The following is a 139,231-nucleotide window of genomic DNA, read 5'->3' as shown; positions in this document are numbered from 1 at the left end:
GGATGTCGTGCAAAACTCCTCTTTCTGAGACGAGCATCGGAGCCCGTGCGGGCGGCTGGGCCGCTGTGGCCCGTCCTCCAGGTTCAGGACTGGAGTGGGTGAGGGGACCCCCGAGCGAGCGGGAGCCGGTCTGGGTTTTGAACGTCAGATAGGACACCGTGTGTGGCCGCCGCAGCCGGGAAAGCAGCATGGGCAGCAGAGTCGGAGGCGGGGTGAGAAGGGAGTCCGGGAGGCCAGCGCCATGGCCTCAGCCTCTGCGCTTCTCAGCAGAGCTCCCCGCGGGGCTGAGTGTCGGGTCTTCGGTTCCACGTATCGGATCCTTCAAGGAGGCTCCCAGCTGTACAGAGGCCCGGGCCCTGGCCGACGTCCAGCCTGGTCCAGCCGGGGCCCGGCGTGTCGGAGGTACAGCAGGAGCAAACGTCACGTCCAGATGGCCCGGCGTGGGGCTGTTCCGTGGCTTCCTGGGTGGGCCTCACCCGGAAGCCGGTGGCCCAGTGGTTCCCTTCGGCCCCACAATACGCACATGAGTCCGGCTCGGCGCGGAGCACGTTATGTGTGACTGGCCCGCCGTGCAGGGGTGGTGGGGGGAGGCAGGGGTGCGAGCAGGTGCTTGTGCCTGCAGCACCTTCCTCAGAGCAGGGAGCCAGCGGCGCGGTCCGCGCATTCGGGTCCGCTTCAGGACATCGGCGCTGCCCCAGTGCTTCGTGCCGCCCACGCTCCCTCGTGTCTCGCCCCGCGGGTCGGACGGGAGGGGGAGCCCAGCCAAGGAGAGCCCACTCCTTCGCGCGGCGGGAAAGTGGACAGTCCGCCTGCGCCCGACTGCGGAAGGACCACGCCGTGGCCGCGGAGCCCATCCTTCAGAGGTAATTCTGAAAATCCTCCTCAAGGCCACTCAGTTTTGAAAAGTAGGGCTGAAAACCAAATCAACACACACGTGGGGCCCATCCGCCAGCGCCAGGTGCCTTTGAACTGAACCCATCTCACTTTTCTGAGGACACTTCAGTCCACTGAAACGTCCCTTTAATGTCTAGAATCTTCTCCCGGGGGGGCCAGCACCTCAAAGGGGCGGCTGCTGCAGAGCCAGGGTTCTTGGAGCCGGCGGCACCTGCTGGCCTGGGGCTTCCAGAGGCTCCGTGCCAAAACCCTGCTGGAAGGAAGGTGCCGGTGAACTTGGCAAGCCCTGCCCGCCGCTCCCCGCTCCCTGGGGCTGGCGGTGGCCCGGACATAATCAGAAACCTTCTCAAGGGCGGGTCACTCGTGCGTCCCACAGATAAAAGCCATCTATTACGACAAACACAGGCAAACCTAATTCTTCAAACACCTAAGCAAACACAGAGAGAGAAGAGTTGTGATTTATTAGTCCTAAAAATAGGCAGACGGTTCTAGCTTACATGTCCTGCCAGGCTTGGTGTCCCAGCACCAGCCTCACGGTGGCCCTGAGGGTCACTCCTGTGTGAGCGAGAAGGGGGCAGGGCCGGCTGGGGGCACCAGGGAGGAGCTCAGGTCCTGGTTCTCCTGAGCCCACGGCCTTCTCGCCACTTGTGTAGCTGGTCGACTCTGGAGGCATGAGATCCGGCACTTAGTGCGACCAGACCTTCCCGTGCTGACCTCCCAGGGTCACTGCCACTGCCATTCCCAGACTATCATTTCTGGCTGCCCTCCGGGCTGGTAGATAACAGGTAAAGGCCACACAGAGAGGCTGTAAGAAGGGTTCCAGCTCCCCGCTTTCCCCCACACGAGGCTGCGTGTGCCCGTGTCTCCGTTTTATGGAACTAGCCATGCCCATCATCGGATCACCGGCTGGACACCACCCTCTGCTCCGGGGACACCCAGATGGGCACCAGGCGGTTCTTGCCCTTAGAGCACACCCGCTCTTCTAACCAGCAGGCAGGCTGCCCACGGACCCATGGCTTCCGCTGCAGCACAGACGGGAGGTGTTCTGTTTGCCGTGTCGACTGTCCCCGCGGGACCTCGGGCAGGGCCACAGTGCACCGCTGGCCGAACACTGCGTGCCCTTCCCCTGCCGTGGGGTTTCCTGAACTTTACCGACGTGCATTTCCCCACGAGGTCCATGAGTAAGACCAAAACCGAACTCCCGTCTTCCCTTCGCTAGTTCCTTCTCCCGACTGCCCCGGTCTCCAGGCCTGGGTGCCCAACAGCACCTGGGACTCTTCTCTGCCCTGGTCCCCGGGGCCAAGCCGCTCCCTGGCCTGCTCCCACCTCGCCGTGGCCATTCCCGCACGCCGGCTGCTCCAGGCTCACTACGCAGCACACTCAACTCTGCCCCAGGTGTCGCTGCCTCCCCCTTCCTGAGCCTCCCTGGCCCCAATCGTCCTGCTCTTCACTTCCCTGCGGGCCCCTCTGAGGCTCCCAGACTCAGCGATGAGCATGTCACCACCCTGTTCGGGACCTTAGTAACCCCCGGACCTACAGATTCACGCTAAAGGAACCTTTTCTTTGATTACGAGCAGATACAGAAGTTTTATCCCAATCCTGCTGAAACGCCTTTTCTTCTAGCCGGATAATTCAACGGTTTTCTCCAGACAGGTCTTAATCTCTTAAGAATTTATCAAGTAGTTGACAGATCAGCTGTCAGTACTAACCCCCCAGAAAGCGCCTGTAAAACACCTCGGTCACAGAGCCCTGTCCCAGACAGGTTTGGGACAGGCTGACTTTACGGAGAGTCCTGCAGACACAGCTGCTGAGCCAGAAGGAGTCCAGGGGACGAGGCTCGCAGCCGGACCCCAGCTGGGGCGGCCGGCATGTGGCCTCCAGCCCCAACCCCGTGGGTTTTCCAGAGCAGTGGGTTCCTGGGGACATGGCGTGGGGGTTGGGGTCCCAGGCCTGCTGGGCGAAGAGCCAGTTGGGCAGCTAACCCCCAGAGCACCGTGCCGATGGCAGTGCACAGCTGAGCGCCAGCGGTCACCCTGCTGTGCAGGGCAAGGAGCTCCGAACCCGACGTCCCGTGGCAAAAACACTGCCCTCCTGCCCTCCTCGCTCCCGGCCCCAAGCTCCCACCAGCCACGTGGCCCAGCCCAGTTCTGAGCCTGAGACCAGCAAGCAGAGAAGCCTGAGAAGGGGCACGGGACAGGGCTGGACGGGCTGGAGAGAGGGCGGAAGCGGAGAGGGGAGGGGAAGCCGCGGGAGGTCTCTGGGGGTCAAGGCGAGCTCACAGAGCAAGGTCCCCTCCCCAGTCCTGTCCCTCACCAACGCCTTCAGTCAAGTGTTGAAGGGGGACTGATCCACAGGTTCTCGGACATGACGCTCACCAGCTTTCGGGTCACCTAAACCCGACCCAGGGGCTTCTTGAACCCACTTCTGTCACCCCCACTTGCCAGGCCTGTTCTGCGTTCTCTCCCCTCCCCAGCCTCACCCCAGGGAGCTTTCTTCCCTGGAGGCTCATGGGGAGGTGTCCCTGAGGTTTCTAGAAGTGTCCGTTCTAGGCTGTCTCGTGTACTCCTGCAGCTGGGAGGGTGGCCTGAGTAAGCCTCGGGTCAGGAGCTCAGGGAACAGAGCATTTTCTCTGGCTGGGGTGGGGGGTGGGGAGGAAGCTCCCATCCCGTGGCGGGAGGACACCCGTGGAGCTGCCGGGAGTGGAAGAGCCCACGGCCAGTCTCTGTGTGCAGAGGGTCCCCGTGCGGTCACTGCTGTGTGCTGTGTCTTCGCCCGAAGTTCTCGGTCGTGATATCTGACCCCAGAGGTCACGGACAGCCTGGCCAGACGGTGAGCCCCCGAGAGCCGAGTGCTCCCTCCTCCGAGCGGGGTCTGTGTGCTCGGTGCTCCTTGCTGTGGGAAGGAGTGAGAAAGTGAACTGAGTCTCAGGGAGGCTGAGTGGCAGGACGGGAAGGGGGCACAGCCCCTTGTGCGGGTCCTCTGGGGGCTGATGAGGCGCTGGACACAGCCTGGGGCACCGTGAGTGCTCAGGGTGGGCAGCCGCTACCACCGCTCGTGCCACCTCCCTGCGCCGGGCCCAGCCTTGCATGAAGGTCCCCAAGCCCGCGCTCCAGCCGCCCTCAGAGGGGACGCGCACACGGTTCGGGTCTAGAACGCGTGCACCCTGGCAAGCAGTCAGCTCGCGTGAGTACGTGTTTGGGGAACAGAAGAGCCAGGTCCCATGTGCAGGCAGGACCGTCGGACGGCAGCCAGCCTCCCTCAGCCCTGCTCGGCCCCTGGACCCCGGCCCCAGGAGCAGCTTGGGTGCCCCTGCCCGCCAGGAGCACTGAGAGGGTGCCGAGCCCCCACAGGAGCTCAGCGGATCCCAGGAGGGACACGCGACCTCAGCTGCTCCTTCCCCGCTGATGGTCAAGGTCGTCAGCCACAGGACTCGGCTGCGGCATTTCTGGTTGGTCGGGGGGGGGGGCTCGGTGCCCTTAGAAGCTTGTGTCCGTTTCTCTCATGGGCATTGATTTACTTAGCCTTGTGCCAGGCTGTTGGCTGTCGGTCAACTTCAGAGTCTGCACCGAGGCCGTCCTTTAATGCTGCTTTCCCGAGCTCACGGGCCTCCCGTTCCCGCCCACGACGCTGCCGCCCCGGCGGGCCATGACCTCCTGGCCTCCCGTGGGCCGAAGAGAGTGGGGGGCCCGGGCTGCCGCTCCGTGACACGGCCCCGCAGGGGCCCCGAGGGGTGAAAGAAAAGGCTAATGTTTCTCCGGTTCCTTGATCCTGGGAAACAGGAAACGGTGCTGCGGAGAGAGGGCGTCTGGGCGGGTCGCTCTTCAGAGCGCGAGGCAACCTTCTGTTCGTCGTGGCCCCGGCCCTTGTGGCCCCTGTGTGCACCTCCCCGTCAGCCGGCCCCGTGACTCTGGCCCCGGCGACGGTCTCCGCCACGTGCCCTCCTCCTGGCTGGGCTCTGGGCTCGGTGACGCCGCCGGAGCCCGTGCGTGCTCGTTTCGGGTCAGCGCAGGCTTTGCGGCGACCGTCTGCATCTCGCTTTGCTCCTCCATAAAATGGGGGTCGTCCCAGGGACTGGCGGGTTTGTGGGGAGCAACCCCCATGCACGGGAGGCGCTCAGACCTGTGCCAGGCCCGCGTCCGCGTCCCCATCCCTGCCTCCTGGGGGCCTCCCGCGCACCCGAGGGTGAGGCTCCGCTCGGCCCACCTGATAGGGTGAAGCCTTTGTTCAGTGACTGGAAGAACGGGGTCACCGCCGTGGCTTTGCCGCTCCAGCCGCTCCCCAGCAACACCCACGCGAGTGTCCACGGCCGTCCACCCCGGCGCTCCTGGCTCGGCCAGCCTCCCGGGCAGGATGCATGGGGAGCAGGGGCTCTGCCATTGTCCTTGCCACCGAGACAGGCTTTTTCTCCCGTTTTTCTGTGACGCCTGTCCTGGAACCTAAGCTCCCAGGAAAAGTGAAGAATTCACCCATCAGGAGAAGCTGGCGGAGGTACGCAGTCTACAGAGAGAGCCGGGGCCGCGGGGCCTCCCACGCACCCCCTCCCTTGTCCAGAAGGCTCCTGTCCACTCGGGCCTGGACAGACCCCACGTCCGATGCTCGCCGGGGCGCTCCCTGTCTCTGGCGTCCGCTCCTCACCACCTGCTTCCTTTCAGGCGAGGAAGCACCAGAAGTGGGCAATTAAGTCATCGAAAACCATTTTCACAGTGGATTTTTACTGAACAAGAAAGCTGTGTTTAAGTCACTTAGACATTTCTGAGAAGACTGAGCTGTTCTTGCAAAAACATCACTTCAGCGCCAGGGAAAAGTATAATCCAGCCACGGTAATAAATTTTTAAAACGTACACACAGAAGTGACCGGCCTGGACAACTGTGCCGCCCAGGCCTTCCCGCACGCCCCAGCACCCTCGCAGGGTCCCATCTGCTGTGTCGGTCGGAAGGAGAAGCCCCGGGCTCCCTGGCTTCGTGAAGATCTTTCCTGGCTGCTGCCTCAGTTTCTTCCAGGCAGAGTGACGGACCCGCAGCCCTGGCCTGTGGGCCTGGCCTGTCTGCGCGGCTCACAGAAAGGGGAGCCTTTCCTCACAAAGCCGTGTGACTTGTTTCCTCTTGCTCTTGTTACTGTCTGTGTTTGGATTAAAATTTTGTCCCCTGCCGTCTGGATGTCATCGATGCGTCCCGGCTCCGGGGAGAGCCGGTGGCATCAGCGGTGTCCACGTCAGCAGATGGCAGCCCCACAGATCGGAGCGCGTGGCGGCCGCGCCCACGAGGAGCCCGGCTTGGCGAGGATGCGCCACTGGCTTCGCAGCCAAGGATCTTCACTGAGTTTCAGACGCTGCTTTGAAATGGTGTCAGTTTTAAGCCAATTACATTTACGTGTAAAATTACAGTGTAAACAGTGTGAATGTTTTTGGCCATTTGGAAAAGGACACGATGGGCTGGCAGAGGCCTCCCGCTCCATTTGTGGGAAAGGCTTTTCCTCAAAGAGACCTTTTAAAATCTCCAGCTGATGGGAAAGCTGTTCAGTGTCTGAACCCAGGAAAGGCACCGGGCGGTAAGAGGAAACGTCAGGTGGAGCGTGGGGCTCTGCTCGCCCACGGGGCACCCGGCCCCCGGGGCCGGGGCCAGTCTGAAGTCATTAGGAAGGAAACAGCTCCGGCCCGTCCACTGTGTCCAGGACGGGAGTCCTAGGAGATGAACCGTGACCCTCCTTTCTAAGAGTTCGTGAATCAGGGAAGGGAGCCACACATCTGGGCTGAACTGTGTCCTTATAAGGTCAATGGTCTCAGCCACAGCCAGAGACAGAGGGCGCGAAACCAGGAAACCACCTGCGACCCGCTTGTCTTATTTGTCTTCCCCAGATCAAGAACGCAGCGGCCAACGTCCTCCGAGAAACGTGGCTCATCTACAAGCACACGAAGCTGCTGAAGAAGATCGACCACGCCAAAGTCAGGACGCACCAGCGCAAGTTCCTGCAGGCCATCCACCAGTGAGTAGGCGGGGCGCCCGCCGGCCTTGCCCAGCACCTCCTGACCCGGGGCACGGGGACATCTGTGCAGGGTGTCTGACACACCCGTGAGCCGCACCCAGATCGCTCTGTTTCTCTGTTTACGGCGGCTGCAGCCAGGGGGCCCAGCTATGGGGGGGAGAATGGTACAAGCCGGCGGGGACACCCCCGACACGCCCTTGGGGGCACCTGCGGTTAACGCTTTCCAGAACAGAGGCCCTTGACCGTGGGGTGGAGAAGGAGGGAGGAAGGTGGTCTGGCGTGGGGGGCTTCAAGTGGCACTGAGCCAGGGAGGTGGCCTGGTAGTAGTGGCAAGGATAGCAGTCACTGCATGGAGACAAGATCCACTTTCCTGGGGACCCGGGAAACCCATGACCAAGGCCCCAAGACTGAGACCCCGTGACCAAGGCTGAAGCCCCGTGATTGAGTCCCCATGATTGTGACCAAAGCCCCGTGATTGATGTCCCATGATCGAGGCCCCATGATCGTAACTGAGGCCCCGTGATCGTGACCTTGGCCCCTGGGAATCGTGCTGCGTTCCAGAGTCAGGTGCATTGGTTCAGCTGTGGAATGTGTAGGTGAGGCTAAGCCGTCGTGGGCTTAGGGGTGCAGCACTCACGTCTCTTCTCCACAGACTGAGGAGCGTCAAGATGGAGCAGAGGAAGCTAAGCGACCAGGCCAACACGCTGGTGGACCTCTCCAAGGTGAGTGGCGGAGCCCAGAGTGTTCTCGGGCTCTTGGCTCTCTCCCGTGGCTGCAAGGACCTAGCCACGTCCCAGCTACACGGTGCCAAGCTGGGAGAGCAAGGACAGCCCCTCCTTAGGCAAAGCAGTCCAGGGTTGAGTTCCTGCCAGGGGTTCTACTGACGGGAAACCCAGCCATGGTCACAGTGCGGCCACGGGTCTGCCCACACCTGTGGGCATGTCTGCGCCCGTGGGTGGGTTTGTCCATGCCCGTGGGCCTGCCCATGCCCGTGGGTCTGTCCGCGCCCACAGGTCTGTCTGTGCCCTTGGGTCTGTCCGCATCCATGGATGGGTCTGTCCATGCCCATGAGTCTATCTGTGCGCCCAAGTCTGTCCATGCCTGTGGGTGGGTCTGTCTGTGCCTGTGGGGTGTCCATGCCCGTGGGTCTGTCTGTAGCCCCCTCCTCTCGTGCTGTGCAATGACGATGCCCCAAAATGAGCTCGACTTGCAGGGATGCAGCCTAGCAGGCCCACCTGGGGACATGGGGGCCACACTGCCCGGCACGTGGCGGTAACACCTGGCGGTTCAGTTTGCTGCCTCCTCTTATCCTTCCAGACCAGCTTTTCCGGCCCCCGGCTGGTGGTGGGGAGGGCATTATTTACTTCTCAAGAGGCAGCTTCCCCCACGGTGAGCATAAAGGCCGGGTCAAACGTGAGAACCCTGGGAGCCCCAGGACTCAGTGCCCCACGGCCTTTCGGCCATTCCGCATTTCCGGTGCAGACTGGCCATAAATACCGTGAGCCCCATAAAGAGGCCTGCCTCTCCTCTCGCGAACACGGCAGCCAAGAACTGAAGACCCCCTGCGGGCTGAGCTGGGGCCGCTGCTCCCCCAGCACGGCCCCTCCCCTCACAGCCTCTCTGTAAAGATTGTACGTCAAGCGTTCAGCCCAGGGCCAGGCTGGCAGAACATTCCGGCAATGTCAGTTCTCATCATGGAACCCATTCCCTGGGTGACCCAGAGCTACTCTCTTGGGCAAATTTGCAGCCTGTGGAAGAAGAGGCAGTTGCCGTCACCGGCCCACATGCAGGCGCCTTGCTTGGTGACGGGCTCAGGCCTGAGCCAGGGCCTCCCCAGCCAGGCAGGAGGACTGCGGGCAGGGACGGCGTGGGCGCACAGCTCCAGGAGGCCCTCGGGCCTGTGTGCCGACGGCCGGCTGCTGCCGTGGAGCTGGGTCCCTAGAGCCTGGACGTGGGGGACGGCAGGGGACACTGGATGGTGGGTGGGAAGCCCTCAGGGTCTCGGGTATCAGGAAGCACCAGAAGTAGGTTTACAAATGGAGGCATTTCTTAGAATGACAGAAGGAAGCCTCATTCCAGAGCCTCAGAGCAGTGGGCCAGACTCGAGGAGGGCCACGGAGAAGGGGCCAGAGGCAACCCCCACGCTGGGGGAGGGGCTCACCCTCTCTTTCCTCTCCTGTGCAAGAGCCTGCTTCAGGTCTGTCCCTGCTGACCCCTCTGCACTGTGGCTTCTGTCTCCCGGGCAGACACAGGAGCCCCGTCCAGAGAACTCCTGCTCTCGCTCTGGCCGCTGGTGAGGACACAGTGGCCTCCTGGTGGTCTCGGCTCTAAACTCTCAGAGATGCGGTGACTGGCCAGCCCGGTCACGGGTCCGCACTCAGACCAGCCAGCGGCAGCCAGGAGGAGGGCTGTGCAGGGCAAACCCGGCGGTTTTGGCAGTGCAAGGCAGGAGTTCTCAGCCTCCTGCACGTCCCAGACTTTCTCCCACAAGGAGCCAGCTCTCCCACCTCCCCTCACCTGGCAGGACACACTGTCGCCGATGTTCTCCTGGGAACATCAGGCAAACCGACATCAAACCGGCATCGCGTCAGTACCTCTCACAGCGCCTCCCAGAGATGCGGCCCCGGGAGCAGCAGGCTGGACGCCCCGGGAGCAGCGGGCTGGACACTCCGGGAGCAGCGGGCTGGACACTCCGGGAGCAGTGTGCCTCCAACGGCCGCCCTTGCACTCGCCAAGTCGGTCTCGGGGACTCACATGGGGACTGAAACCCCATCAGTAATCGGCAGTGAATTGCCTAGAAGAAGAGGTGTGTAGGGAAGGGCGAAGGGGGCCTCTGCAGGACTGCCGTGGGGACGGGGTGAGCCCAGAAGGGGGACTCTGCCTCCACCTGCTTGCTCCCTCCCGGGGACTCACCCAGGCCCCTGGCTGCAGCTGTTTATTTGGGTCCACGTGCCCCGTCCCCCCCACCCCGCACCTTGTCCCCAAGCAGCAGAGCAGGCGACATGGCTGTGTTCTGTCTGTGCTGTGTCCCCCAGGCCCGCCACCTTCCCACCCCTGCTCCTCAGTCCTTGCTAGGTCAGGAAAATGGTATACGGGCTCGAGATGCCATTTTCGAGAGGGAACAGCGACCTCACAGGGCGGCAGTGTGAGCAGGACTTGGGTCTTTTCGGGCTGGAGGCAGTTTCTCTCACTGGAACGTCAACGGAATTCCTAGCGTCTGAGGCTGGAGAACCCAGTAAGAAGTGTCTGTGGAGGACCGTTGTCAACGACACGGAGGTTTTGCAAGTGGTAGTTCTCATGATGAGCACTGACGAGGAGGCCAGGATCCAAAGGGACAAAGTGGCTGCCCTGAGGTCCAGCAGCCGAGACCCAGGGCCCGGGCCCTGCGCAGGCACGGGAGGGAGTGGCCTGGACGTCCCGGGAGCCGCGTGCGTCCGATGGCCGCCCTTGCACTTGCCGAGTCTGATCTCCACCCGGGCGTCCTGCCCCGGCCCTGCTGCCTCCCTCCCATCTCTGTGGTGGCCCCGTCCCCACCCCTCTCCAGCCCTCATGCTTTGTTACCTTCTTAAACTCTGCCTTTCCCTCTCACCTCCATCCCTCCCCCGTTGCCACGGCTTCAGAGGTTTCTGCTTCTGGCTTGGAGTCACTTGGAGTTTTGGGCAAATAGGATCACGACGTGACCGGCAGGGGACCCTCAGCCCTGAGGGCCACACTACCTGGGAGGGGGCAGGGGGCACAGAGCAATGGCCTGCAGCCACAGGGAGTGGGAGACCCAGGGGCTGAGGGTTCACAGGGCAGTCACTTGTTAGCTGACAGGGAAGCATAGGTGACTGCTCTCGGGGCTGACTGTAACCAGAAAGTGGCCTGATGGGGGAGCCATCGGACCACGGGACAGCCTTGGGGGTGCACCTGCGGGGGGTGACGGCCCTGGGGGTGCACCTGCAGGAGGGACAGGTTGGAGCTCAGGTGGCCCGGTCGCCATTGAAGGAGCCGGGTTTGAGGGATGTGGGAGGGCTCAGTGGGGCTTTGTGCTGGGGCGGTTGGGGCTCCCAGATCTGTGGTCGGGCGCCGGAGGGAGCGGTGCCCGGGCCTGAGCCCCCTCTGTCGGCTCTGCTCTGACCCAGTTTTACGACATAATTCTCAGAAGGCAAGTTCATTGGATTCCTTTAAAGAGTCCTTTGTGTCTCAGCGCCCTGGGGACTCCTCCATGGGCCCCTGCCCTCCTGGCCTCCACAGGGTTCACTCCCAGGCAGTCCCGGGTGGCCCGGCCCTTCAGCCACACAGTCTCCTTGGTAAATGCTAAGAAACCTTCTAGGTACCTGGGAATACTTCGTGTGGTGACACGTCTGCCCCCAACAGTGGAATTCCTACACCGGGCCGAGGGTGGAAGGGACCCAGACCTGCCTCCCTCGCTCACCCATTTGTCCGAGGACCTCCTTCAGGGCCAGCCCCCACCCCCAGGCGTGTGTCTGTATGTTTGTGCGTCTCTTCGTTGAGCATCTCCCACAAGCCAGGTGCTGTTTTCGGCCCTTGAGACACATCAGTGACACGGCCGGCAAAGGCCTGTCCCCTGAGGGAGGGTCCCCCCCAGAGCGTGACGGCAGTTAGCCCAGGTGCTGCAGAACCTGGAAGTTCTGTCGCTCGTGCAACAGAAGGTGGGAGAAAAGGGGGCAAGCTGAGCGGGTTAGCAGGATCAGGAGTGGGTGCCGTGTGGAGCAGGGCCAGGACTCGGGGAGACAGCAGTGAGGCGGGACGGTTCCTGCTGGGCCCATTTGGGAATGAAGGAGACAGGACAGGGTGGGGGTTGTCTGAACCGCAGCAGATGGACAAAGGCCTCCGCCGGCCCACGGGAGCTCTGGGGGTGGACTGGCCCTTCGGGATGTCCCAGATGGGACAGCAGACCTCTCGTGGCCCAGGCAGTCGGGGGGCTGCGACCCCACACGGCAGGTCCGTGTGGCTGCAGGCCAGGCCGGCGGTGAGTCTCCGCGTCCGGCGTGTCTTCCGGCGGCCGTGCTGCCGGCATCCGACGGGCAATAGCGTCATGACTATGTGACGTTGTTACTCCTATTTTATAAGGAAGCCAAGGCCCAGTCTCGTCCTGGCACTGGCCCACGGCAAGTCCCCGCGCCGTCCACCGCCCAGCATGGCGCCCCCCTGACCACGAGGCTCCTGTAGCCTCTGAGCCAAGAGGTCGGTCTGCAAGGACACGGGGACCAGCGAGACTCGCCCGTCTTCTTCCCCGGAACGCCCCCCCACCCCGCGCCCTCCCGCGTTCCCGCCCGCACTGCGGGTCTTCTTGTGGGCGGGCCGGGCCGCACGTGCTGGTGTGGACGTGGCTCCTGCTGTGATCTGGGAGCTTTTCTCCAGCCGCGGGGCCGCCTGCGATGACCGCGGTGTCCCGTCCCCCGTCTCCCCGTCCAGATGCAGAGCGTCATGTACGACCTGATCACGGAGCTCAACGACCGGAGCGAGGACCTGGAGAAGCAGATCGGCAGCCTGGAGTCCAAGCTGGAGCACCTGGCCGCCGGCTTCGGCTCCCTGCCCCTGGTCATCGCCGACGCCCTGCGCCAGCAGCAGCAGCTCCTGTCCGCCCTCGCCGAGGCCCGGGCCGGCCCCGCGGGTGCCACCCGCCCGCCCCCGCCCTCCGGCAGCCCCCTTGGGGTCAGCTCCACCTCCTTCCCGACCCCGTACACGAGCTCGAGCAGTTGCTAGATGACCCCTCCGGAAGCATTGCCCACAGGTCTTAAGATGCAAATCAACACTCTCCTGGTCCCTTTGCCATCCAGGACCCGCCGGACCAGGGACCGTCAAGAGGAGAGACCGAGCTAAGTACCCGACTCGTGTCCATTCAGCGTGCTTGGTTCGGTACGCCTTGAAACCAGACATCTAATCTCTGTTTAGGTGCCTCCGCTTGGGAGCAGGAAGAGGAAGTGGCAGGACCGGGCCCCAGGCGGCGCCCTGGCTGCAGGGCTGGGGCGGAACAGAAATCCACGCTCCATCTCAGGTCTCGGGGGAGGGGCGGGGGAGGGGCGGGTGCAGCAGGGCGGCCGGCGGAGGAGCCCAGGACAGGGTCCCTCGGGGGAGGTGTCAGGCTTGGGCGGGGGTCCCTCACCACTGGGGTCCTGAGCACACCCCTCTCCACGTCTTTTGTCTCGGAAAGCCTCTGGACGACAAAAGGCAGGGAGAGCCCCACAACCTGCAGAAACAGATGTTCTTTCCTCCCATACTTTAACCAGTCATAAAACCCAATTTAGACTAAACGAGAGAGAGAGAGAGAGAAATAAAAAGCCAGATTTTGCTGTGTGTCTACAAGCGTGTGCACGCACACCCCCTACACTCAACGCAGGCCCGGCCTGGCTTGAGCCCGACCCGAAGAGACAGGGACCTGACACCTTGTCCCGCACACAGCAGACACCAGACGCATGTGGGGTTGCCTTGAATCCGAGTGCGGGTGCCTTCAGCTCAGGTAGTCTGCTGGCATCGGGCACATTCTGGGCTTCCCTGAAGACGGGGACCCCTTCAGACACGGCCCAGGCTCCCGGCCTGGACGCACACCAGCCTTGCTGGTTTTGAGACGAACGCCGGCCACACTTGCCAGCTTCTGGAGAGAGAAGCAGCCTTCTGAAAATAACAGCCTGTGCCAAATTTTCTCCTTCTATCCAAACTGCTGTGTTCCTGGGGAGCAGGTGACCCGCGTGCGTCCATGTGGGGAGGGGGCGTGCGCACACAGGTACAGCCCCGGGAGACCCCCTAGAGGAGGTGCGGGGCCTCCGCTCAGCCTCGCGAACCTGGCAGCACTGCTCCTGCCCCAGGGTTAGGAGCGCAGAGCTGGGACACGTGGTGGTGAGAGGCCACGCGGCCCCTCCTCCTGACCAGAGACCCAAATGAGAGATGCTGGGACCCAGGGAGCTTGTAGGGAGGCTTGTGGGTTAGGGGAGGGGCCACAGATCTGTCAGCAGCCCGTTCCTACTGTATTTTGTTCATCTTGGTGCAAATGCATTCAAATTTGTCTCAAACTCCAAGAAACTTGAGAAACACCCTGGTCCAGCACCGTGACCGGTGTCGGGGGGAGGCGTGTGGACGCTGTCTTTCACGTCTATACGTGACGGCTCGCAGCGTTCATGGGTCTCACGGCTCTTCTTGTTGTGAGGGCTTCGCTGCAGCGAGTGGGGCCGGACGAGCCGGTGGGAACGTCACATCTGTTTCGGGGAAAGTACCAGGGTGTCTGCTGTGTGTGGTGCTTCTGGGGGCTTTGCTGTGTCTGGGACACTGTCGCATCCCTGACATCAGAGCTGGGCCAGGTCGTCTAGGGATGGGGGGATTGCTAGGCTGCTAAAGGTAGATGAGTCCGGAGCCCAGCTTCTACTCCCAGAAGATCTGGTCTCTTGCTAAACTTCCTCTTTTCTCTCTTTCCTGCTGTTGTCCCCGCATGGTCTTGCCCTCATCTCGGTGACGCCCGGGAGTGTTTCCATCGGCTGCTTTGCAGAGCCACACTTGCTGCTGGCTCTTTATTTTGTTACTTGTTCTTCTAATGATTGATTATCGGAAAGATCCCCTCCTCTTTTATGTCCCAAGAATGGTGCTCCCGTTCCAGTAACAGCACAGCCAACACCGCAAACAGATGCTGTCCACGCAGATGAGATTAGCACACGGCGTCCTTGTGGCCAGAGTTCTATCTCACAAGGTGGAGACCATAGCAGGCGGTACTGATCCACGGCCCTCCCCCGCTCCCCTCTGCTCGCCCTCTCCGTCCTGCTGGAATCATGACAGTGCACACGTGTGTGCACATTCACACGTCTAGGGATTTAGTCTTGACCTCGAATGAATGACACGCAAAGGTCGCCGCCAGCCCCACCCAGATTGCCGTTGACCTGCCCGGGTCTGCGGAAGATTCTGTAAGCCCTCCTCCCCACTGTGCCCCTCGGTGAAGCCTGAAGACCAGGCCAGCAGCCGTGGTGAGGAGGGGCTGGACTCGTCCCCAGCAGCAGTGGCCCCAGCACCCCAGGAACACGTGGGCATCTGTAGCATGACTTGGCCTATCGGTAGCACCATAGCTGGGTGTGGTTCCTTTCCTTGGCGAAAGAACGATGATGGTATCTGCTTCTTGACCTCGAGATGGTGACTGGGGCTGCTCTCTGAACCCATGTTTCAGCTGCCTGTGGGGAAGTTCCCCATCCTCCGGGAGCAAGGTCAATCCCAGTGACCTCAGCACTGATTGCCCGAAGTGTAGTCCCTCCAGGGGTGTCCTCCCCTTGGCCCACCTTTTGGCAAATCCCACTGTGCCTCAGCGTCACGGTCAGACGGGGAAAGGCGTCAGGTGCCTTCTGGTTCCTTATTCTCAAGTTCAGGGACAGATGGTTACTCGACGATGAGGGTTTCATTAGCTACTCGAGAATCGGCTGTATGTAAGAACTATTCATCACAATGACCTCTCGACACTCAACCGAGGGTGTTCTTCTGTAAGGCTGCCCCGCCAGCAGAGCCCCACTGGGACCTTTCTGATACCTTAGTGACAGGGAGAGAACCCTAATAGTCCCAAAAATGTCTGGATACTTGAATGAAAACCATAGAGCCACCATCATCGCGTAAGCCATACTCTAGCCTCATGTACTGCAAAGTCAGGGACGCACTGTGATCCTTTAAGACCACGGGTCTCCATGGAATTTTAGGACATGGCATCAGTTGGTAAATTATGCCAGACTAGGGACTTCCTCCTCCTTACACTGAAGTCCAAATACAAATCTGCACCTTTGGGTCAAAGGCCACCGCTGTCCCATCATCATCAATAAATTGTCATAAAGTGTCTGAGCTGCCCTTGCCCTGTCCCTAATGTGCAGCTTCATGACGTCACCTCCCTCCAAATGCTTCATGAGATGCAGGGGCGTTGGGGGTGGTGAGGCCCCAGGTCGCCACCGACTTCCGGCCTCAGCAAGTGCCCTGGAGGCCCGGGGAACACAGGCGCCGGCAAACTCCCAGCGAGCACCTGCGGCTCTCTGCGTCTGTTAAAGGCCGAGAGGGAACAGCAGTGAAGAAATCATGACTTTAATATATTTGAGGATTTCCCCCTTAGATTCTCAGTGATTTCTGTGTGAGTGAAGGAAGGAAACAGTAAGAAAGAGATAGAAAATCAGAGGAAGTAAGCTCTAAGGCCAGACCCACATCTTGGGCCGATTAACGTGACCACCTCGTGCCTCAGTTTCTCTGTGTGTAACAGGAAGACAAGAGTCACGGGCTTGGGTACGACGTACTCGGTAGATTTTAGGGGAGTCGATAGCAGCTGGGCTGTTCCCATCCCGCCTCCTCTCCGGTGTTGCCTCTGAGTTGACAGAAAGTAATCAGTAGCGTCGGCTGCGTAGTGACTGGCACATGGGACCTCTGTCCCCGTGGGGGGTCCCTCCAGCCACAGTGCACCCCAGATTAGGAACAGGAGGTGTTCCTCGCACCACTGAGGTGCTGGGAAGTCATTGCTCCGCCGCCGGGCTCCTGCTGGTGGAGTCACTGCTTTCAAGCCCTCAGCTCCGTCCCCCGTCCACGCAGTCATTCTGCTTCCCTGAAGGTGGCGTCAGAGCAGAGCAAGGCTCCTCTGGCGGCCGCCCCCGTGGGCTCGGGGCAGCACTGGGTTTCAGGACCGTAGACAGCCGTCTGGGGGCCTCACGGTCGGCGTGGGGCAGTTCCCCCAGAGACAGCCGCCCTGGCCAGGCCCTGCACCCGATCCCTTCTTCCTCGGCTGCCGCCAAAGGAAGCACGGCGTGGGAAAGGGGCCACTGACGCCACCGAGAAACGGGTGTCCCCAGGACTTCGGCGTGGACTGCGGGTCCCTGGCCGTGGAATGTAGGCGAGCGCCCGTCATCCCGAAAGCTTCTGTCAGGGCGCGTGGGTAGACGTCCGGAGGAAGCACCAGACAGACGAGTCACACGCAGATTCTGTCCCGAGAGATGGAGTCGTTTCATGGGCGCTCGGCACGGCGTCTGGTAAACACCCAGAGAAAACCAGTCGCCCGGGGCTGTTCTCACATCAGCGCTGGAAACGCCCAGACACGAACCGAAGTTCTTTCTGAACAAAACCATTCGCAAAGCGTCCGCAGACGACGTCCGAATCCAGGTGCCAAGTGCCGGGCGAAGAGTCGTTTACGCGCCAAGATGCACATTCTGGAAGATGCGTCTTGGGCCTGGACCGTGCGCTGGAACAGAGGAAGCGCTGTGACCAGCCAAGCTGATGGAGGGAAAGCACAAAACTCAGCACCCACCTGTAGTCAGGATCCCCGAAGAAATGCTGAATCTATAGCCAAAAAAAAAAAAAAAAAAGGGAAAGAAATCAGTGACAAATCAAATACGGATCTGCCTGGAGCGTCCAGCATCAGGGTCCGAGGGAGGACCGGGAATAAATGATGCTCCCCAGCTGGGTCCCGCGGTCCCCCCCAGGACCAGGCCGCCTGCATCGGACATCTTCATGGCGCAACGACGCGCCGTGGTCCCAGCCTCCGCGTCCCGCGCCGGGCGGAGGAGAGCAAGAGCGAGAGCGCGTCTCCGTGGCGGACTCGGGAACGGGAGCCGTCGTGGTCAGCACCGTGTGAGCTCAGATATGAATTTGCTTCTTGCCTCTGTACTGCTTGCTATTTTTTAACAATAGGAGAAAGCATAACAGTTTATTTTAAATATGAAATATATTGCTATATTATAAAATATATTGTAACTTTCAATGACCGTTTTGTACCCGCCTGGGCTGCAGCAGCCCAGGGTCGCTCGCTGCCCCCCGACTGTTTCTGAGTACATATCGCTGCGAGCGGCGGCCAGACGCCCAGACTTGGGGCTCAGCCTTCAGCGCGGCCGCGTCCTCATGCCCTCAGACCGGCCCAGTAGAGACAAAGGAACGTTGTTCCAAACTTAGAGGAATCGTGGTCCCTGAAACTCCACCAAGCCATTTCAGAGGGGATTTTAAAAGCCATGACTCCCTTAGGGGCTGCGCCAAGCCGGCCCGATCCACGGACGGGGTTCCCCGTGGAAATGCCAGGGTCCCCTCTCGCAAGTGATAGGAGCCTCAGAGCCAGCTGCCCGGGCTCTCCTTTGGGAATGTCAGGATCCGGCATTAGGAAGTCTCATTCTTGGGTGACACAAAGGACTCAAACTTCTAGGTGGCCTGTGCTTCTCTCTGCCAGAGTCAAGGAGCGTCCCTCAGGCAGGGAGACCCCAGTGAGCCGATGAGCTCCTCCCGGCTGGCCTGAGCCCGGAGGAAGCAGGCTTCCCTGTGCGCGCCCCCGCACCCCCACTGGGGAGCACAGCTCCTGGGGACGTGACGGAGGAAGCAGGACACCCCCAGCAAGACCTGGCACAGCGCTGGGCTTCCCTTCCTGCCCTGGAGCGGTCAGGTAGCCCGAGGAAGGGAGCTGCCATAGAGGCGCTGTCTTCGCTGGCGGGTCTGGGCGACACTCCCCACCGAGCAGCCCAGGAGCTCCGCGCACTCCGCACGCCGGCCTCAATGGCAGGTGAGACACGTGGAGAATTGCTCACGTCCCTCCTCTGAGGGACAGAGGGCCTATTTCCAGACGAAGGCGGGTGTGTTTAGTTACAGAACAAAGGTTTTCTAGAATCAGTGTTCTCATCACTCTGGGCTGATAGCGCCCCGGGTGGGGAAGGGGCCCCCTGAGGCCGCGTCTCTCCCCTTCTCACACCGAACACGCACCCGGCTAGCGCAGTGGCACAGACAGCAGGTCTCTCCGGGGGAAGCCTGCGGTCCTGTCAAACGCTGCTGCCGGTGCCTCTGAGGGAAAAGCACGCGAGCACCCAGCTCCAGGCCGCGTGCACAGCCGAGCTCACTTCCACACACAGTTTCTTCTTCGTGAGCAAAGTGCTCTCGGCGTCTGCTACCCCCCGATTCCGGGGGGGCCGGGTTCCAGTGAAGCCGTCGGAACTCGAGGGCACCGGTTTTGAGCAGGTCACTCACTCGCTGGGTAATGGAAATTAGTTTATTCTCAATTTGATAATCAACCGATGAATGTCCTGGTGGTAACTGATTTGTCTCCTAATACTTTTCTGCTACTAAATAGAACTGTCTCTTCTAGCTTTTTCTTCTAGCGCTTCTCAGACTAAGACTTTCATTTAGAGACAGCAAATATGTTCTGACCTCCCCCCCACCCCGAAGTTATTATTCAATCTAGATCAAGAAAGCCAATGCAAATTCCTGCTCTGGGGAAAGCAGACCTCTGGACAGTCATTTGGATATGTGGCCACACGCGGACCCTGGCTTTTCAAAGTAGGGTCTGCAGACCAGCAGCTGGGAACTCAGAAGGGCAAACTCTTGGGCCCCATGCCAGACCTGCTTAATCCAATTTGGCATTTTAACAAGATCCCCAAGTCATCTGTACACACATTAAATATTGAAGCGCTCAGGCCTCACCACACAGCAACGGTAACCAGCATCATTAAGAGCTGGGAAAGGAAACCATTTGCTCCTTGACCCTCATTTACAGAATTACTTGGCAGAGGAAAGTCCTGTATAATCATAAGGATAAAAACAAATGCATCGAACAATTCCATTCCAGGTCATATAATGTGCCTGGCGCACCAAACGGGTAGCCTCCTCCCGGTCTGATTTTTAAAGGGCTTGCTTTGTAGCCTTGACACACTTCGAAGTCCCTTTCCGGGTTTCTGCTTTTAGCCTACACGGGGAGGGCCATCGGAGTATCAGGCAGCCCCCAGGGCAGGTCCCTCTGGAAGGGTCCCCAGTCCAGGCTCGGCACAGTACCGAAAAGCTGTATCTGGGCTCCTTCCTTGAGCAAGTCAGCACCCCCCACCCCCCGGCCATGCCGTGCGAGGCCTGTCCTCCCCAGAGGAAACCCAGCAAGAGAAGTTAGTTCCACCATCTAGACACATTCCGAAGCTCTTTTCAAAGCAGTTCTCCTAACCGTTACCCCAACCAGAGACACTCCAAGGTGAGCAAGGGAAAAGGTGGCTTGTGGTACTAGCGTCGTCATCGATATGTACCCAGAAACGGTTCTGATCTGAACTGATGGCTTTAACCTGTTCATTGTAAAAAGTGCCTTGGACTTCGATCTAAAGAGGTCAGTATAAATGTGTGTGTGTGACGTATGTAGGCAAATCCTCACACGTTTGCCCGCACGTAGGTGCACACACGCACCCGCACATCCGTTTGCGATGTACACGCTCACAGACGCTTCCCGACATGTCGTATCGCTACTCGCAGCCCCGTTTCCTTTGTCTGGTCCTGTGTCATTCGTTAAGTGCCACATTTACACAGAGAAGTTCTGTTCAGGACACTGATGTATTTTTTTGTTTTTTACTTTTTATTAAAAAGGTAAAAGATATTAAAAAAAAAAAAAGTCAAGTGCCTGAAGGTTTTGAATGGAATTGTGGTCAATTTTCTCAGGTCACCCAAGAGGAAGCTGATCTGTCCTTTGGAAAACCCTTTCCTGTTGCAGTGACTTTTGCTCTCCCCTCGGTGGGACTTGATAAACACCAACGGGGGTTTCAGTGATTCCGCCCTTTCGTGTGGTTCACTCTGCGGTCTCCGCAGGCAGCGGCAAGAGCGGCCAGACCGGTGTCCACGCTACACGCACCCGCGTCCGAAGGGCGCGCTCTTCACGCGCTGCGCGCGGCGTGGCCATTAGTGGACTGAGCTGCTGGGCCAGGGGTTCGATGGGTTCCAGATCACGTGCGCTCTCGGTGCCGGCTCCGGACACCTGGGCAGTTCCTTCCTCCGTCGGGTGGGAACCTGCCCTAGAGGCGGGCAGAGGGACCCTAGGGAAATTTCGAGGCTCCTGCACCCTGTCCTCCTACAATAAACCAACCATCTGGACCGATCAGCTCCTCTACCCTAGCCAGAAGTCCTGTCTTTCCTCAGTGTGACAGCTTCTAAGGGACCAGCCTCCGTGGTTAGAAGCCCCCAGGGATCTAGGGAGAGTCTCCAGGTTGCCATTGCTCCGCTCATGACAAAACGCCTCCTCCTCCCTCCCTCGGTGGTGACAGCCTCATGACAGTCAGGGCCACCCCACAGGGGAGATGCCCCACTCACAGTGGCAGTCAGAAGAGACAGCACAATGGAGAGGGGGCCAAAAAGACAAAGGGTCTCTGTAGCTACCCCCACAGGTGCCCCCACAGCTGTCCCCACAGATGTCTCCACAGATGCCCTCACAGCTGCCCCACAGCTGTCCCCACAGATGCCCCACAACTGTCCCCACAGCTGTCCCCACAGATGTCTCCATAGATGCCCCACAGCTGTCCCCACAGGTGCCCCCACAGCTGTCCCCACAGCTGTCCCCACAGATGCCCTCACAGCTGCCCCACAGCTGTCCCCACAGATGCCCCACAACTGTCCCCACAGCTGTCCCCACAGATGCCCCCTCAGTCGTTAGCTGCCACCCTGAGGCGGCGCGGATGCCCCTCCAGGACTGTGCGGGAGCCTGAGCCGGGGAAGACCCGTCAGGAGCCGCCGGGGCCAGCGGTGTGCCGAGCGCGAGGGGCGCGACGGGCGGCAGCTTCAGAGGTCGGCGTCGCGGCGCGCTGTGGAGGCTGAGCCCGTGGCCCTCGCCACGTCCCCTCACGCTGAGGCCAAGGAGCGGGGCGCCGGGTCCCAGCAAACGCGGGCGCGATGGGCGTTAACTGGACCCGAGGAACAGCCGCGCCCGACCTGCTTCCCGCCCCGGGACCCCGCGGTGCAACGAGTTTCCCGGGAGGCCCTCGAGGGCCGGTGGCCACGGGCGGACACCCCGGGAGAGCAGAGCCCCCGGCAGCGACACCTCCGGCCCGCGGGCTTCCCTCTGCGGGCCGCGCGCCGGGCACCTCCCCCTTCCGGAAGCGTCTGCAGACCTCGACGTGCGCGCCCCCCGACGTGCGCCCCCCCCCAGGTGCGCGCGCCCCGACGTGCGCGCCCCCCAGGTGCGCGCGCCCCCGACGTGCGCGCCCCCAGCCCCACGGCTGCGGGGGGCGGAGGCGGCGCGGCCTGGGCGTTGCGGAGAGCTGAGCCCTGAGCCCTGAGCCCCCGCCTCGGAGGCCGAGCCCCGCCCCCAGCCCGGCCGGGGGGCCCCCGGGGTCCGCACACCCGAGCCGGCGAGGAGCGCGGGGGCCAGGTCTGGCTGCCGCGCGGGGCTCGGCGCGGCCTGTCCTCAGTTTCCCCCACGTGTCCTCCGTCCTGGCCCCGCGAGCCGCTGCCAGGCCGGGGTTCGGCGGGACACGGCTGCCGGCGGTGCGGGTCTGGCTGCCCAGGGCCCGGCTTCCCCCCGCGCGGCCCGTCCGGGCACAGGGTCCGCCCTGGACCGACACGGGGGCGCCCCGACATTTTCATGAGGCCCGAAAGGGGAAGACTCCGAGCCGCAGGCGCCCCTCGAGCCGACGCAGGGGCCGGGCAGGTGCCGCCGCCGCCTCTCCCCACCGCGCGCAGCCCCGGGGCGAACGTCGTCGGCTCCGCCCGCGGGAAGCTCGGCGGCGAACCGGCTCGACGGCGGCCCCGGGCGAGGCTGGGCAGGCCCGCCCCCTGCTGCTCAGGCGGAGACACAGCCGCGGGGCCGGAGGCCCTGCTGCTCCGGGAAAAGGCGGTGGGCGCGGGTCACGCCCCTTACCTTGCCTAGAGGCCGTGGAGAGAAGCGATTTGCCCAAAATCCAGCGGAATCTGGGCAGACGCTGCACCGGTACGTGGCCAGGCCACGGCGAGGACGCTCTGGGCCGCTGCGGAGCCCGGGCCCGCCCCGCGCGCGTTCGCGGCACACAGGACCCTGCACACCCGCAGCACCGCTAGGTCCTCGCGTGTCGCGCGCCCCGGACGCGGGCCGTTTTCAGATTCACGCGCCTGCGGCTCGGGGGCTCGGAGCGGACACTGGCGAACCCACAGGAGTCCCCGCTGGTGAGGGACGGCCCACCGGTTTACTGACGTGACGCGGGTCTACCCAGCGGTGCCGGAGGCGGACGGGGGCCCGGGGCGTGAATCTTCACCCCGGTCGGTGCCGTAAGGAGTACAGGAAGGTCGGCCAGAAGCAACTTAATCTGCTTTGGGTTTGGTCTTTTTGTTTCGTTTCGTTTCGTTTCGGTGCGTGAGTCTGGGATTTACACTTGATTGTTTCCAGGGGCAAGTGACACCCAGTAGCCTCTCTCTCTCCGAAGTGGGCTCGGGCCCAGCCTGAAGCCCGTCGCGGGACTTGAACTCACAGCCCCGAGATGAAGACCTGAGCTCCGACCGAGAGTCAGATGTAACTAACTGAGCCACCCTGGCGCCCCGGGCATCCCTTGAAACGCCATCCTGTCCCCTGGAAAGCCAAAGGCTGGAAACGACTGTAATACGTTAGCACTACCTACGGGCAAAGGCCTCTTAGGTCAAGCTTCTTTCCAAGCCTGTTTTGCCTCCTACTCCCCAACACCAGCGCACCCGCAGACACAACCCAGGGTTTCCTGGGAACGAGTATTTACAGGACGGGGCACGCACACCCAGTCACTCGTGGGGGGAGATGCCAGGTCCGCCGGCCCCTGTAGGCTGCGGCTCAAATGCTCTTTCTTCAAACACCCTCTCCACCTTCTACCTCTTGGGAGCAGAAGAGAGATACGTAATTCCGCCTGAGCTTCAGAATTTAGAAATCCTCGGGATTTGTGCGTGGGATTTCTTACAGAATCTCTTCTAAGAACTGCGCTTTACTGGACACACACATTTGGGAACACAGGACCCTGTTTGGTTTTGGTTCAAATGAGAAAAGTCTTCGGGCCTTGAACACCAGCCGGAGGAGCTGACACCGCAGTCCTCTCGTTGGAATGTGACGAAGGAAAGCCACAGAGACCTTCATTCATTGCCCCCAGGGCCTCCGCGACCCCAGGGCTCCAGGCGATAGCTAGTCACTGTCTTTAACTTGGTGAATCCCCCTTTCACCCACCTCCATGGTGCATTTGGGTGGGATTAATCCTGGTTTTGGGCCCACGGTGGGCTTCTCCAGGCACCAGCCAATCACTGACCTCATCACCCTCGCTGAGGGATGGGCACAGGCCCCAAATCAAGCCAGCGTGGGCAAATGGGTCCCCGGGGCCAGGGCTGGGGCAGGTGCTACTGGGAACGGAGCCGACCACGTGTATCACGAGGGGGTGGTGGGGGTGACAGGGAGCCAGTGTCCAGAGCGTGAGGATGAGCTAAAGCCACAGAAAGCAGAGCCAGGGAGCAGTGGGGACCTTGGGGACATCCTGGGGGCTGCTGACTGAATCTTCCGATCACCTGGGCCAGTCACTTTACTTTAGAGCAAAGCCATGTGGAGGCGGATTTTTGGCCACGGTCCTGGGGCACAAGAAGCAGCCTTCTGGGCACGCGTCCGATTTGCAGAGCAGTGACGGAAGGAGAGCTTAGGAGAGATGCCTCCTGTGATTCCCACATTGAAAACACACGGGGCAGGGCGCCTGAGTGGCTCAGTGGGTTAAGCCTCTGCCTTAGGCTCAGGTCATGGTCTCAGGGTCCTGGGATCGAGCCCCGCATCGGGCTCTCAGGTCATTGGGGAGCCTGCTTCCTCCTCTCTCTCCGCCTGCCTCTCTGCCTACTTGTGATCTCTGTCCGTCAAATAAATAAATAAAAAATAAAACACACGGGGCACCCGGCCGGCTCAGCTGGAGGCGCCTGTGACTCTCGATCTCGGGGTCATGGGTTTGAGCCCCACACTGGGCATAGAGTTTACTTTAAACAAACAAAAGTTTAAAATACAAAAATTAAATCAGATAACAAGAAAACTGGGGATGTCAAAATGGACTCTGAGAGGCCCTTTAACCAGAAAGGTGGAATGTGGGTGATGGAGGACGGAGGGCCACAGAGGAACTTGTTAAGTGAACCAACTGGTCTACAAGGAATGGTCAGCGCTTACAACAGGCCTCACGCCCTAGTAATGTCACATCGTCCTGCCACACGTCATATCGCATTGTGTCAGAGCTGGGATGAGGAGGACACTGAGAGTCTTCTCGGTGTGATTCGAAAGGAAGGTAAATATCGGTAACCTGAGGATTTGATAATAAAAATTATAGAGTAATAGAAAGAGTTTATATTTAAATAAAGTTATGGGATGACTGGCTGGCTCAGTGGGTGCGACATGAGACTCTTGACGTCAGAGTCGTGAGTTTGAGCCCCACGCCAGGTGTTAAGAGTACTTAAAAATGAAAATCTTAAAAAGAGAGAGAGACAAAAGAAAGTTTATGACTTTCAGATTACCAGAGGTTGAAAAAAATGAGGAAAAATCAATTCAAAAGAAGGAAGAAAAACACACACACCAGAAAAAGTGGAAAAAAGCAACAGGACAAAACAAAATGGAATAAACATATCCGAATATTTCCATAATCATAGTGAAAATATTGAACTAGGTGCTCCAAGCAAAAGGGGAAGATCACCAGACCAAGCATCGTAAATTATTGAAATAAATGCTATTTACCAGGGACATATCTAAATCATAAGGAGAAATTTAAAGTACAATTTTTTTTACACCAAGTATATTTTAACCAAAAGAAAGTGGGTATAGCTATCTAAATGTCAGGGGAGAAATAACATTTAATGGAAAAAGCACAGAGTTCACCATTTTCATCATAACAATTTAAAATTTATATAATACATTTAATCCCTTTGCTTCAAAATACATGAAAAAACATTTATGGAAATACAGCAAAACACAGACAAACACAATAGGAAATTTTAACACATCTCTGAGTAAGTAGTAGATACACAGAAAAATCTGAAAGGACATAATTAATAACCTTAAAAGCTAGAGAACACACATTTTCCTAGTACATGGACCATGAATGAAAATTAACCACTCGCAGGACTGGTACCATACAAACAGCACTCTAACTGCAAGGTGATACACATTAAAAACAGGAAAACAAAACTTCCTTTGGAAATTAAGAAACATAAATAATTCCTAAATCAACGAATAATCATAATGGAAAACTTAAAATATGTAAACCAGAAATTAATGAAAATACATCTCAAAACGAGTTGAAAGCAATTTTAAGAAAAGCAGAATGGAGGGGGCGCCTGGGTGCCTCAGTCGCTAAGCGTCCACCTTTGGCTCAGGTCATGGTCTCAGGGTCCTGGGATCGAGCCCCGCCTCGGACTCTGCTCAGCGGGGAGCCTGCTTCCTCTCTCTCTGCCTGCCTCTCTGCCTGCTTGTGATCTCTCTCTCTGTCAAATAAGTAAATGAAATCTTAAAAAAAAAAAAAAAAAAAAAGACTGCCCTCGCAAAGCTCTAGTCATTAAGGGGACATGGTCTTTGAACAATGGGGCACAAGAGAGTCTACAGACAGCCTCACCCATTTATGGAAACTTGACTGATTAGAGGACGGGCCTTGCAAATCAGCCTGGGAAAACGGACTTTTCAATCAACAGCACTGAAGCAATGATTATCTGCATTCATACACAAAAATGAACTCTGGTTGGGTTAAAAACATAAATGTAAGGAAAAACTGTGACAGAAGACAACGGAGATCATTTCTTACAAAACCCCAAAAACCCAGACCGTAGGGAGAATGACTGACAAGTCTGAATAAGGAAGAGTTCATCTTATCCTTAATCCTTCTCTTCCATTTTTTCTAAAGTGCGAAGATGCGGTGTGAGTTGGGGGAAGTCTGCACCCACCAACGCTCAAAATCCAGGAAGCCGAGCGGGGAAACAGGCACAAGAAAGGGAACAGGAATTTCACAAAAGAGGAATCAAGACAGGCCAGAGACACGAAACGCTGGTCCACTGTGCTAGTGATCGAGGACACGGAAACGGGAGTCACAGCTCACTAGTCCACACCCCCGGGTCAGACAGAAAACACCTGAAAGGAAGGAAGGGAGCGCTGGGCCGCTGCTGGTGCGACTGCCACAGGCGCAGCTGCGTGGGAAGGAGCTTGGCCCCGCTGGGGAAGGTTGACGGTCCAGCATTGTTTTTAAGACGCAGGGATGCCGCGGGAGCTGAGCTGAAGGACAGCAGAGGGGCGGACGGAGGACCGTCCAGCGGCGAAAGCGCGCCAGGACGCGAGGGCAGAGCAGCCTTGCGGTGCAGAGTTGGGCACAGCTAACACGGCCGTGGCCATGGACTCGGGGAGGTGCCCGGGAGCTCTCGGCCCCTGAACCTCTCCCAGGCTTCCGTCTGGGTAGGTAAGCCCGGGCATTCGTGTCCTCGTCCGTCTTCAAGCACGCGGTGCGGCAGGTGTCCCCCCGCAGGCACCGCAAGCTGCGGCCAAGGGCGGCGACACCATGTCAAGTCAGCGGGCACGGGGACCCGATGCGGGGACTGCCACGGGGCCGCGGGCACACCACCATGGCGGGGTCCGGGACAGCAGGGCACAGAGGAGGTGCCCGTAAGTGACCTCCAGACTCCGCCGGTCAGGAGCAGAGCCTCGGTCCGCAGAGACCGTGGGGCCCGTGGCAGGGGGTCCTGCGCGCTGAGGCGAGAAGGAAGAAGCGCCCACATGCCCTTCCCCGAGGAGCGAGAGCCCGGCTGGGCCCGAGTCCTGGACCGGGAGCCGGCCCCACTGGTTGAGGGTGACTTGGGGGCTTACTGGCTCCTACTCTGCAGGAGAAGGAGTTCCGTGCCTCCGTGTCCCCGTCTCTAAAATGGGGACGGCAGGAGTGCTGTGGGGGGAGGCTGGCGGCGAAGACAGGTGCGTTGACAGCTGGGGCCACCGCCGCCCCAGGCACGGGCCTCGGGCCTCGCTGTGTTTCCTCCACCGGGTGGAGCCTCCCCCAACCTTCCCGCTTGGCCCAGAGGGAGCGGACTCCTCCCCCTTAGCTTCCCCTCTTCTGAGGGACAGACGGTGCCCTCCCCTCTGCACCTCGCCTCTCTCAGCGGAGTCACCAGCTTGAGGTCCAGAGGGCTGGGAACCCCAGCAGGGTGTCCCCGCGGCCCCACATGGAGCGCGGGGCTCACACAGCTCACGGGACAGCTGGGAGTCCACAAACCCCCCCCACCGCCCCACCGTCCTGAGGTTAACACAGGGTGTCCCGGCCTCGAAAGCACAGTCCCGACAATCTTGCCGTCCCCGGGAAGTGGGGGGAGCTGACAAATTGCCCCCAGTCTGCTCTCACTGCGCTCTGCCTGTCTCCTTCCCGCAGGCGGGGATGCCCAGAGCCACGACCCCGCGCCAGCAGCCCCCGCAGCTCGGGGCTCGTCCCCTGCCGGTGAGTCAGGCTGTCCTCACCACCCTCCATGGGGTCAAGGACTGGCCCAGAGACTGGTGTTCCCTGCCCCTGTCACGCCTCCCTGCGCCGCTCTGCGAAAATACCTTCTTCCTCCTGTTTCTTGAAGATGAAGTCAGCGAAATAACACTTCACAGTGCATCCAATTTTCAACATTCTACTCCCTGTTCTCACCAAACGCGCTATGATGCTCGTGGCTAAATCAATTATAAATCGCTATTTCCTTTCACTGCTATGCTCGTTTCCTGCAACATGCCAAAGTTCTTGGAATCAAAAAGACAAGCTTCTAAATAAAGACCATCTACAGATCAAATCATGTCACATCCCACAAGACAGTTCCCCAGGTGCTGTCCCCCGTCTGTGGGGACCCCGACCCGCTCCCCAGCCCCCCACCCCCCATAGCTCCCTGGCTCACACTTACACACACACACACACACACAACTCAGGCCCGTGAGCCCGAGTTAGTTCCCATGGGTTTGCATGCTCCTTCCCCCTGGAGCGTCCTTACCTACATTTTGCCAAGAAAACCCCGCCATATCCTTCCATGCCCACTTTTGGGGGTGCCCGGGTGGTTCAGTCGTTAAGCTGAGCCGAGCCTTCAGCTCGGGTCATGATCCCCGAGTCCTGGGATCAAGCCCCACATCGGGCTCCCTGCTCAGCAGGAAGCATGCTTCTCCCTCTCCCACTCCCCCTGCTTGTGTTCCCTCTCTCGCTGTGTCTCTCTCTGTCACATAAATAAATAAATATAATCTTAAAAAAAAAAAAGAGAGAGACCCACTTTTGGTCTACACATCCCTCACTCCGATGACAGTGACTCCCTTTGGTTTAAACACGTGCTGGTTCCTAGCCTGGACGTCAGGATCTCCCGGAGAGCTCTCCCAGACTCACCTCCCTGGCTCTCGCCCCCGACCTCCCGAGCCAGAACCTCCCAGGGTTAGCACAAAGGGCTCCTCCTTCCCAAGCCCCGCAGGCGGACGGCTGAGAAGCCATGTGGGGCAGCGAGGGAGACCCCAGCTGTGGACCCAGACACTGGATTCGGGGCCGGCTTGCAGCAGACTGGCTGGCTGGCCTTGGGCAGTCTGCTCAGCGTCTCTGGGCCTCCGGAAACAGGTGGTGGTACCTGCCTCGTGGGGAGACTGTAAGTTCCCAGTGGGTGAGTCTAGGAAACACGCCTGGGACACAAAGTGAGTGCTCAGTAACGTTACTGGCCGTGTGTCTCTCCGGCCCGCTTCTCCAGTAGACGTCACACAAGCCTGGAAAGGCAGGTGTTCCTGACCCCCGCTCACCGTAGAGGAAGCCAGCCAGGGTCCGCGCCCAGGTCCGCCAGACCTCAGAGTCCGTGTCTGCTGCAGCAGAGCCACACTGGGCTTTCTTAGCTTTTGCGGTGAGCGCGTTGCGTGGAGGCAGCCTTTCCTCCGGGGGGGCCACCTGACTCTGGGTGCCGAGTAGCAGCAAGCCGGGTCCACGTTGGGGCGTGTCTGTATCCCCAACGCCCAGCACGGTGAGCAAATATTGGCTGAAATACGAATTAGGCAAGGAAAGGCGGAGAGCAGGGTGAGAGAGAGGCGGCCGGGCAGGGGTGTTAGAGTCCTTGAGCCGCTCCCGAGGCCAGGGTCCTGCGGCGAGCCGCCCCTCCCGCAAGCAGCACACAGGTGGGACCCCTCCGCCCGCCTGACCGCTGTGACCAGTGCAGTGGCGTCCTGCTTTTACAGATAACGTGGAGGAGGAGGATCGTTGTGGCTCCACCTGACTTACCTGCATTTTATATAGTTTATATATTCTATGTGTATCTCTGACTAGTTTTTATGAAGGTCTCACTGACCTACAGCATCGTACTCGGCCGTGCTCAGCCCAGCAATTCCGTATTTGCATACCATGTGACCTAACGCAAGTCTGCTTAACAGCTGTCTCCACACAGTTACGATTTGGTTTCTTGAGATGAGGACTTCCCAGATGGGCTCTCTGAGCAGCGCGGGCCAAGGCAAGGCGCCGCTACCAGCCTGAGCCACCATGCTGGGCGTCCCGTCCCCGGGGCTGCTTTATTTTCTAACCGGGACTTTGTTTCCTTTGACTCTCTTTACCCGTCTCACTCACCCCAAAACCCCACCTCCGGTACCACCGATCTGTCCTCCGTGTCTCTGAGCTTGGGAGTTTGGGGTCCGGTCTTGTTCCGATTCCGTGGAGAAGTGAGATCATCTGGTCTTTGTCTGACTTGCTTCACTCAGCACGATGCCCTCAGGGTCTGCCCGTGGGGTCCAAACGGCAGGACTTCCTTCTTTTTTATACTTGAGCAATACTCCACGGTGTCCCTCGGGTTCTCCTTATCCAGCCGTCCAGCCGTCAGTGGCCATGTAGGTTGTCTCTGCGCCCGGGGTTTTGCTACCAGCAGAGCCGCAGTGAACATGGGGCCACAGTCTTGTCTGGGCGATACCACCGTTTCCTTTGGGTGATACCCAGAAGTGGAAGTACTGGATCATAGGGTGATCCTCCGCCCCCCAAGGGTTGATTTATTCTTTTAGAGAGAGCGTGTGAGAGTTCAGGGGAAGGGGCAGAGGGAGAGAATCCCAAGCCGACTCCCGGCGGAACGCAGAACCCCATGCGGGGCTCGACCCACAACCCACGAATTCCCTGCCTCCACCTGGACCTGGAAGCAGCCCAGGAGCCCCGGCCTCCCCGAGCAGGGCCGCTGAGCTTGGGCTGCGGCCGACCAGCGGATGGCGGGTGCGCAGTTGACAGGCGAGGAAAACCTGGAGCCAAGACCACCGGCCGCTGTTGCAGCCCCTGAAAGCCACGACTCCTGACCGCAAGACCAAGGAACATTTTCACGTGCTGTTTTTGCTTTGTCTAGTAAAACTTCTCAGTTTACGATCGTGCTTTATGGCATTCTGTTCCTCCCAAGCCACCACGTTTCCCGGCGAGCTCACAGTCCCTGGGAAGCCCAGCGCTTGGCCTGCAGCCCTCCTGGGGAGCTGGAGAGGCAGCGGCAGGCCGGGGGGCGGGGGGCGGGTAGGTGATGCTCGTCCACACTCCCTGTTCCCAGCGCTGAGCCAGGTGACTCTGCTGCTCTGGGGACGACCCTGGGCCCAGACAGAGGCACTCATTTCCAAGTACTTAGTGGTGACTCTTTTCAAGGATGGGAGGAAGAGGAAACACTCAGAAACCCTCAGATCTGGGGCTGCTCTGGAAGTTCAGAACAAACAGGTTCTAACAACTGAGTTTCTCCCTGGAGACCGCTCGCCGAGGTAGCTGGTGAGACTCACCTGCTGGGGGCTGGGCAGCCAGGCAGCACCCTCTCTAGAAGTCCCCAGTGGCCCGCCTCTGCCCTGCCGTGACTATTAACAAGCCTTCTTCGGCTTTGTTTGAAAGCCCAGGTGAGCCTGCTGGGTCTGGACCAGACAGGTGAGGCCTGACTCCAGAGGAGGCACCGGAGCCAAGCCGGAGCCTGGCCACAGGGAGGAGGCCGTGGTCTCCAGCCAGACGGGCAACCCCAGCCAAGGTCGCCCGTCTCCACCCTCTTCCTCCACGTCCCCGCCCTTCCCACAAATACTCAGAATAAAATCCATCCCTGCCTCTGAGAAACCAGGTTTCATTTTTTGTATAAAATCGGGGTGGGGGGTGGGTGGAGGCGAGTTGCGCCTGGTAAGAAACAGAGACCAGGTTCTCGTAAGACAGGGGCCGACACACCAGGGCCTCAGCAGCTGGTGCCTGGAGCCGAGGCCTGAATGTGCTGACTCACTCCCGGAGAAGGCCGACCAGCTTTTAGTTTCTCATTTATTTCCACGGACAGACTGTGTCTTCTCTCTACCGCAAGCTAATGGATTTTGTAATTACTTACTTGTGCCTTATTTCATGTCCCATTCTAGCTTCAAAGTTGGAGTTTGGTGATTAAAATACCTATAACATTGATATTTTGTTTCCAAAGACATTTTAATTTGAAATGAGTAGCAAAGCCTCATGTCCCTTCACGCACCAGCGCACCTGCTGGCGGCTTCGGCCGCCCCCTCCCTCCCTCTAGCTCCAGAAGACTGGCAGATCGACTGTTACAAATTAACCCTAACCCTTTTTCCTAGAAATCAGTGCAGTGGACAGAGAGGGGGCTTGGCGTCCGGCTGAGCAGTGTCTGAGCCCAGCCCCGCTTAGCAGGGGGTGGCATTAGGCGAGGGGTGAACCTCTGTGACCCTGTTTGCTCATCTGCAAAATGGACACAGTAACACCAAGGGCAAAGGGCCGCTGAGGACCAAACGTGGCAGCTTAGACCAGCGTCGGGGGCACTGGGAACCCACGGAAAGGCAAATTCTCAGGCCCCATCCCAGACCCACTGAGTCAGAAGCGCTGGGGATGGGTCAGCACCGTGAGACTGAACCAGTGCCCCGGGGACCGCGATGCCAGCTCACCCATGACCAGCCCTGCTTTAAAGCACACGGCTCCTGGGGTCCCGGGACCAAGTCCCGCTTTGGGCTCTCTGCTCAGCGGAAAGCCTGCTTCTCCCTCTGCTCCTCCCCCGTCTCGTGCTCTCTCACTCTCTCATTCTCTCTCTTTCACATAAATAAATAAATAAAATCTTTTTTTAAAAATTAAAATAAAAACAAAGCACACAGTACACAGCAAGTGCCCAGTCGTTGGTCTCCTCCTTCCTCTTCCAGTAACAATTCTGTCACCCAACGACTGTGCACGACTGAGCTTCTGGCTCCAGCCCACTGGCTCAGCTTCAGCCCCTACACACTCCAGCCCTGCAGAGCCGCTCCGGAGTGGGTGCCACAGCCCAATGCCATCACGCCGTTCCCGCAGGAGCAGGTGGACCAGCGCACGCACAGAGGACGACGTGTGGTTTTACGGAGGGCTCCTTCGCAGGAGTACTTCAGTACTCTCCACTTCAGGGAGAAACAGGGTATTTCCCGACTCCGAAGCGGCCAGGCCCCTGGTGGGGAGGAAGGCTTGGCCAGATGCTGCCATCCTGTGGGCAGAAGCGAGACCGAACCGTGACCGCCCGGCCGTGCACCCAGGACGGCGGGGCCAGTCCTGTGCGTGGCCCGCGCGGGAGCCCCGAGGGGCAGGTGCTCACTGCCCTGCGCCGGAGAAGCGACTTGTGGACACGACCTACTCCCTAAGGGCGGCAGAGAATTTGCAGAACTACTACTCAAGTTTCGCAAAACAACAAATTACAGATTTTTTAAAATAAACTAAAAAATATTCAAGGCTTCGGTTTCTAATTAGTCTCCTACTGGAGCAGAGGCCATGCGAGAAGCTGCTCTCGCTGGTATCTGTTCGGGTTCCGTGGGAATCTTCCATTTTCACACGAAAGACCGTCCTCAGAGCACAGCGGTTCACTTGCGCTCTGCATGTGCCTAATTCAGCCCTTGAGATCAGCGAAAGGTACTTCTCTACCCGCATAAACCGTCGCTAGAAAGAATGACGGAGCGTCAAGAGGATCTGCAGGCGCCTTGAACACCCCCGAGGCCAAATCTAGAAAAATCAGTGCATCGAAATAAGTAACAAAGTAGCAAATCACAACCCACTGAAAGACACAGGAAACACGAATCCAGGCTGATGTAAACAGGCTGATGTAAACCGTGCACAAACGGGAGGGGTTGAGGAAGGGCCGCTGCGCCCGTAGCTTCCCAGTACCATCCCCAGAAGGACGTTCCGCAGACAGGGAAACACAGACCCAACCCACGACCCAGTGGTCCCACTCCCGAGTCTACATGAGAGGGGAGCATCAGCATGTCCAAGAGAAGCACACACTCGCGAGGTCGTTGCCGCCTCATCCCCCACAACCAAGGCGTGCAACGCCCCAAGCCCGGCGGAGCAGCTGAGCAGAAGGTGGCGCACGTGCCCTGCAACCTGAAAGCCACCGCACGCACTGGGGACGCCCGGAGTGCACGACGCTGAGTGCAGGGAGGACAGGAGGGCCCCGTGCAACGCGCCCTCCCCATCTGCGGGAACTAGAGTGGAACCCATGGAAGCAGAGAGTGCACAGGGGTCGCCAAGGGCGGGCACGGGGAGACGAGACACTGGTCCGAGGCCACCAAGTCTCGATTCTGCAGGACGAGCCCATCCTGGAGAGTGAAAGCAAACCTCAGGGGCCACAGTTACTGACACAGCATTACAAACTGGAAATCTCAGAGCGGCTCTGGTTTGTTTCTTTTCTTTTTATTCTGGTATAGTTACCGCCGTGTCATATTAGTCTCAGGTGCCCAACACAGCCACTCGACCGTTGCGTGGGTTAAGAGAATGGCCACCGCGGGAGGCGATGGCGTGTGGCAAGCATTTCACACCGTATCCCTGCATCAAATTAGATCACATCGGGTGGCTGAAATACACACGAATTTTATTTGTCAATTACACTTCAGTAAAGCTGAGCTGGGGTAGGAAGAAAGTTAGAACCACAATAATAATCCAAAATAAAATGAAAAGCCTCCCCCACAAAATATTACACGGAGGGAAAAAGCCTGGCAGACAGCCCCGGAGTCGGGCGAGGGGACCATACGTCAGCACAACGGGGCCAACCAGAGCCCTGTCCTGTGTGACCCCACCTCTGCTGAGCCTAACCCAACAGCAGCAAACCCACAGACACACTGCACACGGCAGCCGGACACTCCCCACCGCGGCGAGGTCGCCACAGGCAAGCCAAGTGTGAAGGGAAGTCAAGAGATGGGAGACCTCAGGACAAGATGTCGCTCTGCAGGTCCTCACAGCCATGACCGCGAGACCGGTGTCTATGTCGGCGTCAACATCCCAGTTTTGACCGACACGGGGCTGGTGTGCGGAGCTTGTCCTCGTGCAGAGGACAGATGCCGGAGTTCTGGGGCTCTTGGGGCATCAGGCTGACGACTTAGTCTCCGGTGGTTTGGGAAGTGGGGAGATGGTACTAGTAACGTTTCCGTAAGTTTGTGATTTTAAAATTAAAAGGTAAACTACTTTTTAAAAAAGGAATGCTGGTTCTGGTGCCAGATTCCTGGGGTTGTAGCCCAGCGTCTTAGAGTAGTCATGGGATCCTGGATCTGACTGAACTCTGGTCTTTGTTTTTGTATCTTCCCAAGAGTAGTACGGTAATACCTACTTTGTGGGGTTATTATAAGGATTACAAGAGAACAATAAATGTTGTGTATAACAGAGTAACAAATTCATAACAGGAATCATTCAATTTATCACCCAGACTGGGATTCCTTTCAGAGTAAAGGGGTGATTCCTCAGAGAGATCATCAAAATGACCTGTTTTGAGCAACGTTCAGTTGGTCGCTTAATGTGAGAAATGGGACCACTACGTGGACAAACCACTTCCTTAGTGTTGCCTCAGGAGGAGGCAGTTGTGGATGCCAGTTGGGAAGGTTTGGAGGGATGGTTTCTGGGAGGGTGACTGGGATGACCGAGACCATGACATAACAGTTCAGGGTGGTGAACGGAGGGAGGCTAGGGTTTCGGGGGCCTCAAGCAGTAGAGGCATCTGTTGCCAGATGCGTGATTGGCTGCTGGGAAAAGGGGCTCTGACGGAGTCTCTAGAAATTCCTGGAACAAACAACAAAGCTATTTGCCCCCTTCATCTTCCTGGGCATGACTTTCTTGGAGTTCAAGTCATGTTAATGCAGTCTTGGTTTTTAATCCTGTTAAACTACGTGGGGCAGTAGCTGGTCTCCATTTGGTTGGCCATTACCCAGATGTGGGGACAACAGGCATGAACCAGGATATGTGGTAACCCTACCTACCACGAGACAGATTCCAAATCCACATAGCAAAGGGATAATTATCCGCATCTGGCAGATGGAGGAAAGCTTCCTGGAGGGGATCAGAGCTGATGTCGGTTGTGAACACTCAGCAGGAGCTCACCAGATGACAGAGTGAAGGAGGCAGAGACAGGGTGGGGCGACCAGAAGAAGTGAGCCCAGTACAAAGAGCCCAGGCCTCCTGGGGAGCTAGACAGCTCTGCAGGGGAGTGGAGCAAAACGGGGAGGATCCTGGCCACCTCATTAGGCAATCCAGGCTCTTTCCCAATGATGATAGTGAACCACTGGAGAGTAGTAAGCGGGACACGTGTCTACACAAGGACTTGGGCAGTCAAAGAGCTGCATCGCGGGAAGACAGATTGCCAAGAAGCAACAGGGAAGAGGTCTTTCATTTGGGAGGGAAATGGGAGCCTGAACTAAGTTCAGTGAGAGCAGATGGAAGAGAAGTTAGCAGTGAGGGGACTCCCTGCTGAGGGATCGAAGGGGGGCTAAGGAGAGGAAGGAGGGGATTTTATTGGATTTGCAACTGATGTGCTAGGAGTTGCCCTATCCATGAACATGGTTCATCCTTTTTTTTTTTAAAGATTTTATTTATTTATTTGACAGAGAGAGATCACAAGTAGGCAGAGAGGCAGACAGAGAGAGAGGAGGAAGCAGGCTCCCTGCCGAGCAGAGCCCAAAGTGGAGCTCGATCCCAGAACCCTGGGATCATGACCTGAGTCGAAGACAGAGGCTTTAACTCACTGAGCCACCCAGGTGCCCCTGGCTCATCCTTTTTTAAGAAATTATTTGATAAGGGACGCCTGGGTGGCTCAGTTGGTTAAGCAGCTGCCTTCGGCTCAGGTCATGATCCCAGCGTCCTGGGATCGAGTCCCACATCGGGCTCCTTGCTCTGCAGGGAGCCTGCTTCTCCCTCTGCCTCTGCCTGCCATTCTGTCTGCCTGTGCTCGCTCTCTCTCTCTCTCTCTCTCTCTCTCATAAATAAATAAAATCTTTAAAAAAAAAAAAAGAAATTATTTGATAACATGGTACAATTTTCTTCGGAGAGCTTACATGTCTTGTCTATTCCTACATGTAACATGTTGCTTTGCTATTATACATGGTATCTTAAAGCCTCAATTCCCTTTCCCAAGCTGATGGGATGAAGGTGGCTATTAACACAACAACCTGTTTTATCACTGGGCCAAAGACCCAGCCACTTTGGGATGCCAGTGTTTAAAGAGAGAACCACACTACCTGGGATGGCATCCAGAATGGCAGCCAAGTGGCCGAGTAAGAAATGGAGTGGTTCCCTGGCTTCTTTCCTCGGAGACAGCAGGACCACACGCAACCCCCACGTGTGCCAGTGTCATCAGCTGCATGGGAGCCCTGGCCAAACCTGCGAGGGGGGTGAGGGGAACTGCAGCGCCCCAAAAGGAGCAGGCCCCTGAAAGGCTTCTCTCTGGGAAGCGGTGCTGCTTGTCAAAACACTACTTACCAGTAGCAGTGGGCGAGGAGGGAAGCTCTGGCTCGCCCCGAGGTCCAAACCCATGTGGGAAACACATTACCCTTGGATGCCTGAAACTGCACATGTTCACATTCCAGTGCCTGGGTTTTGTGTTTTGTTGTTGTTGTCGGTGGTGGTGGTGGTGTTGACCCAGGAACTAAGTAAGGAAGTCACTACCGAATTTGCCGGAAGTGGTTAAGTCGTAGACAAGTGGAATTTTGGTAACTAGGTGCACAAGTTACAATGAAGGACTGTTTCAGAAACAGCTCGGATGCTATGTGGTAAGGAGCAACACTTTCATCTAGCACTTTTTCACTCCCAAAGTCCTTTCCTAGCTGTTACATCATGTGAGCCTCCCAACAACTCTATGAAGTGAGCAAAAAGGATATTATTATCCTGGTTATAGAGGTGTGGACACTGAGATCCTGGTGATTTCAGGACATGGCCAGGGTAGGTCCCAGAGGAGCATCCAGCAGAGCCAGTCAGAGGCTCTGAGGCCCCGGACACAGGGCCCTTTCCCTGTGCCTGTCACACAGGAATCTCCCCTCAGCTGAGCACGGTGACCTTCCAGATTGAAAAGTGAACAGGAAGACTGCTGGGGTGGAGAATAAGAAATAAACCAAAGACAGATATAAGTACGATTGTTACGCTAACCCAAGGGAGTGTTTTAGCCCCATTCATGAGAGAATCGCAGGGGAGCTTACGGTAAAAAAGACACTCTGGACAGCTACCTGGCCTGAGAGACATGAGTGCAAGTGTTTCCTCCCCTGCACTGCTGGGTGACAGCCTGCCCTGAGCAGGGACCTCAGCTCCCCCCCAAAGCCACTTACACCTGCCCAGTTTGGGGGTGATCCTTTCTAAGCCAATGGAACCGTAAACAGGCCACACTTCCACTGGGTGGCATCATACATTCTTGGGCTGGGAAGACAGTGATATAAAGTAGATTTTGCGTTCGTTAAATATGGCCTCAGATGTAGATGGGCTCTTCCGCGTGGTGATGACACTACTCCCAACAGAACACACTTCTTCCTGGAACAAAATGGACTGGAGAAATTTGGTGCCAGCGGCCGAATTAGCTTCAAGCTTCATCCAAAATACTTAAGACTCTCTAAGAAAAGTTGTGTTTTTTAACCATTGGGACATTACAAGAAATTGGATACAAAGACCACACTGAGAACTGGTTTAATCCTCACTGGCTGAAGACAGGAGAGTGGGAGGGGACCCTCTGAGGGACAGAGGGACCGTTGGGATTAAGTGAGTTCCCCTCAGGTCCTCGCAGGTGATAGCTGGCGTTTCTTCTCCTGTTTTGCATTTTTATTTTTTCTGAAAGTGGATCTTTTTTTTAACATAAAAGAATATCTTGCTTATAGTTCAGTCTCCTCCTTACGAATTTCTCCCCTAGTAACTTGGAGTGGGAGTGACCCCAACTACAGGCCAAGGGCTTACATTTTAAAAGACATTTGTTCTGGGCGCCTGGGTGGCTCAGTGAGTTAAGCCTCTGCCTTCGGCTTGGGTCGTGATCCCAGGGTCCTGGGATCAAGCCCCACATCGGGCTCTCTGCTCAGCAGGGAGCCTGCTTCCTCCTCTCTCTCTGCCTGCCTCCCTGCCTACTTGTGATCTCTGTCTGTCAAATAAATAAATAAAATCTTAAAAAAAAAAAAAGACATTTGTTCTACTTTAAAAAGGAAAAACGTGACGGGATGTGTTTGGTTGGCCGACTGGTTAGACACTGGAGGTGGCTTTTAGTTTTTGCGTTGAGTGACTAACTTGTCCTGGAACCGTAACCTGTTCACGGAGAGGCCTCACGTCAACACAGCGCGCTCACCTCAACCTCAAAACGTCTCCACTATGTGTCTTGTTTGGCTTTAAAGGACCTTCTAGAAACTGTTTCAAAGGAAGCTTTATCTCAAGGTCAGTATTTCTTCCACTTCCAATTTTGCTTTGTTTCTGCCACATTCAAACGAAGACCAGTGGAACGCAGGTCCCAGGCAGTGGGTTCCAGGCCGCTTCTCCCTCGCTCGCCCCAGAGAAGGCCCTGGGCCTCACAGGGCAGGGCTCACCGTCATCCCTCCCTCCTTGGCTCGCTCCCCCGGGGACTAACTGGCCTCTGGACGGCTGAGCTCACAACCATCCTCCATCACAACGGCAGCAGGGGGAAGCCTCCCGAGCCCCTCACAGGGTGGGGAAGACCCCAGCGGCTGCGTGGGGGAGCCAGGCCCACCCTGGGGAGGGCAGCAGCCCCGCCTGACCTTGGAGGCCTCCCGGAAAGGGGGCTCTGTTGGCCCCAAGGCACAGGGGACCCACCACAGCAGACATTCGATTCCCTGCTTCTAAAGCATTTCTCTGGGTGGTGGGAGAAGTAAATTAAGTTTTTGTTTTTCTGTACATGTCAAATTCTCAGGGAAGACCATGTGTTATAAACAACAGTTTCTGCTTCTAAGGCTAGAGCTGCATGGAAAGGAGACGAAGGTGAGGGGTAGGACGACAGCTGGAGCATGATCCTCGCACCTCCGAGGGAGGTGGTGAGAAACGCGGGTACCGTTACCTTGGAGGGCAGGCGGGAGCAGGCTGAGGGGGACAGCGACAGGAGGGGTCGTACTGGGGCAGGAACCTTCCGAAGTCAGCGGAACTTCACGGAGAGCCTGTACCGGCGGACACTCGGTCTGCAGTAGGTGATGACGCATGAGTGTGATAGTTCCGGTCAGGGGGGTGAAGGGAGGACAGAGCGGCTCCCCCCGCGAACTGGGCGGAACATAGCACGAGGGAAAGGGGCAGATTTGGACAGATCTGACCTCATTATAATTAAAAACGTGCAAACAACGCATGGCAGCACAGGCCGGGTTGCAGGGTGAGAGACTGGAGAAAAGGTTTGTGTGCAGGAGGCAGATGGGTGCGCACCAAACCCACCTCGGCCGCGCAGGGTGCCGGGACCGCTGGGGAGACCGGCAGGGGCCGAGATGAAACCCTGATGGAAAGTCTGTTGCAGAAACGGCAAGACCGTCCGCGCTCCCTCTTCCCCCGGGGCTGCCTCTCGCTCCCTAGTGGGGGCCTTGGGCTTTGACACCTGGTCTAGGGTCACCAGATCCAGCAGAGGCGAGAGCTCCCGTTAGGAGGATGGAAGGATACAGGGAGAGCTTCTGTTTTGAACAGTAAGAAGCCTCGGCCCTCTCGCCTGCTGACTTCCAGAAAGCTAGCAACCAGGTTTGTGCCTCCAGGCAGGAAGCTGGAAGATTCTTCACTGGGGGAAAGTGAACAGGCTTAAGAGAGGGGGAAGAATCCAAAGATACCGACCCAGGGGTTCTCCACATCACCCTCAGAGCTTCTCAGTCTCAGGTGCACGTTAGATCTCTAGGGACCTTCTGAAATTTCACAGCTCTGTCCCCTTTTGGTGCTGGTTTTCTGTGCCTTGTTCCTCTGGGCTTGACATGGGACCAAGGCTTTTCCGTATTTTATCAGTTATTTCGAAGGACCAACTCGCACCCTTACGGAGTGTGTTGTGAACTTGTGCTCTGCTTGTTGTACTCTGCATTACCGCGCTCCTTCTACTCTGTGGTTTGTTCCGATTCTAACCTCCTAAGACGGACCCTGACATCACTAATTTTCAGCCTTGTTTCCTACTTTGCATATTGTGATACATATACGTGTACATATTCTGCGCTTTCATTGATATGTGATCAATTTTAAGGTCACAGATTTTCCCTCAAGCAGAGCTTTTCCCGCCTCCTACAAGCTTAGGTATTTTCAACGTAGTTAGTTCAAAATACACGATCCTCTCCGCTGTGACCGGATCCCTCCGCCACAAGTTCACACGTGTGTCGCTCGACTTCTGAACATTTGGGGTATCTGAGTTCGCTTGTTCGTTGCTGATTTCTAAACTAATTCTGCGGCCAGAGGATAGTCTTGGTTTGATCTCAATCACTCAACAGTTGCTGAGTTGCTTTATGGTCTAACATTGTAGCCAACTTTGGCAAATGTTCTAGAATGTTCTAGCACTTGAAACACTTACCTGCTGTGCCTTGTCTTCAGTCCTCCGGGGAATGACAGCGCCACGCTGGCGTCTCCCACCTCGACCAACCACTTCTCTCTTTCTCCCTTTACTGTCACTGTTTCTGTCTTCCATATTCTGAGGCTTCGTTCTTAGGTATTTACTAATTTTATGCTGTTCTATCTTCTTAATGAACTGACCTCATTATCATTATGAAATATTCCTCTTCAGGGGTGCCTGGGGGGCTCAGTCGGTGAAGCATCTTTCTTCGGCTCAGGTCGTGACCTTAGGGTCCTGGGATCCAGCCCCACATGGGGCTCTCTGCTCAGCAGGGAGCCCGCTTCTCCCTCTGCTTCTGCTGCTGCTCCCCCTGCTTGTGCACTCTCTCTAGCTCTGCAGAATAAATAAATAAATAAAATCTTTAAAAAAAAAAAAAAAAGGAATACTCCTCTTCATTTCCTTCTATCTTGCTCTTGACAAAATCTCCTTTATGCAGTATTAGTGTTACTATATTTATTTCGTAGATGCTAATCAACAGTTAAACCCATTTATTACTAGTATCCTTCATGGCACTGTTCAGTTCTAGAGTTTCCATTTGGTTCTTTTTTTATAGTCTCCTGTTCTCTCCTGAAATTGTCCATCTTATCATTTAATTTCCGGAACACAAGAATCATGTATGTTGACTCTAGGACCTGCCTCTCCTGTGGGGCTCTCTCTTTATCTGGCTTCTCTCCAAGGTTTGGGTAAGGCGCCACTGTTCTCTAGGTCAGTGTTTCATTAAGTGCTGGACCTAATAGACAAAAAAGGTTAGAGATCATTTGAAGCACTGGGCTGTGTTCGCCCAGAGATATACGGTTGTTTACAGAAGGGGTTAAGGTAGGGACAAACCACCTGAATTGTCAGGGTGCCCGGGTGGCTCAGTCGGTCAAGCGTCTGCCTTCGGCTCAGGTCAGATCCCAGGGTCCTAGGATCGAGCCCCGCATGGGTCTCCCTGCTCAGTGGGGAGCCTGCTTCTCCCTCTGCTGCTCTCCCTGCTCGTGTTCCCTCTCTTGCTATCTCTCTGTCAAATAAATAAATAAATATATTTAAAAATAAAATAAACCTAAGATTGGGAGACTCAAGCTGGATTTCAGTCTTTGTGAGGGAGGCTGTTTGGTTCACTGTTCCTCCTGGGGTCCAACAGGAACCCTGGGATGCTTACCAGGACCCCTTCTCACCGATGAGCCCTGAACTCCAGGTATCACCTCCCCTGTGAAACTTCCAGAAGCTCTTCTCATCCTCTCAGCTTCAGCGCTGGAACTGGCAGAGAGCTCACGTGGGGCGAGCGCTGGTCTCCCTCCGCGGGACACACTTTCCTGCGGCATCTTAGCCACACGGGCTTTGCTGTCTTGGTAGTTGTCATGCTTTCAGACAGACCTTCTAGAAATACTTTACCCAGCTTTTAATTGTGCTTGACCTGATACACTCTGGTTTGAAACAGGTTTGCTGGATTTTTATCTACTCTCCTCTACTTCAGTGAGTCTGAGAAAGGAAGCCCTTAAGGGCACCCAGAGGTTTTCTCGAACTTTCTCTCAAATGAAAAATTCTGCCAGGGGTGCCTGGGTGGCTCAGTGGGTTAAAACCTCTGCCTTCGGCTCAGGTCATGATCCCAGGGTCCTGGGATCGAGCCCCGCGTCGGGCTCTCTGCTCTGAGGGGAGCCTGCTTTCTCCTCTCTCTCTGCCTGCTTGTGATCTCTGTCTGTCAAATAAATAAATAAAATCTTTAAAAAAAAAAAAAAAAAAAAATTCTGCCAGTAATACCTCTGAGAACCCTCAGAAAATAAGAGAACACTCTGATCCGGCTCTCTCAGATGTCTTAACATATTTAGTAACATTCCTGTAGGGCTGCTGAGAAAGGCCATTTCAAAGGCTTTTCTTTGCCTTCATCTTGTCTCTCCCAAACTACCACAGCGAGAATGTCCGCGCCCATACACACTCCCGGCAGCCTGCTTTCTCTCTACTGACTCCCAATGCTAGGGGTTCGAACTCATGTTTATCCAACCTCAGATGACAGAAAAGAGCCACAAAAGTAAAAGCACATTTACAGGAGCGCACAATGAAGGGAATCTTCATTCGGCAAGAAATCACTATTACCGCATCTCTCTCTCTCAATTTATTTGACAGAGAGAGAGAGAGAGAGAGATCACAAGCAGGCAGAGAGAGAGGGAAGCAGGCTCCCACTGAGCAGAGAGCCTGATGCGGGGCTCGATCCCAGGACCCTGGGATCATGACCTGAGCCAAAGGCAGAGGTTTTAACCCACTGAGCCACCCAGGCGCCCCTATTACCGCATCTCTTAAGGGATTGGTGGTTTTCCCCATAACTGTGTCTCGGAAACGCTGCTCTATCTTTTGAGAACAGTCTCTCTCTTTAGTTTTCTTCATGGCTCCACCTCAGCCTCTTGGCCTCCCCATTCTCCAGAACCCATAACCTCGGCTCCAGCCACTGGTCCCCAGCTGGGACTCTGTCAGCATAGACTCCAACCGCACTCATGCAGTTGGCACACCCGACCTCCTCCTCCTGCCAACACCGTGATGCACCTTTCCTGTCCCCCGCCCTGTGCCACCCCACTGATGCAGAGTCATCAGATGCCAACGGACACACGTGTACATGGACACACGGACAACACAGGAGGGCGGGGCAGCTGACCCTCACGACAGAAGGAAAACAGGAGTCTGCAGCGAGGTTCCTCCTCTCCTTACCCAAAAGTTTACTGAGTGATTGAAGGTGTCTTTAAAGCACTCCCCAGGCAGACTTTCCTGAGACAGACTTCACATGGCTGCTTGGAGGCTGGTCCCGCGAGGCTGAGTCATCCCCGTGGCACTAAGTGGAGCTGGTCTGTAAGCGCACCTCACCGGCTCGACTTCCTTCCCTGTTCGAGAACCCAAACGTACGTCGGAGGATGGCAGATTTGTGGCGTTCAAAAGAAAAGACAGAAACGAACAATCGGACCTCAGTCCTGTACTTGTCAGAAGGCGAGCACCGGCCCGAGAGCATCAGCCCTGCGTCTGGGGACTTTAGACCTTGTTCAACTAAGATACACGGTAACTTTCAAGAATAGCCCCCAAAAAAAGACGCAGCATGATTCCAGATCTTAAGAAAGAAAAACACAGAATAGGAAGAAAGTTTCAAACAGAACTCAGGGGTGCCTGTGGGGCTCAGTCGGTTAAGCATCACGCTCTTGATTTCCGCTCAGGTCGTGACCTCAGCGTTGTGAGACTGAGTCCCACGTCAGGCTCTACGCCTAGCGTGGAACATACTTGAGCTTCTCTCCCTCTGCTCCCCCCTCCATGCTCTCTCTCTAAAATAAATAAATAAAGTTTAAAAAAAAAGAATTCAGTTAATCTAAAGATACTAATGCAAGAAAGAAAAAAAAAGCCAAAAACAAAATACATGGCACAAATAGAAATAAAAAAGTAAAATAGAATCGAAGACTAAATACATCAAGAATTACAATAAATATATGTGAACCAAAAGTTGAAAGTTACAAAACATAGAGTGTCAGGTAAGATTTTTCAAAAATCCAGCAATCTATGTAGGTACATCTAAAGCAAAAGAACTTAGAAAGGTTGAAAATAACAGCACCAAAATGGTATTCCAAGCAAATTTTCACTAGAAGAAAGTTGGTTTGGCCATATTAAGATGAGACAATATAAGGCTTAAGATAAAGAGCATTAAAGAATTAAAAAGAGATAACTGTGTAATGACATAAGATTTAATTATCCCCAAATTATAATAACACAATTCTAAATATATAGGCACCTAATGAAATATGTTTAAAATATAGAGTATAAATTGATAAAAACTACAAGGAGAAATTGACAAATCTACCACCTTTATCTATGACTGGTGAGCCAAGCAGACAAAACTCAACAAATTTCAAAGAAGAGTATTACAAAAACTACATTCTGACCACAATGAAAGTAGATAGAAGTTAATTTAAAATTTCTATAGATTGGGTGCCTGGGTGGCTGTCTGTTAAGCATCTGACTTCAGCTCAGGTCATGATCCCAAGAGTCCTGGGATGGAGTCCCACATCAGGCTCCCTGCTCATCAGGGAGTCTGCTTCTCCCTCTGCCTCTGTCCCACCCCCCACATTTGCACACAAGTGCTCTCTCTCTGTCAAATAAATAAAATCTTTAAAAATAAGAAAAAATAAAATTTCCATAGATTTTGAAATTAAATAACATGCTTTTTAAATAATTCACGAGTCAAAGAAGAAACCATAATAAAAACTTACATTTTATGATTTAATGATAATGAAAACAGTATCTATCAAAACTTGTGGGATGGGTGCCTGGTTGGCTCAGGTGGCAGAGCCCACGGTCATGAGTTCAAGCCCCATGTTGGGCACAGAGCATATTTAAACAAAGAAAGAAAAACAAGAAAATGAAAAAACCACAAGGGATATGAAACATAGTGCTCCAAGGGAATCTTATTGCCTTAGATGCTTTTTATATAAGGGGAGAAGGCTAAAAATTAATCAACTAAGCACAAAAACTAAGCAGAAAACAAACAATAAACTCAAAGAAAGTGGAAGGAAAGAGATAATTTTAAGGGCAGAAACAGAAATAGAAAACGAAATAGAAAACCAAGATACAACAGAGAAAATCAACAAAGCCAAAAGTTGGTTCTGTGAAAAGGCCAATAAAAATAACCTCCACAATGATTTATCTAAGAAAAGAAATAATAGAAGATATAGATAAATAATTCATCAGTCAGTTTTCAGTGTAATGCGCTGTGGTAACTGACAAAATCCCAAATCTCATTTTTTTTCCTACTGCATATGTCATCTACAGACCTATTGTCAGACTTTCCTCCACACGTCCTCTCCGTCCTGGGACCCCCAGGCACAGACATGCCATCTTTGTGGAAGAAAGATCAACAGAGCCAGGGCAAACACACAGGATATCTTTTTAGGTTTCTGCTTGGATAGATGTCATCTTGACTACAGTGACTGTCAGCTGGGTGGGTACACAAGAGGCACTCCACATGGCAATAGGTGGGGATGTCTGGTCCTCTTCCAAGAAGGGGAGCCAATATTGAGGGAACACCGTCTACTACAAGCAATATTGTAAGTGAAAAAGAAGAAATTAACTGCAAACACAGGAGAGATTGAGAAGAGAACATCCCAACAACGACATGCCAATAAGTGTTAAACTTAGACGAAATGGGAAAATTCCAAGAAACATATTACTTAAACCACTTCAAGGAGAAATAAGATATCTAAGCACTCACATAAGTATTAACCGAATTACAGCAGTATTGTGAGATCTGCCCGCGGGGCGCTCACGGGGCTCAGCCGGCCCACGGGGCAGCTCTGGCTCTTGTGCTGGAGCTTCAACCTGGGCTGAGTTTACTTTAACAATAAAAATACATAAATAAATGTCTTCCCACGAAGACAACGTCCATCCCTTACAGTTTTATACGTGAATTCTACCGAAAGTTGAAGGGAGAGAGCATTCCAATCTTACTCAAATTCTTCCAGAGGACATATAAATGGAACACTCCTTGTATCATTCCTTGAGTCTTAAAACACAGATGAAGGCAAAATGAGAAAGGGAAATCACAAGCCCATGTTGTTCATTAATACGAATGCAAAAATCCTACACAGCATATAAGCTGAGCACAAAGGCATATAAGATTGGTCATACTTTATGGTCGAGTAGTTTATCCTAAGAATGCAAGGACAGGGCGCCCTGGTGGCTCAGTCAGTTAAGCATTTGCCTTTGGCTCAGGTCATGGTCCCAGGAGTCCTGGGATCAAGCTGAGTGTCGGGCTCCCTACTCAGCAGAGAGCCTGATTCTCCCTCTCCCTCCCCCCGCTCCTGCTTGCTCTCTCAAATACATAAAATCTTAAAAAAAAAAAAAAAAAGAATGCAAGGATAATTTAATAGTAGGAAGTCTATAAATGGCATTTACCAAATTAATATATTAAAGGGTGAGAAAAATATGATCATCTCAATGGCCAAAGGATAAATTTGATTAAATTCAATGTCCATTCAAAATAAAGAATTAAAAAGAAACAAAATAAAGAATTTTCAGTAAACTAAGAAAAAGAGGACCCTTCTTTCACAAAAGGGATTTACAAAAAGCCTGTAAAAATTCTGCTCTAAATTTATGTACCAAAAAACCTAAAAAATAATTCTAAACTTCCTTTTCAAAATCAGGATCAAGTAAAGTGCCCAAGTGAAGAACGTCAAGAAGACATCACCATCTCTACTGACGTTATACTAGAGGTCCTAACCAGTGCTATACTTTAAGGAAAATAAAAAGCAAAATGACTGGAACTGACATTATTTTCATACAATAATTGTTTATACAGAAAACCCCAATCAACAAATTATTAGAAAGAACAAATTACTAAAACCATTGACAAACTGTTCTATCCAGCCACAATTTACAAACTCCTACTTATTTCTACTTTATCTATAAACTATTACAAAGTGTCAATTTAAAGGGTATCACTTACAATGGCAAAAAAAGTACAAAGTATCTAGGAATAAACGCAACACAAAATGTGTAAGAGCTGGAAACAGAAAACAACAAACCTTTACTTGGAAGACATTAATGAAGACCCAATAAAAAGATAGCTATCCCTTGCTTATGAATCTGAAGACTCAGAATCATAAAGATATGAATTCTACCCAAACTGATCTGTATATTCAATGCAACGCCAATTAAAATCCCAACAGGCCCAGTGCATATGTCTGTGTGACTTGACAAGCTTGCTCTAAAATACGTACGGAAAAACACAGAATCAAGAATAGCCCAAATACAAAATGAAGAAGAAACTTAAGGAAGATTCGCCCTACTAAATAATCAAGACCTTTTCTGCAGCTACGGTGATTGAACGGTGTGGTGTGGATACTAAGTAAGCTATCCTCCTTGTGCAGAGAACAGACTAAGCAGTTTAGAGAAATACAGCCATACGTGAATGGAGCGTTACTATATGACCAAGCTGACATGACAATTAGTTGGGAAAAGTGGGGCTAGTGAAAAAAATAAACCTGGGTTGGGGGGAGAGACATTTGTGTGTAGAAAGTAAAACCACAAATTAAATTCCAGAGAGCATAAGAATTCAAATGTCAAAAGCAAAACTAAATATTTTTAGAAGAGTAAGCTAATATAGATTAGGATGAGGGGAAAAAAACTAGTTTATAAACTCGAAGTTAACGACATGAATTTATCAAGATAGGAGGTGAAAAAACAAGGCACATATGAAAGAAACTTGCAACACATCTACTGAATTGTAGTATTCAGTACAATCCAGTAAAAAAAAAAAAAAGAGCAAATGACACGAAGTGGGTATCATAAAAGTGAGCCAACGATGGCCTCTGCATATTGGCCCCCAGTTTACTCGTTTCCGGGCAGCACATTGGGGCCTGTCAGTTCCATGCCTGCCAGTAAGTACCAAGCGCACATTTTTACACATCCGGTTGTTTTAGACACGGCCCCAACAAGCAGACTTTTCGCCACTTACGGCCGCCAGTCTGTAGTGCATACTTCTCCAACTGCGCCCAACACCTGCTCGTCACAGGGTAAACCCCGTGGTTATGAGGCTGCCACACTGAGGCTGCCCTTGGGAGCTTTCTGACCCAGAGACTTCCCGCTGGGCTGTGGCCCAAGGTCACCTAACCATCTGGGGACTTCCTTGCCCTCCTTCTCTTCTGGATGCAGGTGGGGGGGGGGAGTGTCCCTGGATGGTCCAGTTCTGGGAGGGACTTCCCACTACAAATCTGTCGAAGCCCACCCAGAGAAAGCCCGCATGTGTTACTGCCATCTCGGGGCACATCTTCTTCCTTCACGAGCCCTGAAATCCCCGCAGCCCGACACTGACACTTCAGCGAAGGAAGATGCAGATGCCCAGAGAATACACCAGATGCGTAACCTTGGGGACATGCCTATAAGGCTGCGGTGAGACACCATCTAACCCCCATCTCACTGCCCCAAAACGAGAAGTCTGGGGCAGCAGGGAAGACACGGACGTTGGCAGAAGCGCAAGCCGGCACAGCCGCTTTGAACAAAGGAGTGACAGATCACAGCACGTCCAACACGGACACCGCCGAGGCCCACCCGTCGCACTGCAGGGAAGCACACCCCGGGGCAGTGGTTGTGCAGGAGCACCGAGAGGCAGTGTTCCCAACAGCAGCGCCGTCGGAAACAGCGGAAAGACGAGAAATCGCGCAGACGTCCAGCCGCTGGCGAGCGGGTGAGGACACGCTCGCGGGGCAGTGACAAGAAAGAAATGCAAGGAACCATCTTGGGTCTGCGCGTCTGTGCCCCCAAGGTCCCCATGTTGAAGCCCAACGACGTAGCGGCAGGAGGTGCTCGCGCTCACGAGCGGGGCTGGGCACGGGAAGGTGGGAGGCCCCGGCGAGGCTCCCCGGGCTGTCGAGCCCCGGACTACGGCTGTCGCTCAGGTGGTGACGGCAGGACCTCGGGACGAGCCCCGCGGGGACGCTGCGGCGGGGACTCCGCGTGGAGCCGGCCTCCCCGTCTCTGCCCGCCGCGCCCGGAGGCCGATCAGTGACCAACGAGCACACGGAGCGCCGAGAGCAACGAGTCCGCTGTCCCCTGCGGAGGCGGCCGGAGCGGAGCCGGACACCCGCCTGCGAACGTCGGGGCGCGGCCAGCAGCGAGCAGCCGCCCGGCCGCGTCCCTTGCTCGGAGCCCGGCGGGGCTCAGCGCGTGCGGTCGGACGGGGAGGCCCGGCGGACGGGCTGTCCACCGACGCCTCCTTCTGGGGCAGCCGGGAGCGCGGGGCGCAGCGCGGGCGCCGTAGCTCAGGCGCGAGAGCGCGGCGGTCGGTCCCCGCCCGAGCCCCTGGCAACCCCGCGCTGCGGCGGAACGAGCCGTCCGAGCGCCACGGCCCGGGGACGAGGCCCCTGCGCCCCGGCCCGAGCGCGTCAGGAGCGGCCGCGGACTCCCCAGCCGCCTCCCCAGCCCAGCACCCGGGCCCCAGCGAGCCCCGACGGCAGCCGCAGCGAGAGCCGCGCCGCCGCCAGGCGGACAAAAGAGGCGGCGGTCACGTGGGGCCGCCCACGCCTGGCGCGCCGTGACGTCAGCACCCGGCGACCCGGCCATTGATTCCCGGCGGCGGCGGCGGCGGCGGCGGCGGCGGCGGCGGCTACGTGGTGGGGCGGGCGGGGAGGGTCCGCGGCCGTGGCAGCCTCTGGGGTCGGGCCGTGGCCCGGAGGACCAGCGCAGCCGGTAAGGAGGTAGTTTCCTTCTCCGCACCCGCTTCCCCACCGGAGCCGCTGAGGGAGAGGGACGCGGGGAGTGCGCGCCGGGGGAGGGGGGGGTGCGTGCGCGTGCGTCCGGGTGCGTGCGCGCGGGCCCGGGCGCGCCGGGTGCGCGCGCGGAAGCTCGGGCGCGCGTGCCACCGGCGCCTAGCGGCTCGGTACCACCGGCGCTGCTGCCCTGGGCGCGGACCGCGGCCGGACGCGGGGCTCCCGGGGCTGGTCCGGGGCCGCGCCGCCCCGCGCCTCCGCGCCGGGACCGCCTGCGCCCGCTCCGCAGCCCCGGGGCAGCCCGCGCGCCCTGCGTGCCTCTCGCGGGGAAGGCGTGGGCGTCCGCCGCGGACCGCCGGCTGCGGGTCGCGGCCACCGCGCGGTGCCCCGGCCGGGCCCTGCTGCAGGAGGCCTAGTTGCGTCACCGCCCGGCCCTGCGCCCTGCGTCCGCTCGGCGGCTTCTCGGGCCGCGTCGGAGGGTAAGCCTGCCGCAGGTGCCGCGCGTGATGTCGGACGCGGGGGCTCGCCTTTCCGCCGGGGATACCTGTCCCTGGGCGCGGGGGAGTCCCCGCAGGCGCTGGGCCGAGGCGGCGGAGCCTGGAATGCCCAGCAAGCGGACCCGCGCGCGCAGGCCCGTGCTGCTGCCGGGAAGGGAGGCCGGGGAGGTCACGGGCAGCGCAGGACGCAGGGGCGTCTGAGCGGACGAGCGACGCTGCCAGCTTCTCGCCTTGCCAAAGAAGGCTCGTTCCCATCGCTCCCGAGCCCCCGAAATACCTTCCTCGTTGTCGAAACAGTCTCGCGCTCGCTGTATGGGAGGCGGAGGAGTAGGAGTGGAACCGGGCATGGACTTTGGAGTCAGGTCTGCGGTTTGCCGTCTGTGTAACATTCAGTGAGTTATTTAACTCCTCCTCGGCCTTGCTGACCAAATGAGGGTCGTTACATCTACCTGGCAGGGGTATTGTCAGAATTTGAAGTGTCCAGCTGTGACTAGTAAGGGTACGGGACCCAGACGCTTGAACTTGCTCTCTCGCTGAAGGCTGCCCGTGGGTACAGCCGATGGAGAAGGGGGGAACTTTTTGCTATTTGAGTCTTTGCTATTTTGCCAGATGTGATGAAGCCGACTTGGGGGGGGGGTAGTAGGCGGAGGAATCTCAAAATCCATAATCTCTCCACTAAAGACCTCATAAAATTTTAGAACTGGAAAGAGACTAAGGCCTCACTTAATTATAGCTTCTGTTTATTGAGCACTTGCTATGTGCCTGACACTGTACAGAACACTTTACATCAGTGCGCCTGGGAGGCTCAGTTGGTTGAGCGTCTGCCTTCAGCTCAGGTCACGATCCCAGGGTCCCAATCGAGTCCCACATCAGGCTCCCTGCTCAGTGGGGTCTGCTTCTCCCTCTGACCGCCCCCCCCCCCCCGTGGTTTCTCTTTCTCATTCTCTCTCAAATAAACAAAAAATAATAACAAAAAAGAACACTTTACATCCACTAATTTAAAACCTTTCTCAACTCCGTGCAATAAATAAGCATATCCCCACTGTTGAGATGCAGAAGTCTCGGCCAAAATCCCGGCCCTAGTCAGTGGCAGAACTGGAACTGGAACCCAAGCTTCTCAGGCTTGTTATTTCTCAGTGACTAGAGTCCTAGCCACGTGAACCTGGGGTCACAGGACAAGGGAGGCACAGGCAGAGCTCAGAGGGCCAGTATTTGCTGAAAGAATAATACTTCAAATTGTTCAGTGATAAATTATCTTTTATTTTACATTGTACCCAGCATTATCCAGCTGTGAACCAACATTTGGCCTTTTCACCCAGAGAAAAAGGAAAGGCTCGTGGGCACACAATGCTGGGGTCGTGGGTACACAATAGGTATTTGGTAATTATCTTCGGAAAGAATAAAAAATCTTGAGGTATCGTTATTTCTGCCAGAACGAGACCCATTGCTTAATACACAAAGGCTTCCTTAAGCTGTTCTTAGACGATAACGGTGTTATAAAGCATCTTTCTTATTCACGGATTTAGATTAGAAGGTATATTTCAGACTGGACTGCTGTTACTATCTGTGACCAGCTGATTAGAGTTTTCGTGAGAGCAGAGGGTCCGAGTCTTGTGCGTCTGTAGCCATCTCTCAAGGTCGCTACAGAACACGCAGCAGTGTGTTTTGCTTTAACATCTGTTAGCATTGGACTGTAATGGGTCTAGCTGCCTGAATTAAGTTTTCTGGAGAACACTGGGTGATTGGTGTCGGGTAAAGAGTTCAAAATGTTAAGTTTGTGGCAACATTTATTCCTTGGCTGGTGCACATTCATGAGGACGGTAAGCTGGCTTTAAACAGAGGTGTCCTTGGTGTCTGTGATCAGCTGTTCCGTGTTCTCCGAAGATGACTTAGGGCCCCAGAGTGGGTTATAGAAACTCACAGGTTTACGTTACTTATCCATGTAGACTGTAACTTATACCCCGCCCCCCCCCAGGACTGGTCACTGCTGCTTCTCTGCCCTCCCAGATGCCTCAGAGCCACCTATCTCACTGTCTTTATCAAACTTACTGGGAGAAAGTGTCCCACAACCTATCCTTCATTGCCCCTGTACCCCATCACCACCATGTACACAGTGAATCTCTTTCCGCAAAAAAAAAAAAAAAAAAAAAAAAAATGGTCTGTGCATCCAGTTGTGAATGGCAAAAACCAACAAAAAACCATTGCCCAAAAAAAGCCCCCCCCCCCCCGGCCGCCTGTGACCACTTGACTCGGAGGCCAGAGACAGGCTTCAAGTATGGCTGGATCCTGAGGCTGAAAGAATGTTGGGAAGACCTTGCCCTGCCTTTCTCTGTCCCTTTTTGGTTATTGGCCTCATTTTTTCCTGCTGCTTTCTCTAGACATGCTGAAAAAGCTGAGCCCCGGCTGCCCCAAGCCGGTGACTGTAGGTCCTCATCCACATTGTAGACTAATGACAGCGGTATCACTAGAGACAGGGATCCCGTGGCCGGCCAGGGCTGCGTCACAGGCCCAGTCCTACCCCTCCGTCACCCAACGGGGTGACCACTGCGTGTGCGTGTGCATGCACACGCCCTTAGCCCACCTCTCTGAGGCCCTTCCAAAGCCTTCTGACTGGAGCGAACTGCCCTGGTTTTGTGTGTCCGTTGAGTTGTTACTGTGTTGTGGCTCTGACCCTGAGCCTCCTAACGCTTCCCGTGTGGCAGCTGCAGCCACCCTTCCCCCCCAGTTTCATCCGACTGACTGCCTCCCGGGAGCCGTCCGGGACCCCCATCAGTGAGTTAGGCCCCTTCTCTCCTGTTTGTGGGTAAACACCCGGACCGAACCCTGCTGTAGAGCCGAGCACTCCCAGCCTGGGTTGACGTTATTCCTCCTCTTAAAGTACGTGAACCAGCTGATACCTGTGGTCTGTTGGAACGTCAGCTTTGTGAAAGTAATGAGGGAAAGAATTTTGTTTCTCTAGGACCTAGGACAGTGCCTGCACGCATTTGTGCTTAATAAATGTTTATTAAATGAATGAATGACGATCTGCCCACAGGGAGAAAACGCTGATGTCATGTTGGCGAGGACTCCAGTCTGTACGACAGACCACGTTCTCACTGTGAATTCTGTAACCCGGTACCGCGGGCCCGCCCTGGAAAGGCAGAGGCACTCCACAGGTCCCTGCGGAGGCCAAGACTCAGGCCCCACGGAGCAGCCACGTGGAAATGCTTCCCTCCATGCTTAGCCCTTTCTGAACCATGACCGTTTGTGTGTGGAGGTTCTTCCCATGGTTTGAGTCTGTTTCCTGGGGTATTTATTTTTAAAACATTTATTTGAGCACCTACAGTGTACCAGGCACTGGTCTAAGCCTTTTATAAATAACTCATTCTTCAGCTAGAGTTTTGGGAATAAGGGTTGTGAACTTTAAAACTTCTTTTTTCTCCTTAAATACCAAAACACTCAAGAAAGTCTCAAAATTCCCAATTAGAGGGACTCCTGGCTAGCTGGGTCAGAGGAGCAGCAACTCTTAATCTCGGGATGCAGGGGGCGGGGGGTTCTAGCTCCATGTTGGGTGTAGAGATTACCTAAAATCTTTGAAAAAAAAATCCCAGTTAGAAAATTCCATGAGCATTGAGACCCCTCTGTGCAGCCCCTCTCACCCCCCAGAGGTGTGCGCCTCCTTCCGGGGGAGGAGTTAGTGCGGCCATTGAAGAAGTGAAATTAGATTTATGTACCCAGGTGTGTATACACGGTACGGACATAAGATCTTGCCATGTGTCTGGTCGTCTGGTTGTCACCCAAGTGCCTCCATGCTCTGCATGCCCAGCCACACGCCTTCTCTCCCCTCCCGTGGCCTGGGTGCCTCCACTGCACCTACCACTGGTCCCGGGGACACAGAGCCACCCAGCCAGGGGCATGGGGGCGGCCATCAGGACAGGGTTGCTCAGGTGCTGGTCATCCTGTCCAGGGAGGGCCCCGTGCCTCGCAGAGCACATCCGTCCTCCTCCGGGGTTGCTGTGCCTTTCCTCCCAGTAACCTGCCCATGCCACACCCACTCCCTTTTGTTTCTTCTTTTAACACAGACCAGTAGTTCTGGTAGGGTGGAGATTTGGGGGAGGGGACTAGTGTGTAAGCCCATACTTAACCTCCACCTGCTGTGGTGCGCCTGGCAGGCCAGGTCCTGACACACCTCCAGAAAAGTGAGTCCCCACGTCCACTGCCATGCCCAGCGCTCCTGGTGCCTATCCCAGCCTGCCCACCCCAGGGCTGGTAATTTACCTAAAAAAGGAAAAGCTTCACTACATTGTCTGGCTTTAATTTGCATCTTCTGTTATAATTAAGTTTGAAATCTTTTTGCATGTGCTTACCATTTTTTTTCTATTTTTTAAATTTTCAGTTATTTCTCTATTCACCTAATTGCATTTAAGTTATTTTTTTAATAAATTACACAAATGCCCTAAAAAGCTGAATATTTGCTCATGATAAAAACGAACAACTTTATTTGCTGTGAATATTTTTCTAATTTGTTGTTTGCCATATACTTTTGGCTTTTTCATTAAACATACAAAACCTATTTTTCATTATTCTGTAGACAAATTTTGTACTTTTTGATTTCTTGCTTTGCTTGTAAGCTTTAAAATGTTTTTTCTTCATTCTGTATTCTAGTATCTTATGTTTTGCTTTTTTATTACCTTAAAATGCTAATATTCAGTTCTATTTCTAATTTTAAAATATTTGATGAAAATATTGTGTAATGTTTTAAATAAAATCAGTTTGAATTAGATGAAGGTCTATGCTTTATTTTATATTACACTAGTGTATGTATCATATATTTTTCCATTTTAAAGTAACTTATTAACATGTCAAAGCCTGTTGTATGTAGCTGAGGTTGAAATATATGTGTGAATCTCATAATTGTATGTTCTTAGCTGCACGGGCAGCGTTTATCTGCGGCCGCCGGTCGGCTCTAAGAAGCTCTCTCGTCCCACCGGCAACTCCTCGGTGTGTAGCCAAGACGATGAGTTTAGCCCCTTCCAATTCCTCATCCCACTCTTTCCCTAAAGCTCTTTTTTATTATGATATAATTGTGTACAGTAGACAACAAATGTTCCAATGAATACTGACAAATACATACCCATTTAATCACCATCCAGATCAGGAAAATAGAACATTTCCATCGCCCCAGAAAGGTCCTTCCTGCCCCTCCCTGGTCATCCCTGTCCCCAGAACTTTGCCGTCCCCACGGACTGGCTGTGCTGCTCTAAAACCTCACGTAAGGGGGATCCTACGACCCGCACTGCTCTCGCCCTCTGCGTGGACACACATCAGTGTCCGCACGCGCCATGGGACGGACCTTCGGTTTGTTTCCAGCTTAGGGCTTTCAGGAGAAAAGCTCTGAATATTTTTTTCATTTTTATTGAGGTCTAAAGGACATACCATGAAATTTACTGTCTTAGCATTTTCAAGCGTACAGGGCCGTCGTGTCACCTCCATCCACACTGTGAAGCATCCAGAACTTCCTCTCTTGCAAATCCCAAACTACCATTAGGCGGCGGCTCCCCCTCCCCGTCGTACCCTGCTCTGTGCGCGTCCGCATGCACAGCCCCTTGTGGCCATGTCTCGGTGTCTTCCGTGCTACGTGCCCGGGAGCGCGGGTGCCGGTCTGAGCGCGGTCCTGTGCTTAGCCTCGGGAGGAAGTGGCAGCCTCCGAACGGCGACTCCGTTTTGCGCTGCCGCCAGCAGCGTGTGAGAGTTCCAGTTGCTCCATGTCCTACCCTGTTGAGAGACTGGGACTTTGTTCATTTTAGCTCTCCTGGCAGCTGGGAGGTGGTGTGGCGTCTGACGGTGCTACCGCGCTGATGTTTTAACCGTTTATTTCCACGGCTGCTTCCGTGACCAGGCTCTGAGCTTCTTAAGGGCAAGTTTCATGCCGTTTGCAGTTACCTTTTCATTCTTACTGACTCCCCCTATTTTGGGGGTGATAGATACTTTCCAACAGAAAACTTGAAAATTGTAGGAGACTAAGAAATGAGTGAAAGTCCTGGTAATCCAACCCATCCTTCCACGTCGGCGTCTTTTACGCACGCGGTGCCGTGTTGCTCGCACCATGGGCTCGTGGGTTCTGGCCTTGGTTGACTCAGCCCCTCCGCAGTGTCCCAGCCCGCCCTGCACTCTGTCATCTCAGGGCATCGCCTGGCCATGGCAAGGGACCTTTGCCACGAGAAACCCAGACGGCTTGTTGTGTGTTCTTGGCCAAAACTGTCCCATGTCACGGCCAAGAAAAGCGGAATTGCCGGGGGGAGGTCATTAGACTCAGCACGGTCCGCCCTCTAGATCTGGGGAGCGAGTCTGGCCTCAGGGAGGCGGGCTGTCTCCGGGAGGAAGGGTAATTGTGGGGCCGGTGGTCAGCAAGCCCTGCTCCTTCTGTATGTTGTCTTCCGAAGCGAAAACTGTTCTGTTCACTTACTATGATTTAAACATTTGCCACGGCGTTAACTCTGTAAATACCACTTTTGTGTGTTGTAGAATCCATGGCTCTTCCAGAAGCCACATGACCATGTCTCCAGCCGGAGACATTAAAGCTGTTTTCAGTTTTTTCCCTGTTGTAAACCATGCTATAGCCAACATGACTTTTCATACTGGATTTCAAATTCTCTTCCCCAAGGTAGATTTTTAGGATTTTACTATTATGTTTATCAATCATGACTAGTAATAGGATTATTAATCATGACTAGTAATAGGGTTATATATTTTTTTAAAGATTTTATTTATTTATTTGTCAGACAGAGATCACAAGCAGGCAGAGAGGCAGGCAGAGAGAGAGGGGGAAGCAGGCTCCCCGCTGAGCAGAGAGCCCGATGCGGGGCTCGATCCCAGGAGCCTGGGATCATGACCTGAGCTGAAGGCAGAGGCTTACCCCACTGAGCCACCCAGGCGCCCCTAAATTACATTATTATTAATAATTGTTGTTGACTATTAACTGAGGTTACGAACATTTAAGGCATTTGACACACAACGTCCAGCTACCTTAATAAAACTGGAAGCCATCACTGGTCTTACCACCAGTGTAGTAGAGTGTCTGCGTCTCCTCCTCCCTCCTTGTTTCCTTTCCCCCGCCTCTTTCTTTGATCCAGTCATTGGTGTGTACTCACCCCACAGATGTTTGCTGAGCACCTTCCATTGCCAGAGCACTGAGCTGGGTCACGGGCGTATGAGGCTCGCGTGCTCAGGACAGACAGACATTATGAGTAATCAAACGATCGTGCAAACGTGTAGCTTTAAGTAGCGATAAAGACTACAAAGAAAGCTCTCCTACAGTTATGGGAACTGTAAATTTTATATGCCTTCTGCCCTCTGGCATAGGGACCGGGCTTGAGGAGGAAACAGTGTGTGACTGCGCTTTTTCAAGGCGGCAAGAGTGCTCTGTGGCCCTTGGACAAACAGAATGGAACGTGACTTTTGTGAAGTCTGATGAGCAGATGTTTGGCGGGGAAGTGGTGCATGCAGCACACCTTGTTAGGACCTTGGGCCTTTATCCAAAGACCAGTGGGGTAGCTGTAACGGGTTCAAGGACAGGAGATGGCGGTGACCGGATCATATTTGAGAACATTCTGGGTAGGGCCAGAGCGGATTCCTAGAGTCCAAGGCTAAATTGTGAAGGTTTGCATCACGTCCCCAAGCCAACACTGAGTAATCTCATTTTGCATTGCCAATTTTGTGAATGGCGACATAGACCGTACTATGTCATTGCTTATTGGTATGGTTGAATGTTTTCCCAAGTGTTTCACAGGCTGTCATACTTGTGTGTGTGCGAGTGTCTTGTTATTGGCCGCGGTTCCAGCAGGGACAGCTCAGTGTCGTGGCCCAGGGCACCTGCTTTGGAGCCAGAATGCCTGAGTCGGAATCCTGGCTCTGGGAGCTGCTGGTGGTATTACCTTGAGCAACCTCTGTGGCTTTGGTCTGCTTCAGTTTCCCCTTCTGCAGCATGGGGTCCGCAGTAGTGTCCCTCTCTCCCCAGTGACGTGGGATGAAAGGCTGGAGCACGGCGCCGGCCCCGTGAGCTCTGCGTCTGTTCACGCCGTCTCGTTTAAGTAGCTGATGTACATGTATGTTTATGAGCTCGGCCTCGCCTGTGTGTTGTAACAGTGGCTCCCTCCCTGTTTTTTTTAATACATTTTAAAACGTATTTTCAAACAATGTCATATTTTTTGAAATACAAAACTTCTCTGCAGTGAACAGATGTCCTTCTCCTTTCTGATGTCTTCCGTTGCTATGAAGTAAGTCATACATACTGACTTTGTTTCTTAGTGTTTTTATTTAAATACAGATAATCCTTTAATCCATTTGTAATTTATTCTGGCTTATTAATATAAGGCAAGGCTCTAAATAGATTTTTCCCCCCAAAAAGCCAACGAATTGGCTGAGCTCCATGTTTTGACACACCCTTCCTCCCCTCACTGCTGCTGTTGGCTTCCTTCCTGCCGCCCTACCAGACATTGGACCCGCACACACACCAGGTCTGTTTAGGGAATGTGGTTCTGCTCTGTCGGTCTGTAACTCCATTCTTGTTTGATACCAGGACGGCCGTGAATTAATTAGTGTAACTGTCTTCTTTCCGGTCACTTGGTCAGATAGCCGCTCCTTACTGCTCTAACCTCATCAGAAATCGTGGTAAACCGTTCCTGCATTCGGCTCTCGAGGGCATCCAGAAACTGTCCTGCTGTCGCGTGTGGGGTGGGCGCACCTTCTGTCTCAGACTTCTTCAGAAATTTATACTTCTCCCCACGTAGGCTGCGCATGGCCCTTGAAATTATTCCTGGATGTTTCTCTCCCCTTTTTTAAAAAATGTTTTATTTGCTCTTAAAAATACATTATTTTTGTTCTACATATTAGGAAGAAGTCGTGTTTTGTATAGTTTTCTTATATCCAGCCATATTCCTTGACTGCCCTTGGTTTCTAAAAGTTTTTCATTCTGCAATCAATTTGAGTTTTGATATTATCTGCACATAATCTGTTGTGGGTTTTTTTTTACTTTTATCTCATGTTTGTTTTCCATTATATGCTAGAATTTCTAAAACAATTTTGATACCATATTTCTTTCATTCCAAGACAGTTGAGCACAGAACATGCTACTGATTCAATAGTAGTTTTGGGGGGCTACCACATGAAATGTACCACACGTTGTAATTCACATTTTAGTATCAGAAATGTTAGAGGTGCGTCTTAGAACTGAAGAAATAAAATAACAGTAGTAATGGCAGCCCTCCGTATTTTCTCATTCTAGTGGGAATGCCTAACTAGTTTTAGATAGGATATTGGCTGTTGGCTTGTTGTTCTATTTTTTCAGATGAAACAAAGTATGCTAATTCTGCTGGATGGTGACGGGAAAGGTGCGCTGTTGGCTTAGCTAGCAAGTGGAGCTAGGGCCACGCACACGTCCTCTCCGACAGCTGGTCTGTGTCCGCCTTCTGCCCCGGGTGCCCTGGATCCGCAGATCCCTGGCTACAGGGCAAGGGCTCTGCTTGTTTTGCAGTGGGAGCTCCCAGACCATCCCTGACCATCAAGGACCGGATTCATTCCCCAGAGCTGCGGGACAAATCACCGCAGATCCGGCAGAGTTCCAGAGGCCAGAGATCCAAAATTTCTGCCGCTGGGCCAAAGTCACGGTGTCACAGGGCTGGGCTCCCACCAGGGGCTCTCGGCGAGAACCCCTTCCAGTTTCTGGGGGCTGCCTACGTTGCTTGCCTTGTGTCTGCATCACTCCTGTCTGCAAGGTCAGCCTCCTCAGCTCTCTCTCCACTCACCGGCTCCTACTGTGTGTAGCTGGTATGTTTGTGAACTTGTCAATGCTGAAGAAAATGCTTTTAAAGACCTATGTTAGGAATAGCAAAAGCCTTTTTCGTTCCCTTTTTGAATAACACTGTGGACACCTGGAAATGCTCTAGTTCAGGGTCCCGAAAGTGCACTGAGTTCTGCGGGAGTCCCGCAGCCTCCACCCCTCCTGCTGTCCCCAGTGTCCTCCTCAGTCTCTAGCTCTAGGCAGCTGGGAGAGGAGACGGGCAGAGCACATTTCTTCTAAGACTGTTATGAAGACAGCATTAAAAACTGCTCAGTTAAGACTAGAGAGCTAAAAGAAAAGAGTAAAGTCAGCATATCACTTATTTAGTAAACTGGTCATTCAAGGAATTGGCCGTTTGGGAAACGGCTGTTCAGCACTTGGCTATTGGGGACGTCAGGCTGCTCACCCGGGAACAGTGCAGGGCTGAGGGCAGAGGCTGAGCCTGCCTAGCCCAGGGCCTCACCTGCCCTCTGCCTCCTGCAGACCATGGAGATGGGACATTACGCCTGCAGGAAGCTGGGACTAAGCCCATCCACTTGGGCCCCAGGGATGAAGAGAAGACGAGAGAGATGGGAGGTCCCCCCTTCGGACCCTGGCTCCGAGGAGCCCCAGTGTGGGCCAGTAGCCAGACCAGAAAGCAGTCATGCGCCCTGTGCCCGGCGAGCCTCACAAAGGAGAGGCAGATTAAGAGAGTCCGGACTTGATGCATAAAGTCACAAGAAGGTCATCTTGTGGGGTTCTAGAAGACTAAATGTGTGTTGATGGTTTGAACTTCCGTGTGAAGTATTTAGCACTGGCCTGACAGCCAGTGTTCTTACATGGTTCGGATGTTATTGCTCACACCGTATCTTTCACGTACGGTAACACTTGCTCTCAGCTAAAAGTTGGCAAATACCACTCTTCTTTCATTTACTGGACACTTTTGATTGGGTACAGGGGTTCCTGCCGTTGGAGGGGCTGTTGGAGACCTCTGTGTCTTCTCGAGTCCTGGAGGCGTCTCTTACCATAGCTTCCGAAGCCAGTCTGGTGACCAGCCCCCGGCGTCAGCGCAGACACAGCCACAGAGCGCGGCGCGGCCATCGGGTGAGTCACCAGCCCGCGTGCAGGAAGCCTCAGGGGCTGTCAGAGCAAGTGGGCTCGTTGCAGGAGGCCCCTGAGAGTGCCGAGACGGTGTTCACGCGGCTGCCGCAGTAGCCGTTCCAGTGAAGCAATAGATCTAGTGACAAAGGACTGAGGGGACCGACAGCAGAGGCAGGTAGTGCGGGCGCGCCCCGCGGCTCTGCGGTTTGCTTGTCATGGATTCACTGGGAGTGAAGAACAGGACTTTATGGGGCACCCGGGTGGCTCTGTGGGTTCACCATCTGCCTTCGGCACAGGTCATGATCCCGGGGTCCTGGGAGTGAGCGCCGCATCGGGCTCCCTGCTCAGCGGGGAGCCTGCTTCTCCCTCTCCCTCTGCTGTTCCCCTGCTTGTGCTCTCTCGCTCTGTCAAATAAATAAATAAATAAATAAAACCTTAAAAAAAAAAAAAAGAACAGGAGTTTATTCTTGTGCCTGCCCTGTTCTGAAATGATGCCCAGTAGTTAAAAGTAACTTAGCAATTTGTTACTTTTTTAATAACACGTTGCGAGTTAAGTAGCAAACACTTGTAGGCAGGACGTTCTTGAGGCATCCCTGCTCTGAGCAAATATTGAAGGAGTTTGCAGACGTCTGCTTTCCAGAAGGGACGTAGATGGTTCCGCTTGGCATAGCCCGAACGTGCGTAAGGTCTGGCTGTAGGAGACACCGGGGTCGGAGGACCGTTGTCAATATGCACGCCGTCCGGTTATACGTGAGTAAATGAATCGTTTCAAAGCCAGACTAACGTTTATATTAAAAAGCAAAGATAACTGAGATTGGAAACTAAATAACGCATCCTTCCCCATGCCTGGGGGCCCCTAGTGGCGCGGAACGGAGCTGGGTAGCGCGGAGTGAGGGGCTGTTGTGCACGCACCGTATCCTGGGTGGTAACCCTGGGGTAGGCAGTTGCTGGCCAGGAGCTCTAGGTGTACACACACAGTGGAACTCAGCAAGTGGACCCTCCTGGGCCCTGGAGGGGGGCACTGCACGTTCACGGTGCCTTTATGCCCTGAGGAGGCACAGGAAAGGTCTGCACTGGCGAATTCATGGCAGAGGATTGCGGGCAGTTCATTCCCATTTTCTGATATTTTCTGATATTTTCTGCAATTGACATGTTACTTTGGGTTCATATTTTTTTTAAGTGGTCCATCCAGCTTGTTGAGTCCCTACATGAGAACAGGACGGAGAGTGACATCAGCACCTGACCACCGAGTGGGAGGCTGCAGGGTGGGGGTGGGGGGAGCCAGGTGCTGTCGGGGGCAGAGGCTGGGAGCCTGTGTCCTTACACGGCCCTCACTGACCCTCCGGAGTGCGTGTCCCCTTCTGCTGCAGCACTGCATCCCAAGTCAGGGCCAAAGGGATGTAGGTGGTGGTGGGGGCTGCGACTGAGGCTTTTCTAGACGAGCTTATAGAAGGGGCAGAGTCTGTGGGATTGTTTGGCCACAAGGCAGGAAAACAGACGTAAGACAACAGACGTAAGACCTAACACGTTTTACTTATGTGGGAAGTAGAACATAAGGAACAGGCTGGAAGGACAGTAGGGAGAGCTTGGGGCTATTTCTAACCTTTTCAGATTGTGAAGTGTAGCACATCCATGCAGAAGTGTGCATAAAGCACAAGTGTGCCACGTAGTGAACCGTGGGAACGGTAACCAGCACCCACGTTAAGAACTAGAATGTCACCCACACCCGGAACATTCCTTCCGAGTCAGAACCCCTCCTTCCTCCCTAGAGGTAGTCCCGTCCTGGGTTTGATGCAGTCAGTGCCTGCAACGGCCCCGCTGGTTTGGGACTTCATGTACTCCGGACCAGAGAGGACGCGTGTGACTTCCTCCCGTCCCCACTGTCATGTTTTGGTAATTACCCACTTTGTTGCGTGTGGTAAAGTTCTGTCACTCCTGCTGCTGTAGAATATCCCATCATCAGCATATGCCACCCTTCATCCGTTTTCCTTTTCACGGACTCTGGGATGCCTCTAGGCTGGGAGCTGTTAGGATTAAGGGAACTGAACTCTACGCACACGCAGCCACATCCGGAGGTGGAATTGCTAAGTGTGGGGCATGTGTATCGTCACACCTTCCTCCATAACGGTAAACCGGTTTCCTGTGGTGATCGGGAGCGCTCTGCCCCCGAGCGCCCACCTGGTCTGTCCCCACGGTCAAGGATGGTCAAGGTGCCTGTCGGGGATGGGCAGTAAGTCTCTGGGCTTCTGAGCATTTCCCCCAGGCAGTGAGAAGTATTGAGTGCTGTTTGGTAGGTTTGTTGATCTTTTCAGTTTCTTCCTTGGAGTTCCTGTTCTTTCTACCCAGGCTCTGTTGGCCAGCTAGCCAGTCCTCTGAAGGGCGCTGTCTGGGGGTTGTGAGGCTCTGAAACACCTGTTCCTGCCTGGAGGAGAAGACCCTCGAGGCAGATACATAACCCAGTAATTCACAGCATTTCGGCCATTGGCTGGCCTTCCCCACCAGGCTGGCGGGGGTGGGGGGGGGCGCTGTCCCCAGTGCTTTCCGCCTTCGGCAGCACTCACTAGGTGCTTTGGGAAGTTCTCTTCGGTGGCGAGTCATTTTTGGAGGATGGGGGTAAGTGCTGAGTCATGGAGAAGCACAAAATGAGGAATGGGCAACTGCACCCTGCCTCCAGCCCAGAGTGGACTGAGGCTTCCCTGGAGGTGACATCTTGATCAAGCAAGTTTTGAAAGACTGTCTCATCAAGAGTGGAAGAAGTGCGTTCCAGGCCAAGGAATAAATGTGCAAAGGGCACAGAGCGGAGAAAGCTCACTGCACTAGAAACGTGGGATCAGGATGTCACACGCTGGGAAGTGGGGATGGTGGAGAGAGGCCTCCGCGGGAGCTCAGGCCGGGAAGGGCCGCCTGGTGAATCTCACAGGCAGTGGGGAGGAAGGCGGGTGAAACACAAGATGAGGTTCTCGCTGGGGACGGCTGGGGATGGCCTATCCCCGGAACTGATCTCTTGCACCAAGCAGAGCAACTGTGTAAGCCTCCCAGGAAAGCAGTTGCGTTTCCCTCTAGATAACAAGTTACCTCTTGGGAAGTCAAGGAGTGAGCCCGGGGGTGCTGCAGAGTGAGACCCGGATTTACAGCGCGGTTTAAGCCTCAGGTTCCACATCTGTCGTTTGGGAATCATGTGTACCTGGCGGAGCTGGGGCCGTGGGGGAAGTGGTGCCTGGGAAGGACTTAACTCCTGCGGGGAGGGGGAGCGGTGTGGACCCTGAACTGCGCCCATGCCTTTGTCCGCTCAGGCTCGTTTCTAACACGCTGGCAGTGTGCGTAAATGGTCCACAGTGGGGACTCAGAGACCTGCCCCCCGCCCCACTCCCCCAACCCCCGCGGCCGCAGGAGGCACCAGTCTGGACCCGGAGGCAGAGAACGGGGCCTCCGGCTGTTTCCGCTGGGCGGGGGCGCAGCGGCCCCTCGTGCTCCTGAGCAGGGCAGGGCCTGCATTTATGGCCGCTTTCGTGCAGTCAGGCTGTCTGGGCCCGCCGCCCCGCACGGAAGGGACGGAAGGGATCGGAGCCGACCGCGGCCGTTCCAGCCCCTCCCCCCGCGAAACTTGCCGGAGGGGAGGTCCTTCCGCAGAAACGAAAGCGAAATCGAAGCGGGCCGTTTCCCCGCGGCCGCGCGCGCCTGTTTACCGCGCTCCGGGCACTGGGCGTCTGCGCGGCGGGGGGGCGGCCGCGGGGGCGGAACCGCCCGGGGAGGTCGCGTCTGGGGGCGGGGGGGCGGCCGGCACCGCCCAGGACAGGCGTCGGCGACGCCATGGACCCCAGGCAGGTAAGCCGGCCGGGCCGCGCGCCCCTGAGCCCGCGTGCGCTGGGGCTTCGGTCGGAGACTCGGTGCGCGGGGCTGTGCGCGTGCGCGGGGCTGTGCGCGTGCGCGGGGCTGTGCGCGTGCGCGGGGCTGTGCGCGTGCGCGGGGCTGTGCGCGCGCCATGTTCCAGGAGTTCGCATCCTGCCTGCTAACTCCGCGGAGCCGAGCCGCGCGGGGCAAGCGGCGCCTGTGCCAGGAGGGGATGCGCGGGGTGAGGGTCGGGGCGGCCCCTCCCTCTCTGCGAGGGCCCAGCCTTCGCGCCTCGTGGGAAGCCGGCTTCCCTTCCCCGTGCCCTCTCTGCATCCTTCCCACTTCCTTAAGGCTTCTGGGAAGTGAAAATTAGCCTCTCTTACCTTTCGGAGCAGGTTTGTGCACGTCACAGCTGTCCTCATTGTTGCCAGGAACTGGCAAAGCCCAGACGCCCTTCGCCTGGCCGGGGTGTCTCCAGGCCAGAGCAGGAAGGAGCTCCCGGTGCCCCGTGGAACCTCCCAGTCACTAGGCCAGGCAGGGAGGCTGCGCTCAAAAGGCTGCGTACTCCTGGGTCCCTTTCCTCGACACTATGGGAAGAGCAGTTCTGGGGGCCCGGGAAGCAGATGGGGGCTGCCCGAGCCTGGGTGTGGGGAAGGAGCTGACTGCAGAGCACGTGAGAACGTTTCCGGGAGATGGAAAGGTTGTGTATCCTCATGGGTGGTAGTAACCGGGCTGTACGTGCTTTGAGTCCATACAGTCAAAACTCACAGAGTGTGGGGCGCCTGGGCCGCTCAGTTGGTTAAGCAACTGCCTTCCGCTCAGGGCATGATCCTGGAGTCCTGGGATTGAGTCCCACGTCGGGCTCCCTGCTGGGGGGGTGGTCGGTCTGCTTCTTCCTCTGACCCTCCCCCTTCATGTTCTCTCTCTCTGTCAAATAAATAAATAAAATCTTTTAAAAAGAAAACCTCACAGAGTACACAAAAAGGATAAACTTTATATACATAAGTTATACTTCCATTTTCAAAAGTTACGTATATTTTTTTCATTCTCCTCTTCCAAAGGATTGGGGGCCCCTGGCCTGAAGGAAAAGCCTCTCTTCACACATACCCATATATCACTCAGTGGAACCCATGTGGTACGGGTGGGGGCTCAGCTCTGGATCCTAAACGTAGGAGATTGGGTGAAAGTGAACGGGATGGGGCGCGGCCATGAAGTGGCTTGGGATGTTGAGGGACTAGGAAGGGTCCCCACGGGCTGCTTCCCACGGGCTCCCTCTCACTCCCTTCAGTGGCTCTCCCTGGGGCTGTTCGCAAACCATGCTCTGGCTTCGCTATTAGGAGACTTGGGGGGTGAAGATAAAATTAATAATCTCCCTGCAGAGTTCCTTAACATAACTATTTGAACAAATACACACCCATTCTTTCCTTCACACATCGACGTTGCTTCCTTCCTGTCTCTGGGTCCGCTCAGGGTGCACACAGGGGCACGTAACAGTGAGGCTTTTCCTTGTTTCCAGGACGAGCTTGGAGCCTACCTGTTCTTCAGCTTGCTTTTTTGTGGTTATTAATTTAGCCTTGTGTCATTGCTAGATTTTCTCCAGGTGGATATGAATAGAACGTAACACATTGTTTAAAAAAAAACAAAACACTGCTGTTCTGTGGCATGAATGTGTCATAATCTGTGGGGTTCCTCTTCTATAGACAGACAAATATTTTGCAGGTTTTAGCCAAGTAGCAGTGGGTTTACATTTAGCTAGAAGCTGACTTTAACCACTTTGCAAAATAATTGTTTCACCAAGGTCCCTCCAACAGCTAGTGGGGAAATCCCTGAAGTCCCCATAATTCAGCGAGGAGCTGGGCACTCCCCTTTGTGCCCACATACACTTTGGTCCCTACCAGTGTAGTGGGGGCGGGGTAGAGGGCAGCAGGAGGAACAATGAAGAGACAGAGGCTGCTTGTTGCCGCTGTCACTGATTCAGCAAATATTGGTTCAGGATCAGCTTGAGGGCAGGTGCTGTCTTCCGTGCTGGGAGCACAGAGATAACTGAGACACTGTCCTCGCCTCCTGGGCGTTCACTGTGAAGTAGACCGTGTCCCCCCCCATTAGCACTTGATGGAGAATATCGGGAGTGGGGCCGTGAGCATCCTTTCTGGACACTCAGTCTTGGTAATCGCCTCGTGATACACGGTGTGTACGGGTTGGTCCAACAAAAAAACAAACACAGCAGTATGACCAGAGGTAAAGGAACGGTATTGTAGGAGTTGAGAGGGAGGGGCTCGAGGACACGAAACACCCATGGGCTGAGTCACACGTCTCCAGAAGAAGGTGGCCTTTAAGGAGATCTCGAAGGAAAGGGTCAGACTTGTAATGGGGCCGTAGAGAAGCTGTCAGGCCCACTGGACTGGAATGTAGGGGTACAAAGATCAAGGCTTTGTGGCGGCCTGGTGAGAAGTAATTAAAGGCCGGAGCTGGAAAAAGATGCGTGTATGAGAAACTATGGGGTGGGGGTAGACAAGGTAGAGCTTAGCGACTGCCTAGTAGACGGGGGAGGTGAGGGAGGAAGGCAGGCGCAAAGCCTGCTTGGGTCTCTGCCCTGCATAACTGCGAGGAGAACAGCGCCGTCAATAGTCACGGGGATAGCAGAACGGGCGGGGTTGAGGGAAAGGGTTCATTTGGTTCAGAATATGTGGTGTTCAAGGTGGGGCAGGGTATCCAAGTGGACAGATCATGTAGGCATTTGGAAGTTCAAGTCTTGGCTTTGCAAGGCAGTGGCTGGAGGAAATAGAGGAAAGAGATTGGAGCACTGTTTCTTAGGAGTTTATGCTAGTTTATGTTGGGGGGTGGATGAAGTCGACCTGGGGGAGGAGGGTGAGTCCCTCCACACAGGTCCCTCCACACATGTCCCTTTCCTCCACACACAAGGGAAATGGGGACACAGAAGAGAAGGCGGCGTGCGGGGCGTTTGTAAGGAAGAGCCTCTGTCCAGAGCGTGTTTGGGAGCCTGAGTGGACCACCAAGCCGGGGAACGGAATCCGAGTGCAGAGGAGGGCGTTCCACCGCCCGGGTCCTTCTCCAGCACCTTGGGGGAGCCTCCGTGCGGGAATGGGGGAAGGGCCCGCGGGCAGAGGAGGGAACTGGCCGTGAGACCCGGGCCGAGTGGGGGCGTGTGTAGGGTCAGAATGAGGAAGGCTTGGGGGCTGCTGACCCACAGCCACAGCGGCCACTCACGTAGGGGCTCCCCAGGAGTCCCGAGCAGAAGCAGGAGATGCACAGGGAAGTGGCCATCGGGAAAGAGCAGGACTCAGCAAACTCAGCCCACGGACCCTGGGGCTCATGTGTCATCCCCGGCTGCCTCTGGGCCACAGCTGCAGACCCAGTCGGTCCTTCCCTGGGAGTTTCAGGGTTTGAGGAGCGGGTGTCGCCCCAGCTAGCGGAACAGGGAGAATGAGTGAGGAGTGGACCCGCCACTCAGGTGGCCAAAGGAGGGAGGTGGTGGTGAGCGTGACTAGCGGAGCACTCGGGTCCCCAGGTCATGCCCGGGTGTGGGGGGTGACGGCCACAGTTACTGAAGGTGGGCACAGCTGCCTGCGGTCGCTGGAGCTTTCAGGACCTTCAGATGGGGGGCGGGGGGAGTGGACAAGCATGAGGAGATGTTGTTGCTAGAGGTCGCCCCCCCAGGTCCCTTAAATACCTCCTGCCCCTCTCCCCTCTCCAGTGAGCAGCTCCGGGGACAGGATGAGCGCTGCCGTGGGTGGGGGCAGGGGTCACAGGTGCACAGTGTTCTGGGAGGTGAAAGTTCAGGGCAGCCCGTGTCCTGGGGAACAGGATTCTGAAGGACGGGGGTGGAAACAGCGCTGGAGAGGGCAGTGCAGGAACTTGGGGGGTGACACCAAGGTGTCCAAGACACCAGACACCTGTGGGAGGCTGGGCGGTGTGAGCAGAAGTGCCCAGTGTCTCTTCCAAACCTGGCCACCACACTAAACGTGAAGACGGGGTGTCCTTCCTTCCCTAAGGAAATCATCCATCATCCCCCCCCACCCCCCCGTCCAAAACCAAATTCCGGGCTTCCCGGGGAGACAGTGGCAAGCAGGTGAACCTGTGAGGTTTGCATGTGGGAAGGTGCGCCCTCGTGGCCTTGGGGGGCTGGGCTCCAGGTCGTCCAGCGCACGGGGGTTTGTTGTCCTGCCCAGGGCACGTCCTGATCCAGGGCTCCCTGGGCATTTTTACGTCATCGTTGTGTTTTTGTTTTTAAAACAAAATAACATTTATTTCTTTGTTTTTATCTTAAGAGGGTACTTACTTTGCAAAGTGGAAGGATTTGTTTCAACCCCCCAGAATCCTGCCGAGGCAGGAGAGTGCTCAAGGCTCACGGGAGAGGCCCAGATGCCCTGGCCACCCCGGGCACCCCTGACGGCTCCCCGTTCGGCCTCCCGCTCCCCTTGCTTTTCTGGGTGGCGGTCCCTAGGCAGTGCCGGCTGGGTCACACGCCTACCTCTCCCTTGCCTCTCCACCCCTCGGGAGGCAGGTGTGGCCCCCCAGGCAGAGAGAAGGGACAGACAGGCTCACCGCCCAGGTCCTTGTTCACATTCTCTTCCCTCTTCTCTCTGCAGGGGTGTTCACTGACCAGATCCCGCCCCCAGAGCCTCCGAGGCCATGAGCACAACAGGCCCAGACAGTGGCCGCCAGGGCCTGGATCTTCCCCGAATCTCTTCCAGCTCCAGCAAATAGAGTTTCTCAAGGGGCTGCTCCCTGAAGCCCCCCTAACTGGAAAGCAGACGCCATCACTGCCACCGCTGGTCTCCGAACTCGGGCCGAGGTTTCCAGGACTGCCTGCCGGGAGCAGGGAGCTGGGGGCCTGGGGTGTCCCCGCAGGCGTGCCTCCCAGACATCAGGTGCTCCCGAGGGCGTGCCCGCGTCCTCCCCAGCGCGGCCGCTCTCTGCCGTGGAGAGGTGTGGACAGGCTCTCCTCGCACTTCCAGGAGCTTGGTATCCGCCAGGGCCAGGACGAGAGAGTCTCGGAGCTCGTCCTGCAGCAGCTCGGGGAAGGGACGGTTGCCACGGCCCATGGTCTGGCTGGGAGGCTTGGAGTCCCGAAGAAGGAAGTCAATCGAGTTCTGTATTCTCTGGAGAAGAAGGGTCAGCTGTGTCGGGAGGCAGGAACGCCCCCTCTGTGGAGAGTTGCCGCTCAGGCCGCGAGCCGGCACAGCCGGGTAGCCAGCGCCCACGGCCGCAGCTGGGAGGTGCCCGCCTCGGAGCCCGGTTTGGAAACTGAAGACGGAAGCTCCGAGCCTGGCTTGGAAGGTCCTCCGGAGCCTTTGGACATGGCCGAGATCAGGGAGAAAGTCTGTGACTTCCTGTTCAACGTGTGTGGCGCCTCCGCCCTGAACGTGGCGAAGAACATCGGTCTCAGCAGGGCGCGGGATGTCACCGCCGTGCTCGTTGAGCTGGAGCGGCAGGGCGACGTGTACCGGCTGGGCGCCACGCCCCCCGTGTGGCACCTGACCGACAAGAAGCGGGAGCGCGTCCAGATGAAGAGAAACGCGGCCGCCGTCCCCGATACCAGAGGCGACGCGGCGCCCCCCTCCCGTCCCCGGGCCGCACCGGACACCTCGGACAGTGTCGCGGCCGCCGCGGTGCGGAATGGGCAGGAGCCGGTCCTGAAGCTGGAGAGCAGGCAGGAGGCGGCGCCGGAGCCGGTGAGGCTGAAGCCGCCGGCGCACGACCACGGCCCCACGAGGACAGGCTACGTGGACTTCGAGAACGGCCAGTGGGCCACAGACGACATCCCGGACGACCTGAACAGCATCCGCGCCGCGCCGGGCGAGTTCCGCGCCATCATGGAGATGCCGTCCTTCTACAGCCACGGCTGGCCGCGGTGCTCCCCCTACAAGAAGCTGACGGAGTGTCAGCTGAAGAACCCCATCAGTGGGCTGCTCGAGTACGCCCAGTTCGCCAGCCAGACCTGCGAGTTCAACCTGCTGGAGCAGAGTGGGCCGCCCCACGAGCCTCGGTGAGAGACCACCGCCAGCCGGACCCGCACCCCTGCCAGGCAGCCTCGCCCCTCGCGGGGCCCCCGCCTCTTTCCTTGGCCTCTCTGTCTTGTGGGGAGCCAGGGGGTGGCTGACCCTCAGGCTGGAAGCAGCTTCCTCGAACCGGCTTCCGTGCCTCGGTGTCATGCCTCCGAGGGCTGGAGGTCGTGGAGCCTGGACCCCACACTCATGCCGGGGTCCCTCCCTCCTTTCCCTGAGCTGAGTTCCTGGGACAGGCACAGAACAGGTGGGGTGGCCTGGGGCGTGCACCCGGGAAGCAGGAGCAGGTCCCCAGGCGGCTCAGCTCCCCTGGGGACCAGGTAGTGTGAGCGTCCACAGCGGCCCGCCTGTCCGAGGTGGAAGTTACGTGCCTCCTGACCTGTGCAGTCAGAAAGTTCCTTGCTCCACCAGCCAGCCAGGCCCCACACGGTAGGCCCCTGCAGGCCGCTGGACAGACCGGGGGAGACGGGGGGCTGCCCAGATGGGGCTGCTGAAGGCCAGAGGCCTCATGCTGTCCCCGAGTGGGCCATTGGGGGCGGGAGAGAGTCCCCTTGCCCTCTAGGTTAGTGGGCTGGTGTCCAAGGGCGTGGCTTTCCAGCAGTGACCCTTGCTCCTTCTGTCCATCATCTTCACTTCATGACAGAGATAGCCGGCAGGAGCGCAGTTTAGATGGGGTGTGTGTGTCGAAAGCCGGCAGGGTCAGGACTGCTCTGTGTCTGGGGCAGAGGCCAGGGGGGCATCGTGCCCTCTTTTCCCTCCACCCCCCACCCCCCAGAACTGGGGGAGAGCAGTAGGTTTTGTGGTTAACCTTTTTTTGGATTCCAGCTATAAGAAACGTTGGTGCAACGTACAAATATTTCAGAAGACCTAAGAAGTTTGACCCATTTTTTTCAGTGAAATTGCAGGTTGAGCAAATACCCAAATAGATTTGAAAACTTGAGCACTGGAGGTCCAGGTTAAGTCCAGAGACCCAGACGAAGGCTTTTTGGTCTTTTCTGTGACCAGGGGCTCTGGACAGATGGGCCTTAGGTGACTCAGACCCAGCCGTAGGGCCCGGTCTCCAGGGAGTGGGGGCAGGGGCAGACCCGGGGCCAGCAGGTGCCTCGAGTGTGAGGCCGTGCGCATGACGGCGGGCAGGCTCGGGGCTCTGTGCGTGTGAGGCCGTGCGGAAGGAGCTTTACTGTCTGCAGGACCTGCCCCGGCAATAGCCAGTGGACCCGCTACTCCAGAACGAAGGCTGCCGGTCGCTGCGGTGGTGGCTTTGGCTCGTGTTTTCTGTGCGTGCTGAGAGATGGCAGGTCTCCCCAGAGCTGTGTTTGCTCTGATGAGCTCTGGGAGGAGTCCCTGGCTGCCGTGTTTCTGGAAGGTCGGGGCTGAGGCTCCAAAGGGACGGGAGCCCCCGTGCATAGCAGGAAGGCCCCAGGGTGCAGGGCCCCGCAGGGGTGGCGGCAGGGACGGCCAGGCCCGCACTCACCCATCTCCTCACTTTCAAGATTTAAATTCCAAGTCATCATTGGTGGCCGAGAATTCCCCCCGGCGGAAGCCGGCAGCAAGAAGGTGGCCAAGCAGGACGCGGCCCTCAAAGCCATGACCATCCTGCTCGAGGAAGCAAAAGCCAAGGACGGGGGAAGACCAGAAGAGCCCTACGACTGCTCCCCAGAGAAGGGGTCAGAGAAGGTAGGCATCTCGCCTTCTGGGGACCCCATGCTCAGCCCCTGCCTTGGCCCCACTCCCCTGCCCCATGCCCAGCGCCCCTGCTTGCCCACCTCCCAGCACAGCTGGGGTTAGACCGCCAGACTGGAAAGCAGCCTCAGAGACGGCCGAGTCCAAGCTCCGTCGCTGGCAGATGAGACACGGGACGCAGGACGGCTTAGTGACGCGACCTTTGCTGCTGTGCCCTCCACCTCCCTCAGCCCTCTCCCTCTGGGCCGTCCGCCCCTCGCGTGGGGTTGACCCCTCACCGGTCTCGCCGCCGGGACACAGCAGCCGTGGTTTCTCAGCCGTTTCTCTCGTCTCTCGTTTGCTCCAGTCAGCAGAGTCCCAGCCCAGTGCCCCTTCCGCCGCAGCCTTGTTTTCGGGGAAGAACCCGGTCACCACCTTGCTGGAGTGTGTGCACAAGCTTGGGACCTCCTGCGAGTTCCGCCTCCTGTCCAGAGAAGGCCCCGCCCACGACCCCAAGTACATCTCTCGCGTTGGGCATCTCTGCCCTGCTTTCCCAGAAGAGAGATAACGCCCTCCTCGCCTTCCGAGGGGCGGCCGGTCGTCCCACTGAGCCGACGCCTGTCTTCCACATGGGAAGCGGGGGAGCCGCGCGGTGTGCTCACCGCCGTGCTGCAGACAGCCTGGGATTAGGACCTCAGAGGGTGACGCGGGGACCAAGCGCTAGGGAGCCGCTTGGCCTGGCGGTAGCTGGTGGTGGGTCTGCAGACCTGGGTGTCCCCGGGGCTCTGCACACTCTGCATCCCGGAAGATGGCTCCTGGAGGAGGCCTCAGGGCCCCGACACGTAGGGCCGCATGGGCCGAGGCACAGAGAGGCCAAAACAGCTCAGAGAGGCCGGTCCACAGAGGCGAGCGGTGCCACTCTGACCCAGCTCCTCTGTGTCCTGCCAGGTTCCAGTACTGTGTGGCCATGGGAGCCCACACCTTCCCCACCGTGAGTGCCCCCAGCAAGAAAGTGGCCAAGCAGATGGCAGCCGAGGAAGCCATGAAGGCTCTGCACGGAGAGGCCACCAGCTCAGCACCTCTGGACACCCAGGTGGGCCATCGTGGCGACCCCAGGACCCAGCACTGCCCCTGGCACCCCCCAGTTTCCCCCGTGTTCACGGTTCCTCCTTGTGCACTGACCCCCCTTCAGCCCGGGGGCGCGAGCACAGAGCCCTTCGATAACCTGCAGTCCGGGCTGCCCAGCAAGGTCCGGAGGATCGGCGAGCTCGTCCGGTACCTGAACACCAACCCCGTGGGCGGCCTGCTGGAGTACGCCCGCTCCCATGGCTTCGCGGCCGAGTTCAAGCTGGTCGACCAGTCCGGCCCTCCGCATGAGCCCAAGTGAGTGTCTCGGCCCCGCATGGCCGCGTGCCCAGAGGGGAGAGGATAGGCTGCCCCCGGGGCCACGGGCGGGCCGGCCTGGAAGATCCCGTGGCCGTCTAGAGAGTACAGTGGCTCCTGCAGCAGGTGTGCTCCGCTTTGATTATTTTTGATTCATATTTTTAAAGGTTTTATTTATTTATTTCACAGAGAGAGAGATCACAAGTAGGCAGAGAGACAGGGGGAAGCAGGCTCCCTGCCAAGCAGAGAGCCCTATGCGGGGCTCGATCCCAGGACCCTGAGACCATGACCTGAGCTGAAGGCTCAGCATTTAATTTCGTTTTTAAAGGAATACGTATGTGCGTAGAAAATCATTCAGGCTCCTTGAAAAAGTATGCAGGGAAAAGTCTCCTTTCTACCTCAGGCTGATAGTTTCCTTCCCCACAGTTACACATAACCAGCTTCTTTAGTACTTCTAGAAATTTCTATGCATATATTACTTTTTCATTTTGCTTTTTAAACACAAGTAAGTGTAAAGCCTATTCTCGTGCATCCGACTCCCTTACTGACCAGCGTGTCTTACACGTCGTTCCATGTCTCAGATGCACACACCCGTCACAGTCCTTTCTGTAGCTGCATATTTCTGTACGTTTTCTAAATCTTTTTTTTTTTTTTTTTTTTTTTTTAACATAAGCTCAGCACCAGGGGGCTTGTCATGAGCCCAAGACCAAGAGTCGCCGTAGCCCTGGCTGGCCGGGCACCCCCACAGCTGCGTATCCCGCAGCACAGCTGCTTCCGGTGTTAAGGCTGTTTGGTTGAGCAGGAGACACAAAGGTCTCTCCTGAAGCAGACGCCCGCACCTGTCGCCTGGGCTGGGGAAGAGGACGTCGCCGTTGCCGGCGCAGCCCTCACTTTGGCGGGTGCGGAGCGGTCCCGCTGCCGGAGGCGGTCTTCGCGCTCTGCCTGCTCGCGAGGGCGGTTCCGGGCCGTGAACAGTTTTCGAGGGGTTCACTCTTTGTGTAGGTCATACGCGCCTTAAAATGCAACGCAAGAGTCTTGTCCCACCCCCTCGCGCCCCGACACGCCGCCGCGCGGTCCTCACGCCCCCGTGCGTCCTTCCTGACCGTCTTCCCATAAACGCGAGCCGCGCCAGACGCGTGTGTGCCCTGAGCCCTGCGGCTGTTCATGCGTAACAGGGCGACCTCGGCGAGGTGTCCGGGTCCCGCTCTGTTCTCTGTGGGAAGGTGCTCCGTGGTTCCCCAGTGCACTGACCTGGGCTGTCCGCCAGCCCCTTGTGACCAGTGTGTGGGTCATTTCCACACTCTGGGACACCCGTGAATGACGTCTTCACGGGCGTCTAAAATTTCGGTAGACGTTGCCGAACCTCCCCGCAGTGAGCCTAGGGCGGTGGACGCTTCCATCGGCCGGGAAGTGGCTCGCCCCGTCGTGCCCATGCGGAGGCAGGGGACGCCCTGCAGTCCAGAAGGACAGAGCTCGTTTGGGATTTCCTGCCCGGCCCGTGCTGGGTGCGGTCTTCACTTCTTGCCTTTTTTCATAGGCAGAAATCCTCTTCAGATGTTCTTTGGTTGGTAGAAACGGGTAGTCACGTAGGTCTTCAGTAAAGGGGGGTGGCGTAACGTGAACTTTGGAAACGGGACATCTGAACCAAGTTTTTCCCTTTGCTGTTCTAAAACGTGAGAAATGGGGTCTTGGTGCCATGCAAAGATTAGTCTGTGTCAAGATATCGTTATTATTTACCAAATAATAAGGACGAAGCTCAGAGTCCTCTCCAGAGATTCCAGAAAGGCTTTTAATAAAATCCAACGTCCATTCAGATTAAAAAACCAAGCCGTTAATGAAGTAGACGTGACCGCGCACCTCCTTAAGAGCGGGGTCACCACGTAGCTCTGAAGTCAGCCGCCAGGCGTTCGCTCCGCATTGAACAGGGAGCTGTTGGCGGCAAGGTCGGGACACGGGGGTGCCCGGGTCCCCGTGCTTCTCGGCTCCCCGGTTCCGCCAGCCCGTGAGGACAGAGAAGGCGGGGAGAGGACGCTGCCGTCCGGACTCGTGCCCCTGAGCCCCGTGCGAGTGGCGGGCGGGCACACCCGGGCGGGGGGAGGCGGGAGAGCAGGGCCTTGGGAAACAAGGGCAGATGCGTGTGGAGGAGGCGGTTCGCAGACGCGGGAGAGGAGGTAGCCTGTCAGCAGCAGCGGCTGAGCAGGCGGACGATGCCCACTTTCTGAGCAGGAGACGCCGGCTCCGGGGCCCTGTGATGAGGTAGAAAACCTGGTTTCGTGACGGCAGCTGGGCCCTGACGAGTGCTTACGCTTCACGTGATCCTCCTGGGGACGGGGTGGAACGGACTTCTTGGGGACCCGCAAGACCTGATTCCCGGGTTCATACGGGGGTCCGTGTGGGGCGCCTGGGTGGCCCAGTGGGTGAAGCGTCCGCCTTCAGCTCAGGTCAGGATGCGGGGGTCCCGGGTCCCCTGCCCAGCGGAGTCTGCTTCTCCGTCTCCCTCTGCTGCTCCCCCTGCCTGTGCACGCTCTGACAGATAACTGAAGTGTTCGAAAAGGGAAAAGAAAAAGAAAAATCCAGGAGAACAGCCAGAAAGTTCTGAAGGACCTGCTTGGCCCGTGGCCCGGGCCGGCTCTTATGGCAGAAGCGGGGCGGTGGGGGCTGCCCACCGTGTCTCAGCAGGACATCGCTGGTGTCTGTCTCCGCGCCGCACGTCACCTCGAGTCCAGGACTTCAGCGTAAGGCAGGGGCGTCCGGCTGGCTCGGTGCTCTGGGTTTGAGCCCCAGGTTGGGTGTAGAGATTGCTTAAAAATAAAATCCTAAAAATATGTACGTAAATCGTAACATCACAGGTGAACGTGGGGATTTTCACCTGAGGACATTGGGAGTGGCAAAGCCATTCCATGAAATAAAGTCAGGAAGACAGAGGTGTGGGCATCAGGAGAATTGGGGTCTTAAAAGGCCGTCTGAGGGTAAAACTCCGGGGGCTGATGGCTTTATAAGTAAGGGGTTCTTTGCACCGAGAGGCGCGTGAGCTAAGTGCACACGTGCTCAGTGTGCTCACGTGTCCGTGAGGGGTCCTCCGAGCGTCACAGCAGGGAGTGGAGAGCAGTGCTTTCAGGGTGGGGGCCGCCCCCGGGAACCCTCCCGCACCCTCCCGCACCCTGCACAGCAGCTCTGCTGTTTCAACGGACAACCCGAGGTGGTCTGCGGACTGGCGAATCGTGGGGCGCGCCCACCCCGGCGCCGCTCATGGTGTGTGCCAACGGGCCGTGGAACACCAGTGGGCACAGCGGGGGCTCAGGCAGGGCCGGGATGCAGGCACGGGGCCACCTCTGCGAGAATGGAAAACTGGGCCCAGTGTTTGCTTCTGGAGATGAGGGACGCTTCCTCCCCTTCCATACTTAGCGACCGGAACGTTTGCTTATGCGGTAACCCGCTGCTCAGTTTTTTGGTTTTTTTGTAAGTATTTACTTGACAGAGGTCACAAGCAGGCAGAGAGGCAGGCGGGGGGGGGGGGGGGCGGGGAGCAGGCTCCCACTGAGCAGGGAGCCCGACGCAGGGCTCGATCCCAGGACCCTGAGACCATGACCTGAGCCGAAGGCAGAGGCTTAACCCACTGAGCCCCCCAGGCGCCCCACTGCTCAATTTTGAAAGGTGGTCACAGGAGAAGAGCTCACGACACAGTGTCTTATTTTGAATTTGTCTCTGTAGTAAGTGATGTTGACTCATTTCTTCACGTTCACGTTACCTGCGTTTCTTGGATATGAACCACCTGTTTGTGTCCTTGTCTGTCTTTTGGCTCTGACTTCCTCCCGGGAGAGTGTGAGCCCGGTAAGAAGGACTTGAGGACACTGGCCCAGGGCACCCGGAGGGCCTCCTGGCCTGTGACGGGCACACTGGCTCGCGGGGCCTGCCCTTGGCGCCTAGTGGCCCTCCCGTGTCACCAGCCTCGCCCCTCACGCCTTCCTTCTGTCTGGCTCCTCTCCCGCTTGCGTGAAACCCTCCCTCGGACTTCCGGGACTCATGCAGGATTTAAGAACTTACCAGGAGTGAGGGGAGGGCGTGAAGACCCCCGGGGCTGCGGGCAGGGGCCCACCGTAATGGCTCTGCGACAGGAGAGTACTGCTTCCCTCTGTCTGCCCTTCCCAGCGACCGTATGTCAGTATCTCGCTGCTGGAAGGCACCAGCTCTGGGGGCCGAGACCTCCACAGGACCCCGGGCTTCCCCCAGCTTCCTTGTTGCTTCAACTGGGCTCAAGTCTGACCCTCCTGAAGGAGAGCTCTTGGGTTTCACCTCTTATGCTCTTTTCCTCTGGTCCTTCCCATCTCCACGGGCGACCTCACTGTCCCCCCAGTAGCTCACACCAGTGGCCAGGTGTGGGTCATCACGTCCAGCCCCTTCAACCCTCCTCGAGGAGACCAGTCTCAGGCTCTGTCTTAGACTTCCTGCTCTCCAGACCCTCCCCTCCTGCCTCCAGCGGCCTCTCCTCTCCACTACACTCCCTCCTTTGTTCATGCGTCCAGAGAATGTTTCTGGTCTCCGTTCTGTTTGGACAGGGGCCAGATTGGAACCAGTGATCCCCTAGAGAGACGTAGGGTCTCCCGTCTCGTGTATGTTCTAAGGAGCTCGAGGCGCGTGATGGGTTGCAAGTCTGCTTGGCGTGGCCTGACTTCTACGGACGGGTGCCGCGCCGCGGTCTGGGGATGGCTGGGAGAAGTCGGAGTTCTGGGCAGGGCCTGGTTCGGCGCAGGCCTGCGGTGGGAGGGGAGTGAACCTGCCAAGGCGGGAGGCCCGGCCCATCCACACCGGCCACAGAAAGCCCCTAGAGACGGTCTCTTGCTCCCTGCTGCCCTTGGCCGTCTCCCCAGCGTTTTCACTACTGGTTTGTTCTAACTTCTCTGTCCCACTCTTCAGATCCCCTCCTTTTTATTCAGGCTTTCACCAAAACCCTCTTCTTACTCCCAACCAACGCCCGTCTGCACTGCTTCATTGAGGAAGGGGCAGCAGTGGCAGGAGAGACGCTTTCTCTTCCCATCGCCTCACGTGCCTGCCTGCACCTGCTCTGCTGTGTGGGTCCCCCCCAGCCTCGCCCCTGTGCCCCTCACCACCGCAGCTCCTCTCGTTTTCGGGGTCTTGGCTTCCTTAACTAGGTGTCCCCAGCGTGCCAAGGAAAGGCAAACCACAGGCCTCCTACGGTGACTAGGCACAGGGAGCGCAGCTGGTGGGGGTCCCGGCGTCCGACCCCCAGCCTGACCCCAGCCTGCGCCATGTTTGGTCCCCACGTACAGCGGCCGTTTGCTGTGTCCACAGCGGTTTGCTCACGGGGATTGTGGAAGCCGGCGCTGGGCCGTTTCTCCAGCGGCGTCTGCTCACGCCAGGTCTTTGGGCTCATTTCGGTGATTCTCACAATGTCTAAAATTCTCCGTACTCAGCAACCTGTGATCTGTGGTTACGAGTCACTGGAAGCGCAAACCGTGGTTGGCATCGTTTGAGCAGTGAAGTGCTTTTTAATCAGGGACGCGTGTTGTCTAGATCTGAGGCGTTGCACACCTGAGAGGCTCAGTAGTGTTAACCCTCACTGCTGTTGCACTGGAACACCAGGAAGTTGGTTTTATCTCGCTTTATTGCAACACTGGCTGTACTGTGCTGGTCCAGGACCCAGCCCGCGACGGCTCCAGGGGACGCCTCTGTGTGTGTGTGTGTGTGTGTGTGTGTGTGCGCGCGCGCGCGGAACTCATGTTCTTTTCAAACGCGTGGAACAGACGTGAGATTCTCCTGAGTCTCAGGCAGGACCCCACTGCCTTCCGGCATCTTTCACGCCATGTCCCCTCCCCCTGGGGCTTCTGTCACCCTCCAGCCCGCTCCCAGCTACTGGCTGGCATGAGGGGACGCATGAGGCACGTCGTGGCTCAGGAGCCCGGCCCCGAGCCTCTGTGTACCAGGGCGCCTCGTCGGGGCTCAGTGGCCCGGTGTGTCCCTCGGTTCTGGGGCCCCTCTAATCTCCGGCGAGGGACTCAGGACGCCCACACGAAGCGTCGTGTCTCAGCACGTCTCCCGCTGAGCTGAGCGTGGGGAGCAGACAGGTGGCATCTGTCTCTGCAGAGGCCTCCGTGCGAGTCCCGGGGCCCAGGTCCGGGAAGGGCTGCCTGACGGACAGCCGTCCGGTCGGGCGCTTGTCTTCATCCCCTGCTTCTCCTCCCAAAGGTTCGTTTACCAGGCGAAAGTTGGGGGTCGCTGGTTCCCAGCCGTCTGCGCGCACAGCAAGAAGCAGGGCAAGCAGGAAGCGGCAGATGCGGCCCTGCGCGTCTTGATTGGGGAGAACGAGAAGGCAGAGCGCATGGGTTTCACAGAGGTAACCCCAGTGACAGGGGCCGGTCTCAGAAGAACTATGCTCCTCTCCAGGTCCCCAGAAGCACAGCCAAAGACAGTTAAGACGTCGACTCTTGGTGCTCTCTCTTTATGGGGTCCTGCCGACTCCTCTCTGGGCGGACTTGGCGCTTAACTCGCCGTCCTGGGCCGTAGTCGGGGGCTGTGGCGGGGGCCCTGGTGGCACGCGGAGCTGGGCCCATGCGCGAGAGCCCTGACGCAGCCTTGTGCCCGCAGCTCCCGCTCAGCGGCAGCACGTTCCACGACCAGATCGCCATGCTGAGCCACCGCTGCTTCAACGCGCTCACCAACAGCTTCCAGCCCTCGCTGCTCGGCCGCAAGATCCTGGCCGCCGTCATCATGAAGAAGGCCTCCGACGACCTGGGGGTGGTGGTCAGCCTGGGCACAGGTCAGGGAGGCTCACTGCCTAGGCCCCGGTGTGGGGGGCAGGGACGGGGCTTGAGGCGGGCTCCATCCTTAGCCCCCCACAGACTGCCTCTGCACCCCCCACCCCGGGGTGTCTGGGCCCAGGCCGTGATCTCAGGGTCCCAATCTCTGGGCAGTGGGATCCAGCCCCTGAGAGGTGGGATCGGGCTCCACGGTCAGCGGGGAGTCCCTTGTCCCTCCCCTGCCCCAGACCCTACTTGCGCTCCCTCTCGCTCTCAAAAAAGGAAAAGAGGAAAAGCCAAACAGCCTCTAACCTGTTTGTCTTCATTTCCTGGGGAAGGATCACGCTTATTGTCCCCACCTTCCAGGGAACCGCTGCGTGAAGGGGGACTCGCTCAGCCTGAAGGGGGAGACCGTGAATGACTGCCACGCGGAGATCATCTCCCGGCGAGGTTTCATCAGGTGGGTGGGCCGGGGGCCGCCCGGGTGTCTGCACCAGGCCCTCTTGGTCCCGTCGGGGCGCGGACGCCTTCCACCTGCGTCTGGGGACCCCGGCAGCCCCTTGCCGGCCCTCCTGCTCTGCCCTCCAGCTCACGGGTTTAGCAGGTCGGGGGCAGAAGCGAGACCGACCTGAGAGGCCGGCTGGCTTTCCGAGGTGTCCGGGCCTCGGGCAGAGGCCTCCCCCAGTGGGGGGCCGGGCCACAGAGGCCACCGCGGTCCTAGTCACGGATCCCCTTGTAGGTTCCTCTATAGCGAGCTGATGAAGTACAACCCCCAGACGGCGAAGGAGAGCATATTTGAGCCTGCGAGGGGCGGAGAAAAGCTGCAGATAAAGAAGAGTGTGTCGTTCCATCTGTACATCAGGTCCGTGTGGTCTCTGCTGCCCCCAGAGCCAGCCTGCCAGGCCCCGGGGTCGGGCGTCCGGGTGCCATCCCGGCCCGTCAGGCGGAGCCGTTCCCTGGGCCGCACTTGGCTCAGCGGCCTGCAGGAGGCTGCGGGAGAGGCCCTGGGGACTGGGGAGGTCCCCGCGCAGCTGGGCTTTCACGGATGCCCTGTCCTGCAGCACGGCCCCGTGTGGGGACGGCGCCCTCTTCGACAAGTCCTGCAGCGACCGCGCGGTGGAGAGCTCCGACTCCCGTCACTACCCCGTCTTCGAGAACCCCAAACAGGGCAAGCTGCGCACCAAGGTGGAGAACGGTGAGTGGCGCGCTCCCTCGCGCCCACAGGAAGGCTCCTGCTGGGAGGGGGTGACCTGGGGACAGGGGTGCGGCGTAGAAGGCCAAGATTCCACTTGGCATCTGTAGTCGGGGAGCTGCGCAAGTCAGGTAGGAGGCAGTGTGCCCACCCGGCTAGAGACAGAGGCGTGGGAGTCCCCTTCCCATCCTTGATCTTCCCGGCCGGGGGGCAGGGGGAGAAGGGACGTGGGACCGAGTCCGAGGAGTGACAGAGGTGGGCACCAAGTGTGCAGCTGCGCAACTGCCTTCTGTCTGCCGGCCCCTCCTCCAGGGCCCTTGGTCGGGGGCTGTCTCCTCATCCCTGCCCCCCCCCACTCAGGCCAGGTCACCTCCCTGCTCAAAACCCACGGAGCTGCCCAGGACCCAGCAGCTCGCTCCAGGGCGCGTCCCCAGGAGAACAGACGAGTGCATGCTGGTTCCGAACGGCGAGGGGTGAAAGTCACCCCAGTCTGGCCGCTGGCGAGTGACCCAAACGGGGTCTGTCTGCATGGTGCGGTCGGCTCGGCCGTGAGAGGGGTGCAGTGCTGGCTCCTGTTACAACACAGACGAGCCCCGAGAAGGCAGCCAGTCCCCAGAGGTCCTGCGTCTCGTGCCTCCGTTTGTGCGGAATGTTGGGAATACAGAGCAGGGCTCCCTGTGGAGACAAGAAGTGGATGTGTGGCTACCTGGGGCCTGGGCTGGGAGGGCTTGGCGCACATGGGGATGCTTCTTTTGAGGGCAAGGAAAGGTTCTAAACTTGACCATGGGAAGGGCTGCACCCCTGTCAACATACGAAAAACCATCGTGGCTTTAAATGGGTGAATTCGATCTCAAGTAGAGCTGTCCCTGAAAACAGCCACACGGATTCCCACCGCCCTTCACACAGAAGCCAGGCCTGCACACACGCACGTGCCTCAAGCCCACTGGCTCTTTGTCAGTAACTTGGACAGCCCAGCCTCTCGCTGCCACAGGGCCTTTGCTTGTGCTGTTCTCAGTGTCTGAAACTGTCATACGCAGCTGTTGCTTCTCTCTGGTGTCTTTGCTACCCTGGCAGTTCCAACCCTGGAGGCCCCCCCACTGTCCACTGCCGTCCCTTCTCCCGGCTCCGAGCACTGCTCCGTTCAGAGTTCTGTCTGTACTGCTTCGCTTGCTTGCTGTGGGTCTGGCCCTTCCAGCCCCACCCCCATGAACGTTCCAGGAGCACAAGGATCTTCTGGTTTTGCTTCCGTTGTTCCCGCACAGAGTAGCGTGCCCAGCACTAGCCGGTGCGGTCTATGAAGACTGACCGCGCACAGCCTTGGCCCACGTGGGAGGTGTGCGAAGGCCACGCCGGGAAGGGGCCTGGCCCAGGGGCCCGCTTAGCTCTGACCTCGGTCCCTCTGCAGGGGAAGGCACAATCCCGGTGGAGTCCAGTGACATCGTGCCCACGTGGGACGGCATCCGGCTGGGGGAGCGGCTGCGCACCATGTCCTGCAGCGACAAGATCCTGCGCTGGAACGTGCTCGGCCTGCAGGGGGCGCTGCTGACCCACTTCCTGCAGCCGGTGTACCTCAAGTCCGTGACGCTGGGTGAGGGCCGCCGCCGCCGCCGCCGCCGCCCCTCCCCCGCCCCTCCCCCGCCCAGTCCCGCCCGCACACCTGCAGCCCGAGTGCGCCTGCGGCGCGGGCAGCAGGACCCGCCGCCTTGGTCCCAGCCGCCCGCTCGCACGCCCGCGCCCCGCGTGCGTCCGCCTCGCGGCGGCGCCCCACGCTCAGGCGCCCGCCTTTCCCGCGCAGGCTACCTCTTCAGCCAAGGGCACCTGACCCGCGCCATCTGCTGCCGTGTGGCGAGGGACGGCAGCGCCTTCGAGGACGGGCTGCGGCCCCCCTTCGTGGTCAACCACCCCAAGGTGCTGTAGCTCCTCCCCTTGTCTTGATGTTGGCTGGGGGGCTCGCGGGTGTCCCGGGAGCTGGTCCTGTCGTCCCGTCGGACGCGGGGGCTTCCCGCTGGGGCTGGGACCCGCCTGAGCTGCGCTGGGCCGCGTGGGGCCAGAGTCTATGCCAGACAAGCCCCGGCCGGGAGGAACGGCCCCGAGCCGTGCGCCCTCTTGGCCCCGGGGCCCTGCGGCGGGGCCTTCCGGAAGGCCTCCATCTGCCCTGTCGCTCCCGGGACCTCTAGGTGGGCCGCGTCAGCGTCTACGACTCCAAGCGGCAGTCGGGGAAGACGAAGGAGACGAGCGTGAACTGGTGCCTGGCGGACGGCCGCGACCTGGAGATCCTGGACGGCACCCGAGGCACCGTGGACGGGTGAGGCGCCGGCGCCTGCGGCGCGCCCCTGCCCGCGTTCCCCGCCTTCCCAGCTGCCCGGGCAGTGACGAGCGGCTCTTGTTCCTCCAGGCCGCGGAATGAATTGTCCCGGGTCTCCAAAAAGAACATCTTCCTCCTCTTTAAGAAGCTCTGCTCCTTCCGGTGCCGCAGGGACCTGCTCAGACTGTCCTACGGTGAGGCCAAGAGAGCCGCCCGAGACTACGAGGTCGCCAAGAACTACTTCAAGAGAAGCCTGAAGGACATGGGTTACGGGAACTGGATCAGCAAGCCTCAGGAGGAGAAGAACTTCTACCTCTGCCCCGTGTGAGGGGCCAGGGACGGGGGACCCCGGTGGGCTGGAGCTCTCCTCGGCGCGTCTGTCTGGAGCCGTTCCTTTCCTCTTTTCTTTTTCTGGCGGAAGCACTCCAGTGACACCAGGAACTGGGGTGTCCCCGGGCCCTGCTTCTGCCGGGGGCCAGGCCCGCCCGCCCACCTGCCCCCTGCCCTCTCCACCGGGAGGGAAGCGCGTCGTCCCCTCTCGCCCACCACATGAGCCCCCCAGCTCAGGCCCCTGCTTCCACCCCGTGTGTTTGCCGCACCCACGTCTCGGCGTCTGGGTCAGGCCAGGCCGCGCCGAGTCCGGTCAGGGCTGGAGGCCTCTGTCTCCCTCTGCCCTTGGCGATTCCCTCCTTATGATCGTTGTTTCTCCTTTCCTCCGCGAGGGCGAGAGGTGACTGTCATTCAGTGAAGCAGGTGTGAGGACAGGAGCTGACGAGCGTGCTCAGTTCATCGCCAGGCCGGGCCGTTGGGAATCGCAGGGGGCCCTCGGTGACCTTTGGGTCTTGCACTTTAGCCAGTGGGGGGCTGGGCAGCAGGGAGGGCTGGCCTCAGACTTGAGCCCACAGGAGCCCCGCAGGGTGACACCAGCCACCCCGCCACGCAGACCGGCCTCGTGGGACCACCGCCCCCACCATTCTCCAGAAGCATTCCTGGGGGGTGTCCTGCTGGCGGGGACACAGACCCCAATCCCTGGCAGGGAGAGGTCCTGCACCGTGAGTCCCCTCTGCCCTGATAATCAGGACTGAGAGGATGGGCGGAACAATCACGCAGGGCCGGGTCTCCACGCCGCTTCCTCCCTCCCTCCCTCATGACCGTGACACAGTGGGAGTTGGCCAAATCATGGGTGTGTTAGTTTTTAAAAACATAAATGTTGATTCTTAACTGCTACAGAGAGCCTAGAAGTACACAGATTTTAAAGTCAGATTTAGTTTTTCATTTACCCAAGACTTCTGTCTGCCAGAGAGTTCCAGAAGGGCAGGCCTCGGGCTGTCGTGGGGGGGGGGGGTTGGGTTTCTGCAGAGTTGACGCCCTACCCCAGTTGAAACCATGTGAGGTGGAAGCCTGTCTACACCCCCGGCCAGCTCCCTGGAGCTCGCCTCTGCCCACGCCAACCAGACCTGAGCCCGCCTCTAGGTGACCCCTTGGTCCCTGCCCACCAACCAGGCCAGGCCCTCGGGTGACCGTCCCCCCACCTCGCGCCCCACTCACTGCTGACGAGGCAGCCGGTCCGGACCCATCTCCTGCAGTACGTACCCGCACACTCACACTCCGTTCTTGTGGCCACTATTCCCTCTGTGCTTCTGACCAAAAATTGACCAAAATTTAAACAAAAAAACCAAGTGTTTTAGAAGGATACTAAAGAAGTCTGAGGAACAGCCAGGTGTCCCAAGAAGCTGGGCGGGACCAGGGCTTGTGTTTGGGGGGCGGAGCCCGCCCCCTCCCCCCCCGGGGCACCCTACCTCGGACCGGGAGCCCCAGGGTCGGCCTCTGCTGCAGGAAGGGGGCCCGCGTGCCCCCAGGACAGAGCCCCGCCCCAGTGCTCTACTTTCTTGTCTGATCTTTGTTTTTAGCAACCAGGACGCCCTTCTTCCTTTTTTTAAATGGTCTTTGTAGTTGATTTGTCCGAACTGTGGCTGTTGTGCACTCTCTGAATAATCACTTGTGAAACCGTCGCTGCTCGAAGCTACTTCCTTGACTCAGGAGCGACTGTGCCGGTCTGGGTCCTGGTGCGGCTCCAGGAGCAGGTGGGAGGGGCCCAGGCACGGACTCGGCACGGGGGGCTGCCCTGGGGTCCTCGATTCGGCTTTGATGTGTCCCTTGACAACCGTGACTAACCGTATACATTCCTCGGAAATAAAGAGAATCTGAATTGTTAGGGCGTCTCCAGTCGTGGCTTCCCCAGGGAGGGAACATGGGGGCAGAGGCACCGCGGCCCTGCGGTTTCTGGGGACGGAGCCCCAGCCTGACACCTTGTCCTTGGGGCGGGAAAGCCAGCACATCCCACAGCACGCGCAGCCCTCGTGCTCTGCTGGGGCGTCCGTCCCAGCCCCTGCCCCGAGCAGCAGGAGGTACGTATATACGGGGGCTCGGGGGGCCCAGGAGCAGCCGGGCCGTGGTCTCGGGGGCAGGCGCTGCCAGTTTTCCGCATGACTTCCACAAAGAACGCACCCCCCCACACACACTGCCATTCCTGCCACAGTCTCTACCACATCCATCCGACCTTTTTAGAAGCGCTGTCCTCCCAGAGGACACACAGTCACGGTATAGCCTCCTTCCCCATCCATGACAGATGGGACAGCTGAGGCCAGGAGGGCCAGTGACGAGTTTGGGGGCACATTAAGGACCACAGCTGTGTGTGGGTGTCATTCGTGGTCCTCCGAGACCCAGAGCTGAGTCAGCTGGACAACTTCTGGAGACGGGGAAGGAGATGTCCCCCCTGCAGGGACGTATGGGGACCCCTCAGGCCGCTCCTGCCCCCCATCCCCGCCGGAGGGAAACTCTACCCAAGTCTTCAGGACAGAGCCCCTTTCACAACGAACACGAACGCCAGCCCCCGTGCGGAGGGGACGAGCCATCTCCATTGCCCACTCAGAGGGGCTGGGACACAGGTCTGCCCGTGGGAGTGTCATCAGCTGGCACTGTCTGTTCCCATCACCCTGCCTTCCTTCAGAGGCCACAGCTGAGTGCCACTGCCGGGTTTGGGACCAGAGCAAACCAGGGTTCTGGGGACAGGTGCGGCCTCCACATAGACCACAGTCTTGACCACCGCATGCCCACGCTGTGAGGAGACCCCGGCCGACCCTGCCTCTGGGGCCTTTGTTTAAGAGCCCCCCGCCCCCCAGGAGCTATTTCTGGGCCTTTAGGCCATTTCTTTCCCATCCGCTGAGTGCCCTTGTCAGGGACTGGTCACAGCCACGGTCACTGCTCCCCTCCCATCCTTGTGCTTTCGTGCCTCTGAGCCTTGTTTCTCCAGCCCCGCACCCCCCCGTGGTTCCCAAAATGTGCCAGACCTGACCACCAGATACAAGAGAGAGACAAGACAGGTTTGGAAACAATTTTCTTTACGAGAATCTTGAATTCCTAAGGGATCCGGCCTGAGGCGGGTTAGACCAGTGCAAATATTCCGGAAGCACAGAGAAGGGAGGCCAAGGCTAGTGTGGGGGGACGAGGGCTCTGAGCATGTGGATGAGGCATCCTAGCGACAGCTCCTAGACCTAGTCCCTCAGGAGCCGTGTGACACTCACGCTCGGAAACATGCGGCCAATTCTTACTCCAGCCTGGGCGAGTGACCGGCCGGCACCCGCTGGGCTGAGGGATGACGTGGCCTCGGCCCCTAGAAGCAGAGGCTGAGAGGGAGCCAACTGCACTCTGGCCAGGGGCCGATTCAGAGATGCCCCTTGCTTTCCCACAGCCTGCGCCATGGCCCAGCCGTGCAGACGGCTCAGCTGAGCGAGTCTCCTGTCGCCAGGGGCCCTTCCCTGCAGGCTGGCCCCCGGGCTGGGAGGAGACGGAAGTCGGGCCCAGATGCTGCCCAGAGCAGCCCCTGCCTTTCCCCTTCCCGCAGGCGCTGCCTTCCTCTTCCTCTGCAGGGCAGGGTGGCTGGGAGACCGCCTCACGTTTTCGGTAACTCCGCCCAGCTGTGGCGGCATGACACGCCCGGCCACCAGGACACCAGCGGAGGCTCTCCTGCTGCGGCAGCCCCTAGCGTCAGGGGCGGGCGGCATGCGCTGTCCCGCTACTCGGGCATCGTGGTTTGCAGATGGAGACGATGCCCGCCCGCTTCCCCAGCCGCCCCTCCCAAGCCCACCTCGCTCAGGCTCCCGCTCCAGGGTCTGCACTGCCCTCTCCAGACGGGGCACGGATTCTCTGCAGAGCCGGCCCCCTACGGAAGGGGCAGGGAGCTTCCCGACAGCACCAAGGGAAGGAATGATGCTTGTCCCAAGATTCCCAGTGCCCCCAGGGTTCAAACTGTCCCCACGTGGGGCATCACCTCATCTGAGCGGTGGGCCTCCTCCCTCCGCCCCTGCCCTCTCCCTCCTGCCGCTGGCACGGTCCCCTTGGAGTGGGAGGCACCACCCCGAAGGCCCTGCCCAGCTAACCCGGTCCCATGCGACCTTCTGTCCCCATGCGACCTTCTGTCGCCATGGCCTCAGTGGGCTCTGCTGCCCCCAGGTCACCAGCGGGAAGGAGCAAGGTCAGAGCAAGGGGCTTTCCTGAGTCGCAGCAACCCCCCTCCCCGCCTCCCTGGGGTCTCCTTACACGTCAGAGGCTCCGGAGTAGTGGGGAAGCCGCCAGCGGGACTCCAGCACCCCCGGTGACAGCAGGCTCGAGCACCGGGCAGGAAGCACTCCCAGTGGCCCAGGCCACAGCAAGGCACGCAGACAGCCAGGAGCCGGGCCTCGGGCTGGCACCCCACCCGCCAGATGGATGGTTCCTTTCCGGTTGCTCTTCGGGCTCCGGGACGCTCCCCCCACCAGGGCTCTGACCCAGCAGCAGCTCCAGCTTAATACAGGCACCTCTGTTTGCTGCCCGGGAAGAAGGTCTCCGCAGGCTAAGACACCCGCTCGGCCAGCCGGGGACACGCGCTGAGGCACACCTTGCCCCGCGGCTGGCGGGACATCCACAGCCAGGATGGGACGAGATCAGCCCGAGGCCCCGAGGGCCCACCGGTGTCAGGAGGAGCTCGGCCCAGGAACAGGACACCGCTTCCCTGAAGGTGCTTGAGGGAACCACGGCCATCAGGCCTGATGAGCGGCCCCTGGAGAGCCCCCCGGGCCGTGCTCCTCCAGTGCCAGGTCCCCAGACCCACAACGCTGCTGCCAGGGCTGGTTCTGCTCCAGGGGCGGTGGGGGGGGGGGGGCTGTGCGAGGCTCTAAGGATGGTCAGGCACCCCCCGCCCTGCTCTGGCCGCCCCCACACTGCACACCCGGCCAGGGTCCGCCAAGAACAGACTGGGCTGCTTCCTCCTCGCTACTGTCCCCACTTGGGAGACGAGGCCGCCGACGCCCAGAAAAGCAAACGGACTTGCTCGAGGCGGCTGAGCAAGCAGGTGTGAGCCAGGACTGGCATCCAGACTGAGACCGTCTGGTCCCGCGGTGGATGAGGTGCGTCCCCCCGAGCCGTCGGCACTGTCCCCAGCTCTGCCGCGCCCGCACAAGCAGGGCTCCAGCCGGGTTCCAGAGGACAGCGTGGTCTGTGTCGGCCGGCCCTCTGGCTGCGCTGGACAGATGGCCCCATCGGGGACCGGCCACCTGCTGGCGCTGAGGACAGGCCGGGACCACAGAGCAGAGCCAGCCACGTGGCAGGAGTGGGGGCAGGACGTCCATCAGAGGTCTGTCTCCTCGGCTAAGAGCCCAGAGTCCCCCAGCCGGTCTCCGGGAGCAGCGTCAGGACACGGCCTCCACGAGCCCACGGGACAGAAGCAAAGGCTGTGTTTCTAGGGAGCCGGTGATGGTAGGTAGGTTTGGCCTGGGCCCAGCTCAGGTCTGGGGGGACAGCCAGGCAGTGCTGACTCCCTCCCGCCCGGCGCCCTCTGCTGTGGGCAGAGAGCCTGCAGCTGCTGAAAGCGAACACCTTCTCTTCTCGGACTCCAAAGCCCTGCTCCAGTCAAGTGGGGAAAGACCACCGGAGACCCTGCGTTTGTGCTGGAGGACTTGGCACTTGGGCTCCAAACAGGGCACGGGAAGGCTCCAAACTCAGGGGTCCAATGCCCAGCCGGGCCGCCCCACCCGGCCGGAACAAGAAAGAAAGTGGGGGGACGTCCAGGGGTGCAGGGACCTGGGGCTGGGCTCTGGAACCCATAAAAGCAGGGGGCTGCAGGGCTGGGCTGGAGGGCCCCCAGGGGTCTGGCCACAACACCAGGTAAGCCCTGGGACAGACCCGCCAGCCCACGGGCCATGTACGTAGGGAGGGTAGGCCCGAGTTGGGTCCGGAACTGCTGCGTCAGGCCTGCACGCCACGTCAGGGGCCCTGGGACTCTGCCCCGCCCCGGCCCCTCACACTTCCCTCAGTGTGCGCGGCCCCACATCTCCACACCCCTGCTCATAGCCCACATGCCCGCCCAGCCCCTCCCCCACCCGGCTGGGGCCCTCCAGGGTTGGCCGTCTGCCGCGGGGGCGGAGAGGGGCTGCAGTAGGGGCGGGAGAGGCGGGTTGGCACCAGCAGCCCCCCACCTGCAGCCCACTCGTCCCTCCTCCACCTAAAACGACCAGAGCAACCGAGCACGGAGGGCGAGGTGGAGCGCGGAGCCGGCGGCCTCACTTGGAGCTGGGGGCCGAGCGGTCGGCCTGCAGGAAGCGGGCCGGGGCGTAGCTCTGGAAGAGAGGCTGCAGGAACATGCCGACCGTGCCGAAAACACAGACGAAGACGAAGATCCAGAGGAACAGGCGGTCGATGACCATGGCGACATACTTCCAGTCCTCACTCACCTGCGCAGGGCACAGGCCACCGTCAGTCACGTGGTGCTGGGCAGCGGCGGGCTAGGGACAGGCAGGTTTCACGACACACGTGCACAAACGTACACACATGCACACACACACGCATGCACACATGCACACGTGTGTACACACGAACCTCGCTCCTCTCCCTCTGTGACCGCACAACTTTTCCAAAGCATGGCTCCAAACTTGCCTGCTTAGAAGCCTCTGGTGGCCCCACGGCCTTCAGGGCCCCTCCAGAGTCCAAGTTCGGATTCAAGACCTGCCCGTCTTACTGTCCTTTTCCACCCTCTAACCCAGACTTATCTGCTTTCAAGTCTCTACGCCTTTGAGTTTCCTTTGCGTCTAGAATTCTGGTCTGCCCTTTCTCTGCCTGGTGAACTCCTACATATCCTCTAAAGCCCAAATCAAGTGTTACCTCTTCTCTGGAGTGATCTTTCCTGTACTCCTGCTCAGAAAAAACCACTGTCCTCTCTGGGCCCCCTCAACAGGGGGCCACATCTCAATCACCGTGTTTTGACCACACTGCATCGCCATGTCCATTTGCACACCTGCTACCCACCCCCACTCCAGCCAGCCGCGAGTTCCTAACGACAGGGACCTTACCGATTCACTTTGCAATCCCAACCTTCACAACACAGTGCCAGTAAACGGGGGTCGGATGACTGAACCAGCGGCTGGTTCTGCAGGCCCCCTCCCTCCGGGACCACCTGGGGAATCTAGCCCCACAGCACTACCTCCAGCGCACAGGCCCCAGAGGGGAGGACTGGCTCCCAGGTGGGATGAGGACTGGCTCCCAGGTGGGACCAATCTGTCGGAAAGAGGATATGGTGTGGGTCTGACAGCTCTCACGGGGTCTGCCCCACTCAGGCCGGAGTTGGGGCCTTTGCACACGTTCATCCAGCGGCCGGGAAGGAGGCCGCTTGCACCTACATTGGGTCAGCCACTGAGGAAAGGACTTGTTCACGCCTGCACCTACCGTGGGCCTGGCACCGGGCCAGGCACAGAGGTGTGAGCAGGAGCCAATGCTGTGGTTTACCATCTAGAAGCAAGAATGAGATAATTACCCTGCTAGATGCTGATAAGGAAACGAACACCTGAGACAGAGAACCGGGGGAAGACACCCTTTAGGGTGTGGTCTGGAATGGCCTCTTTTTTTTTTTTTTTTAAGATTTTGTCTATTTATTTGAAAGAGACAGAGATCACCAGCAGGCAGAGAGGCAGGCAGAGAGACAGAGAGGAGGAAGCAGGCTCCCTATGGAGCAGAGAGTCCAATCCCGGGCTCAATCCCAGGACCCTGAGATCATGACCCGAGCCAAAGGCATAGGCTTAACCCACTGAGCCACCCAGGCACCCCTGGAATGGCCTCTTTGAGGAAGGGACACCGAAGGTCACATTGGACCATAAGAAGGCGCCAGCTGTGGCAGGAACAAAGCGAAGAAAGAAACAATCACACAAACCCAAAGCGAGGTCCTTCCCCCAGCCAACACCGGGCAAAATGTTGATGCCGTGAAAAACAAAGCGAAAACCTGTTCCAGACTGGAAAAAAAGAAAAGGATCCAACCTGAGATCCTGGACGGGGCAGAGAGCGCAGCAGTGGGCACCAAAGCTGGAGAAGTTTTTGGTTTTTTTGCTTTTTAAGATTTACTTATTTGAGAGAGAGAGAGCGGGTGCACGGCAGGGGCGGGGAGCAGAGGGAGAGAATCTCAAGCCGACCCCAAGCTGCCGCAGAGCCAGATGTGGGGCTCCAACTCATGACCTTGACATCACGACCTGAGCCAAAACCAAGAACTGAATGCTTAACCGACTGCACCACCCAAGTGCCCCCAAACCTGGAAAACCTTTTTTAAGATTTTACTTATTCATTTGAGAGAGAAAGAGCATGAGTAGGGGGGAGAGGGAGAGAAACAGGCTCCCCACTGAGCCTGGGGAGCCATGGGAGACCAACACGGGGCTTGATCCCAGGATTCTGAGATCATGACCTTAGCCGAAGGCAGACGCTTCACCATCTGAGACACCCAGGAGCCCCTGGAAAACTTGTAATATGTATTTTATATCAGTTAAAGATGTTATATGGATGTTGAATTTCCTGGATTTGATCATTGATCCTGGATATGCAAGACAACATTCCTATTCTCGGGACAGACACACTGAAACATTCGGGATAGAGGGTCACGACCTCTGCAACCTGGGCCCACACCCGGGAGCAAATATTAACAGTAACAATACTTGAAAAAAATTATCTATTTGAGAGAGACGGGGTGTGTGTGTGTGTGTGTGTGTGTGTGTGTGGAGGGGGGGGAAGGGGAGTGAAAGCATCTCAAGCAGACAGCCCGCTGAGCAGAGACCAGGGCGGGGTCCAACCCACAACCCTGACATCATGACCCAGGCCGAAATCAAGAGTCGGATGCTTAACCGACTGAGCCCCCCAGGAGCCCCAGCAATAATAGTTTTTTAAAAGGAAAATGAGAATAACGTGTGCAAACATCCTGAGGCACACAAGGCTTTGCTTGCTTAGACCAGACGGCGGGGGGATCCAGTGACCTGAGCCAGGGAGGGAAGGCACAAGGTGAGGGGACAGCGTGGTTTGGTTGGAGGACAGAGCTGGCTCAGGAGACTCTGCCCAGGGCCAGGAAGAGCTGGGGAGGGGCGTGCCCACGGCCAGGGGAGCAGCCTGGAGAGCTGAGGAGAAAAGAGAATCTCCTGGAGGGCGGGACTTGGGTGGTGGCGGAAGTGAGAGGGACAAGAGTCGAGAACCACTCCAGGTGTTTGGTCTGAACCCCTGGGTGGACGGTGATGCCATTTACCGTAAGACGGGGGGACTGCAGGGGAGGCCAGCCGGCGGTGAGGCTGTAGATGGAGCACTGCGGCGTGGACGTGCGAAGTTGGAGCCGCCAGTGCGGCGTCCACGTTCGCCACTGCACGGAGCACCGAGCACGGAGCACCGAAGCCCGGAGCCCCAAGAGGGCTGCGGCAGGGGCGGCGGCGGCGTCTCCCCGGGCCTGGTCCTACCCTCCGCGCACCGATCTGCGCCTGGCGGAGCCCTGGCTCTGGATGCCCCCAGCTCTGCGCTCCCCGGAACGGAAACGCCAGGCTCCGAAGCCCCCAGCCCCACCCCCGAGCGGCAGCGCTAGAGCCGCCCTCCCTCAGCCCCTCACGAACAGGGCTCTCGCCATGGCAACCACGGCCTCGCCCCAGCCTGCAGCGGCGGGTACGGAGGGCTGACCGCTGGGCCGCGGTACTCGGCCCTTGCGCGGGCTCGGGGCTCCCGCGTCCTCCGCTCCGGGAACCCCCCTCCGCCTCCCCCTGTCCCTCCTCCAAAACGATCTCACCAGGCCGTCCCAAAGGCGCAGAAAGGGGATGTGGACGTGCGCCTCTGCCCCCACCCACCTTCGACCGCCCCCAAATCCGCCCCTCGTGGGGCGCGCGAGGGACCCCCCGGAGCCCTTTGTGCTGGGAGCTGGGACCACCAGCCACCAGCGCAGACTCGGGGGGAGGGGAGGGGGCAGCGGGGGTTGGGCCTCTCGGGGCCGTGGCCACTCGCAAAGCCTCCTCCGCGTCCGCGTCCGGCCGCCCCAGCCCCCGCGGCTCCGCCTCCTAGAAGCCCGCGGAGGCCACAGCGGCCGCGCCCCACACTCGCGACAGCCTCGCGCGCCGCTCGCCACTCACGCTCTGGTCGTCGTCCTCGCTGCGCACGTGGTCCGCGATGAAGCGCACGCCGTCCACCGCCGCGCGGAGGCCGCAGCCGCCCGCCCCCGGCCCGCCGCGCGCCGCCCCGGAATACGAGTCCCCGGGGGCTTCCCGGAAGAGGAGGGCGCCCGCCTCGCGCTCGCGCTGGCGCCGCCGCAGACGCAGGCGCTGGCGGGCGCAGCGGCGGCGCGGCTGCTGCATGAAGAGCAGCGCGGGCAGCTTCTCCAGGAAGACGACCTTGACCCAGGGCGCCATGGTGTGCGTGCCGGGCGAGCGGTGGTGCACGTTGAGCACGCACACGCTGGTGACGATGGAGAAGGTGACGAGCACCATGGTGAACATGAGGTACTTGCCGACGAGCGGCACGTCCAGGGAGGTGGGCGGCACGATCTTGGAGATGAGCAGCAGGAAGACGGTGAGCGCCAGCAGCACGGAGATGCACAGCGTCATCTTCTCGCCGCAGTCGGACGGCAGGTAGAAGACGAGCACGGCCAGCGAGGTGATGAGCACGCACGGGATGATGAGGTTGATGGTGTAGAAGAGCGGCTTGCGGCGGATGACGAAGTCGTACGTGATGTCCACGTATGTGGAGTCGTCCGGGTTCTCGTTGCGCCGGCCGGGCAGCGCCACGATGTCCCACTCGCCGCTGGGGGTGAAGTCGTCCAGGCTGGCCACGTCACTCTTGAGTACCAGGTCGATCTCTGTGCGGTCGTATGTCCACGAGCGGAACTTCATGGTGCAGTTCTGCTGGTCGAACGGGAAGTGCTTCACCTCGATCTTGCAGGCGCTCTTGTAGATCGCGGGCGGCAGCCAGAAGATGCTGCCGTCGTAGGAGACCACGGCGTTGGAGTAGAAGGACACCTCATACATGCCGTCAGCACTGCCGATGGACGAGCAGGGTCAGCCCTGGCTCACGCCGTTCCTGCGCCCCACCCGTCCACCCAGCGCTGAGCGGGAGGAGGGGAGAGCCAGGTCTGAGGGTAAGCATCCAGGAGCGTGGAGAGGTGGGGCAGGAATTGAGCAGGAGGGGGGAACTGGGTGAGTTGGTGGTCAGGAGGTCCCTGAGGCCTTTTGGAAGCTGAGGAGGGCGGGTGACGGGCACGCCTGCTGCTTGTCCTGCACTGTGCAAGCTGGTTGCTCCCCAAGGCTGGCGGAGAAGTTGGGAGAACCAGGGAAGCCAGAGTAAGGAGCCCCAAGCAATGAGAGGGACAGGTGCAGCGGGAGCAGGAAAGGCACCCACTAGTGATAGGGGATCTTGAAGGCGATGGGATTTTTGCTGGAAAGGGGATGGAACCCAAAGGAGACACTGGGGCCTCCAGGTTTTGATCCTGAACAATCCTCCAGGAAAGCCTATTCCTGAATCAATAGGGCCCTGGGGCTGTCAATCCTTGTCTGTATCCCTCTGCTGCTTCCAACAGTGGGACTCGGATTTGGAGGGGAGGGAACTGGCCATGGCCCAAATCACCCTGGAGTCCTTTGGGTTCTCCACATTACACCTCACTAATCTGGGTCTGTCTCCTGCATAGTGATTGTGTCTGTGCCAGCGAGAAGTCCCTTCTGCCCCGCTGCATGAGCTCATTTACTTTCCCTAAGACCCCATCCCTCCCAGAGCACTCCTGTGGTCTCCTCCAGTCTTCCCATTGCTCCAAGGCCACCTACTTGTTGTACAGAACTACATCTGGGAGCCAGATGTGTTTGGACGGGAGCCGAACTTTCTTCATGTTGTCAAACTCCTCAGGCTTCCAGGTGAGCCGATAGTCCTCCCACTCCTGGGAAAGGGAGAGAGGGAACCTTACAAAGCTGAGGCTCAAGGTCAAGGATGGGGGGTGGTGGTTCTGGCTTGAGGAGGCTTTGAACATCCATCCCCTCCCCACAGTGACTTCTCTGCCCCGCAGATGTGGCTGGCAAGATACTTTCTCATTTAATTTGCCCATCTAAACCAAGATAGTAGAATCTACATTTTACCAATAAGAAAATGAATCTCGTAGAGGTTAACATGATCGAGTCACAGCCGGTGAGTGGAAGCACCACGCTTCCGGGCCAGTTGTTCGGCTCTCCAGAGTCTGTACCTTTCTGCCTTTTTTGAGGAGATTAAAAGACGGGAAAGCACATGCAAAAAACCCAAGGAGGGAAGAGCAGAGCAGGGGTGTGGACTGGGGCAGGACGAGCACTAACCTGGGTCAGCCAGACATTTGTGGTCATGATCTGCTCCCGCTCATGCTACAGGGAAGAAGAGAAGCTGTTGAGAAGGCCGCCCAGGCTGCAGGCCCGCCCCAGCCACCCACGGTCCTTCCCATACCTCCCTGAGCCGGGGGGCTCCAGAGAGGTAATTCTGGCTTTTCTGACCTCAGCAGCTGGGCAGAGTTTGGGACCTGCACTCACCACACTAATGAGCTGGGCCAGGGACACCATGAGCTGCACGGTCACTAGCTCAGAGCCATTGGCAGCCGGGCGGATGAGCTTGTTGTACCGGGAGGGGTCCAGGAGGTGTTCCACCAGGCGCTCCTCTGTGTCTGTACCCCAGACTCCTGGGCAGGGGGGCGGAAGGCAGGATGAAGGAAGTAGGCAAGGAGGGCCCACCTAGCATCCCACTCTCCTTAGGCAAATGGGGCAACCAGGCCAAAACAGGAGCTTCCCACCACTCCATCCCTAAAGATACAGCAAAATGCTTCAGTTATCCCATGAGGGCCCCGCAGAGAGAAATTCTTCTCTGAAATCACCAACCAGGGAGACCAGACAGCCTCACACAGATGTTTTCAGACTAAAAGTCCACTCTATAAGGATTAATGGAGACCCACTCTTCCTGCAAGCTCTCAGCCTGTGGTTTCAAAAGACTTGAGATTTCTTTTCCGTTTTTTTTTTTTTTAAGATTTTGACAGAAACACAGCAAGAGAAGGAACACAAGCAGGGGGGATGGGAGAGGGAGAAGCAGGCTCCCCGCCAAGCAGGGAGCCTGACTCAGGGCTTGATCCCAGGACCCCGAGATCATGACCCAAGCTGAAGGCAGACACTTAAACAACTGAGCCACCCAGGTGCCCTAGACTTGAGAGTTCTTGCTTTCGTGGCTTCTCCTAAAAAGTCCCTGTAGTTCAAGGAGGGTTTGGGATGGTGGGGAAGGTGCCCCACCTCAGCTGGGTCCATCTCTGTACACAAGTAACATTATGCATTTCCACCTGTGATGTGGGCTGTGACCCCCACTCCACACCCACCTTCACAGGCACTGGGTTGGAGTGGATGGCTGGGCTGCCTGTGCCGTGGATCTGAACATGTATCCAGTCCCAAATTCCACACATAGGGGAGTCCACCTCCCGTGAGATGGCATGCAGGTGTGGGAACCTTGTTTAGCTGCACAATCCCTTTGTACCCGCCCCTGCACAGACTCTCTCTCCTACGGCTCTGCACAGATGTACCCCCAGCCCTCAGAGCTCCTTCCTGGTGGCCCTCAGCCTGGCCGAGCACCTTCCCTTCCAAGCCTTCCATCCCACCCTACAAGAGAGTTGAGAAGCCACTTTTCTCCCCTTCCTGTCTTGCCCCTGTGGAGTGGCCAGAATCGGGAGCCCAATGTAGGACACAGGAAATGATGCCAAGGGAGGGTGCCCATCCAGGTAGAGTTCTGGAGATAATGTTTCACGGGAAGTCAATCGCACCCGGTCGCAGAGTGAGCCCTCCTGCCACCCCAGAAAGCCTGGGGAGACCCCCTCTCCCTTCCCTCCCCATTCCCATGCCCTCCCCACCGCCATTGCCCGGATCTCGCTTGCTTCCTTGCATCGCCTACTCCTTCCGGGATGTCCTCATCCCTGCGCCGTCGCCCTGGCGTCCCCCTGCAGGCTCGTCCACCTCTGGGGGTCCCCCTTGCGGCCTGGAGCCCGGTCCTTACCTGCGCGCAGCCCGAGGAGGCCGAAGCCCAGCAGCAGCGCCGCGGGGCCGGAGCGCCGGGCCATGCCGCGGGCGGGTGCTGTCCGCGGTGCTGAAGCCGCGTCCGCGCCGCCGGAGGGTCCTGCGCTCCCGGGGCTGCGGCGAGGCGGGCGGCGGGCGGCGGGCGGCGGCGGGAGGGAGCCGGCTTCTCGCTCGCCCCGGCCGGAGCCGGCGGACGCTTTTCCGGCTGCTCTTCCAGGGAACACAACGCGGACGGGGAGAGGGAGGAGTCTCCGCCCCGGAGGCGGAAGCGCCGAGGTCCAGGAAAAGAGGGGGTCCCTGGGTGGGACGTTCGTTGCTCAGCGGGTCACCGGACGGGGGCGTCCTGGAGCCCCGAAGTTGGGGCAGGACCTGAAGGACTCTGAGAAGGGCGGAAAGAAGCCGCGCCAGTAAGACAAATAGGTCACGACCCGCTCAGCGCAGGGGGGCCGAGGGCCCGAATGAGGGGCGGGCGTCGGGAGCAGTTTCTGGGGCTCCCGCCCTCCTTGCTCGCTCCTACCAGTCCGCATGCTCCCGCTTCCTTGGAAGGCTCAGGGAGAACGCCTTTAGGCCTTTCCGGAAAGAGAGAGGGACTGTGGGTTTGCTGTTTCTCAAAAGCAAACAGCTTTGGAGTCTGGAAACAGAATCTGTCACCTGTCCCCTTCTCTACCTCTACGGACTCCCTCGAAGGCCAACCTTCCTGCCCTCCCCGGGGTTGTGGGGGTGCCTGAAGAGAGGGCAGCCTTCAATGCTGGAAGGGTAAGTGGCTCTGCTCCCCTCCCTTCCACTCCAGCCTTTGGCTTCCGTGCAACGAAGGGAGCAGAGGACCGTTTCTCAGAGGCTCCAGAACGAAGCTGTCCTACAGGAGAGCTCACACGAGCCAGAGGGTTTGCCACTCGATGACATCTTTGACCATGAAAGCCAATTAAGTCCTCCTTTCTCTCTTGGGTGGATTTCTGTCACTTACAACCAAGACTCCTGACTCAAGCAGCCTTACCATACGTCCAGCTCCAAGTCCCTCTCTGCCTACTTTTTCAACCCCATCTGGACCACTCCACCCGTCCACGCTCCAGCTTCCAGTGAGGCCTTCCAGACCCTGAATACTACCTGCCCCACCCCTGCCCCATCCTCCACGGTCCGGGGCATTTCAACATGCCGTTCCCTCGACTCTCTTGTCACCTGTTTCCCCTCAACTTTGAACATTTGACAGAAATGTCATTTCCTCAAGGAAGCTGTATCTGTCCAAGGACTAAGACAAGTGCTCAGCTGTTTGCAAACGGTGTCCAGTGGCTGAAGGAACCACGCTAAAGCAGTGGTTGCCTCTGTGGCCAGGTCCTGAACCAGAACAGCGCCAGGCTTGTCATGAAGGCTCAACAAAGAAGAAAAGGGGCTAGTGTAGGCCTGACATCTTCTAGTGTGTATGGGAAAATTCCTTTTAAAGTTCAGCTAAACCTTCTTCAATACCCAGTATCATCACACTCATTTGGACATGAATTATACTGTGGTTTAAGATTTAAGGAAATCAGGATATTTATTTTTCTTTAAAGTAAAATGTTACCAAGGTCATGGTTTCCAAGAAAAAGCTTCCTCCACCAGCCCATTGCCTTGACACAACCAATGACTACTTTCTCTGTACCAGGTATTAGCTGTTCTGTCCATAACGGCCCTGTGTCCTTTATAACCCTTTCTTCTTATCAGCTAATACTTGATGTTTTAATCAGCTGTTGCCTATTACGCTCAGTGATGGCTTATACATTGGCTTCATACTGCATGGTCTTTTACAAATTTTTGATTTTGTGTTTATTTTCATTACAAATATGGTCTATGTTTATTGTAAAAAAATTAAATACATAAATAATCCAAAATAAATAAATAAATCCAAGAAACTGCTATTTAAAAAAATAGATTAAAACTCAGCTAAAAGGAAAATATTTAACATGTCCTCAGTTCCTGAAATTGAAGGGCAAAAACAAGACAAGTACCAGAAAAGAAGTGGGTGGCCAGGGGCCCGTGATGCACATGGCAGTGGGCACAGACCTGCACCACAGGCTCCAGCACCAATGCCTATGTGTAACAATCTCCTGAGAATTAAATCTTGGAAGCAAGGAAAGGCATGGAGAATAAAGCCTTAAAGAAAAGAGAAGAAATGTGTGCAAGCATTCCATTTGGTGGAAGGGTTGGAGGTGGGAAAAAGACCCAGCTTCAACAGCCCGGATCGATGTTGGCTGAGTATCTGCTGCTTTTCAAGGATGTACAGGTGTTGAGGATACAGTGATCAAAGCACCCGGCCAGTAAGGAGGTCACAGTTTGTCGGCAAAGGCTTACTGCTCAGTGTGATAGGGATGTGGACAAGGTGCTACAAGGAGGGGAAGGTCGTAGTGCCCAAGCTTCTGCGGGAAATGCAACCGATACTGAGATTTCCGAGACGAGGAAGCCGGCAAGACAAGGTGGCTTAAAGGTATTTCAAAGTCCTCAACAAGAGGGCCAGGGAGCTGTGCACGAAGATGTACTTAGGACTCAGGTTTTTCTCTTGGTGGATTCGGGGTGACTGAGGAAGGCTGTGAGTGTCCTCTTAAGAAAATCTCTCCAAAGTGGCTTCTTATTTCTGGGATGACGGACCGGAGGGTCCTGTGCTTGCTTGAAGCCCTGCGCTGCTCCCCTTGGTCTCTGTCTTCTCAGATTCCCCAGCTTTTGCTCCCAGTTTTTTATTTTATTTTTAAGTAAAATATGAAATGCTTCATGAATTGGCAGGTGAGCCTTGCACAGGAGCCATGCGCATCTTCTGTGTATCGATCCAAATTCAGTCTATGTGCTGAGAAGCGAGCTCCCCTTCAAGCTTAATTCCAGCCCTGCAGAGGTCCTCTGAGTACAACCACTGGTGCCCAGGAGAGTGGGACCTCCCTCCCTCATGTCTCCCACACACAGTCCTCCCACCCCACCAGAAAGAAAGGCAGTCAGGGAGAGAGAACGGGGCCAAAACCATGCAGGGTGATGGACAGATTTAGAAGGGTCAGCCCTGAGGCAAAATGGTGGGCAAAGTTCTGTGGGTACACTCCCATTGTCTCTGATGGTAAGGAACTTTTTCTCTTGGGAGGCACTACAATTAATGCTGCTTTCCTTTATTTACGTTATTTTTTTTAAAGATTTTATTCATTTATTTGCCAGAGAAAGAGCACAAGCAGGGGTAGCAGCAGGCAGGGGGGAGCAGCAGGCTCCCTGCTCAGCAAGAAGCCCAACGTGGGGCTCAATCCCAGGACCTCAGGACCTCCAGGACCTCAATCCCATGACCTGAGCCCAAGGCAGATGCTTTACTGAATGAAACACCCAGGCATCTGAAGTTACTTTAAATTTAAAAACTACTTAACTGTTAAAAACTATTACCAGAGGGGTGCCTGAGTGGCTCAGAGGGTTGGGCCTCTGCCTTCAGCTCAGATCATGGTCTCAGGGTCCTGGGATCAAGCCCCGCATCGGGCTCTCTGCTTATCGGGAAGCCTGCTTCCCCCTTTCTCTCTGCCTGCCTCTCTGCCTGCTTGTGATCTCTCTCTGTCAAATAAATGAATAAAATCTTAAAAAAATATATATATTACCAGAGTAATACATACTCATGAAAACCACCTGGAAAACACAAATTAGCAAAACAAAGTAAAAAAGATTCATGGTCCTTCCTCCTAGAGGAAAAGACTGTTAACACTTCCCATATAAATATCTAATTTATACATTAAAAAGATATTTTTATTAAATAAAATAAAATGATTTTATTAAATAACCATAAAACAACATCTACAGAGGAGCTATCTATATAGCAGATGCCTACGTAGACAGGTAGGTCTCGTGTATCTCCAAACTTCTGTGCACTCAGATACGGCACACAAAACACACATAAATTACAAGTGTACGACTGAATTTTCACAACATGAACACACCCTGCCTGGGCCAAGCCCTCCCCTTGTCTGCCCTTCCCCGGTACCCTTCTTCCCGGTCTCCTTCTACTTTGGGGCCTGGTTCTTTCAAACTGTCCTCCCATCTCCACCAAAGTAACTTCTTCACCTTCCTTTCTGGGAGTTGACCCTGACGGGTATCACCCTTCAAGGCCCTGACCGCTGTGCGCCCTAGACCTAGGCTGTGTCACAGTTGGCTCTATCTACCTGCCGTTCGCCCATGACCTTGTGCTCCTGAGGGCAGGACCCAGCGAGTACCAGCTGTCGTGGCAGGAGCCTGCCCTGTGTGCCAGGAGTCACCACCCGCCAGGGCCTCTCCGGCGGCTCCCGGGAGCAAGTGAAGGGAGAGAGCCCCTCGCTGCAGCCCGGACAGGGTATCTGCTCACTCTGAGAGCACAAGCCCATTTGGAGAAAACAGAAATCTCGACAATTCATCCTCCACAGAGCAGCCAGAACGACTCTCCCCACCGCCCCGTGTCCTGCCCTCTCCTTGCCCTGGACTCCCGGGACGCTGACCCGCCGCTTCCCCAAAACTGCCGGTCTTCGCCACGAGCGCCGCTCTCAGCGCTGCTCTCCTGTTTCGTTGCCGGATGCCCCCGCCACACCCCTGCTGCAGAGCAGAAGCTAAAGCACAAAGGCCGCGTAACCCGCCTGGGTCCGCTCTTCCTCGGTCCTCAAGGAACGCCCAGGTCCGCGGACCGGCTTCGAGTGTCGGCCAGGCCCAAGGCGCTGCCCGCCTCAGCGGCGTCGCTCCTTCTGGCCCTTCCTTCCCCCGCCTCGGTGGGCAGGGAGGTGAGGACGGGCCGGCTCTCTCCGACCTCCCAACCAGCGCTCAGCCTGGGGAGTCCACGGGCCTCCCAGACCCCCTGTGCCGCGTCTGCTTCCCAGGGGAATGCAGGCCCCGCCCAAGTGCACGGCCTCGTTTTACTCACTCCTGCTTCCCTAGCGGCCGAAGGTCCACTCAGGGACTCTACCCACCTTCTCCGTCCACGTCTAACGCCCCTGCCCCCCACGTTTCAGCAGAACCTGGACAGGACTACGCCCTCGGCTTCGACTCGAGGGCTCCCCAGCCTGAGAGCCGCGACGCCCAACGCCGCGGCGCGGGAAGACCGCGTCCCCGCTCCCCGATGACTTTGAGTTTCCTCCCTGGGGAACCCGGAGTCTGGGCAACACGGTGGGAGTGTCTCGTTGGGTTGTTTTTTCCTATTAAAACCCTTTATAAGATACGGAATTCAGTGGTGACTGGGTGCCTCAGCCGCTTAAGGGTCTGACTCTTGGTTTTGGTTCAGGTCATGACCTCAGTCCTGGAACCAGTTCTGTGCTGGGCTGAGCATGGAGCTTGCTTACAGGATTTTCTCTTCTCTCCCTCTACCCCTCTCCTCTTGCCCACTCTCTCTAAAAATTAAAAAAAAAAAAATTTTTTTTAAACCATAAATAAATAAATACGGAATTCAGGATTTTCCAAACGGCTGCATCTGTGCGGCTTTCTTGGTTAAGGCCTGGCGTCAAGCTAGGGGAGACCCTCCTGAGAAAGCATCAGAGGGAGCCTGACGGAGGCCGAGCTGGGCAGAGGGTCACGGACTGGAGACAGGTCGCGCACGCCAATTACCGGCCAAGCGGCCGCGCCCCTGGGCAGCTACCGACCTGCACCCCCGGACACAAAGGGGACATGGAGCCCCCTGGGCGCTCCCCCACGGAGACAAACGGCCCGGAGGAGCAGGACACGTCTCCAGACGCCCCGAGCTCCACGTGCCCGCCGCCGCCGACCAGGGGAACGAGGAGCCCGGGGTCCGCAGCCCGCCCCCGGCAGAGCGCAGCTCCTCTCAGCGCGGGGGGCAGAGGGTGGCCACCCGGCCGGCCGGCGCGCTGCGTGGCGGGCAAAGCTCTCCGGCCCCGCCGCAGGCCAAGCCGGGGCCCCAGGGCCCCGGGGCGCAGGAGGGCGGCCACGGGCCCCGGGCCTCGTGACAGCGCCCCCAGCGAGGGCCAGGGCCACTGCGAGAAGCCGCGGCCGCCGCCCAGGCCCCGCTGCGGTCGCTCAGGCCGGCGGAAGCGCCCAGGCCCCGAGGGAAGCCCACGCGGCCCCCAGCCTCGTCCCCGCCCGCGGGGCTCACGCGGCGGAGGGTCAGCCGCCGAGGACGCCGCGGTCGGCACGGACCGGACCCCGCCCCGGCGTCTCCGGTCAGCCGCCTGCAGTCGCTCGGGGCAGGCGCAGCGCGCATTGCCGGCCCAGGGCCTCCGCGCAGGCGGGGAAACTGAGGCTCAGAGGGACGGCACGAGCGCAAGGTCACGCGGGCAGGGGGCGGGGACCAGCCTGCAGGCCCGCCCGTGGCCGCCCCCGAGCCGTCGCCCCGCCGCAGCCGCCACGAGGTCCCCACGGGCGCCGGGAGGCCCCCACGCGCGTGCAGGCCCGCCGCGGCTCGGGCGGGACACACACGCCGGGGCAGGAGGCGGGGTCCGCGCGGGGAGGGGGGTGGGGGGCCCTGGGAGCACGCGGCGCCCGAACACGTGACAGGGGAGCGCCGGCAGGGCCGACGGGAGCGCGCGCGCACGACGTGCGTAAGCACGCGCCCAGGCCCCGAAAGCGCCGGGCCCGAAGCCCCTAGGTCACGTGCGGAGGGCGGCGGGCGAGCGCCAAGGGGCGGGCGAGAGGGAGAGGTCACGTGAGGAAGGCCGGCGCCGCGCGGTCACGTGAGGGGCGGGGCGGGCCGCCGAAGCGGAGGGGGAGGGGCGCGCGGCTTCCGGCGGCTGGGGGCCGGCGAGCGGGGGGGCCCCGTCCCGGAGGCGGCGGCGGCGCCATCTTGGCGAAGGGGGGATCAGGAAGTGCGGACCGCGGCGGCGGCGGCGGCGGCGGCGGCGGCGGAGCCCGAGCGGAGGCCGGAGGCTCCCGGCCCGCCGGCCCCGGAGCGGAGCGGAGCGGAGGATGCAGCAGCCGCAGCCGCAGGGGCAGCAGCAGCCGGGGCCGGGGCAGCAGCTGGGGGGCCAGGGGGCGGCGCCGGGGGCCGGGGGCGGCCCGGGGGGGGGGCCCGGGGCCGGGGCCCTGCCTGAGGCGGGAGCTGAAGCTGCTCGAGTCCATCTTCCACCGCGGCCACGAGCGCTTCCGCATTGCCAGCGCCTGCCTGGACGAGCTGAGCTGCGAGTTCCTGCTGGCCGGGGCTGGAGGGGCCGGGGCGGGGGCCGCGCCCGGACCGCATCTGCCCCCGCGGGGGCCGGTGCCCGGGGATCCCGTCCGCATCCACTGCAACATCACGGTGAGGACCCCTCGGCGCGCCCGTGCGGGGCCCCTTGTCAGGGACTCGGGACCACCCCGCACAGCTTCGTGCTCTCCGAGGACCCGGGAGGCCCAGGGCCCCCCCCCACCCCGTCTCGGGGCTCGGCCGGTCCCCGCGGGCTCCACTTGCTGCTGCCGCTGGAGCTTGTGCCGTGCGCCCGGAGTCGGCCACGGACCCTGGGTGGCGAGGGGCGCCCCGACATATGGCGCCTCGACTGGCCCCTTCCGCTCACCCGCATCCCGAGGGTCGTGATCTCGGCCCTCGCGACTTTGCCTTGCCGCCTGCGAAGGCCCCTTTCTTCCCCTGCTGTCATCGCGGGGCTCCAGGCCTCTGCCCTGAGCTCAGCCGCAGGGACCTCCCTGGCCTGGAGTCCCGCACGATTCAGGGATGCCCCCTGGTCGCTCCTACCTTTGACTTAGGCCGTTGCCACCTGTGGGATCCCTGCCCGGGCACCTCTCAGGAAACCCCCTTTGCTCCCTGAATATGACCAAGTGGAGATTCGCAGGTCGTGGATTCTTTTTTTTTTTTTTCCCCCCTTTGGTTCCCCTTCCATTCCAGTGTAACCTTTAACTCTCCTCCTCTTGCCCCAGCTGGTGGCAGATCTTCCACTCCACTTCTGTGCCCCGGGGTATCTCCAGTTGCCCTGGGTGGTTGCCTTTCCTGGTGATGAGGTGGGAGGACCATCCTCTTGGTTCTGAGCTGTAACGGCCCCTTTTCTCTCTAGTGAACATCATGCCGTGCTAGGCTTGCTCATCTAGGAGACACCCTACGTGTCCCCTGCTTGTGCACCCTCAGATGCCCCTGGAGGAGGGTCAGCGAGGGATAACCTGGGGAGGTTTCTCACTGCTCCGCATGGGTTGATACTGGCTGATCTTACCTGCCGTGATATCGTTCTCCCTGCCAGGGGCGCTAGGGAGCCATGGGGCAGGCATGCTGACTGCAGATTGGAGTGATCTGGGTACCTGGGGGTGTGATTGCAATTTTCGTCGTTGTTCTTTTCTATTCCTTTCCCTCCATCAAACCAGGTCAAGGTGTATGGCAAGCCTTGGCCTGGGTTGGATGGTGCCCCACCAAAACGTGTGTCCCATTTCTTCCTTCCTCCACTTTTTTTGCACTAAAAAGTTGAGATTGAAGGACTGGGTGAAGACTTGATCATCTTTTTTGTGATCGGTTTTTCTGGCATCGAGGGTTAGTGCCGCGACGGGGCTAAGTCCCCCAGTAGGAAGTGGGTAGGTTTCCCTGACGTGGGTAGAAGCCCCAGGAGCTGACTTCTTTTCCTATATTGGACTTCAGCTTTTGGAGAGTAGGTTTGCCCCCTTCTAGCGGCCAGAGGCCATCGCCTGGCTTTGTGCTTGGAAGGAAGTTCCATAAGGAGGTTCTCCAGCAGACTCCCCGTGGCCCCTGCAAGGGAGACTCAGCCTGACCTGGGCCCCTGGGTCTGGGCAGAGGGGGAGTCTGGTCAGGCTGCATTTGGCACCGCAGCTCAGGAATGCCGGGAATGCTCGCAGCGCAGGCTTCTTCCAGCCCGCGGAGCGGAGCCCTGCAGCCTACGCTGGGCGGAGAGGGTGGCAGGCTCCCAAGGGAGCGATGGGGAGAACCGGCCTTCCAGGGTGTCTGCTGGGGGTGACCCGGGTGGGAAGAGTCTTCCTGCTTCTTCCTTCTAGGTTCTGGAGCCGCAATCTAGTTTGCGTGTCTCTTTCCCCAGCTAAAGCGAAAGTGATCTGGAACCTTCGCTTTTTTCCACGTTAGTGTGGCTGTGATGAGGGGACCCTTTCCTGAACGGACCATGGGATTTGAGGAGCGGCGGGGCTGGAGGGCTCTGTGCGGGGAGTGGGAGAGCCCGCCCCAGTGGCGCTGTGGAGAGGAGCCCCCTCCCCCACTGTGGGCAGCGTGGCTGCGCGGTCTCAGACGCCTGCTCCTGAGAAGAGAGAAAAGCCTTCGGGCTTTTTGGGAAGGGTCCCCTCGGGGTCTGGGGTTGGTTGGGAGGGTGTTCAGTTAGATACCGAACTTCTGTTGGGGGCAGGAGGGGCAGAGGGACTAGGAATGTTGTGGGGAGGAGGCAGGCAAAATGTAGCCCTTCCCGAGGTCTCCCGTCTTGACCACTGTCGCTGCTCTCTCCCCTCAGGAGTCCTACCCTGCTGTGCCCCCCATCTGGTCAGTGGAGTCCGATGACCCGAACTTGGCCGCTGTCTTGGAGAGGCTGGTGGACATAAAGAAAGGGAATACTCTGGTGAGAGGCCAGGGTGCCGGGCGGGGGGCTCTTTCTTGCCGGGAGGCCCCTGTTACGGAGACGCCGTGTGACAGGGAGACAGACCTGGAAAGGGCACACCTGGGGGCAGACTCCTCGGGAGAGGTGCTCTCCGAAGCTGGAGGGAGAGCCTTGCTCCCAACCCGGCACGGGTCCCATGAAGGCCCCCCACAGCCACCCGCTCCCCAGGATTCAGAGAACTAGGTACCGCGGGGGTGGGGGGCCAGTTAGGAGCTCATGGGTGCCCGGTGCGGAGCGGGCGGGGACGGGCGTTTGACCCCATCCGCACGGTCGCGACCCCAGCTGCTGCAGCACCTGAAGAGGATCATCTCCGACCTGTGTAAGCTCTACAATCTCCCTCAGCACCCGGACGTGGAGATGCTGGACCAGCCCCTGCCGGCGGAGCAGGTGAGCGGCACGGGGCAGCCCCGCAGACAGCGCCCCGTGAGCACCTGCCCAGTGACGCACACCTGCCCCAGGGCTCTCCCCTCCCAGCCCCTCCAGACACAGACCGGGTCGTGACTCTCGGTGCTCCGTCTCCCGGTGAGGCACTAGTGGCCTTGCCTGTCACGCTTACCCACGGTGGTGTCTTCGTGTTGAGAGGAAGGGGCAGCAGTGGGCAGCCACTGGGGACCCAGGCCCCTCGCTGAGAACCGACAGCATGGCCTCGGTCTAGAGGTGAAAGGAGGGGTTCTCAGCAGCCCCCTGGGCTGTGGCTTCCTTTCTGACCTGGCTGGTGGAGAGGGCGGGGTGTGCGGGCAGGCACCCCGACGCCAGACCCGGGGCTCTGACCGCTGCCCTCCCCCGCCCACAGTGCACGCAGGAGGACCTGTCTTCTGAAGATGAAGATGAGGAGATGCCTGAGGTAGGGGCGCCCCCCGGGGCGGCGGCACTGGACCGTCCTTGCAGTGGGCAGTCCTGGCACCTGCGGTTGACGGCGCTGCAGTCTAGACTGGGGAGGACTAAGGACAGACTTAGGGACCCGGAGGAGCAGCCAGTGTTGGAGGAAACAGGCCCGCCCCCATCCTCCGCGCCTTTGAGCCACAGGGTCAGCAGGACGGCTTCGGGGCCTTGCCGTGGGACCCCACGCATCTGTGTCCTGCTGGGGAGCTTCGCCGTGGCTCCCTGGGCTGAGGCTTTTTCCCCCGTGGGCCGGGGCCGCAGTGGCTCCTGCGTGGGCCCCGCTGCTGTGCATGGGGTGTGGTGGGCGGCAAGTGCAGAACCCCCCGACCCGGTCTCCGCAGTCACGGGCCCTCGCCTGAGCCTCGGGGCCCGTGGAGCATCGGGTCTAGCTCCGCTGTCACCGTGGGCGCCGGGGAGCCACCGTGGGCGCGGCCATCTGGTCTGGGCAGGGGGGCTGACGACCGCGCAGTGGTGCGGGGATGGGGAGAAGTGGCCGAGTCAGAGCACGGCGGCGAGGACAGCACGCGGCACGAGGCGGGCATTCTGGGGAGGCGGCCGCTGGGGCGACAATGGGCTGGTGGCCACCGCGTCCTGCTGGGTGAGCTGCTTGCTCCATGGCCTTGGGGTCGCAGCTTCTGTGCGAGGCTGGCAGCCAGTGCGTCTCCCCACCCGGAGTGGGCGAGGGGCTCTTTCCGGTGTTGACCTCACCCCTCCTTCGTTACCGTGTCAGCAGCCTGGCCCAGCCCTCGAACCCGCAGGGCGGGCGGGAAACTTCTGACCCGATCTTGGCTGGAGCCGCAGCCCTGAGAACTCCCGGGAGCCCTAGGGACCCGGCAAGGTGTGAGCTTCAAGTCACAGCGCCAGGCGGAGTCATTCTAGGACTCACGAGGAGCTGTCGCTGCCAAGGGAGGGTTTCAGGGACGCTGCAGCAGGGTCCTTCTGGGGGCGAGACGGCTGAGTCTCTGCCTGCCTCCCCGGGTCCTTGTGTGGATCTGCCGCCCGAGACCTTCAGATCGAGGAGGGAGTAGGGCCGGGACCCGCTCCAGCCGTGGAGAGGCGCGGCGGTCCCCCGCCAGATGGACGCGCTGCTGTTCCCTCTCCCGTGCCTCGGGACAGGACAGGGAGAATGCGGCCCTTTGCACAACTTGTGCCGGTTCTTTTCCTTTCTACCGCCCTGCCCCACACTGCTCCAGGATACAGAGGACCTGGATCACTATGAGATGAAGGAGGAGGAGCCGGCCGAGGGCAAGAAATCCGAAGATGACGGCATCGGAAAGGAAAACTTGGCCATACTGGAGAAGATTAAGAAGAACCAGAGGCAAGATTACTTAAACGTACGTGCCTTCCCCGGGAGAGGGGGGCGGGGGGCTGTGGGTGCTGGCTGGGGGGTGGCAGGGGAGGCCCGGGCACGTCTGTCGTGGCACGCTTCCTCCGGGCGGACTGTGGTGGGTCTGCGCCCGGCCCCGTGCAGGGCTGCGCTGCGGGCTTGTCTCCAGCGCGTGCTCGTCTCCAGCGCGTGCTCTCCCGTGCAGGGCGCGGTGTCTGGCTCGGTGCAGGCCACTGACCGGCTCATGAAGGAGCTCAGGGATATATACCGGTCACAGAGTTTCAAAGGCGGTGAGTGCATGTCACAGAGGGCCCCCGAGAAGTGCTGGGGTACGCGGGGCCTACGGGAGCTTTTCGGGCCACGAATCTGGCACCTCAGGTCTGCGGCTTAGGTCATGTGCGTGTCCGCCTGGGGCGGACCTGGAGCCTCGGATCTCCGTGCTGTCAGCCTGGGAGGGGGCTGCGTCCGGCCTTCCTGACGACGCCCGTGGTCTTCTCTCTTCCCAGGAAACTATGCAGTCGAACTCGTGAATGACAGTCTGTACGACTGGAACGTGAAACTCCTCAAGTGAGTGTGGCCGGGCAGCGGGCGGGCAGCGGCCTGGAGGGGACAGAGCTGTGTCGGGGCTCCCAGGCGGGGCCCAGCGTCTGAGCCCACGCTCCTTGCTTCCCAGAGTCGACCAGGACAGCGCTTTGCACAACGATCTCCAGATCCTCAAAGAGAAGGAAGGAGCGGACTTCATTCTCCTCAACTTTTCCTTCAAAGTAAGACTTCCCTTGGCAGCTCCTCCGTTGGCCGCGCGCCGTCCTCACCTCGGGCAGGCAGGCCCGGGGGCACGCCGCCTCCTGACAGCGTCTCTGTCTCGCTTGCAGGATAATTTCCCCTTCGACCCGCCGTTTGTCAGGGTTGTGTCTCCCGTCCTCTCCGGAGGGTGAGTGGTTCGGCGGGGGCGCGGGGGCGCGGGGGTGCGGGGGGTGCGGGGGCACGGGGGCGCGGGGGCGCGGGGGCGCGGGGAGCCGCCTGACGCACCCTCGTCTGCAGGTACGTGCTGGGCGGAGGTGCCATCTGCATGGAGCTCCTCACCAAGCAGGTGAGCCGGGGTCCTGGCCGGGCTGGGGCTGCACCCGCCGGCACCTCTGGAAAGCCTCCTGACCTGTTCCCCACCACCCATCCCCAGGGCTGGAGCAGCGCCTACTCCATCGAGTCCGTGATCATGCAGATCTGCGCCACGCTGGTGAAGGGAAAGGCGCGTGTGCAGTTCGGAGCCAACAAGGTGAGGAGCTGAGCCGCTCGCGTGGGAGTGGACCACGGGGTGAGGCCTCTGGCTGGCGCCCTGCAGAGCAGGCCTGGGAGCGGGGGGCGCCGGGGTCCGCGGAGCGCCAGGTCGGGGGCCAGGGTCTCTGGCCCGCTGCGTTGATGGTGGCTTCCTGTCCCAGTCCCAGTACAGCCTGACGAGAGCACAGCAGTCCTACAAGTCCCTGGTGCAGATCCACGAGAAGAACGGTGAGCCACGGCCAGGGCCCCGGGTCGTCACCTCCTACCAGAGAGCAAGAACCCCATCTTTGGCTCCTGCGCCTTTACTCCCTGCGAGCACGGCGCCCGCCCTGTCCTCCCGAGAGGGGCTGTCGGTGCGGACTTCCACTCCCTCCGTTCCCAGAGGAGCAGCGCCTGCCCGTCCTTGGCGGGGCTTGGTGCTGCCCTCCGCCCGACCGCCTTTCCAGAAAGCTCGTGTCGCGGTGTGCTCTCACGGCGGGCAGGTTCCCAGTCCCCACACTGGGAACCCTTGCTGGGATCTTCTCACCCGTGACCCTGGAGGTGCCCTCGGGGACAGGGCTGGGAGGGCAGGCTCGGGCCTACGCCCGGTGACTGTGCCCTGGTTTTTCTCTGCAGGCTGGTACACACCCCCCAAGGAAGATGGCTAAACCCAGAGACGCGTCCCTCCCTCCTCCCCAGGCACCACTGGACCAATCCCCTTTGAATGCTGTATTCGGGTCTCGCGCCGCCTCTGTGGTTCCCTCCCTCGTTTTTCCTGGACGTGATAGCTCTGCCCTAATGCGGGACAACGATGGCTATTCTAAACGCTAAGGAAAACAGCAGACACAGACCTGTTTCAAGTGCTCCAGACTGACTGACAGACCAGCGACCACCTGGCTGGAACCCCTGCTCGCAGGCATTCTTCTAAAAGAGACTTTCGAGCCTCCTCCTATTGCTGGAAACTCAGCCGTGCTCCAGACTAGAGCCTCCTTACCTATGCTATGGATTTTTAATTTATTTTCTCTTATTTCATGTACACTGCTTTTTTTGGTTACAGTGTATGATGGATGTGTATGAAAAAAATGTATCTTTGGGAAAACAATTACAGTTTGTTAATTTGAAGATGCTGGTCTTGACTCATCTTTCTTTTTCTTCCACCTCCCGCCCCCCATATCCCCCCCCCCCCCCCCCCCCGCTGTCTGGGCGGTGGGGGAGGGGCAGGGCCCGGCGGCTGGAGGAGAGGCTGCAGTTTGCTGCGGAGGCTTGGCTGGCTCGCCCCCAGGTTTCTCCCGGAGGCCCCCTTGGAGTGACCAGCACTTGTCCCCTCGGAACGCAGAGCCTGCCTGCTGAGCCACGACAGGGCAGGCTGCACTGACGCCTGATGCTCACGACGACTTTTCCTACTAGTCACAGATGTTTCCAAATTTCTAAGAAAGTGAGGACGGAGTCTGGAGAGGCCGCTTCAGAGAATTGCTTCAAAATGAATGGAGGGGTGGGGGGGGTGCTCCACGGCTCCCCTGCCTCGGACGGGCTTGCCCTGGCCCAGAGTGAATGCTCGGACCGCTCTCTCCGTCAGGCTCACACAGGAAATGGGCAGAACTCCGAAGCAGGTTGTCTGGCCCGGAGAGTTGGGGGTTCTTTGAAACTGCTGGCCTGAGGTGGGTCCTGCTGGGAAGGTTAGCTTCCAGGGGCTCATTCCGGGCCCCCGGGGCCTCACCCCGGCTCTGGGAACTGCTGGTCAGGGGAGAGGGGGTTGGGGAGGCCGTGCGGTGCTGTGCGGACCTGTGGGGTCACTGCCTGCCACCCAGCCCGTGAGCCTGCCCCTGGGCTGTCTGCCTGCAGGCTGGGGGGTGGGCCGGGCAAGGCCGGTGTTGGCTGGCGTGGGGGAGCCCGGGCTGAGGACCACGGGCCTGCGGGACGCCAACACTGTCCCGCTTTGTCGGAGACCCTGGCCATTCCCCCCCACTCCCGTTCCCTCGGAGACCCTAAGCGTCGCTGCTTTGGGCGCAGGGAGAGGCTGCCAGCTCTGCCCCGTGCTTCTCCTGCTCTGCCCACACCCACCTGCCACAGGTGCTAATGCCCATGGAGGCCGAGATCAAGAGGGGCCCCGGGGAAACACTCCATAGAGCTGGAATCTGGGTCTTGAGGCCTCTGTGGCTTTGTTCTGAACTTACACCAGCCCTGGCTGGGATGTAGTTGGTGTTTTTAGTCACGTGTACTGTGAGCTGTTCTCTGTACAATGTATTTTGTAATGTATTTTCTCATCTACCAAAGGATGAAACAAATAAAATTATTTAAATAGTTTGGCTCTGATACAATTTTTTTTTAGATTTATTTATTTAACTCATCACACCCAATGAGGGGTTCGAGCTCACGACCCGAGACCCAGAGTCGCACCCTCCACGGACAGAGCCAGCCGGCCGCCCCCCGACGACAACTGAAGGACCAGTGGGGTCCGCGTCCACTGGCGTGAAGGGAGGCACCGGCTCCCGGGAGCGGAGCACCGAGCGGGAGAGAACCCTCCACCTCACCCATCAGACTTAACACCCCTCCATGACGACCTGCACGAGGGATTGTAACGACGTTCCTAAGCACAAGAAGCTTCGTAACACCCTGAATCAATGTTCTCTCCACTAGGAAGACAAGGAGAGACGAACCGCGCTCCCCAGGTCGCCGCGTGACACCTCAAGGCGGGGTTCTCGGGGGGCGGCAGCTTCTGGCCCACCACAGCAAGTCTGGAGGAGGGGCTGGGAGGGCGGCTACACAGGAGCGACACCCCAACCCCTGAAACCTGCCATCGTTCATTCACCAAGGTGACAGCTTGTTGCAAGGCTCCTGATTCTCGCCTGGAATGCCAGGAAAACCAAACGTGGGCCGCTCCCTTCTCCGGAATCTCAGGGCAACTTCTCGTCGTGCTCTGGGGGCACCCAGAAGAGACGTGGGGAAGACCCACAAGCTACCTCCGACTCCGACCTCATGGAAGCTTCCTGGGTGTGGCACGGGCGCTCAGGCTGAGCCGGGAACCTGAGACGCTGGGAGACCGCTCCTGAGCGGTGAGCTGGGGGTCAAGGCCAAATGGGGGTCAAAGCAATCCTGGCACGGGTGGCCTTCTCACACCAGGGCCTCAAGAGCGCACTGTGCTTAAGGACAAGGGACACAGAATGGGATTGAGAAGGGGCATGCTAACCGTCAGGATGTGTGACTTGAAGAGAGTGAGTCTCAGTGGGAAGGAAGCCCCGCCCCCGCCCCCCCGCCCCCCCATGACCTCAGCTTGTCTCTAGGGGGATCTCCAGGTCAAGGTGTGCCCTTGGGCCCAGGTGACCTGCCTCAGAGCGCCCAGGGCTGGATGGACCGACGACCTTAGATATGGGCAGTTATTTCCAAGGTCCAAACACCATGATGCGAGGGGTAACCCAGCGGGAACCCCAAGTGTCTGCACAGCACAGCAGGAATGCTAGGTGGCCCGAGGAGGGGCCGCGGGGGAGAGAGGGGGGCAGCGGCGGACCGGCAAGTCTGTGCTGGTCGCGGCGGGCTCCCCGGGCGGGCTGACCCCAGATGTCCGCGCCGCCGGCGTGGGAGGGGAGGCAGGAAGAGCCCGTCCAAGGAGGCCTCACTCTTGCGCCTGCAGTCCTGGCAGGGATCTGGGGCTGCACACCGCCTGGTGGGGCCGTCTGCGGCCCCGGACTGTGCTCACTCAGCTCGGTGCTGAGCGCCCCTGCTGGAGGCTGGAAAGCAGAGAGGCCCGGAGAGAGCTGCTCCTCTGTGTGGGGAGCGGGGCCAGGCGCCCCGCCCCGAGGCCTTCCCTTGCTCGGTCCTGCCGCGTGGCCCCCAACGCGGGGCCGCTTGAATGCATGGAACCGGCCCCACAGAGTCGGCCCTCAGGCCCGTCCCCAGCTTTAAGCTCCTGTCACTTTTCTGAATCTCGCTGTCCTCCTGCCTGAGGGGGGAAACTGTCAGTCTGCCTGACCTCTCAGAGCCCCTCAATATCCACACCAGAGCTGAGCGCCCCCGGCCTGGGGCAGGCACCCCGGCCCCTTGGCCTGTCTGGGAGCTGCTGTTCAGGGCCTGGGACTCCTCCATGCCCCCACCGAGCAGTCAGGTGCCTGGCCAGAGCTCCTGGGCCCTGGCCGCCGCCAGGCACTCCCCATGCTAGGCCGCTGGAGCCCTCTGCGTGCAGTGATCCAAGATGACCTCTGGGGGGCACCCTGCCACAGGGACCCTGGCCCTTGCCTTAGTGATTTGGGGAGGGGCCTTTCCCTCTTCCCCTGTGCCCTCCCCCCCCTCCCCCCCCACCCCCCGGCCCTCCTTGCTCCCCTACCTCCCCGCACTCTCTCAACCTTTCCCACTTCACCGAAACCCACCCCAGACAAAAGGTGGAGCAGAGGAGAGGCCACACCCTCTCAAGGACGTGAAAACGCCCCGCAGGTGTTCGGATCTGAAGCAGCAGCTGGTCAGGAAAGCCCACGTCCATCAGTGGTTTCCAGATCCTAGTTTTCTTCCATAATGGATTCCTTTCCCAGGGAAACTGAGCAAAACTCAATGTACGTGACAGGAAAGCGGAGAGGCTCTGGCAGAAGTGGGGGGTGCTGTGCTCCCCACTCTGTACCACAGACCGCAGACCTCAGGCACACCTGGGCCCCTGGGCACAAAGCAAATATGCAAGGGGCAGCTCCAAAAACTGGGGGGAAGAAGAGACACTGAGAGGCACCCTGAGGCCTCTGCTGCCCCCTACCATCCCCTGCTGCCCCCAACTTCCCCTACTGCCCCTCGGCAGACCCTTGGTTGCCCCCTGCTGCCCCTTGGCTGTCCTCTGCTATCCCCTGCTGCCCTCTGCTGCCCCCCTACTGTCCCTCTACTGTCCCCTGCTGCTCTCGGCTGTCCTCTGCTGCCCCCTGCTGTCCTCTGCTGTCTCTCAGCCGCCCCTGCTATCCCTTAGCTGTCCCCTGCTGCCCCTCCCTGCCCCTCTGCCATCCCCTGGCTGTCCTGCCGAAGCCCATCAAGTCTCAGAAGGGTGGAGGTTCACCCCCTTTCTCCAGCACGATAGGCTGAGTCGGGGGGGTGTTGGCTCAGAAGTCGTCCGTCCAGCCTGCACAGGAACCGCGCAGGGAGGGGAGCCCACCGACCAAAGTCGCTGAGAATGACCACAGGCACCCACCCAGTCCAGTACCCAGCACCTGGCCAAGGGAAGGAGGGAGGAGAGGACGGTGCTGCCCCCGTGGTGGTCACAGCACCCTCTACTGGAGAGCCAGAAGGCAGGGCCCGGCCGAGCAGCTTCTCCCTTCCTGGACCACTAAGCGGCGGGATCTTGAGAGCGTCCACTGCCGAGAAGGCAGAGTTGGAAGGAGGAAGCAGAGAGGAGCGGTTCTGAGTCCAGGCTGCATGCCCAGGCCCCAGCCCTGCCAGGCATGCACCTGTCCCAGGCCGGCCGACATCCCCCAGACGGCACTCTGCCGTGGGGTCGGCCAGGTAGGGCTACACGGTGCCCCCGGGGCCCTGTGCAGAGTCTGCGGGGGGCACAAAGGCCACGGGCCTCACCCTCTGCACCACATCCCATGTCCATCCATCTCTGGAGGCCGCCCAGAGCTGGTGCTGCACATCTGCCCCATGGAACCGAGCCGAGGCCACAGCCGGGGACTGGCCCCTGTTGTCACCAGGCTCACCCAGGAAGGCCCCATGAGAAGACCTGGAGCCCATGCTTCGGTGGTGTGAGTAGCCCAGAAGAAGGGGGTTTGGGGGACAGTGCTGGACATGAACAGCCCCACCTCCCGTCAACACTGCAGACGGTGACCAGCTCAGGGCTCGGAAGCATCTGGAGCAGCTCAAGGAAGGAGCCTCTGGGGGAGCGGGCAATGGAGAGGGGTCGAACACAGCAGGACAGTCACTGGAGCAGGAGGGCCAGGCCCCAGCTCCAGCAGAAAGAGGGACAAGGGCCCCTGGTGACTGCCATGCTGGGGGCACAGGGCCGGGAGGGTGGGAAGGGTGCGCCGGGCAGAAACGAGACACAGGGGGACTCTGAGCCGGCCACCGGGACCTGTGGGCTTCCAAAGGATGCGGGTGTACATGTTCCGTGACCCAGGACACAGGGCTCAGCCCCAGTCACTGCCCCCAGGGCTAAGCACCGGCCAAATCTCCCCTGGGGCTCTGCTGCGGGGGCATCCCAGACTGGCCCCGGGCAGAACAGGGAACAGACGGGTTAAGTCTCCGTGCATCCCAGCCTCACAGCCCAGGTCTGACCAAGGACTTCCGGAACACTCCCACCCCAGTACCGTCCCTGCCCCACTTGCCAGGGACTGAGCCACATGTTCTGTGGCCTTTGTCCTGCTGTCCTCACTGCACCTCGGAGAACCTCATCCACAGGAACGATGCAGAAGGCTGTCCTCCACGTCACGGGCTCCCCGAAGTCACGGGAGCGCTAGGAGTGAGCCGTGTGCAAGCTGGAGAGCAGACGCCTGGAGGCGCCTGGGCCATCCTGTGACCGCCGCACCCCTGCCCCCGCCAGGCTCCGGCCCCACCCTCAGCGGTAGGAGAGCGCAGGTGGTGAAACTGGTCCTTCCATCCGGCAGCCTGCAGACCCCCACTGCATGCGATGCTTGGCCAGGTGGGTTTTCTGTAATGGAGAAAGCCTCCTAGAGGACAGACCCGTCCTACACGGAGGGGTCAACGTGGCACCAGCCAGAAGGGTGCTGGGCCAGGGAGAGCAGGAGCTGGAAAGATGTGTCCTGGGAACAGGGGGCAGCTCAGAATCTCACCAGTGGTCTGGGGAGTCCTTGACCAAAAGCTCTCTCCAAAACCTAGAGCAAAAAAAAGTATCGCTCTGCACGGTGGTGTTTCATTGGTTTGTACATGGACTCACTCTGAGTAGCTCTGGAGACGGCACCGGCAGCACCACCACGGGGCTAGGGCTGAGCTCCCTCCGGGCTCCCTCTGGGGGCTCCCACTCCCACGTCCCCTTTCTTGTCAGTGTCCTGAGCCAACCCAAGAAAGGCCATCCAGAAATGGGGAGGTGGAGAGGGGAGCCGCTGCCAGGGGGCCTCCGAGGACTGGCAGCCACGTTAGTCCAGGAATGCTTGGCCTGGGAGGCACACCGGCCCCTCAGAGGGAGGAAGAGGGTCATGCTGGAGGCCAGGCTGGAGCCCTGCCGCTGATGCCCCTGGCCTCCCCCGAGCCGTGTGGCTTCTCCCCTGCTCTAGATCAAAAACCCCCAGCGCTGGTTAAACCTGCAAATCCACCTGCCGCCACGATCCCGCCATGATCTCGCTACAATCCCGCCACGAAGCACTAGACACTTACTTTCCTTCTCCCCCCATGGACGCTCCCCACCTGGTCCTCTGTCCTCGAACCCACCACACGCCGGACCTCCAGTGCAGTCAGTACCCGCCAGCCCACGTTGCAGGGACCTGGCCCCGGCCGTCTCCGGGACAGCACTGCAGCATGGAGGGGCCCCCGCACCAGGCAGCGCGTCCGCCACGGGGCAGCTTCCCCCCCTGCTCCATACATCATGGCCGCCGGCAAGCCAACCAGGGGCTCTCGTGCTTCTCTCTGCCCAGCACATCCCTCCAGTACCAGCCAGCGCCCTCCCCGACCCGGGCCAGGCAACAGCGTCCGGACACTTCCCTGCTGCCCCAGAACCTCCACGGGCCCCCACCGCGTCCCCCCACAGACACACCAAACTCAGATCCCACTATTCCCAGATTGACAGCCTCCGACCATCCCCACCGTGCTTACACATAAAACCCAAAGTCTCTGCTGGGACTCACCAAGGCCCCTGTGATCTGATCCTCCTTCCACAGATGTCCTCTGTGCCCGCCCTCCCCTGCCCCTGCTGTGCCCCACACTGGGGCCTCTGTAGGTCCTCCACCTGTCTGGAATGTTCTGGAATGTTCTTCCCCTGCTCTCCACAGAACTGACTCTGACCTATTGTCCAGACCTCCACAGAGATGTCACTTCTCACATATGCTGTCCTCGGAGTCATCTAGAGAAGTGACTGCTTCCCCATCACATCACTTCCTCTTAATTCTGGCTAATACTTGCTATCCGACATTTTCTTATTTATTTACTGGTTTACTGCATGGCTCTTCCCATGAGAGCACAAGCATCTCGAGACTAGGAGTCCTGTCCTCTGACAATTACCATGATCGCTGAGGACGCCCCACGGCCCCGGACACTGTATGGGGCGTGCTGGGCTCCGCGGACACAGAGCGCAGGGAGGGATGAGACATGACCTGGGGCAAATTCTCCATCCTCTGAGCCGGGTTTCCTCTCCTATAGCAGAAAGCCCACCTGAGCTGATGTGCGGATTTAGCTGGCTAGCGTCTGTGTGGGGCAGGACAGCCGTAGACGCTTTACACGTGGATGCAGGCTGTGGGGTCAGTCCTGGCCCGAGAGCCGACGGGCTCCCTCAGGCTGGGGGCAGGCCAGGGGACTCGCCGATGGACACCCGCTGCTGTCCCCAACCATGTCCAGGCAGCAAAGCCAGCGGGGCGGGGCTGGCAGGGGGAGGCCTCCACGCCCGCCAAGCGCCGCTGCTCGCCAGCGAGCCCCAGAGCCAGTCCCGCGCCCACCCACTCAGAGCCTCGACGGCAGCCCAGCGGGGACAGCAGCCCAAGCTGGCCGCCTCCAGCCAAGAACATCAATCTCCTACGACCCTTCCAGATACCGGCCTTGGAACCCATTCACAGCCGTGATTCTGAGCTAGAAATTATTAATTCAGAAACACTTAAATCCAGTTTGGGTCTAATTATTATTCCCTAATGGCTTAAGAGATAAATATAACAATCCCATTTTAACAGTTTGTGAAATTAAGTTTCAGAAAAAAATCAACATAATTATCATCCAACCAGCACAGCACATGGACCTGAATAAGACCCAGAACTCAGGGGCTCTCCTCACACGAGGTGGCCCTGGGAGCTTCCGACACCAGCACACACACCCCCCCCACCGCCGGCTGCCGCCCTGGCCCGCTTGGATTCCATTCTGCCGCCGTGGACGCCCAGTGATGCTCGGGCCCCGGGCTCCCCACAGCCGCCCACAGGCTCTTGACCGGTCAAGTGTTCGGAGGGAGAGCCCTGCCCCAGAGACGCCGGGGAGTCTGAACCATGCAGAAGAAGACACAGGACAGCAAGGTCAGTGGCCAGAAGGCTCTAGGGCGGCAGGGGGTCCACCCCATCCTGCACAGCCCAGGGACGGACCCTCCCGTCAGCCTGGGCAGGGGCACAGCCGAAGGCGACACCAAGCACGGCGGCAGTCCCCTGCAGCCTCCAAGTCCCCAGACCACCAGGCCCGGGACAGCGCTGCCCACTCTACAGGCCTGTCTGCCCTCGGGGACAGCACATGCCGCCTGCCTGGCACATCCCTGGGGAAGTTTCCTATTTCCAGTGGCGACCCTCAACTTCTCTCTCCCTGTCAGCCAGGGAAGGGCCCCGCATGCGCGAGATGCCAGACACAGGCCTCACTTGTCCCCGGGGAGCCCACACTTAGTCACTCTGCACGTGTGCGTCCCAGACATGGCGAGGCACATGCTGTCACAGGCACAGCACGATGTCGGGGGACCACAGGGTGATGGAGAAACTCAAGGCAGAGAGAGGGAACCGGGGGCACCCTGGGGGGCATGGGGGTCACAGCAGAACACAGGCCTGAATGAAGAGAGGAGGCAAACGCCGCAGACACGGGGAAGAGCCCCAGGGCTGACACAGCAGGTACAGGCCCCCCATCAGGGTCACGGGTCTTCCTGCTTCCGCGCCGTCCCAACTCCATTCTTCGGGGCGGCTTTGAATCCGGTGGATGGGTCCTGAGTACGCACACCCCCAGGGCAGAACATCCCCCAGAATCCGCCTGGGGCCATGGATGGGGACAGCCGCACAGGCGGCGGACACACAGCCTTCTGTGTGCGGCCGAAACCGTCTGCGCGTGGCTGGTGACCACGTCCCTGCGGCGATGGTTCTGTGTCCTCCACGCAGAGCAAACTTCAGGCGACGACTGGCCTCGCGTGCTTGGTGCTGCCGCAGCACTGGTGTCATCTGTGGGCCGGCTGGATCCAGTGGCCTGTCCCTGCCAGACCTTCCAGCGCCCCCAACGTGACGGGACTACGGAAAAGCCTGCTGCCACTGAGTCACTGCCTGTCATGAAAATAAGAACGTTGTAATATTTATACAGCTGTCCTTATGGGGTTTTTTTAAAGATTTTATTTATTTATTTATTTGAGAGCGAGAGAGCAGGAGCAGGTGGGTGGGGCAGAGGGAGAAGCAGGCTCCCCGCTGAGCAGGGATCCCAACACAGGGCTCCATGCCAGGACCCCAGGATCATGACCTGAGCCGACGGCGGATGCCCAGCCATCTGAGGCACCCAGGCAGCCTGATCATTTTTGTTCTCGCGCAGACTTCGCCAGGAACTGCTTTTATCCTTCCTCCGCCCGCTTGGGTTTCCTGCGATCTCAGACAGCACGTCGCCGATCCGTCCACTTTTCTCTGTGCAGACGCCACCCCGGCGTCCCACCCCAGCCTGCTCCGTCCAGCACTGGGTGCCCCCTGAGCACTCCACACTTCGCCGGCCGCGGGGCGGCTGCTGGCCCCTCCGGCTCCCTGACCCCTCACTTCGGGGCTTCCTGGTTCTTGTTAGTGGACATGACCCTCGATCACTTTTTGAGAACAAGTATGTGGATCACACATTCTTTGAGACCCTACCTTTCTGATCAAGTCCTAATTTTACATTTAATTTTAGTAATTTAAGAACAGATTTGGGTTTGGACATTAGGTTGGGCAAAATTCAGTGATACGCCCCAATCCTGTACCCATTCGTGTGGATTCTCTGAGGCTGTAGCCAACATTGTACAGTAGGTATTTCCATACTATGCCTCAGCGTAGCTTTTCATTTTACCATTTATTATCTTGGGTACTTGCCGGCTGCTTTCCGTCTGAAAACTCCTACCCTTCCCTTTGAGACTCGGGTCCTCGCCTGGTACTTCCTCCCCTGTGCTGACCTGCACGCCCCCCAGGGTGCGCGCTGCCCACGGAGGCTGACCCTTTCATTTCACTTTTCTCTTCTCTACAATTCTATTACAAAAACATTTCAATTGATAACAAAATTGTTAACAAAAATCAATAATAAAACACAAAATTGTCAAAAAACCACCATCTTAGGATTCTGGAGGTCGACGGAAGCATACAGCATATTGCGACCCCTCGGGGAGAAGCATTAGGTCCGAGTGTTTCAGCCTGGAGCCTTTGGGTGACAGCCCCACCAGGTGGGCAAAGCCCTGCAAACCAGCAGCTTTGGGGAAGAGGGTGGAGAAACTTTTCAGGAGCTTTTATATTGCTTTGTTTTTCTTTTTCCTTGTTTTTAAAACACAATCTAGATCTTAATCCAGAGGCCGAAATATGTTTTGCTAAAGAACAAGAATAAATATTTGAGGCTTTGCAAACATATGGTCTCCACTGCCCGACTCAGCTCTGCTCCTGATCAGCAGAGGAGACAGTGTGTAAATGGGTGAGGCTGTTTTCCAATAAAACTTTATTTGTAGGGGCGCCTGGGTGGCTCAGTGGGTTAAGCCTCTGCCTTCGGCTCAGGTCATGATCCCAGAATCCTGGGATCGAGCCCCACATCGGGCTCTCTGCTTGGTGGGGAGCCTGCTTCTCCTTCTCTCTCTGCCTGCTGCTCTACTTGTGATCTCTCTCTCTCTCTCTCTCTGTGTGTGTCAAATAAATAAATAAAATCTTTAAAAAAAAAAAAAAACTTTATTTGTAGACATTGAAATCTGAATTTCATATAATTTTCATGTGTCATAAAACAATATTCTTTTGAAAAAATTTCCCCCAACCATTAATGTAAAAACCATTCTTAGCACTTCTACTCTGGGAAGATGGTGTAAATGGACCTTTTTCCATTCCATCTGCTAAAAACCTGTTTATTAAATATGAATCAGGGGTGCCTGGGTGTCTCAGTGGGTTACGCCTCTGCTTTCGGCTCGTGATCTCGCGTCCCGGGATAGAGCCTCGCATCAGGCTCTCTGCTCAGCGGGGAACCTGCTTCCTCCTCACTCTCACTGCCTGCCTCTCTGCCTACTTGTGATCTCTGTCTGTCAAATAAATAAAATCGTTAATAAATAAATAAATATAAATCAAACATAAGACAATGTGACCTTGCAATCAAGGGACAACATGGTGATGAATTCTGTTGGTTTTCTTCTCACCACCTATATCCTAGACTTAGAATTGAAAAACCCACAAGCACCAACAGGCACAGGCCAAAAAAAGCCCCAACAAAAATCTGTTCTCTCCAGCTAAAGGACTGGAAATGGGGAAACCTCACATGGCAGAAAACTTTTCATTCATTCATTCATTCATTCATTCATTTATTTATTATGGTGGGGGAGGGGCAGAGGAGGAAGGAAAGAACCCAAGCCAACTCCTCACTGGGGGTGGAACCCAACATGGGCTCGATCCCATGACCCTGAGGTCATGACCTGAGACAAAATCAAGAGTCAGATGCTTAACCCACTTGAATGACCCAGATGCCCCCGACAACATTCTAAAGCAGCCATGATAAAATAATTCAACAATTACAAATACTCTTAAAACAAATGAAAAAATAAAAACCATCAGGAAAGAAACAGAAAGTCTCAGCAAAACAAAGGTATAAAAAAGTGGGGAAATTAGAATTTAAAAATACAATAACTGGGGGAGGAGTCAAGATGGTGGAGAAGCAGCAGCTGAGGCTACTTCAGGTCGAGGGAGACCAGCTAGATAGTTTATCTAAAGACTGCAAACGCCTACCAATCCAACGGGGGATCGAAGAGAAGAACAGCAATTCTAGAAACAGAAAATCGACCACGTTCTGAAAGGTAAGACAGCGGAGAAGTGAATCCAAAGCGGCGGGAAGATAGACCGCGGGGGGAGGGGCCGGCTCCCGGCAAGCGGCGGAGCCACGGACACAAAATCAGGACTTTTAAAAGTCTGTTCCGCTGAGGGACATCGCTCCAGAGGCTTAACTGGGGTGAAGCCCACGCGGGGTCAGCGTGGCCTCGGGTCCCGCAGGGTCACAGACGGATCGGGGGTGTCTGAGTGTCGCAGAGCTCACAGGTATTAGAACGGGGAAGCCGGCTACAGAGCCGGAGCCGAGGAGTGACTCTCAGCTCGGGGTTACCTTGAACCGGTCGCAGGCTCGGTCAGCTCGGAGCGGCCGGAGGCCAGGGTGATGGGAGCAACTGGGCGCTGTTCTCTGAGGGCGCACTGAGGAGTGGGTCCCCAGCTCTCGGCTCCTCCGGGCCGGAGACTGGGCGGCCGCCATCTTCATTCCCGTCCTCCGGACTCTACGGAAAGCGCTCAGGGAACAAAAGCTCCCGAAAGCGAACCCGAGCGGATTACTCAGCCCGGCCCCTGGTAAGGGCGGTGTGACTCCGCCGGGGACAAAGACGCTTGAGAATCACTACAACAGGCCCCCGCCCAGAAGATCAACAAGAAACCCAGCCAGGACCAAGTTCACTTACAAGGAGTGCAGGTTCAATACCAAGGAGAGCCGCGGAATTCCAGAGGAGGAGAAAGCAAAGCACGGACCTCATGGCTTTCTCCCCATGATTCTTTAGCCTTGCAGTTAATTTAATTTTTTTTTCTTTTTCAATTTTTTTTCACTTCTTCTGCTAAATTTTTTTAACTTTTACCCTTTTCTTTTTAATGTTTTTTAACTAGTTTATCAATTATATATATATATATATATATTTCTTTTTTATATTTTTTCTTTATTCATTTTCTTTTTTTAATTGTTTCTTTTTTTTTTTCTTTTTTCTTTCCGAACCTCTTTTTATCCCCTTTTTCCCCCCTCATGATTTGGGATCTCTTCTGATTTGGTTAAAGCATATTTTCCTGTGGTTGTTGCCACCCTTTTAGTATTTTACTTTCTCCTTCATATACTCTTATCTGGACAAAATGACAAGGTGGAAAAATTCACCACAAAAAAAAGAACAAGAGGCAGTACCAAAGGCTAGGGACCTATTCAATACAGACATGGGTAATATGTCAGATCTAGAGTTCAGAATGACGATTCTCAAGGTTCTACCCGGGCTCGAAAAAGGCATGGAAGATATTAGAGAAACCTTCTCCGGAGATATAAAAGCCCTTTCTGGAGAAATAAAAGAACTAAAATCTAACCAAGTTGAAATCAAAAAAGCTATTAATGAGGTGCAATAAAAAATGGAGGCTCTCTCTGCTAGAATAAATGAGGCAGAAGAGAGAATTAGCGATATAGAAGACCAAATGACAGAGAATAAAGAAGCTGAGCAAAAGAGGGACAAACAGCTACTGGACCACGAGGGGAGAATTCGAGAGATAAGTGACACCATAAGACGAAACAACATTAGAATAATTGGGATTCCAGAAGAAGAGGAAACAGAGAGGGGAGCAGAAGGTATACTGGAGAGAATTATTGGAGAGAATTTCCCCAATATGGCAAAGGGAACAAGCATCAAAATCCAGGAGGTTCAGAGAACCCCCCTCAAAATCAATAAGAATAGGTCCACACCCCATCACCTAATAGTAAAATTTACAAGTCTTAGTGACAAAGAGAAAATCCTGAAAGCCCGGGAAAAGAAGTCTGTAACATACAATGGTAAAAATATTAGATGGGCAGCAGACTTATCCACAGAGACCTGGCAGGCCAGAAAGAGCTGACATGATATATTCAGAGCACTAAACGAGAAAAACATGCAGCCAAGAATACTATATCCAGCTAGGCTATCATTGAAAATAGAAGGAGAGATTAAAAGCTTCCAGGACAAACAAAAACTGAAAGAATTTGCAAACACCAAACCAGCTCTACAGGAAATATTGAAAGGGGTCCTCTAAGCAAAGAGAGACCCTAAAAGTAGTAGATCAGAAAGAAACAGAGACAATGTACACTAACAGTCACCTTACAGGCAATACAATGGCACTAAATTCACATCTCTCAATAGTTACCCTGAATGTTAATGGGCTAAATGCCCCAATCAAAAGACACAGGGTATCAGAATGGATACAAAAACAAAATCCATCTATATGTTGCCTACAAGAAACTCATCTTAAACCCTAAGACCCCTCCAGATTTAAAGTGAGGGGGTGGAAAAGAATTTACCATGCTAATGGACATCAGAAGAAAGCAGGAGTGGCAATCCTTATATCAGATCAATTAGATTTTAAGCCAAAGACTATAATAAGAGATGAGGAAGGACACTATATCAATACTCAAAGGATCTGTCCAACAAGAAGATCTAACAATTTTAAATATCTATGCCTCTAACGTGGGAGCAGCCAACTATATAAACCAATTAATAACAAAATCAAAGAAACACATCAACAATAATACAATAATAGTAGAGGACTTTAACACTCCCCTCACTGAAATGGACAGATCATCCAAGCAAAATTTCAACAAGGAAATAAAGGCCTTAAATGACACACTGGACCAGATGGACATCACAGATCTATTCAGAACATTTCATCCCAAAGCAACAGAATACACATTATTCTCTAGTGCACATGGAACATTCTCCAGAATAGATCACATCCTGGGTCCTAAATCAGGTCTCAACCAGTATCAAAAGATTGGAATCATTCCCTGCATATTTTCAGACCACATGCTCTGAAGCTAGAACTCAATCACAAGAGGAAATTTGGAAAGAACCCAAATACATGGAGACTAAACAGCATCCTTCTAAAGAATGAATGGGTCAACCAGGAAATTAAAGAAGAATTGAAAAAATTCATGGAAACAAATGAAAATGAAAACACAATGGTTCAAAATCTGTGGGACACAACAAAAGCAGTCCTGAGAGGAAAATATATAGCGGTACAAGCCTTTCTCAAGAAACAAGAAAGGTCTCAGGTACACAACCTAACCCTACACCTAAAGGAGCTGGAGAAAGAACAAGAAAGAAACCCTAAACCCAGCAGGAGAAGAGAAATCATAAAGATCAGAGCAGAAATCAATGAAATAGAAACCAAAAAAACAATAGAACAAATCAACGAAACTAGGAGCTGGTTCTTTGAAAGAATTAATAAGATCGATAAACCCCTGGCCAGACTTATCAAAAAGAAAAGAGAAAGGACCCAAATAAATAAAATCATGAATGAAAGAGGAGAGATCACAACTAACACCAAAGAAATACAGACAATTATAAGAACATACTATGAGCAACTCTACGCCAACAAATTTGACAATCTGGAAGAAATGGATGCATTCCTAGAGACATATAAACTACCACAACTGAACCAGGAAGAAATAGAAATCCTGAACAGACCCATAACAAGTAAGGAGATTGAAACAGTCATCAAAAATCTCCAAACAAACAAAAGCCCAGGGCCAGAGGGCTTCCCGGGGGGAATTCTACCAAACATTTAAAGAAGAACTAATTCCTATTCTCCTGAAACTGTTCCAAAAAATAGAAATGGAAGGAAAACTTCCAAACTCATTTTATGAGGCCAGCATCACCTTGATCCCAAAACCAGACAAGGATCCCATCAAAAAAGAGAACTACAGACCAATATCCTTGATGAACACAGATGCAAAAATTCTCACCAAAATACTAGCCAGTAGGATTCAACAGTACATTAAAAGGATTATTCACCACGACCAAGTGGGATTTATTCCAGGGCTGCAAGTTTGGTTCGACATCCGCAAATCAATCAATGTGATACAACACATTAGTAAAAGAAAGAACAAGAACCATATGATACTCTCAACAGATGCTGAAAAAGCATTTGACAAAGTACAGCATCCCTTCCTGATCAAAACTCTTCAAAGTGTAGGGATAGAGGGCACATACCTCAATATTATCAAAGCCATCTATGAAAAACCCACCGCAAATATCATTCTCAATGGAGAAAAACTGAAAGCTTTTCTGCTAAGGTCAGGAACACGGCAGGGATGTCCATTATCACCACTGCTATTCAACACAGTACTAGAAGTCCTAGCCTCAGCAATCAGACAACAAAAGGAAATTAAAGGCATCCAAATCAGCAAAGAAGAAGTCAAACTATCACTCTTCGCAGATGATATGATACTATATGTGGAAAACCCAAAAGACTCCACTCCAAAACTGCTAGAACTTGTACAGGAATTCAGTAAAGTGTCAGGATATAAAATCAATGCACAGAAATCAGTTGCATTTCTCTACACCAACAACAAGACAGAAGAAAGAGAAATTAAGGAGTCCATCCCATTTACAATTGCACCCAAAACTATAAGATACCTAGGAATAAACCTAACCAAAGAGACTAAAAATCTATACACAGAAAACTATAAAGTACTCATGAAAGAAATTGAGGAAGACTCAAAGAAATGGAAAAATGTTCCATGCTCCTGGATTGGAAGAATAAATATTGTGAAAATGTCCATGCTACCTAAAGCAATCTACACATTTAATGCAATTCCTATCAAAATACCATCCATTTTTTTCAAAGAAATGGAACAAATAATCCTAAAATTTATATGGAACCAGAAAAGACCTGGAATAGCCAAAGGAGTATTGAAAAAGAAAAGCAAGGTTGGTGGCATCACAATTCCGGACTTCAAGCTCTATTACAAAGCTGTCATCATCAAGACAGCATGGTACTGGCACAAAAACAGACACATAGATCAATGGAACAGAATAGAGAGCCCAGAAATAGACCCTCAACTCTATGGTCAACTAATCTTCGACAAAGCAGGAAAGAATGTCCAATGGAAAAAAGACAGCCTCTTCAACAAATGGTGTTGGGAAAATTGGACAGCCACATGCAGAAAAATGAAATTGGATCATTTCCTTACACCACACATGAAAATAGACTCAAAATGGATGAAGGACCTCAATGTGAGAAAGGAATCCATCAAAATCCTTGAGGAGAACACAGGCAGCAACCTGTGTTCGACCTCAGCCGCAGCAACATCTTCCTAGGAACATCGCCAAAGGCAAGGGAAGCAAGGGCAAAAATGAACTATTGGGATTTCATTAAAATCAAAAGCTTTTGCACAGCAAAAGAAACAGTTCACAAAACCAAAAGACAACTGACAGAATGGGAGAAGATATTTGCAAATGACATATCAGATAAAGGGCTGGTGTCCAAAATCTATAAAAGAACTTAGCAAACTCAACACCCAAAGAACAAATAATCCAATCAAGAAATGGGCAGAAGACATGAACAGACATTTCTGCAAAGAAGACATCCAGATGGCCAACAGACACATGAAAAAGTGCTCCATATCACTCGGCATCAGGGAAATACAAATCAAAACCACAATGAGATATCACCTCACACCAGTCAGAATGGCTAAAATGAACAAGTCAGGAAATGACAGATGCTGGCGAGGATGCGGAGAAAGGGGAACCCTCCTACACTGTTGGTGGGAATGCAAGCTGGTGCAGCCACTCTGGAAAACAGCATGGAGGTTCCTCAAAATGTTGAAAATAGAGCTACCCTATGACCCAGCAATTGCACTACTGGGTATTTACCCTAAAGATACAAACGTAGTGATCCGAAGGGACACGTGCACCCGAATGTTTATAGCAGCAATGTCTACAATAGCCAAACTATGGAAAGAACCTAGATGTCCATCAACAGATGAATGGATAAAGAAGATGTGGTATATATACACAATGGAATACTATGCAGCCATCAAAAGAAATGAAATCTTGCCATTTGTGAGACGTGGATGGAACTAGAGGGTATCATGCTTAGCGAAATAAGTCAATCGGAGAAAGACAACTACCATGTGATCTCCCTGATATGAGGGAGTGGAGATGCAACATGGGGGTTTAAGGGGGTAGGAGAAGATTTAATGAAACAAGATGGGATTGGGAGGGAGACAAACCATAAGTGACTCTTAATCTCACAAAACAAACTGAGGGTTGCTGGGGGGAGGGGGGTTGGGGGGGTGTGGGGTTATGGACATTGGGGAGGGTATATGCTATGGTGAGTGCTGTGAAGTGTGTAAACCTGGCAATTCACAGACCTGTACCCCTGGGGATAAAAATATATGTTTATAAAAAATAAAAAATTTAAAAAATTTTTTTAAAAATACAATAACTGATATTTTTAAAAAGTACATAAACTCAACAATAGATTTGAGGGGACAGGAAATAACCAGTGACTAGAAGAGAGAACAGCAGAATTATATAATCTGAACAGCAGAAAGATTTTTAAAACCTACACATTCAGAAAGCTGTGGGAACCCAGAGCAGCATAAATTCAAAGAAATCCATGCCAAGACACATCATCATTAAATTTGTAAAATCCAAGGACCAAGAAAATATCTTGAAAGTGCACAGAGAAAAAAGACACCCTATATAAGAAAAATTATTTGAATGACATTAGATTTCTCATCAGAAACCATGGAGGCCAAAAGAAAGTGGCACACTATTTCTCAAGTGAGGAAAGAAAAGATTTGTATACCTAGTAAAAATATCCTTCAGGAATGAAGGGGAAATTAAGGCATTCTCAAATGAAAGAAAACTAAGAATTTGTCACCAGCAGACCTACCCTAAAGAAAAAGGACAAAGGAAGTTCTCTAAGCAAAGAGGAAATGATAAAAGAAGGAACCTTGAAACATCAGGAAATAAGAAAGAACATGATAGGGGAAAATATGGGTAAATACAATACTCTTTCCTTACTTCAAATTTTCTGAATTATATTTGACAGTTGAAACAAAAGCTATAACACTGTCTGATATGGTTCAAAATAAACACAGAAAAAATTTTTAAAGATTTTATTTATTTATTTGACAACAGAGATCACAAGTAGGCAGAGAGAGAGAGAGGAGAAGCAGGCTCCCCGCTGAGTAGAGAGCCCGACTCGGAGAGCCCAGGACTCTGAGATCATGACCTGAGCCGAAGGCAGAGGTTTTAACCCACTGAGCCACCCAGGTGCCCCAACACAGAAAATTTTTAAGACAATTACATTACAAGCAAGGAGAGTAAAGGGAAGTAAGCTTTCTATACTTCACTCAAATGAAGAAAGTCAACAGGAATAGACCATGCTAAGTTAAGTATTAATAATGTAACATATTCAATTTCAAGATTTAAAAACACTACAGATAGGGGCGCCTGGGTGGCTCAGTGGGTTAAAGCCTCTGCCTTCGACTTGGGTCATGATCCCAGGGTCCTGGGATCGAGCCCCGCATGGGGCTCTCTGCTCGGCAGGGAGCCTGCTTCCCTTCCTCTCTCTCTGCCTGCCTCTCTGCCTACTTGTGATCTCTGTCTGTCAAATAAATAAATAAATATCTTTTAAAAATAAATAAATAAAATAAAATAAAAATAAAAACACTACAGATAAATCAAAATTGAATTATAAAAAATGTCCAAGTAAACTACAGGAAAGCAGAGAAATAAAAAAACAGGAAACAAAAAATAAAATGCAAACTTGAACCCTAACCTATCAATAATGACATTAAATATAAATGGTCAAAAAAAAAATTTTAAAGACACAGATTGTTAGTGTGGATTAAAAAGTATGACCCAACGATACGTCTACCAAAACTCACTTCAGATATAATGATATATTTTAAAGTAAGAAGATAGGAAAATAAAATAAAATGATAGGAAAAGATATGCCATGCAAACATTAATCAAGGGAAAGAAAACATAGCTATGTTAGTATCAGATAAAACAGACTTCACAGTAAAATCACTAAAATCACAGAGAGAGGATACTATATAACTATAATAGATCATCCACCAAGAACACATGGCAATCCTAAATGTGTATGCACCTAACAAGAGAGCTGCAAAGTATACGATGCAAAAACTAATTGAACTGAGAAGAAATACACAGATCCACAATTATAATTGAAGACTTCAACATCCCTCTCTCAACAACCAGCAGAACAACTGGATAGAAAAGGAAGAGAGATAAAAGATAGAAGGGGCTCCTGGGTGACTCAGTGGGTTAAAGCCTCTGCCTTCAGCTCAGGTCATGATCTCGGGGTCCTGGGCTCTCTGCATCGGGCTCTCTACTCAGCGGGGAGCCTGCTTCTCCTCTCTCTCTCTCTGCCTACTTGTGATCTCTGTTGTCAAATAAATAAATAATTTAAAAATCTTCTAAAAAAATTTAGAAAAGGATACAGAAGAACTCAATGATGCTGTTAACCAGTGTGATCCAATCAAGGACACTCTGCCCAACAGCAGAACGTGAACCTCTTCAAGCACCCACAGAACATGAACCAAGAAAGCTCTATCCTGGGCCGTGAAATGAGTCACAATAAAAGAATCCAAGGCATATGTAGTATGCTGTCTAGCCACAAAATAATTAAACCAGAAATCAACAGCAGAAAATATGTGGCAATTTCCAAATATCTGGAAACTAAGTAACACACTTCAAAACAACCCACAGAAGGAAGAAATTACAAGGAAAACTAGAAAATATTTTGAACTGAATGAAAATGAAAACACAACACAAAATGAGAAACAATATTAAGATTTATCTCTCACAGGGATACAGGTAAAGCATCACCTAAAGAGATATTCATAGCATCAAAAGCCTCTATTACAAAATAAGGAGGTTTAGAAATTAATGACCTCAGCTTTGACCCTAAAGAAGAAACAAAGGAAGAAAAGCAAACAAAACCCAAGGAAAACAGAACAAAGGAAGCAAGTAACTAAGAAAAGCAGAAATCAATGAAATTGAAAACAGAAAAACAATAGAGAAAATCAGTGAAACAAAGAACTGGCTCTTTGTAAGGGTCAACGAAATGAACAAACATCCAGCCAGACTGGATGAAAAGAAAAAGAGAAGACACAAATTACCAATAGCAGGGACAGAACCGGACAGATGTCCCTGCAGACCCCACAGACACCAAACACCTCTACACACGTAACTACAAGTACAAATGTCAGACGCAAAGTTAGACAACTTAGCAAGACGTACCCCTTCCTGAAGGATTCACAACTCTCACAACTCACCCAATCTGAAATCGATCACTGGAATAGCCCCTTAACTGTTGAAGAAATTGAACTCATAATTAAAAGCCTTCCAAAAAAGAAATATCCAAGCCCAGACAGTTTCACTAGAGAGTTCTACTAAACAATCTAAGAAAAATTAATATCAGTTCTACACAGTTCTTCTCAGTGGAGGAAACATTTCCCAATTCATTTTAGGTAGGTAGTACCACCATAATACTAAAACCAAAAACAGTACAAAACAAACAAACAAACAAAAAAAACTGTAGATCAATACCCTTCATGAAAAAAAATGCGAAAAATCCTTAACAAAGTATTGGAATTAAAAATTCTTAACCAAGAGAATTTAGCAATATATAAAAATAATCATACACCATGACCAAGTGGGGTTTATTTCAGGAATACAAAGCAGTTTCCATATTTGAAAAAGCAATCACTGTAATCCACCATATTAACCAGCTGAAGAAGAGAAATCACATGATCATATCACCCAATTCACAAAAAGCATTTGACAAAATTCAACATCCTTATAGGTTGCATTATGTCCTCCCAAAAGGATACGTTGCAGCCCTAACCTGCAGGCACATTGGAATGTGACCTTCATTGGAAAGAGTGTCTTGACAGAGGTAATCAAGTTAAAACAAAGTCACTAGGGTAGGTCCTAATCCAGTATGACTATGTCCTTACGAAAAGAGGAAATGCGGACAGAGACACAGAGAGGGAAGACGACGTGAGGACAAATAAGATTCCACGTGGAATTCGACTAGAATGACGCCCCATAAATGAGGAGCCCTGGTGACTTCTCCCGGGTGGCCTAGTGGCCAGCAGCCAGGAAGTGGGAAGGAATGGCTCCCCCAGGGCTTCAGACGGAACGTAGACTTGCTGACACCTTGAGTTTGGACTTACAACCTGCAGAACCATGAGAATAAATTTCTGTTCTAAGCCACCCAGTTGGTGTTTTTTTTTTTTTTAAGATTTATTTATTTGAGTGAAAGAGAGAGATTCACACAAGAGAGAGCACATGTAGGGGAAGGGGCACAGGGAGAGGGAGAAGCCAACTTCCCACCAAGCAGGGAGCCTCATGTGGGGCTCAATCCCAGGACCCTGGGATCATGACCTGAGCCGAAGGCAGACGCTCAATCGGCTGAGCCACCCAGGCGCCCCTCTCGGTAATTTTTTAATAGCAGTCCTAAGAAACTAATAAAACCCCCATTCATGACTTAAAACAAAACAAAACAAAACAAAAAACTCTGAAAAACAAGAATAGAGAAGAATTTCTGCAACTTGATAAAGAACATCAACTGAAACTATAGTCGAGGCTCTCTTCCGTGGTGAGGGACGAGCCCGCGCCCCGGAGAAGAGATCCGGGCGCCCACGCTCACCGCTCCCATCCAACACAGAGCCCCGCGAGTGCGTCCACAGCAGAAGGCAGACAGATCAGAAAGGAAAACCTAACACTGGCCCTATTTACCAGCGATGTGATTGTCAACATAGAGGAGCCACCACACAGGGGCGCTGGGCGCTCAGTTGGCTGAGCGGCCAACTCCTGAGTTCTGCTCAAGTCACGGTCCTGAGATCAAGCCCCACGTTGGGCTCTGTGCTCAGCGGGGAGTCTGCTTCTCTCCTTCACCCTCTGCCCCTCATGCCCCAGCCCTAGAATAACCAAACCTAGATAGGAAGGAAGGAAGGAAGGAAGGAAGGAAGGAAGGAAGGAAGGAAGGAAGGAAGGGAAACTGACACACAGGTTTAACACAATTCCTATCAAAATTCCAGCCACATTTCTGTAGGCAGAGGACAAGGTTATTCTAAAAATGTATAGGCATAGGCAAAGGAACTAGAACAGCCAAGGCAATTTTGAAAAAAAAAGAGAGTGTGAGGAATCAGTCTTCCCAATTCCAACACTTTTCAAACAACCACAGCAACTGAGTGTCTGCAGTTTTGCTGAAGGCTCAGATCCGCGGGTCCCTGCGGCGGGCGGACACCCTCCCAGCTGTGCCGCTGGATTCGTGACGAGGCTGGAAAACAACTTCACGGAGGAAATATAATCAATAACAGCGCTAGAGCGGCTGGGCATCTAGAGACCACAGACAGACAGACGGAAAGAGGGGGAGGGAGGGAGGGGCAGAGGGAAGGAGGGAGGGAGGAAGGCCAGCAGGCAGGAAGGAATTTACCCCAAAGTTTCGTGGCTTGTACAAAAATTAACTCAAAATGGATTGTGGGCTCAAAAAAATATAAAACAATATAGCTTTTAGAGAAAAGTAACAATCTTTACGATCTAGAGCTGGCCAAAAAGTTCCTAGTTTTGCCAATGAAAGCGCCATTCATAAAAGGAAAAAAGTGACTTGGACTTTATTAAAATTAAAACCTTTCATCTGTAAACTAACCAACCAACCAACACTGTTAGGAGGATGAAAAATGAGCTACAGAGTGGGAGAGAAATATCTGCAAAGCACCTATCCAACAAAGAATCCAGAATACGGGGGCGCCCGGGTGGCTCAGTGGGTTAAAGCCTCTGCCTTCGGCTCAGGTCATGATCTCAGGGTCCTGGGATCGAGACCCACATCGGGCTCTCTGCTCAGCGGGGAGCCTGCTTCCTCCTCTCTCTCTGCCTGCTTGTCTGCCTACCTGTGATCTCTGTCTGTGAAAAAAAATAAAAATTAAAAAAATCTTGAAAAAAAGAAGAATCCAGGGACTCCTGGGTGGCTCAGTTGGTTAAGCGGCTGCCTTTGGCTCAGGTCCTGATCCCAGCATCCTGGGATCGAGTCCCACATCGGGCTCCTTGCTCGGCGGGGAGCCTGCTTCTCCCTCTGCCTCTGCTGCCTCTCTGTCTGCCTGTGCTCGCTCTCTCTCCCTCTCTCTCTGACAAATAAATAAATAAAATCTTAAAAAAGAAAAAGAATCCAGAATATATAAATAAATATAAATACATTTATAAATATGTATATTTATAAATATATATTTATAAAAATAAATATAAATCTGGAATATATAACGAACTCCCCAAACTCAGCAGCAGAACAGTCTGATTAGCAAGTGATCAGAAGAAACAACCCCCGGTGGCACCAGGGCAATGCCGAGGAAGAGCGCAGGAAGGTTATCACCGCACACCGTCCAAACAGCCAAAATAAGGCCCAGGGACAACAGCGACGGCGACGCAGCCCTCATCCCAGCAGGGACGGAGCACGCTGCAGCCACCCCAAGCAGTTTGGCTGTTTCTTAAAAAAGTAAACAGGCAACGATCATCAGCAAATACACTTCGGGGCATTTGCAGCCGAGAAACACACAAACTCTACGCGAACGTTCACGGCAGCTTGTTTCGTAATAGCCCGAAGCTGGAAGCCATCTGGATGCCCTTCGGTGGGGGGCGTGGACAGGAACTGGGGTCCGCCTGCACCGTGGGCTACGACTCTGCATCCAGCGGGAGTTATCGTTGCTTTTGCAACAACTGGGACGACTCTAAAAGAATGATGCGGAGTGAGAAGAGCCCATCCCGAAGGGCCACGTACTGTATGTGGTCATCCATGTACCATTCCTGACGTGACGATACTAGACCAATGGAGAGCAGATTAGTGCTGCCTGGGGTCAAGGTGGGGAAGGGGACAGGAGGGAGGAGGGTGTGTGTGTTTAGACAGGCAGCAGGGGGCAGCCCTGCGTGGCCCGGGGCTGGTGCCTGGTAACCTTCACTGTATCCACTCAGCGTCCTGGGGCGGATACTGTTTCACAAGATGTTACCGCTGGAAGGAACCGGTAAACTACTCTTTCTTTTTTCCTCTGTGCTGTTCCTTACAACTGCATGTGAATCTACAGTTATCTCAAAAAAAAAGAAAGAAGGAAAAAAAGAAGAAGAAGAAAGAAAGAAAAAGTGAAAAACTAAAAGGTTTACCCGAAAGAAAGAAAGCCTTCTTAGCCTGCCAGCCATGTAAGGACTTGAACCAGCAGCGGCCTCGGCAGACCTCCTTCCCCTCCTCCACGGGTCATGCTTTCGCGAATATGTGCTCCCAGCTTTTGGCTTGAATTTATCTTCCTTTATGTCACCTTTCAGAGGACCAGCTCCTCATTCTCATTCACGAATCTTTTCTTCTTCAGCAACTCTTCACGCTTTAACGAATCTTACCCTACTCTGAGGCCACATTCTTCTACGTTATTTTCTGAGAGATTGAGAGTTTTGCCTTTCATATTAAGTCTCTAGTCAATCTAGCTTATTGTCATGCGGAAGTCAAGTACGATATAATCTCTTATTTTTCTACTTGCAAACTCAGTTGTCCCCGCGCTCCCCCGCTCGCCAGGCACCTGCGACTCCGCGAGAGTGAGAAGCGTCAGCACTCGTGTGGGCGCCTGCCAGGCTCTCTGTTCTCCTACGGGTCCAACTCTCTATTCTAGGCTAATACCACATCTTCCTGTATAGCACGGCCTCCCATCTTCCTTTTCAGAAGAAGCGTCTTTTTTTTTTTTTTTAAAGATTTCGTTTGAGAGAGAGCAAGAGAGCATGAGCGGGCTGAGGGGCAGAGGGAGAAGCAGGCCCCTCACTGAGCGGGGAGCCCGACTCGGGACTCGATTCCAGGACCCCGAGATCATGACCTGAGCTGAGAAGACAGACGCTCAACCAACAGAGCCACCCAGAAGCCCCTCATATTAGTTTTGAAAATGATACACTTTAAGAAGTATGTATATTTCTTCTCAGTTTTCAAACTTATTACAAGATCTTACATTTTACCTGCTGGATCTGTAGTGAGGATCTCTTTTTTTTGTCCTTTTCTTCTTGGTTAGTCATGCGGAAGTTTTTTCCATTTCCTTCATCTCTTCAAAGAATGAGCTTGTGGCTTCACTGATCTCCTTCATCCCACACCCTGCTTCGTGGGGGTGTGATGCACATACCTACAGTTCAGCGTAGAAAATTTTAAATTTTAGAAAAACTTTGCTTTTAAAATTTGTGTCTGTTGTCTATTTGGGTTTATTTTCCACTCTCAGCTTCTGCCCCGCCGTCCCTTTCGGACAGACCCACACCCCCAGACGGC

At 56.4% G+C, this 139,231-nt stretch overlaps 4 protein-coding genes and 1 non-coding gene across 6 annotated transcripts in view; 3 read left to right on the top strand and 2 right to left on the bottom strand.

Moving 5' to 3' along the window:
• Positions 1-13,633, top strand: part of KCNN3 (potassium calcium-activated channel subfamily N member 3) — a 119,892-nt gene extending 106,259 nt beyond the window's left edge. Inside the window, exons 6-9 of the mRNA XM_032845124.1 lie at positions 6,750-6,877; positions 7,530-7,599; positions 12,299-12,538; positions 12,779-13,633. Of these exons, the coding sequence (XP_032701015.1) occupies positions 6,750-6,877; positions 7,530-7,599; positions 12,299-12,538; positions 12,779-13,003 (663 nt within the window). The 3' untranslated portion in view covers positions 13,004-13,633. The remainder of the gene's footprint in view (positions 1-6,749; positions 6,878-7,529; positions 7,600-12,298; positions 12,539-12,778) is intronic.
• Positions 13,634-50,359: 36,726 nt separating this feature from the next.
• ADAR (adenosine deaminase RNA specific) lies at positions 50,360-85,745 on the top strand. Of its 2 annotated transcripts, XM_032844967.1 has the most exons (15): positions 50,360-50,455; positions 70,311-71,710; positions 73,223-73,406; positions 73,759-73,907; positions 74,340-74,484; positions 74,584-74,774; positions 80,979-81,201; positions 81,378-81,549; positions 81,896-81,989; positions 82,269-82,391; positions 82,591-82,724; positions 84,127-84,309; positions 84,517-84,629; positions 84,899-85,026; positions 85,117-85,745. In XM_032844967.1, exons 2-15 carry the CDS (start codon positions 71,022-71,024, stop codon positions 85,352-85,354), a joined length of 2,766 nt encoding a protein of 921 aa, XP_032700858.1. In that variant the 5' UTR covers positions 50,360-50,455; positions 70,311-71,021; the 3' UTR covers positions 85,355-85,745. The 2 variants fall into 2 exon arrangements, with proteins under 2 accessions (XP_032700858.1, XP_032700857.1); XM_032844966.1 differs by lacking the exon at positions 50,360-50,455 and having other exon boundaries at positions 70,316-71,710; positions 80,979-81,126.
• Positions 85,746-91,517: 5,772 nt separating this feature from the next.
• CHRNB2 (cholinergic receptor nicotinic beta 2 subunit) lies at positions 91,518-99,484 on the bottom strand. The gene is made up of 6 exons (XM_032845137.1): positions 99,370-99,484; positions 97,875-98,020; positions 97,668-97,712; positions 97,152-97,261; positions 95,472-96,372; positions 91,518-91,793 (listed from the first exon to the last, which is right to left on the bottom strand). Exons 1-6 carry the CDS (start codon positions 99,431-99,433, stop codon positions 91,623-91,625), a joined length of 1,437 nt encoding a protein of 478 aa, XP_032701028.1. The 5' UTR covers positions 99,434-99,484; the 3' UTR covers positions 91,518-91,622.
• Positions 99,485-102,107: 2,623 nt separating this feature from the next.
• Positions 102,108-102,213, bottom strand: LOC116859714. The gene has a single exon (XR_004381200.1). It is a non-coding gene; the product is annotated as a U6 spliceosomal RNA (small nuclear RNA).
• A 3,940-nt stretch (positions 102,214-106,153) lies between these two features.
• On the top strand, positions 106,154-113,447 carry UBE2Q1 (ubiquitin conjugating enzyme E2 Q1). Its single transcript, XM_032845057.1, is given in 14 exon segments — positions 106,154-106,337; positions 106,339-106,572; positions 108,719-108,823; positions 109,145-109,249; positions 109,656-109,706; positions 110,938-111,078; positions 111,277-111,361; positions 111,578-111,638; positions 111,745-111,835; positions 111,944-112,002; positions 112,113-112,161; positions 112,249-112,344; positions 112,508-112,574; positions 112,962-113,447. Coding segments are annotated over 14 exon segments (1,269 nt in total). The 5' UTR covers positions 106,154-106,244; the 3' UTR covers positions 112,994-113,447.
• Positions 113,448-139,231: the final 25,784 nt, after the last annotated feature.

This window comes from Lontra canadensis, unplaced genomic scaffold (assembly GCF_010015895.1).
Source record: "Lontra canadensis isolate GAN:19392208 unplaced genomic scaffold, GSC_riverotter_1.0 scaffold160, whole genome shotgun sequence".
NCBI lineage: Eukaryota > Metazoa > Chordata > Mammalia > Carnivora > Mustelidae > Lontra > Lontra canadensis.
The sequence above is the reverse complement of the archived record's forward strand: the minus strand, read 5'-3'. Positions and strand labels throughout refer to the sequence as shown.

Coding starts and splice junctions, on each gene's coding strand:
- ADAR (XM_032844967.1), top strand. CDS start 71,022: ATGGCCGAGATCAGGGAGAAAGTCTGTGACTTCCTGTTCAACGTGTGT. Junction 71,711..73,222: donor GGGCCGCCCCACGAGCCTCG/GTGAGAGACCAC, acceptor CTCACTTTCAAG/ATTTAAATTCCAAGTCATCA. Junction 74,485..74,583: donor CAGCACCTCTGGACACCCAG/GTGGGCCATCGT, acceptor ACCCCCCTTCAG/CCCGGGGGCGCGAGCACAGA.
- CHRNB2 (XM_032845137.1), bottom strand. CDS start 99,433: ATGGCCCGGCGCTCCGGCCCCGCGGCGCTGCTGCTGGGCTTCGGCCTC. Junction 97,262..97,667: donor CAAATGTCTGGCTGACCCAG/GTTAGTGCTCGT, acceptor TCCCTTTCCCAG/GAGTGGGAGGACTATCGGCT. Junction 91,794..95,471: donor GCGAGGACGACGACCAGAGC/GTGAGTGGCGAG, acceptor TGCCCTGCGCAG/GTGAGTGAGGACTGGAAGTA.